Raw genomic sequence first — 124583 nt, 5'->3', positions numbered from 1 at the left:
CGGCGACGACCCCGACCAATCACGTGTCCGAGGTAGACAACCTCGGCCTGTGCTAACTGGCACTTGGGAGCCTTGACTGTCAAGCCCGCATCGCGCAGGCGGGTTAGCACTGCCCGCAAGTGCGCCATATGTTCCGGCCAGGATGCGGAGAATATCGCTACGTCGTCTAGATACGGTAAAGCGAATTCTTGCTGTCCCCACAACACTTTATCCATGAGGCTTGAAAAGCAGTATGGCGCGTTCTTCAAACCAAAACTCAAAACTTTAGGACGGAATGTCCCCATTGGTGAAATGAATGCCGCATACCTACTAGCCTCTTCTGTAAGTGGAACCTGCCAATAACCCCTGACAAGATCTAGGGTGGAAATAAACTGAGCGCTACTCACTCTCTCAAGGCGCTCCTCGATGTTAGGGATCGGATAAATTTGATCCTTAGTGATGGAATTAAGCCTGCGGTAGTCGACGCAAGGACGAGGTTCCTTGCCCGGTACCTCAACTAAAATCAAAGGGGAGGTATAATCACTCTCACCCGCTTCAATAACACCGAGCTGTAGCATTTTCTTTACCTCAGCCTCCATAATATCGCTCTGGCGGGGTGACACCCGGTACGCCTTGGATCGTACTGGCTCTGGGGAGGTAAGTTCTATGTCATGAGTAAGGACAGAAGTCCTACCAGGCCTCTCAGAGAACAGACCTTGAAACTCTTGTAAGAGCTGGTGTAGTTCGGTTTTCTGCTCAGGCGACAGCGATGCTTTACTTATTAAGTCACTAATGACTTGATCGGTGTCTTTCCTGTTCGTCACTGAGCCTAGTCCCGGAAGCTCGAGCGGAAGCTCTTCTAACTTTCCCGCATCGGGAATTTCCTCTCCAGTATCTGGTGCCTTTAACGCTACAGGCTCAATTTTATCCCGTTCGGGCGTGCTCTGAATACTAGCTTGCTGCGCCTCTGACCCTTTCTCATCGTTCGACAACGTCGGCCCCGCAACTACCGCCTTTTCAGCGAGCTCCCGAACCTTCGATCTGGTTAAGGCCTGAACGCTAGCCTCACCAAACAAAAGCCCCTTCTCGCGCAGGAGGTGATCGGACCTGTTCGAAAATAGGTACGGGTACTGGGGGGGCAGCATAGATGACACTGCGGCCTCCGTCTCAAGTGCTCCGAAAGGTCCTTCAATAAGCACTTTTGCTACCGGCAGACACACGCTATGAGCTTCCACTGCTTGCTTGATCCATGCGCACTCGCCCGTGAACATATCGGGTTCTACGTAAGAGGGGTGAACTACATCCATTGTAGCTGCGGAATCGCGAAGCACTCGGCACTCTTTCCCGTTCACGAGGAGGTCTCGCATGTAAGGCTCGAGAAGCTTGATGTTCTCGTCAGTGCTGCCTAATGAAAAAAACACGACTTTTGGTTTTGTTTCTGGGCACTGCGCCGAAAAGTGACCCGGCTTCTGGCACGTATAACACAGGCGCGCTTGCCTCGCCTCGAACCGCTTTCTGCGTTCGGCTTCGGCTGCCGCCGTCTCCTTACGTTCGGTCGGACACTGCGCCGAAAAGTGACCCGGCTTCTGGCACGTATAACAAACGCGCGCTTGCCTCGTCTCGAACCGCTTTCTGCGTTCGGCTTCGGTTGCCGCCGTCTCCGTACGTTCGGTCGGACTGCTTTCACTCGCATCCGCACTACGTGTATCCCCCTTTGCTCTCATTGGTGTGAACTTCGGCCTCTCAAACTTGGAGCCAAATTCACCCTTTTGACCGTCCTTAGCTCCGCGAGCCCGACGCGTCACAAACTCTTCGGCTAGCTCAGCGGCTCTAGCCACCGTACTAACGTCTGGCCTATCCAAGACCCAGTACCGCACGTTCTCAGGTAACCGACTATAAAACTGTTCTAGCCCGAAACACTGCAGAACTTTCTCGTGGTCACCAAACGCTTTCTCTTCTTTGAGCCACTCCTGCATGTTTGACATTAGCCTGTAGGCAAACTCTGTATACGACTCACTTCTGCCTTTCTCATTTTCCCGGAACTTCCGACGGAACGCCTCCGCTGACAGCCGGTACTTTTTTAGCAGACTCGATTTCACTTTGTCGAAATCCTCTGCCTCCTCTCTCTCCAAGCGAGCGACTACGTCGGCCGCCTCGCCGGGTAGCAAAGTGAGCAAGCGCTGTGGCCACGTTTCCCGAGAGAACCCCTGCTTCTCGCACGTTCGCTCAAAGTTAACCAGGAACAAACCAATGTCCTCTCCAAGCTTAAACGGCCGCATCAGGTCAGTCATTTTGAACAATACTCGTTCTCCTGCACCGTGTGCCTGACTTCCATTACGAGCGCGTTCCATCTCTAACTCGAGACGCTTCATTTCCAAAGCGTGTTGACGGTCGCGCTCTCTTTCTTTCTCTTGTTGCTCTCGTTCTATCTGTTCTTTACGTTCGCGCTCATCTTTCTCTTTCTGTTCTTTTCGTTCACGCTCATCTTTCTCTTTCTGTTCTTTAAGTTCGCGCTCCTGTCTTTTTGCCGTCTCCCTCTCCTCAATGGTCTCAAGGCATTCCGACAGCTCGTCATCCTCAGCTTCTAACTCAAGAATAGCCCTTAGCAGTTCTGGTTTTCTGAGTTTGTCTGAGACATCCAGACCCAACTCTCTCGCAAGCTCCAGCAATTTCGGTTTGCGCAACGACTTCAAATCCATGGCTGCTCTGAATGCTGCTTTCTCTACTGCCTACTATTGTCTTGCCGCAAACTAACCCGGCAGCAACGACAACCACAATTACCAGCTCTGTTTCTAACACTAACAAAAGCCTGGCAAAACTCAGAAGAAGAAAGTCCCGCACTCACCAAACCTCGCAGCCAAGACTTCAGCGCAGTCGTTCCGCTGCAGGCAACCAGTCGTCACACAGGGCTCGTTGCACTGCTCCCGGATGGTCGTTGAGCTGCTCAGCATACAGTCAACCGCATCTCTTCGCTGCTGGCCTCCGTTGTCGCGATCTCACCGCTGGCAACCAGATGTTGGAATCGTACCGCTGGCACGAGTTGTTGGGGTCTCGGTGTTGACGCCCGTTATTGCCAATGGGTCGCAAGCCCCAAGGGTAGCGTTGGCCTGGCGGCCTGTGGCACTGGAAGCATCCGAAGGTCCCGGCAAAGCAAGAGAAGACTGGTAACAGAACAACTTGTTTATTCTAACATAGCAAAAGAGCGGCCGGTCAGGTCGACCGGAGTGGAGAGACGGGAGAGCACGTAACTCAACAGTACAAATCGGAGCCTCTGCTCTGGCGTCCGGGGGCAGCTGCTCTTATACTCCCGGCGTCGCGGTCCAAAAGGGAAGGAGGGAAGGTCACGGGATGAAGGTCACGGGACGGCGCAGCAGGAGCCCACGACGGCGCGAACTGTCGAGCCGAGAGACCTCCAGGCTCCTCATTCGGGGAACTCCGCTCCCCGGCTGCCGCGCTTTGACAAGCGAGGGCACACACACACACACGCACACACGAAGACACGTGGCACTGAAACACGCCTGGGCACGCTTGGCGGGTAGGCGTTGCGGCGGCGTCGGACGGGCCAAAATGTCCGCCGCTTTGAACAAAGCCCCGGCGTCCGTTGCATCCGCGCCGGCATTACCGCACGTTGTAGGCGAAACGTAACAAGACCTACCTGTCAGAAAGACGTTGAGGTGTCTTAGCTCATCCTGCCTTAAAAACAGCAATCTTTACAAGCAAGCCTTAACATACCGGAGGATTCTTGCATAATCTGGATACTGCAAAAAAAAAAAAAAATGTAGATGGCATGTTGTAGAATAATGAGCTGCACAGGAGCACGTGACACGACCAGACAAGGAGGATGATGATGAAGTCTTGACATAAAACAGTTTGAAGCACCCTTTAACGCTGCGCGTTACCTATGTGAGCGCACATAAGAAAAAGAAAAATAACAAAGGCGATTGTTCTCAGCTGAGCTAGTCGGCTCACTACTTTTCTGGAATTCAGCATACGTGCTACATATTACTGGAAATCAATATAAAAAAAAAGACTGCAATGACTGTACAAAGCGCCCCCTCAACTATTTTTCGAAATTAACCGCAGCCAGATGACACACACTTGTTCTATGCCCTATAGGCAGAGAGATCGACTTAAGTTCTTCGCCGTTATCATTCGTTACATATTTTCGTTTCATATACCCAGAAGAATGAAACGAAGTGAAAAATTTTCTCCCAGCGTACATTTGTTTTAAATATGTATTTGATTTCACTTTACTTTTTTTTTACTAAATTAAGATGATAACATTCCGTCAGGCCACAGTGAAACAAAAGGAAAAAGAAACAACTACAGGACGCAGTGACGTTCCATATCTTTATTGTGAATATCACAGAACATTTGTCAACGAATGAATTTGTGCTTCTTGTGCGTGAGAGGATGTTCTTCTGGCTTCAAGTTTTGACAGTGCATGCTCACGCATTTGTATCTACAAATATGTCATTACTATGCTCATCAAGCCCGGATGAGTGATCGTCAAATGTACATTTGTTGATCACAATACAGCGAACGCGCGATACAAAAGGAGAGGGCGGAAGTAGGACAGAGAAGAAAAAGAGCCGTCGCATTAAAAAACGCTTTTCACATGCACTGCACCCAAGGTCAACAAATTGCGCGTGTAGGGTTACGCAATATGATCTGCAAAGCTGGGGGATTGATCGACGAGGCGAAACACAAGAAACAAGGTGCTTGTATACAAATATGAACAAGCAAAGTACCTTATTACAAAAATATGTGCCAGATAATCTCCTTGTCTAACAAATGCCGCATGAATATATGACACATGCAATATGCCCCATAGCCTCCATATTCAATTATCCCCGTACATGATCAAATATGGGTTTTACGATATGGGGTTATTGGCTACGGAGGTTATCAGGGGGCCATGTTGGTTTTCACAAATAGTTCCGAATGATCGTACGACATTATTGGACGTGGAGGTTATTCGGCATGCGGACATTTTTCATAATAAGGTATAAGGCAGGCCTTGAAGTCTTGACAGGGGTCGGGACAGATCAAAGCGCGCAACTCAAATGCTGATATCACAGCCAGTATTTACCGCGTGCGTTTAGAGCGAACGTCATGTGGCAGTTTCGGTGCTCTCAAGGGCGAGAATAGCTAAATTGTCAAGGTTGGAAGCGGAGTGTTGTCGCTTACCCCTTCTGTACGTAAGCCGTCGTTACCTTATTCATTCGGTGTGTGATCGACTGGCTAACCAATGCGAGGATACTTCACGATAGCTTGGTGGTATGCAATCGCTATTCTGTTAATGCGGTTGCACTAACCTTCTCTCTGATGACCAGGCGTGCTCATTTAGGTGTGGCTCAACGTTCAATACTGCATAGGAAAGAGGGAGAGAAAAAAAGGTGCTTGAAACATCGCATTTGCCACGACGGCAAAGTTACGCGCCGACTGCGCAAATCTATTACCAACTGTGTGCACAAAACGCGCAGAGGGCGTTATACCCTGACACACTCTCTTTTACAGAGCTGCCAGAGTAGTCGGAGCTGTATAGCACGTCAATGTACATTTTATATACGAAAGCACAAGTCAGCAGCGCTATATCAGCTGTAACTCCAGCTCAGCAGTCTACGTAAGAGCTACTGAATCGCCTTTATCTAGTGTGCCCTTAAGTTACGCGATGGAATTTCTCTCGAGAAAGAAACATAGAGAGATAGAAGGAAAAAAAAAGCGACGAGAACGCAGAGGAATTTCAGGTATATTAAAGGACGACAGAAGAGGCCAGCTTAAAATTAAGCTCATTTTCCCGTCCATGTAGTACCTTGCGCTCTACGCCGATAAAACACGTCGACGCCTAGGTCACAGCATTTTTCCTGCAAAGGAATGCGGCCCTGAAGACGTCGGATGCGTCACTCGAAACCACAGCTGCCGTCAGAGCTCTAAAGGCTGAAGCCCAAACGCGGCAATAAACATTTCATTTTGCGTTTGTCTTTCAGTTGTGCACGTAAAAAGAAAGGGGGGGGGGGGGGGGAGAGAAAGTTGGACGCGATTGAAGCTATAGAGGCTTGCTAACCCCACAAAGTCACAAAACTCCATTCGGCATCTAGGTAAATTAGAACAGCCTGTTTACCTCTATTTTTGTGCAGAAAGACTACATTCGTACAAAAGAAGGAAACAATGAAACGTTATTTGTGTAATAAAGGAATAGTATAATAATTAATAATTTACTTATTGGTTTGCTGAGCTATTCGCAAATGAAAACTCGCTGCATCGTATCAAGACGCTATACTATGGGCTTTGCGTTAAATTTCCTGCGCTTATAGCATGATTTCGTGGTATAAAACACAGCATAGCAAAAATGATACGTTGGGCCTTGTGGGGTTAAAGTATGGATCTTCATACGCAGTTGAGTACACATGGATTGCATAGATCCATGGCGTTTATACTTCGCCATTGACATCGACATGCCACACTGCGAGATAAATGTCGGATGAATGGAGTTAAGGTGCCTCGGACAGGCTGGCCGACGTTTCGATAGGTATACGCCTACCGAAACTTCGGCCAGCTTGTCTGAGGCCCCTTGACTCTTTGTTCCGTTAAATGTTTCGCTGTTGGTGGAGGCACGGCTGAATGCTTCGAGAATACTTGCCTGCGTATTTCAGAGCATTGTTATTATTACTTCAAGAAATCTGAGCTTGTCGTCAGCTCGTCGCTGCTTTCCTAAATGTCACCAGATAATTGTGATAACGCTTACGTTCACCACCTAACTAGAACAAGAGAGAAACAACAATAATAAAAATAATGACAATAACAAGAACAGCATAGCTAGATCGACATTCGATCTTGGTATTAACGCCTGCACCCCTCCCCCACAAAAAAAAAAAGAAAGAAAAAGAGAAAGAAAGAAGGAAAGAAAGAAAGGCTCTTACTTGCACAAGAAATGACTTGGCAACAACGCAGCGAACATTATTTTACACACCGATCTTTGTTCAAGCTATAAAAAAAAAAGTACTTCCTCGTTCGTTTTTCGACAGACATTTTGCCTTTGTTAGATGGGGGAACATCTATAGAGCAAGGTTTGGACTCTGTCGGAGAGAAAAAAAAAGAAGAAAGAACGAAAGGAGGCCCTTGAAAGCAAATAAATTCCGCGGATGCCACAGACAAAAGAGATATACGCGATCCGCATCGCGCGCACATATCCCAACGACCGCGCATCACTTCAGCGACCGGTTCTGTTGGGGACCACACGACCCTGGTTCAAATCTTGACCATCCACCTCCGGGTGAGGATCTCAAAGCTCACGGTTTAAACCACACGCAAACAAAGAACGCCGGCGCCCACGCGAAATGCACACAGCGCAACAGTGCAGTATAGTCCGCTGCGCACACTTCCTGTAATACGCGAGCACAATAATAACAACAATAATAAAAAAGAGAACACACGAGGACGCAACAACCGTATAACGACAAATGCGGCAGGCCTTCGTTACAGGAACAAATGGTGTATGGCACAATGAAAAGTTCCCACGAAAGCTGTGTTTCGTTAAAAGCGAAAGTGCTGTCATTCCATTTGACATTATGCCATCTAAACGCAAGACGATCCGAAAGACTCGAATTCGTTACAAGCAGTGTGCATACCGCAACATGACGGCGGTATTACAGTATTTATGGGCACATATACAAAATGCAACGATTAGGCTCACCGAGCACTCTCGCTTAGGATCTACTACAGCGGCAGAGATCAAACATTGCAAAGATGGCGCGCAATTAGCATACAACGCCTGCAACTTCATTTTTGAAGCGGCCACGTTTCATAAACGATTTGTATAGCGTTTTCGCACTGTGCAAATCTGCAAAGCGCAATGTTTGTAATTCTATCAGTCTGCTTAACGCTAGTTTTTTTTACATATGGACATACTTATGCAGTATACAACAGGTCATTTTAACAAAACCATGCGCGGTATATAAATGGCAGCTTAGCTGTCGTGGGATCGGTCTGCGATTTCGGCCGGCGAAGGTAATAATGTGGGGTAAGGACTGTCACTCCACCGAGTGTCATGTAAGAAGTTTCACACGTTATCACTTCTTTTAATTTAAATGATTCTTGTCAACATACACCGGGGGAGGGGGGGACGTCTCAGTAAGTTTCTACCTGCGAGACTTCCTTTGTTCAAACTTTAATATAGTTGCAAATAAACTGATCCTGAAAGAAACGAGCAATTTACGAAATTTTTAGCCTCACACAACAGGTCTTTTGAGAGACTGTTTCCAAACTTCTGTTAGCATATGCTATAGAATTCGAATTCCGCTGTATGTTCTACAAATGTGGGCAATAGATCGACTAGCGTCCATATTACTGAATCAATGCCTTCGTTATTATTAATCTGTTGACTTGTCAAGCAGCGGAGTTCACGCAATATAGAATAAGTCAAGAAGGATGCTTCCTTAGCGTAGCCTGCAGTCACACTGGAAAAGCGTGAAGCGTTGACAATGAGGAAGAGAAGGCAATTTCTTTGTATAAGCAACATTCTCATTACCCACGGTAACTGTAAAGTATGCGAATAACAGTCATATCTTTTAAAGATACGTCGATGTGTCACACGAACACACACACGCGCGCGCGCGCGCTCGCATAGGAAAGACAGGAGTAAACGAAAGCGAAAAAGTTGCGACACCCCTGTTTTCTGAGAAAGTAAGACAGCGCCGTTGCAGTACAAGTGAAGAGTGACAATGGTTTGGTATGTGTACGATCAGATAAGGGATGAAGCCCGATTTGCTCCACAGCGAGTTGTAACCGCTGTGCGAGCGACAGTTGAATACAAACAATATAGTATATAGGCAACACTTCGAGAATGAAATTCTGTTTTCACATCGATTTTCTGGCTATGGCGTCAATCACCGGCTACATATTTACAATACATGGCACAGGCGTAAGCTGAAGCTTTACAAGCTAGCCAAGCACAGGGCTCGAGGACGCATAATGTCTAAAATGCGAACGTCGTTTGTCTGTCACAGACGGTTCACAAAAGCTATATACACACAGTGCTCAGCTCGGTCAGAAAAAATGAATTGGTCTCAATCGCAGAGGCATCATCATATGTGATCCAAAACCGAGCATACGGCGCCAATAACGAGCATGTGTAGAAAAGCTCTCTCTCTTTTTTTTTTTTTTCCTGCAGAGACGCGTGCACGAAGAGAAATATATAAACAACACTGAGCGGGGACAGGCACTTCGTCAACGAGTCGTCACATATTTCACAGTGAGACTCTCACAGCAATAGCTTTCAGTTCTTCCTAGATATAGTGTAAGCGCATGCGACACCAGCACAGGAAAGAAAGCACCAAACACTCGCTAGAACGCGCGGATATAACACACAACACGTGATTGTTGCGTATTCAGCTGTCGGGAAAGCAACGCAGCTTTTGCCGCATTTTTTGTCCTAAGCTATACTTCGAGCAAGCTGTGGCCAGCTCATGCTCTCTTTTTTTTTAAGGGCATCGATGTCATATGGGGGTGAAATTATTTCTTAAACAATGCTCACAAATATGAAAACAATGACGCATACACGCTGTACGAGAAACATCTTTGGAGCAGCTTTCCAAAACCCACATAGCACACGCACGTGTGCACACAAACGAAAACAGATCTTGTTCGCACACTCGGTAAAAGGCACGAGAATAAAACACTAACGCAAATTCATGTACAAAAGAACAAGTATGATCACACATCGACGATCACGGATCGCGACGTGTACTTTCATTAAATAGATCACTTTGTGAAGAGGCAGAAAATAAAATAAAGAAAGGGCGCCAAGGTTAAACCACTCGGATACCACACACAATGTCCTCATTCACCGCGCACGCACACAAAATGACGTCCTCAGCACTTTGGGAACCGTGATGAGAAGCGGCTCCATCGGCCTATATATATATAGTCCTGTGCACGACTGCATGAATTCGTGCACGGTGCCTCCGGGTACACCGGTTACAGCTGGGAAAAGATGAAAAATCACGCAAGTGTGCGTAATACAAACTTGACTTTCAGACCTTTCAACTCTCTCACCCCGCTTTTGCGTGAAGCACTTAGTTGATGGCACGCTTCAATGCCTGCAGCCTGCCTTGTCTGCCAACCCTTCTTTACTGGCATTATGAAGCCCCAAACTCAGGGTCATACAAGACTCCTCCCCCCCCCCCCCCTTTTTTTTTTCTTTTCGAGAAGCTACTCGGCTGCTATCACTGGGCGACATACTTGACGCATGTTTAGGGCAGAATGGCTACCAGCGTAAGTCGAAGCAGTCTTCAGGGTGAAATGACTCGGTCTCTGGCACACTCTGGAACAGAGAACACTGGCAAGAGACACCATGCAGGCGACACAGCTCACCGAAGCCACACGGTCCGGCATTGTCCACGGGACGGAACCATCGCGACGGTAAAGATAACGTCTCTTTGTACTACACAGCCTTCCGCGCACACGGCGGCAGAAGTTCGGAGCCCCTTCGAGCAGACCAGGGACGGAGATCTTGGCCACCTTGCGCGGCGCGTCAATAGCATCCGCAACGTTCGACGATCATTCCGGGCAGCACGCCGTAGACGATGTTGTGGTTGTCGTCGAAGTACAGCATGGAGATGGCAGAGATCTTGCGCGGCGCGCAGCAGGGCCCCGGCGAGCCGGACAGGTTGACTTGCTGCACGACGTGCGTGTGCGGGTACTTCTGCATGAACACGTAGGGGCACTCGCCGCTGCAGTAGTTGGCCTCGTACCGCTTGGGCGCGATGATCCAGTCCCAGCCGAACTCCTCGAAGTCCACGGTGAGTGGGTAGCGGCAGCAGCGCTCCTCGCTCGAGTTATCCTGGCAGTTGAGGCCCACCATGCGCCGCGTCCGGCTGCGGCCGTTCTTGTCCACCATCGCCACCAGGAATGGCCTCTGCAAGCACGTGCGCACGTTAATGGTCAGCGCATGCATAGCAAGCTGCATGCAGCAGACAGAGCGAGCCAGAGGGGACACGGATATTCTACACAGGCTCTTCCAACTGGAAGCTTGTGGACGTTCTTACGATTTTTTGTATCATTACATGTCGCGAGCACACACTATAGTCGGGCGAAACGCGAAATAGTGCAAGCAAACTATATATGCTGTACCTGCCGTTTCAACGTTCAACCGCGGACACCCGGGGCGAGGCCTATATATTGAGGTCTAATGACAAATTTTATGGGGGACGGTTTGAAGCGGGTTTTCTTGCCTCGGCGTATAGAGAAGGCATGCAACGTTCAATTTGGTCCATAAGACGCTGCAACGGACTTTTTAACGATGCAGTCAAATTAGATTCGTCTAATCTACCGATAAGAGAGGCATTCTTGTTCCAGACCAAACATGCGTGATCATTTGTGAAGCAGAAAAGAATTGGTATTAGTCGACTAATGGCTGAATTCACAAGAAATTGCGTCGAGAGGTACGTGACGCCGCATTGCAATCCAGAAAAAAAACGCGCGCGCCGGGGTTTTCGTATTCTTTTTCTTCCCTCTCGCGTTTTGATCATTATATAGTGCAGCGCAAGGTAGTTCGCTCCTCCCGACTTTTCAAAATATGCACTCGCTATATTAAATGTGTATACACCTCGTGAAGTTACGGTCCCCCTGCAGCAAAAATAGGTTTGCTTCTGAGGTTCAGTCACAATTACTTTAATTGCTACGACAAATCACATAAATCAGCAGCATCGGAGAGAGGTGTGCGAGCTGCCTGATTACCTGCTCACATATCTGCTCGGGAGTGGCCATTGCAATTGTTCTTATATGCACTCATACTTGGTCTAATTGCGCAGACAGCGCTGTCGAAAGAGCCAGTAATTACCTTCCGTAACAGCTGTGGTAAGAACATGTGCGAGACGACGTTTCAGGTTATATGAAAAGGACCGAACTATACGTTAGCCTTGCAACTCGGGAACTAAAACAAATGAGTGTTCACGTCAAATTTTGGGTCCGTGCTGTTTAGAGAACTCGCCAGATGAAATGATGAAGTGGAAATAAGTAATAATAAGCTGGCGAACGCACACGTCAGGCGGGTCCCGAAAGACTTCCTCCACTGATAAAGCCCGTTAAATTTAGCGGGTAAATGAGCCAGTACGAGTTGCAACAGCCATGGCAAATACGCATAAGACCACATATATATGCGGCACGCACCGATTTTGCTACGCATGTTAGAACATTGCTTGATAAATAAATTTTACTTCGCAGCGCACAAGCTGAGATACGTGAGCTCAATGCATGAAGTGTGTGTGTCTTTCTTTATATATTTAGATACATTAACGGCATGCAGCTGTAGTTGATTGTACGGGACAAAATCCTTTATATATTGTGGCAAACTTGGGTACAAATAATCGCGGCCGGAAGTCTTCTGGATTCACAAATTCAATACACCGCTGCAAGGCGTATAAAATGGTCTACACATAAATCAAACAGTTCGAGATGATGATGATGATGATGATGATGATGATGAAAACTTTATTTATCCCTCATTAAAGGGAAGGGGCAACGGAATAGTGTGTGGGGGAGGAACTACTTGCAGTAGGCCTCCTCTATCCTCTCAGCCCACTCCATGATGCCCTCCTGAAGGTCGGGCCTCGAGGTGCGCAAGGCAGCCTCCCGCTGCTGCTCACTAGATATTAATTGCCTGAGGAAAGGGGTAAGGGGGTGCTTAGGGCTCCCCCACGTGATGTGGTTTAAGTCTGCTTTGGGAGAGACGCACAATTTGCAAGAAAGAGAAAGGTAAATGGAGGGATGAATGCGGTGCAGGAGGTAAGGTATTTAGATAGATTAACGACATGTACAGCTGTAGTTGATTATACGGGACAAAATGCTTTAATTGTATATTGTGGCAAACAGGTACGTTTGCCGCGAATATTTATTCGCGGCCGGAAGTCTTCTGGATTCACAAATACACCGCTGGCAAGGCGTATAAGATGGCCTACACATAAGGCACACAACTCGATAGAACGGCGCATGTTGTACGTTATACGCTCGTGGCAGAGCGGGCACGCGTTTTGCGAGCCAGCGGCGAGGCCCGTGCAGCCGCCGCGCGAGTGCTTGCCGTCGGGCCCGCTTGCTTACCAGGCGCTTATCGCGATAAACGGCCAGTGGAACGCGACAGGGGACCAAGGACGCGCCGGCTCGAGTTTCGGCCACGTCGCATGCATATGGAGAGAGAGCTGCAGCGGGACGCATGGGCTGCGTCAAGCGATGACCGCCGGCTCCCGTGTCGGTCCACGTGACCCCCCGCGAGCGGACAGAACGAGCGCCGGACCGCCACAGAGCTTCCCCCACAAACCTTTCACTCCATGCGGTCGGAGCGTATGCACAGAGTTTCTATGCAGACATTATTGGTCAGAGAGAAGCACTCCGGCACTATATATATAGCGCTTGCGCGAGCGGCAACGCGGAAATTGTGGTCTTGTCAAGTGCCTTTCGGGATTTGCAGGGACACTCGAGCGACGTTTAAGCAATTGCACAAACCTACGTATCGCGATCTTAGCCACGTTGTTTGCATGGGCCCCACGCATCGTATCGGTCGGTCGAACTCGCGCGATATCTCGTGAGCTCGATAGTCTCGCGCGTGTCGCGTGGTAACTTTCTAAGTACTGGCCACACATAAGCGATGTCACTCTGCTCGTCGATCGCCGACCGCGCAAACGCACATGTTGCTGCTATAGTGGCCTACTTCCTTTCGGTTCAGCGGGCCACGAGTTCGCCTTAGTATAAACATTTGTCTTGCCGCACTCTCGTCTTGTGTTGAATTACCTGCAGCGTAGAACACCACCCATGACAATCTATAGTGTAGGGGCGCACGAATAGTAGTTTTTGTGACCGAACCGAATACGAATCGAATAGAATATTTTTCGAATAGTTTGTGGATACACAGCCTTTTCACAAGCAATATGAAACAATTTTCACGTCGTTTTTTTTTTTTTTTTGCGACACTAGAAAGCTTTTGTCATTACACTGCACGTTAAAAAGCAATATGCTCTATTTTATAAGCACAATGGGAGTCTTATTAGGATAACTGAAAAGCTTATTAGTAAACTCGGCGCTCTTCTAAGCGTATACGGGGATGCATGGATTATCACATTAAGTTCATAAACGGAACATTGCGGCCCAAATAACATTTGTGTATGCTTTCGTGCCCAAAGCAGAAATGCAGGTCATTTGCGGCAAGCGCGGAGCGAGCGAAAAGAATAAAACGGGGGGGGGGGGAGCCCTTTTTCTCTATTTCGAATGGTCGCGGCATCTGGCGCCACCATTGTATCAAAGATGTTGCAATGAAACGTCTTCAAATTTAATACGACGGGAGCACAAATGTGCTACATTATATATATACATATAGTATTCAAACAATATACCCACTGCCTAATGCATTGTCTAAACAAAATTTTATTTCTTGACTCATCGTGGTTTTTTACCGGTACAGCCCGGCTCCCTGCGCGACAGCGTGCTCTGGTACAGTATAATAGTTATCGTATTCTTTCTTCGACTTCAGGTTTGATCATGCACAGTCGACAACGTGAAATATTCGAGAACTATTCGAAAAATATTCGGGTTTTCGAATAGCGACTATTCTATTCGAGGACCGAATCGAGTAGGGGAGAATTCGATTCGTTATTGGAAAGTTCCGAATATTCGCACATCCCTAATACACAGTACACGCGAATTTTCCTTTACCTCGTCCTTCTCGCTTCCAACGGCTTCGTAACTATAGGCGGATTCCCAATTTTCAGCAAGAATGTTAATTTATGAATGCATCAATTTGTCATGTGCGCAATAATTTCATGCCTTCCTTGCTTAAAGAATAACGCAGAAAACGTTATTGCCGGGAAATCTATAGAAAGATAAAGCGTAGTAAATGAGGCCACATGAAGGGCCGAAGCCATAATAAGCGCCTTGTGCTCGACGGAATTCGCAGCACTCCAGGGACAAAGAGTGTAACTCTCTGCAAGGTAACAGTAGAAGATATGGTTATGACGTGCCCATGTGGGCACGTACAGAAAGCTGCAGGCGCTGCAGAGTCTGCAGCATGCAGCGTTCTCCATGCACGCTTGTGTCAAAACAACAACACGATACGTGTTGAGGTGAGCCATGCAGGATGGAGTATGCTATCGACTGCGGCTAATCAAGGCGAGGTCAGCTGTTCTCCCAGACCTGCATGCAGCCGACGCGTGAAGCATTATCTCCCAGACAGCCCTGAACATTATGCGGAGCGGAACATTCTTACGCACTGAGAGTCCGAGACTGGACCGCTTTTTGACAAGGACGGTCAGGCTCCTCGACTCCTCTTCGAGTTCCTCCGTGGCACTATGGACTTATCGAAGTGTTGTGATGCCTGACACTTGACGGCTTAAAGACGCGCCTGCCAGTCGAAGCAATTTCCGGAATGCCTTTGCTACGCTGTGAAGGACGCCGACGACCTTCGGTATGCTATTATTGAGGGCGCCACGGAGGATTTCTTCGAGGACCGAAGCTGCATGCATGGACACCTTTTTGTGAACAAACTGAAAATTCAGAGAACTCGTACAGATGGGCCGTGAAAAGCATCATCATCCTCATCATCATCATCATCATCATCCTAGTTACGCCCACTGCAGGGCAAAGGCCTCTCCCATACTTCTCCAACTACCCCGGTCATGTACTAATTGTGGCCATGTTGTCCCTGCAAGCGTCTTAATGTCATCCGCCCACCTAACTTTCTGCCGCCCCCTACTACGCTTCCCTTCCCTTGGAATCCAGTCCGTAACCCTTAATGACCATCGGTTATCTTCCCTCCTCATTACATGTCCGGCCCATGTCCATTTCTTTTTCTTAATTTCAACTAAGATGTCATTTACCCGCGTTTGTTCCCTCACCCAATCTGCTCTTTTCTTATCCCTTAACGTTACACCTATCATTCTTCTTTCCAAAGCTCGTTGCGTCGTCCTCAATTTCAGCAGCACCCTATTCGTAAGCCTCCAGGTTTCTGCCCCGTAGGTGAGTACTGGTAAGGCACAGCTGTTATACACTTTCCTCTTGAGGGATAGTGGCAACCTGCTGTTCATGATTTGAGAATGCCTGCCAAACGCACCCCAGCCCATTCTTATTCTTCTGGTTACTTCAGTCTCATGATCCGGATCCGTGGTCACTACCTGCCCTAAGTAGATGTATTCCCTTTCCACTTCCAGTTCCTCGCTATCTATCGCAAACTGCTGTTCTCTTCCGAGACTGTTAAACATTACTTTAGTTTTCTGTAGATTATTTTCAGACCCACCCTTCTGCTTTGCCTCTCCAGGTCAGTGAGCATGCATTGCAATTGGTCTCCTGAGTTACTAAGCAAGGCAATATCATCAGCGAATCGCAAGTTGCTAAGGTATTCTCCATCAACGTTTATCCCCAATTCTTCCCACTCCAGGTCTCTGAATACCTCCTGTAAACATGCTGTGAATAGCATTGGAGATATCGTATCTCCCTGTCTGACGCCTTTCTTTATTGGGATTTTGTTGCTTTCTTTGTGGAGGATTACGGCGGCTATGGAACTGCTATAGATATCTTCCAGTATCTTTACATATGGCTCATCTACACCCTGATTCCGTAGTGCCTTCATGACTGCTGAGGTTTCGACTGAATCAAATGCTTTCTCGTAATCAATGAAGGCTATATATAAGGGTTGGTTATATTCCGCACATTTCTCTATCACCTGATTGATAGTGTGAATACGGTCTATTGTTCAGTAGCCTTTACGGAATCCTGCCTGGTCCTTTGGTTGACAGAAGTCTAAGGTATTCCTGATTCTATTTGCGATTACCTTAGTAAATACTTTGTAGGCAACGGACAGTAAGCTGATCGGTCTATAATTTTTCAAGTCTTTGGCGTCCCCTTTCTTATGGATTAGGATTATGTTAGCGTTCTTCCAAGATTCCGGTACGTTCGAGGTCATGAGGCATTGTGTATATAGGGCGGCCAATCTTTCTAGGACAGTGTTCCCACCATCCTTCAACAAATCTGCTGTTACCTGATCCTCCCCAGCTGCCTTCCCCTTTGCATAGCTCTCAAGGCGTTCTTTACCTCTTCCGGTGTTACTTGTGGGATTTCAAGTTCCTCTAGACTATTCTCTCTCACCTTATCGTCGTGGGTGTTACTGGTACTGTATAAATCTCTATAAAACTCTTCAGCCACTTGAACTCTCTCATCCATATTAGTAACGATATTGCCGGCTTTGTCTCTTAACGCACACATCTGATTCTTGCCTACTCCTAGTTTCTTCTTCACTGCTTTTAGGCTTCCTCCGTTCCTGAGAGCCTGTTCAATTCTATCCATATTATAGTTCCTTATGTCCGCTGTCTTACGCTTGTTGATTAACTTAGAAAGTTCTGCCAGTTCTATTCTAGCTGTAGGGTTAGAGGCTTTCATACATTGGCGTTTCTTGATCAGATCTTTCGTCTCTTGCGATAGCTTACTGGTTTCCTGTTTAACGGCGTTACCACCTACTTCTATTGCGCACTCCTTAATGATGCCCATAAGATTGTCGTTCATTGCTTCAACACTATGGTCCTCTTCCTGGGTTAAAGCCGAATACCTGTTCTGTAGCTTGATCCGGAATTCCTCTAGTTTCCCTCTTACCGCTAACTCATTGATTGGCTTCTTATGTACCAGTTTCTTCCGTTCCCTCCTCAAGTCAAGGCTAATTCGAGTTCTTACCATCCTATGGTCACTGCAGCGCACCTTGCCGAGCACGTCTACATCTTGTATGATGCCAGGGTTCGCGCAGAGTATGAAGTCGATTTCATTTCTAGTCTCACCATTCGGGCTCCTCCGCGTCCACTTTCGGCTACCCCGCTTGCGGAAAAAGGTATTAATTATCCGCATATTATTCTGTTCTGCAAACTCTACTAATAGCTCTCCTCTGCTATTCCTAGAGCTTATGCCATATCCCCCCACTGACTTGTCTCCGGCCTGCTTCTTGCCTACCCTGGTATTGAAATCGCCCATCAGTATACTGTATTTTGTTTTGACTTTACCCATGGCCGATTCCACGTCTTCATAGAAGCTTTCGACTTCCTGGTCATCATGACTAGATGTAGGGGCGTAGACCTGTACAACCTTCATTTTGTACCTCTTATTAAGTTTCACAACAAGACATGCCACCCTCTCGTTAATGCTATAGAATTCCTGTATGTTACCAGCTATGTTCTTATTATTCAGGAATCCGATTCCTAGTTCTCGTCTCTCTGCTAAGCCCCGGTAGCACAGGACGTGCCCGCTTTTTAGCACTGTATATGCTTCTTTTGGCCTCCTAACTTCACTGAGCCCTATTATATCCCACTTACTGCCCTCTAGTTCTTCCAATAGCACTGCTAGACTCGCCTCACTAGATAACGTTCTAGCGTTAAACGTTGCCAGGTTCATATTCCAATGGCGGCCTGTCCGGAGCCAGGGATTCTTAGCACCCTCTGCAGCGTCGCAGGTCTGACCGCCGCCGTGGTCAGTTGCTTCGCAGCTGCTGGGGACTGAGGGCCGGGGTTTGATTGTTGTGTTCATATAGGAGGTTGTGGACAAGTACTGCACCAGGGTGGCCAATCCTGCTCGTCGAACTAAATAGAACCTTGTTTGCTCTGCAGTTACATGTGATGTAATTTAGTTTGTCATTGTTCGATAGGCTCAAGTATTGTGCGGCTTCGCGGAGGTTTCGAAGTGCCCGCACCAAATGTGGACGAAGATTCATGGAAATAACTGTGCTGTCAAAGGTAGGAGAGTGAAATTCGGAGATTTTGGGCATGTTAGGAGCGATATATAGGCAAAGTTCTGTTGATTGCACGTTGGAACTGCATGTGCTATTCAACAAGTGCGTATATATAGGTTCAGAACTGTCGCGCGTATACCGATGTTGTAAAACCTGTTAGGAACAAAGTGTGTTTCAGGAGGTTAGTCCTGAAACCCAAATTTGGACAAATTTCAATATCTTTCAGGAGCTTCGAGCGCGCCGGAGAAAAGTATTGAATGTGCGCTAATTTTAGTCCTTCCCGGTGCTCGATGGGGAACTGTATAAGATGCCTGTCATTTACGAACTCTGGCAACGTATACTACGACGAAATGTCACCGAAATAAATTGTGCGTTAGTTTAAACACACTGAGAAATATCATATTTATATAGATATACTGAAGGCGCCGCGCAGGGAAGTCTCAACGTGCGTCGGAGCACTTAAACGCTTCTTGGGCGAATAAAAATGTTGATTTGTTGCTCTAAGCAACACGTCGACAAGTCTTTAGACATGCTGCGCTAAGCAAACGGCTCATCGTTTATGCTTGTAACTTTGCGTACCTATACAGGGACGATCACATATACACTTAGAATCCACTGGTTAGATTACCTCATTAACACAGAAGTGTTAATATGAGGGTGTTAATTGCAAGTGGTCACGCGTAAAGCTACGCCACCGGAGCGACAATCATGGCTGAACCTGGTGCGCTGGAGTTTTGGGTTGCGATCTTGCAAGGTAATAGATGTGTGCCGTTATTTTCCTTAATTTGCCCAAGTTTATCTGCCCAAGAATATTACTTCACCAACACCCGAGTGTGTGTGTGTGTGTGTCTGTGTGTGTGTGTGTGTGAGAGAGAGAGAGAGAGAGAGAGAGAGAGAGAGAGAGAGAGAGAGAGTGAGAGAGAGAGAGACTGTCGAACACGGAAATGCACCTTGGAAATGCACTTGAAAGCTTCTCAGTGCAAGAGACAATAGAATGCGCCTGAGTGTGGACAATGCGAACAGCCATACGTAACCGATCAGACCACTTCACACCTTTCGCAACCGTACATAGATAAATCTGACTTATCTTTGCAGTGGCCGCCTTTTCCTTGGTCGCTAACCCATTTCCATTGTAAAGGTCAAATGGGGGTTCAAACCCAAAATTCTGGCCCTAATTTCATAGCACCAGTGTTCCTGAAGGGGTATAAGAAATCTGCGCCATAAGTGCTCGTATAACTCGCTTATGGATGTGGATGTCCCAGAGCACGTATATTATATATATATATATATATATATATATATATATATATATCGCAAAGGAAGAAGCCAGCAAGTGGCGCACAAGTGCCACTACGTGGGAAGACGAAGCAAGAGAGTATTTTGGCATGCAGTCTGAATCGCGGCTTGTCTATAGAGTTCGATCAATCACTCAATTTGACCGAAAGGAATGAGACCATGCATAGTCACACCGCATGCTAAGTCCATTCGTCTATAAGAAAAACATATGTGAAGCATTCTGGCTCATCTCACCTCTGATGCAACGTGGTTCAACACACCACCGCGAATTGCCGCTTCCAGCGTTGCCACCCGTCAGCCCACTCAACTCCCCACGGAATTTTTTCGTGCTGTCATGCACTGCCGACCAAAATAACCAGCGGCGCCGGAAATCAGTCTGGATTTTGTCTAGAATGACTTTTTCACACTCGAAAGGACATTTCGGCGCGAACATTGCGAACTCTAGCTGGATTTCGTGGCAACGCCCATGCACCTAGAGTTACATAACGCAAGGAGCCCCGTCCAAGCACAAAGTTTCAAGGGCGTTTAGATGGCGAGCGGGCTCGTCGCGGCATCTCGCGGAGGCCGCCGAATCTATGAAGCGCATGGATTTCAATTCCGAAACATTATGGGTATAAAGTTCTCATAAACTTTTGATGCGAAAGGTGCATCGACATTTCCAAAGTCGTGCTTTAGATTTTGTGGATTTAACGTTCTTACAAACATTTGACGCCAAAGCTGCATTGACTTTTTAAAGTCGTACATAGGAGCATACAACGAGACAAGCCAAATCAACACACTATCACGCAAGTTGAGAAATCACGCAGCGACGTTTTGTGCAGTCATGTCGTTTGTGCCGTCATATCACAGAAAAGAATATCAAAAATTTTTTTAACCTGCACCAGAGCATCCAAGTCATGACACTAAAGCCAGCTAAGACAACTACGTTCTCATTTATTTTGTCTACTTTGACTTTTATACGCAAAGACACATTCAAACGCCTCAGTTTTCTTGTCTCGCTACCCGCGCGCTGCCAGAGCCAGACAGAACGCATGCGTTTTTCTCGAGTTGCCCCGACCACCGCGCGGCGCACTTCGGTGCGCGTTCGTTTTTCTCTGGCAGAGATTTGGAAGCAACCAGATGAGTAGATCCGGTTTGCTACCCTACGCTGGGGAGAGAGGGGAGGGGAGCTAAAGTGATAGCAAAGTAGAGATAAAGAAACAATGGTTGCTCGCCACCATCACTGTGGGGACTGGACGGTTTGCAACGCGTTCGCTTGAGGGCATCACGTTCACTTCGATGTTATCGCAGCCCTTCCGGAAAGTCTTCTGTCTCCCCGGTGAACAAATATATAGGTTACCGAGCAGTATGCGTATGGTTCTCTGTAAACCAACCATCTCACGTTTCCTTCGATATTCCTTCGATAGCCACATTCGGTGCCCAAAGTAGGCATTCGATTGTGGCCAACTTGCTTTCCTTTGCGTTTTTTTTTTTTTCATTTCGTGCCCCCGCTTCACGAAAGAAAGAAAGACATTGTTGCGCGCCGCAACGAATTGTCGCATGGCGAAAGTTCGATTTCGTTACATCTTAAATTATGGGGTTTTATGTGCCAAAACCACGATCTGATTGTGCGGCACGCCGTAGTGGGGGACTCCGGAAATTTTGACCACCTGGGGTTCTTTAACGTGCACGTAAATCTAAGCACGCAGGTGTTTTCGCATTTCGCCCCCATCGAAATGCGGCCGCCACGGCCAGGATTCGGTCCCGCGACCTCGTGCTTAGCAGAACGACACCATAGCCACTAAGCAACCACGGCGGGTCGATTTTGTTACTCCTTTTGCGGAAAATAACGGTCCACGGGGGCTCTTTAGTTGCCGGAAACTCTTATTATATTGATTCCGATATAATTATATGGACACTCCAGGCGCATTTCTGACGTTGCCGTCGCCGTCATGTTCCGCATAATGTCCAAGGACGATAACATCGTCACCACGCGCCGCATGCTGTATGTGCGAGTGAAACCGTAAGGGGGCGGGGGTGAGCTGACGATGGGGGCTCAGTCTTGTGTGCGCAAGGGAGAAAAGCGGAGGAAGCGCGCCGCCTTCCATCACGCGCTATATCAGGGGGAGTGAAGGGAAGGGGAGGTTGGGCCTTAGAATATTGTGATCTGTGAATGTGTGATTGCGCAACATGTTTATTTGCCTTGTTTGACGCATTATATACAGTGATTTCTGCTTAGATATTATTGGATACTTATACGTATATATAAATATCTTGTTGCGAGGTTTTGTGTGTACATGCAGTGAACTTTGTTTCCAGTGACACTTTCTTGCCCTTTATCAAGCTGTACCGTCGCATTCGTATATTCCACTGTATATCTTCGCATTTCTAACGTAATTTTTGCATAACGCCTGCTTTTTATATGTGCTCTCTGTTACGACTATAATTTCGGTGCAGTTACTCACAATACACGACCGGCGACCGCTGCTCCTGTGCAATACATTGGAACGAAGGACAGCGTCAATGAGATTTTTCCCTGACCGTTGCACATATACAAAAATATAAACAAGGATTCTTGAATGACAAAGTTTCATTACAATCATTTGTCCTCGCCTTGTTCCTTTCATGGCCGCTACGTTTTTCATATAAGCGGCATGCATTGCTTTGCTGCTTTCGAACTGATATAGTTCTAAAGTTCGCGAGATATTTTCTTTACTTATGAAATAGACAAAAAATACGGAAGCATTGATTTCTGGCACAATTTTGGAGCATGCGAATATATTCTTTTATGAAAAAAAAATACATATTTTATTTGTCTTGACAATGCGTAGCGTTCAATAATTCGTTTACAGCATCTCTGGCAATGTCAATGCAGTTATTATTCACGTATTTGATCGCTCGACAAATTCTATAAGGAGGAGGCCGAGCTGCAACGTGAGCCCCCCCCCCCCCCCCCCCATACGAAATTTCTGGCTGCCCGCAAGTATATGTAAACAATATCCTAAAGATCTCTGATACAAATTCCTACTTTCCCACGTTCGCATACATATCAAAAGAAAAAAAAAAACGAACAAGCAAGTGCTTGATGCTAATGCCCCCCTTGATGCCGCTATAAATGGTTTAGATACGGGACGCAACTACACGCGTTCACTCCCCGCGAAGGAAGATGAGTCGTCGAGAACGAGCCCACATCATACAGCCGCGACTTGAGGCAGACGCATGGCGAGCCATTTTTAAACGGGTGCTCTTCTGCTTTTGCTGCCATTGATCGCTATCTGCTACGATGTGCTTCGCGCACGGCTACATAGCCCCGCATCCAATCCCTCGAGAAGTGAAAGCGATCGCCGCTTCTTTCGAGCGATTGTGTGCGGCTCCGACGATAAGCGCTGCATACTCCACGGGCGGATGGCCGAGGCCTGGACGGGGTTCCGCTATCGCGTCGCACACAGGAGTGCGCGCGGTCGATTGCGTGACCGCAAGAAAAAGAGAGAGAAAAAAAATGGTGTGCGTCGGGCGGCGAAGGGCGGTGGAACCGTGTGACGGAAGCAACGTGATACTGCTGCATATCTCAGCACACAACCGCCGACTCGGCAGGCCGCGGAGATGGGGCAAGGGTTCCGCGGACCCTCGAGCGCGCTCGCATGGAGACGGCGACATCTGAGTGGGACGTGCGGGCACTGCAGCAGGCCAGATTCGACGGTGCTCTCGACATTGAAAGCACTGCAGAGTAGATATACTATAGCTTGCGGGTGCGGGAGAAAACACTTTCCCCTTGCCGCGAAGGCAGTAACGAGCCAGAAATTCCGGGCATTGCCCAAGGACGTTATTTTGTTCACCAGCGTACACAGATGCTATCGCGTGTGTGCACAGCTCGAAACGTGCTCGCCAGGAATCTTCCTTGCAGCGTGAGCTTGGGGTGAAGACAATAAAGGCGCTTAACTCTCACCCAGCACTGCTGCACTGCCCGCTGTTGCTCGTCGAACTTTGAGCTGTCCATGTGCCTGCGATTTTCAAAGGACTTCTTAGACCGTGGTCTGCTTTTGTCCCAGCTCGGTCATTCAAACGCCGATGGCGCACGTGCATCGAATTTGTTAAATTCAACTCCTTTAGTTACCCCCCAACACAGACACATTTCCACGTATCTTTATTGTTTAAACCTTGCATTAACATGGCTCACGTTTCGCATTTAACATCCCCGAATTCTTTCCTGCTCTTCAACAATAAAAGTCATCAGATTACTTACCATCATTCGGCATGTTTTTGCCAGTTAACTAAGCGTTTATTTTAGTTTGTTCATAGGCAGGTTGATCAGTGGCGGTTGATTAGCGTTTCTGCTACTGGTATTCCAATGTCCTCGTTAAACGATGACTGTGCTATCAACTGCAAGCATATTGTATACAATTTGCTTGTATGTCTCCCCCAAAACCTATAGGTCTTGGGGTAGACAAAAATAAAGAACATTCTCGAGATTAACGAATTGAGCCTGGAATTGAAATGCCACATGTCTTGGCGGTCAAACCATTGCATTCACATGCTCTTGCCATAGGTAATCGTGCTAGTGATATATATTTACAATATTGACACGCGTACTTGTATGTCTTTTTGAGGTGACCGTTTATCACCTGCTAAACGTTATCGCTCAGCGCAAGACGCGCCTGCACGTATCGGAACATTCTCCACTGTTTTCGCCGATTCTATCTGCTGTCTATGTTGCCGAACCTTGTGTAATCAGCTTACATTCGCGACGCGAATAGCGTTGTAAATTCCGGTAGGTACGCGAGCACGAAGCGATTACGATGGAACCTTCGACGAGACACACATAAAAAGACAACGCACTTGACCCGCAGGTTACACTATCGACGCCTGTGCTCGATCACTATCGTTTTGTTTTGCCTTCAGTGTTACCTCTTTTTTGTGGGCGCGGAGTTACCCAACAAAGGGTTAGTGAGTGTAACTTGTTTTTGCGTGCACGGGTTCACCCAATAAAGCTTTAGCTTTGGTGACTCGCCGTTGTGCCACGGTTTGAGTCTTTACCGTCACGACAGCGCGAGAAGATACGTCTGCACGCACGAACCAGTAACCGTTGCAAGGAATATGATACATCGCAAAACAGGATTGTATGTAATGCGACATTTTAGATGATCTCGTTAAGTGCCATGGCCATCTGCGAGAGCTAAATTTAGCAAAATACTTCTCCGAGTTGAGAGTATAACTATAGAGGGCGCAAGCAGCATTAACAACGCGTCTGCTCTGGACTCGATCAATGCTCGGCGCAGGCGCAAGCGACGCTGGCCGAGCAACCACTGCGCCCGCCACCTGCCGCGGCGCGTGCCCTCCGCGTGCCTCCTGGCGGGCAGGCGGCGGCGCGCGCCAATTGCGACGGGGGCAGACACTCGACGGCGCGGAGCAGCGGCGAGGGCGTCGCGGCCAAGATAGACAACGGCCGGCCGTTTTTGGCGCAAGTTCATTAAACCTTCGCGTCTAAGGTCATCTTACCCGGCCCCGGGCGGAGAACCGCGGCGGGGCGCGGTTTTTGCAAGCAGCCGCCCCGTTATCTCGGAAGAAGAAGAAGATCGCAGACGTCGGCGGCGGCGGCTCGCGCAGCGGTGCAGTAAGCAGTCTAGCGACCCACTCGACGCGACGGCGGACCCCCCGTCGACTGTCTGCCACCGCCGACGGCGGGGAACGCGCCGGCTGAGCGCGCACCTCGTTTGCGTGGGAAGCGCGGTGAGGCGTGAGGTGTGCGGTGGCTCGCGGGGGCGACCGCACACCCCCGTGCGGGCGGCGGCGATGACGAGGTGACTAGCCCTCGAGTTGCGCGTACGCAGACGTCGGCTGTGACGAGACGTTCACGCACGCTATACGGTGCAAGGCGGGGGCTACACAAAAGCCGAGCCAGTTTCTCCGCGAGGAACGGTGCCGAATATACGGGACGTCGCTTCGTCTTGTGAAGTGGCGGGCCTATGCACGTTATGGCCGTGATCTGATAGGTGCAACAGCTAGCACACTTTTCTGATGCCGAGCGTAGATGGGCAGAACATGTACTGCGCAGAACGAGATAACCGATGGTCCGTTAGAGTAAACGAACAGCTGCCAAGGAGGCGGAAACTGATTGGATGTGGCATATAATTAAACAGCGATGGTATTAGGAAATATCTTGTCGCAGGGTGGGTTCGGCTTACGTAGGGCAGGCAGGGGGGGAGGGGGAGCTTAGAGATAGGTGGGAGGGACTTTTGTCCCGCACTGGAGTACGTAATAGACTGGTGGTGAAGATGACGAAAGTAATTTTAAAGACAAATGCCAAATGTCGTGACATTACTCAGCCTACATGCGGAACAGACAATTAAGAGATATCACAGCGATCGTAGAGTACATCACTAACAAAACTTTGCGAGTGCGCTTCTCCACAAGAGCTGACGTTATTTTCACTGCTGCATAAGCTTTGTGGAGAAGCTTGCTTGCAGAGCTTTTAAAAAATACCGTACTTAACCGAACCTAACTTCCATTCTTTGTCCACTAAATGTCCATCGCGAAACTCAGCAGTCGGCCTATATTGGCGTCGAGGGCATAGCGTGGCGCCGTCTGCCGGAATTTCTCCGTGACGTAGAAAACGTCATCACGTGATACCGATTGCGAAGTGTTCGACATCTCCAGTGGCTCAGCCCGTTCAGTCACCGTTGTTTTCGTGTTGCAAGCGTTGAATGTGTGCGTCTTAGCTGAAAAACAACCTGGTTTGCAGGCCAACAAAGGTAGCGAGCCACGTATACGGCATCGTCCACTCTCGTCGCAGCGTGTGCACGCGGCATGCATGGACGAAAATAAAATTATGGGGTTTTACGTGCCAAAACCACTTTGTGATTATGAGGCACGCCGTAGTGGAGGGCTCCGGAAATTTCGACCGCCTGGGGTTCTTTAACGTGCACCTAAATCTAACTACACGGGTGTTTTCGCATTTCGCCCCCATCGAAAAGCGGCCGCCGTGGCCGGGATTCGATCCCGCGACCTCGTGCGCAGCAGCCCAACACCATAGCCACTGAGCAACCACGGCGATTACCATGGACGACGAACGTGAAGATGCCACTCGCGTATATGGGAGCTGTTATGAAATTTACCCAGTAATCTACAACTCGAAGCACCCACACATGTCGTGTACATTTATGTTTATTGAAGCATGTGTGATTGCGTGCACCTATCTCTGGCTTTTGCGCGCACGGCGCTACCGAGAGGTAAGATTTAGATTGGCGTCAATTGATCGCTGTGCATGATTCACGGCAACGCTTCGCCCTAGTTTTGAGCGCGTAACTAAATTGGTGACGCATATGATGCTTTGATATTGGTTATTAAGTTCGCATGACCTTCAATAAAGGTAGCCGGACGCACTCTTGGCGCAATAACAGTACTGTTCGCAGCATTCGTCGTGGCGAGTGCGATTGATGCGGGACGATGATTTATCACGGATATGTTTTAGTAAGTGGAACTTCAACCGATTATATTTTTATGTCCATGCTTCCACTATTTGCGCTTCTCTGCGCAGGGTATTTTCACTTATGTGAAATCAAGTGAGCACAGTGCAAGCCCAGTGTGCGTCGCTTGCTCTACTCTTAATTACGATCACCAGATTTCGTTTTCAGTGACGCTGCCGGTCTGTAGCATCAACCAATTCGTTGACCAGCAGTTCCGCGCATCACGATTGCTAACAGAAGGAGAGGCAGTGTGTGAGGCTGGGGACCACGTTCGAATATGCAGCCCAAAGGAACAGCATGAGGGCAAATTCACTCTCGTCAGCCGGAATTTTGCGTAATTTTGTGCGGCGACGGTGTTATCGCCCTTGGACTTTATACGGAACTTCACGGTGACGGCAACGGTTGAAATGCGCTTGGAGGGTCCATATAATTGCTCTCTCAATAAAAAACTTTGCGTATTGAAATCACACCGAGCACTTCACAAAGGCTAGCGAATCGTCAGGTTCCGCATTGCATGTTGCGCGTAACCTCCCACAAGTTATGCAACCCGAACGAAATCAGCGGCGAGCTTATCTCCAGCTGCCGATTCCGGCGAAACTCGGTGTGGTCTGGACGGTCCAAGGGCTGGACAGGAAGATTCTGCAATATGGCACTGCTGCGGGAACAAGGCACCGTATTTTCCAGCATGGCGCGAATAAACGGCGTAAATTCTAATATGTACAGTTCCGGGAAATTCCACGCCGTATACTAACCGAACATTTTAGCTCCAACGCCGTACACAACATATCCTTCGCGGAAGTGCTTGCTACGCACGCTATAATGAATGTTGGGCTGCTTCCCCATTCTCAGCTTTATCAATCATGCATCCTGCTGCTGCTTGGTTTTGGAGTACGCATGAAAACTCGCACTGGGCTCTGTCCAATACGTTCGGCACTGCGGAACCGAGCTGTAAACCATGCTGAAACAATAAGCCAAACTATACTGCCCTCGGGATTGAACGCAGCGAGCAGCGCTGGCATGGCTGGCGACGGCAGAAGCGGGTCACGTGATGTCGTTTACTATACGTCACAGCGATAGCAGCGCCGGTCTCTCTTGTGGTGGCCCTCGAGGTCAATAGAGCCTTTTCGCGGAGTAGTTTGATCTAAAGGAACGAGGTGGCGCTTTAGGCGGCACGTCGCACGTTGCCTCAGGCGAAAGCGAAACCATTACCGCTGCGAGATAAGCTGTCAGAAATGCAACTGGGATGAAGGACGCACTGCATGTCCTTCATCCATGCTACAATATGTGGAACGATAGAGGGAGCACGTGTATAGTAGTTGGCTGCAAGAATAGTGGCCGGCATTTAAGGAATCGAATGAATATGTGTGGCCAAGTTGAGGAGCAATGCAACAGCAATGAGGAGCTGAAGATGCCGAGCTGCGTACTCGAGTATGGCACTATCGCCGTCGTCGGCAGACACGCTGCATGTATATATACTGCTTACGGCAGGCCAAAGTTATATCTTTCCTCAGACTCCCTATAACTGCTACTGAGCCCTATCCCAAGCTGTCGTTCTTGTGGGTGTTGCTATCTCTCACGGCTATACTTATATTTGCCCGCTTTCTCCTTCTGTATTTGCACACCGTCATTCGCAGTTCGCATTTACTGAACTGGCGGAGGCCTCGGGAGGCATGAAGTGGTGGAGCCGCCCTGACTGTGTCCTCGTGCTTGCATACCTGCTTCATTTCGCGGGGAACGCGTGCGCTGTTATCTCGCTAGACGATCGAGGACCTCGCGTCCAGCTCAAGCGCGCGCTGTTATTTCGAGAGCGTCTTGTAACAAAGCAGCGCAAGAACGACATGGCGTCGGCGCGCCGTGGCGGTCGCGAAGATCCAGAGAGCCGCGTCAGCGTCCTCTCGGCGCGCCGCTGTCATGCAGATCCGTGATCAACAAGGTCTTCCGAAGGTCAGCGCGCGTTAGTGGCTCGGAGGTGCTATTCTGGACATCGTCAAATTCCGCCACATTGTTGAATTCGCCATCTTGACAATTCTGATTGGCTGACACGGCTGCTACGGCCTCTGTGACTGGCTCAAAACGCCACACACGCACGCGCACACACACACACACACACACACACACACACACACACACACACACACACACACACACACACACACACACACACACACACACACACACACACACACACACATATATAGCGCAATTTGACGGCGTCCGGAATAGCATCCCCGTTCACTCAACCTGCTTAATGTGTATGTGGCGCGCCAGCGCGTGTTCCTATAGGAACACGTTACAACGAGTAGACTGAAAGACTATCGGTCGAAGACGAGCAGCTCTGAAAGGAAACCTATATAGCTGCGCAAATCAATTAACGGTATCTTGTGTTCACAGAATAATGGGCGCGGACTGCTACGCACATCGCGCAGTCATGGATATCTGAAATGCTGCGCGGGAGCGAATCGAACAAGCTAATATCCTGAAGGGATTTCTAACGCGTCATCATCATCATCACCATCAGCAAAATCAAGGCCATGTACTTAGGGCAAAGACCTCTCCTCAATGTTTTTAACCGTTTCTATTCAAAGTAAAAAAAGAGAGAGAAAGCAATGATTACAAAGGTCAACCAGACAAACTTGCCGGAACTGTACGTATTAGAATTTATGACGTTTATTCGCGCCATGCTGGAAAAGACGGTGCCTTGTTCCGGCAGCAGTGCCATCGCAGAACATTCCTGTCCGGCCCTTGGACCGTCCAGACCACACCGAGCTTCGCCGGAATGGGGAGCTGGAGATTAGCTCGCCGCAGATTTCCTTCGGGTTGCATAACTTGTGGGAGATTACGGGCAACGTGCAAAGCGGAACCTGACGATTCGCCAACAGTATACTGTTGGCGTTCGGCTACGATACGCAGTCTTCGCATCGGCGGTGAAAGACCGACCACCGATTACAAATATACGGGAAAAGAGAGCCAAAGAAAGATGTTTGCTTTAAAAAGGAAAGGAGTGGTCACGGTGCGCGCGCCAGATGATGTACGGTCATTTGGTATACAACTACGAACAGGCCAGAACGCTTCAACAACTGCATAGTTACGCACGAATCACCTTCTGCGCCAATGACGGCATATATCTTTACAACTATGGAAATGTACTGAAGGACTGAAAGAAAGACGTTTCCGCGTCTTCTGGGCATTGGGAATTTGGACAAAGCGAATGGAAGTCGAGATTGCACTGTCTTCACTTATGCGTCTTGTCAAATGTTTGTAATGACATAATTGTTGCTCATCTTTTTTTTTCTCCTCATCATTCCAAAAATAATCGAGCACCATTTCCTTTCACCTTTAATTATGCATCGATCGTCAAGTGTACGCGATTTGCACTTCTATTTACGTATTTATTGCCAAGTGTATGTAATGCGGTGGTGTGTACTATATGCATTGTTGTTACTTGCCATTATTCTATTTTTTTGTTCCCCTATTGAAAATTCTCTTAAATTGATCAATTATTGTACTTAATGTTTATATGGAATGTTTTCTGCATACGGTTCATTGCGCGACTCACTGCCACCATGTAACACGGGGGCTAAGGGAACCTCAAGCTGCCTCACTGCAGCTTTTATCTTAGCCCCCGCCACTGTATTTTTTAGCAATGGAAACAACAAACAAACAAACAAACAAATAAAGAAAGAAACAAAAAAGAAAGAAAAGATTTCTTATACTTGCTTTCCCTAAATTATTATTTATCTTTTTCTTTGCGCAACCACGATGCCCCAAACCTATGTCGCCATAACCATCCACTGGTCTTTACGCTTCGTAAACCCAAACATTAGGCTTCGTCCTTGCAGTTAAACGCGGCATTTGCGGTCACAAGTATGCACTGTACACTGACCAAGGCTTCCCTTCCAGGCGGCGGTTCCACAGTGACGTGCACTTTGCGGCCTTCGGAGTCGTAGGCGTGCACCACGATTCCCAAGTTGTCCTTTCGATGTCGGAACCAGTGCGAAACCAGCTTCCTGGCGTCCATCTGCACCCAGAACCCTTGCTGCAGGTTGCCCTTCTCTTCTTTCGTCCGCACCTGCGACAGAAGAGAGCGCACCACGTGTAATATGCGAAGCATCATCACAATCATCACCATGACCACCACCATCATCATCATCATCATCATCAGCCTGTTTTATGTCCACTGCAGGACGAAGGCCTCTCCCTGCGATCTTCAATATAGTCCAGCTTATATAGTCAGACCACTCTGGTGCCATTAGATAGCGCTCTTCTTTAAGTAATGCCTAGATCATTAGTAGATACGTATACACGTAAACAGCACAGTAGAGATACGTGTATAAAAGTTGGCTTCAATTAACGCTGGAAATGTTAAACATGATGTTCCTCATGACGGGCAGGACATAAGACGAGACACACGACGCAAGTATAAATACTCTGCAAGTTTTGCATATGTAAACGTCGCACATGTAAGGGTGGGTTCGTTAAAAAAATTTAGACATCCACGCTTTGCTATATACGGCAACAGAACACTACACACGCTAGCCATGCGGATTCTCTTACAGTAAGAAAACAAAGCCGAAAAGAAAAAGAAAATGAAAGAAAGAAACGAAAGAACACAGAAGGAAAGGAAAAAATGAAGAAAGGAATCCCTGCAGTCTGCGACTCCGCTTGACTAAAAGGATAACAGAACGATGAGCGACGCACAATGAACGAGTGCCGATGCGACCTATACAGTTTTCGCAGCACCGCGCAGAGTTATATGTCTTGCCTTCAAATAAGAAAAAAAATAATAAATTGTGAGGTATTACGTGCCAAAACAACTTTCTGATTATGAAGCACGCCGTAATGGGGGACTGCGAGATAATTTGGACCACCTGGATTTCTTTGATGTGCACGTAAATCTAAGTACACGGGTGTTTTCGCATGTCGCGCCCATCTAAATGCGGCCGCCGTGGCCGGGATTCGATCCTGCGACCTCGTGCTTAGCAGCCCAACACCATAGCCAGCTTTCAAATAAGAGCAGAACCTTCACACATAGGGCAAAGTGTGAAGGTTATGAAAAGTGGCGGAGCTTCCTTAATTGGATGGCTGAGAGAGAAACGCAGCGGCGATAGACGTATGCATATACATGTGCACTACGTATGCTGGCCACACACATATTCCAGATAAGTGAAAAGTCGTATAGCAGAGGAAGACAGCACGATCCCACTGACTCGATGAAAAGGAATATATATATATATATATATATATATATATAGCGAGAGAGAGAGAGAGAGAGAGGGAACAGGCCATTTAATATTCGGCGGGCTGCAGACGGCCACATTGTTCCGAAAGTGAGCCATGGCTTTATAAAAGTGCAAAGCAGCTACTTCATCCTTCAAACTGAACGCCATCGAGCGAGGCGACCAATAGAGCTCGAGCTGGGAATAATTAAAGGGGGGGAAAACAAGGAAAGAAAGAGGGGGCGCTCGACGCAGCTCGAGGTGGGGTGGGGGCGAGGCGAACAAAAGCGAGGCTCCGAATGGGTGGGGAGTGGCCGCGCTGTCACCATTCGTCAGGCGAACGAGCCGCTGGAACCGGTTTACGAGGCGCCGAGCAAGCTATAGGGAGCGTGTGAAGGGAAAATAATCATAATAATAAAAAAATGAAAGGGTTGTGGTGCGGGAAAACTTAAGAAGGCGCCATGAGGGCGATCTTTTGACCCCCTCCTTGCGAGACTGAGCGAACCTTACTGAACCTTGCGCCGTCGCCCGTGGAAACCGACGCGTCCCGACCCCGACAGCTGGCGCCGTTCGGCCCAGCCAAGCGGCCGAGAATGCAACTACGGCTGAGACATTCGCTGTACCTTTGCAGCCCGCCTGAAGTGGCAGGCCGCACTTTTCATCTTTTTTTTAATCCAGCGGTCGTGACTGTGCTGTGAAGTGAACAACAGTGCATTCGAATGCTTGAGATCAGCTTAGGAAAACATTGACGTTATTGAGCATTGCGTCTCTTATAAGATGGGTGCGCAGGAGGTATACCTTGACGAGGTGCAGTTCATGTGCGGAAGCGGCGTCCCTTGCAACTTGGTAGAGCGTGACCCAGACGGCCGCCGAGGAAGACGACTGGTTTGAGCTGACGAACACCCAGAGATGCGCCTTGGACACGTGCAGGTTGAGCGCCGCCTCCGAGAAGCGGAAGTGGACCGCCTGCCACTCCGGCACCAGCCCCATCTCGGGAGGCGCTGCGTTCACGCGAGAACAAAGACACGCTGCCTTCAACACGGTGTTTTTTGAAATGTGATGTGAAAGAGAAAAAAAAATCGTGCAGAAACCAACGACGATGATTGTCGACGTAAGCGAATAGTCGAACGCTTCTACATTGTAAACTAATCTGCACTCTTCAGGTACAAATGTGTGAGTTATAGACCGATTTACACCCTTATGCAACCTTACGGGTGTAAATAATCTTACATTGTATCGTAGAAAGCTATTTGCTTTAGTAAAAGAATAATGTGCTTGAAGGCGTATGCTATAGTTGCAGTGACGATATTAGGTATAGTGTTTGTCGTTTTAGTGCGCAATCCCGAACAGAGCCGAGCAAACCGGCACATCTGTGTAGCGACAGTAATGATGGCTATACATATATCGCCAAATGTGTTGTATCCAACGGCGAGAGCGGCCGGCGTGGACGGCGACAGTCATCCTTAAAACCCCTTAAACTTCGTAAAGCAGCGCCCCGCTTTGAAGAATGCCGCCTCCTGCTCGCGTGCTCTGGCCGAGGCCGACGCCGCGTCGCTATTGGCCTAATAGCATCACGTGGGCCCTCGCGCCATGCATCAGCGCCATTTTTGCTCGAGAAGCGCCTACGGAGTGGCGAGGAGCGCATGTTGGCGCCGTTGCTACGCTCGAGCAGTGTAGGCGGCGCCACGGTCAAGGATGGAGCGTGAAAGAGCGGAGAAACGAGGAGTGAAGGCGGAGGAGGAGAGTGTCGCTACTTTACGAAGCTTAAGGGGTTTTAGCTAGTTTTAGCCATCCTCCTCTCCCGCCGCCGCCACAGGGGAGAAAGCGTCGGGAGAAGAAGAGGCCTGCTGTCCGCCCCAAGCAATCCAGCACAGCAACTCAACCTGCAGACGCCTCGAAGCTTTCGCGCGGTGGAGTTCTGCGACGAACGCGTCACGAAGATCGGTTAAAGGTAAACATTCGGCAGATGGTTGGGGACAACTAACTGCACTGTTCGGGGACAACTGAATTAAAGAGCAAAGAAAGCTCCAACGAACATTTATTATGAAAAACCAACGTTTCGGAGCCCGACAGGCTCTTTCAGGGGTGAGCTGGCGTGAGGCGCAGCAGTTTAATTTGCGTGCTATTTAACGTTTTTTAACACTTTGACAGGCGCGCAGATACTTTTTGCAGTCCTTGAGAGTAAACAGCGGAAACTGTTGCTGACGAAGGTGAATTCACGCAGAAAAAAATTCACGCAGAAACTCCTCGCATACTTAGACTACTGTCTAAGTATGCGTAAGCATTGTACCACTTGCTTATCTCCACGCAGCCCGGTGTCATTATCAATGTTTTGAAGCCTGATAGGACCGGTATATATATAGACGACAGCGCTGCGGGAACACGAACTGCTGCGGACGGCGGCGCAAGGTGAATTGAAGCAAGCAAACTATACTGGCAGCTAGGTGGCGGGGACAGGTGCGCTGATGAAGTTCCGATCATTATAAGCTAGTATCGCTCTTTAGCGCCTTATCTATCCGCGTCGAACCATTATGCGCCGCGCGCACCGTATCTTGAACGCAATCTGCAATGCAGGCAGAGTGCCGACTGCTGATAGCTTCGCGCGCTGTGTTCTCACCGCTTCGCGCTGGGGAGAGACGTGCGGGCCGATATTTTGAAAACGAGCTGAGCGAGAGGGGCACGGTGCGGCGTGTGCTGAGAGATTTGCGGGCGTTGTGTTCTCGCTGCTTCGTTCGAGTGGATGCGACAGGCAGCACGATAGTAAAGCCGCTCGCTGCTGCCGGCTCTATCTATATTGTATGCGTGATTACAAAGAATGTGTGCACTTTTCGCTTCACCTTGCTAAGTGCTTGACGCCTGTTCGACCTCCCACGCGTGTCGGCCCGGTATTGCACTATCTCCGGGATCGGCCCACATTGCGTGACGGCCAGTTCTCGTCGGGTAAGCATATTTAGACATGCTTACATATTTAAAAGGAGCCGACGCCGATGGCTGTTTTCTCTCTGCAACACGAGAGCGTGTCGTGGCTAATCTGGTGATCAAAAAGCTCGCAGTGTTCTGCCAAAGCATTGCGTTCTCTGTTTGTGTCGAAGGTCATCGCTGTGTTGACGAATTATCCCTTCAGGGAAGTTGCTATAGTCTCGCCAATACATGTACCCACGCGGCGCATTCGGCGCGGGTAATCTTGTACACAATGCTCTGCGTTTTTTTTCCACAAGACAGCTGTCTTTCGGGTGAGGGAGGCTCGAGGCTGTATATATAGTAGCCGACCGTAGCGAGAGGCTTGTGAGCGACGTCGGCCCTTCGCAGCGCACGCGTGCTCATGTTACGCGCCGGCCTCTGCATCGGCCGTGAAAGTCCGACCTACCACGAAAATGAGCGGAAGAGGCATAGAAAGACTATAGTCACTTTAAAATGGGAGTAACAACTGGCCAATGTATTCTGCGCATGAAAGGAATCAACTGTGTGCCGTGCATATCTTTGCTTTTGCTTGTTTTTCAGCTGTCCTTAATTCCTTACTAAATTCGCATTGATGCAAGACATCCTTTGCCTCATATATCTACAATTCTTAGATTAGAATATGTGCCGTAAAGCAATGAATTAAAATGTTTAACAGTGTTAAATATTCACTTTGCTTACTCATAGATGTAACGGCCGCCTCAATCGAGTAATTCAGAACAAGTGTTAGAATTGTGCTACCTACCACACGCAATATTTAAAAATTTGGTGCAGCTAAAGAAAAAAAATTATATATAACTACGGGGTATACAGCAAACGAAGTGTCAGTCGCCTCGGACGAAAGAAGAAAAAAATATGGCGCTTTAGAGTTTCACCAACGTGACACCATATACATATGTATATACCCTGTGTCCCAGATCACGTTAGCCAATATATCTGCTGAAGGAAAGAAACCATAAGTAAAAAATAGAAAAAACACCGTGCAAGATACCCTATAAGACCTATATGCGGTATTGGGTCGTCAGTGTCAGTCCGACAAATGAACGCGCCGAAGGTCTTAAAATCGCATCTTGCACCGTGTTTCTTTGATAATTCTTCTTTCTCGTTGGACAGCTTGGATAACGTTAGCTGGGACACCATACATATATACAAGGCTGGACAAAAGGGACAGCGCGCCGTCCTTGGTTGCTGTCGCACGAAGCCGCGTGTGCAGCGAACTGCGGCGACGGCGGCGGCAGCAGCAGCAGCATGCATTCGCGAGAGCAGTCAACTCGGCCCAACCGAGCAAGGCACGCACAAGGCGAGCGTGCATGCAGCTAGCGCGATTAAGACGAGATGGACGGTCAGATAGATACGTGGACGCCGAGAACAGCACGCGACCCTGGCCGTGCGGCACGGCTGGCGCCAAACCAGCGGTAGCTCTAAATAACGCAACCTGACAAGCCTCCGGGCGGGGAAAGAGAGAGAGAGAGAGACGGAGCGAGCGGTTAGGCATGCAAGCTGCGGCTCTCGGACGCGCTTCGCGACCGTTGATCGAGGTGGCGACCACGCGCATCTATACGTGCGTCTCTCTCCAGCGCGCGCGTGCTCTGGTTAGTGGTGCGCGCGAGGGGGGAGGGGAGGGGGGGGGGGGGCGCCGCGGCGCAACTCGTTTCCAACCCGCGCATTGCAGAACCGCCGGGGCCGACACCTGACGACAGCTTGACTGCTTCTCCTCGCTATCGCAGATTCGGCGCGGATAACATCGGTCGCTCCGGGGACAGCGAACTTGTCTCACCCGAACACCCTGTGCACGGGAGATTTGTGTGCGTGCGTGTACGGGGACATTATGTTGATGCGCCCGAAGGGAACACAGCACGGCTCTGACGCTTGCTTGCCCACGGCACGTCGGGCGGCTTCACGAAGGAGCCTTGACAACAAAAACGCTCCTCCCGTGGCGCCCTCTCCTGCGTGTCCGTGTGTGTGCGAATGGCATTTATGTATACATAAACATACCCTGCCAGATCTATTTGCACACGTTCCTTCCTTTCGGGGGCTGCAAGCGGATAGCTATATACGCGCATATATGCTATACGACAGTTGGGATTAATTCGAATTCAGGTAGCGCACCTGCACGCGGCCTGCGCGCTTATCTGGGTGAACAGTCGCTCCGGTATCTGTGGGGGGCTGTATACATTTTTCGCACACGCACGCATGCGTGTATACGTATATATACGTTCCTGGCAATTCCAGCTGATGCTCGCCCCATACCTTCGCTGCGCCTTTTCGCTTATTTTTCAAGACGCGGCCTTGCGCCTTGTGACTCCCGTCACGGAGAAGCCGTTCGTTATGTACACAGGCAAACTAGTTCGCCAGGTTGTGCGCACGCAGGCACGCGACCGATGGGAATGAACGCGCGGTTATAAAAGCTGTCGCTGCGTGTAGTACACAGAGCATTGCTCCGTGGTGCAGAGGCATGCAGGAGTCACGGCGAAATCATTCCCTATGCCGTATAAAACACAGAGGTAAACTTTTCTTTTTCACGGAAACATACACACTGTGACCTTGAAATTAGGACCGGCAGAGAGATTAAAGAAATTAGCAAAAATGTTGCAGTATACGGATCCTGGAAAGGCGGCTTCGTCATCCAGGTATAGGTTGAAGGATAAGAAGACCGCATTCGATCGACGTCAGACGGCCTTCACACAGTTGCGCGCACGTAAGTGTTTATTAAGTGGCTTGGGCTGTTTAATGTCGCATTCGCAACTCATCGGCAACACAGGGCGTGCAGTCGATCGTCGCGTTCCGTCATCGGCGCTGCGCTTATCGCGTGCCAATGAGTGCGGCAGCAGGTTCATCGTCCCCTCGGACGTGCGTCGTCTTCGTCCGCAAGATGCCCGCAGTGCGAACGTCTTTTGTCATTATCCAATACTACACGTGACGTGGCGATGACACTCGTGGGCTCTTTGACCTCCGTCTTTGCCTTCCGTGTGTCTGCAGATGATCGATTACCCCATGCGTATAGACATTAATGGGGAAACACGAATAGGATGCCCAGATTTTTCGCCTTTGCGAAGCGTCATTTATGGTTTCTGACAGGGTTTCTTAACGTGCGCAGCGCGCTCTATTCGCGCAGCACACGCTCTCTCTCTCTCTCAAGCACACGAAGAGACTGAAAACATATGTCGCTTGAGTGGCGAATCTGACACTCAGCGCCACGAGTGACTTTTCGAGGGCACGCGTTGCGTATACGCACGCACACCGCAATGTATATATACACCGCGGTCAGCATCTTGCCGGTCAAAATTCTGAGTATAAGATCTAAAACAACTTGACCTTACTGTTAGAATAAAATATAAATATACGGCTTATACCGACTCGAAGAAGCTTGAGGGATGGTCCATATATACAGGGTGCATGATCAAAATTAAGTTTAAGGGTTTTCTTAAAATTAGGCGCTGGGAGATACGTGACGTTCCCATATGCAAATAAGTTATGTGGCCAGGGAACACAAAGTGAGATGATAATTATCGCTGTCTGCAGGCCAATGAACTAAAATTGAATAATTAACTATTTAGTTACTGCAGTAAGCGGGGCATGCTTGAATGTACTGAAAAGTTAGAGGCAGTCGTGATTCTACACCGTTTCACTTAGTAGAGTTCTATAGCATGCCCGTGTTCCGAGATATCCGGCTGCAAATCTTAATTTCCGTTCGCATGATTACGCATGCAAGACAGTGAGTATATATCGGCGCAAAGCTTCTCCCTGGTGTGACGCGGATGTTGCGTGTGGTGTTTAGTGTAAAAACGGTGCGGAACGATATGCAAAGATGATAATTAACTGTTCCTCTTTCACTCTCGGCTGGAGAAATCAAGAAATGACTGCGCGGTGTGGCGTATGCAGAACATATTATCATGGTAAGGGGATCACGCAAGGCAATTTTTCGGCACGTTACGACTTGAGATCGCACCGGGACATTATCTTGTCAACGCGTTAGCTTCACTGTCATCTAATATAGACTGTTTACGCGGCGCCTCTGGAAGGACGATCAAGAAAAGCCACGTTGGCATCCAATGGTGCTGACATAGCTGCTTCCGCCGGGGCGAGGTATTCTACTGAAAACAAAGCAGACGTGGTTCTTGCAATGGCTGAGATGAATAGCAACGCCTCATTAGCGATGCGGCTACGCGGTTCACCACCCAGACCGTTCACTTCCAACTAAGTTAACCTTCATAAACATCTTTCAGCGCTTTCGAAAGGATCAGTCCGCCATGCATAGGAGACAGACCAACAAGATAATTATCGATGAATATTTCGAAATTGACGTTTTCGCGCACGGTATAATGTGGATGCCAAAAATCAGTATCCGACAAACTGCCGATGAGTGCGGACGAAGCTTCGGAACAGCCGCAAATGTGCTAAAGAAGCATATAGTTCCATCCGTATCCATGTTTGCCTTCAGCAAGACTTTGAAAGGCGGCTTGACTTCTGTAATTGGGGCGTGATCAAAATTTATGAGGAAAAGGAGTTCCTGCAAATAATAATTTGAAAACATGAAGCTCGGTTTTGGCCGACTGGCATCGTGAATGTTCAAAACGCCCATCATTTGTCCCAAGAAAATCCATACTGGCTGCGGCAACTCAAGCACCAAGTTCGCTTTAGTGCGAATACTTGGTGTGGTACACTCGGGGGCAGGATCACTGGACCTTACTTTTTTTTCAGGACAACCCGAACGGAATGATGTACGCGCAAGAAACACCAAGGATCGACGCTGTGTAAGTATAATGTCCACAAGCGCAGACGAAACGGTTTACGGTGGCAAATTGTATAGCGTCTCGAAGCAGGATATGCATGGGTTAATTAAAGCATATATAAACGAAAAGAATACAAACGACAAACACGCGAGGTTTCACCGCGTATACATCACTGAGGTATATTTAGAATTTCGCCGTCCCTATCCACGGCGTTTACTGCAGTATATCGACGTTGATAGGCGAAGAGGTCTCTTTAAAATGCCTATACAAGCGCTTCTTTCTCTTGGGGAATTCATTCGGCCGCGGTGGACGGTTTCAGCGTGCATGCATATATGAACGTTCGTAACGCGAGACATGCCGGGATGTAATGCACCCAGTTGTGTAAAGGGAGTGGAAACAATGTCTCACAAGTGGATCTTTCTCCGCGTAATACATGCGCACGTGTCGGGAAGTCGCTCCTGGCTTAATCACATACAGCAGGGCCGGCAAAAGCGCAACGCGATATATATATATATATATACCGCGAGCGCCGCGCTTTCACAAGCGCCGGCGTCCGGCGGCTCCTTCGCCGTTACGGCAGCGCCATGTCACCTTCCGCTGGCGTATGCAAATTGGAGACGGGTGCATGCTGGCGAGGCAGCGTTGCGCAGCCGCCGCTGACGCCGCTGAGCCGGCGGCGGCAGGCGCGATATTGCGGTGGCTTCAAGGTCGCCTCCCCGCACGCGGGACCATCGAGTGCTCTGTGCGAACACTTACTTTTGGTTTGGTTGGTTTTGTTGCTTGGTTTTGTGTCGTCTTTTCGTGTCACATGGTTCGCTGAGTGTATATAAGTAGCCTTCTGAGTCACGAAATAAACCATCAGTTGGAAGTTAGCGCTCACCCTGTTCTCCGTTCCTTTTCATTACCCTTTCCACCTTCCTTTTTCCCTCGTTCTGAGCTGCGGTACAAGCCTATAAAAAAGTCATGACATACCAACTCGCCCAACCTGCTACGCTTTTGACTTCCTAAAGGGATTCGTCAGGTGGAGATTAGATAGATAGATAGATTAGATAGATAGATAGATAGATAGATAGATAGATAGATAGATAGATAGATAGATAGATAGATAGATAGATAGATAGATAGATAGATAGATAGATAGATAGGGAACCTCTTCCCATTTATATTTCACTGCACTTAAAAACTGACGTTGCCTTGGACAAAGACCCAAAGGGGACAATTGTGGCCCAGTACGAAGCGCGGACAACACACGATTTAACTATGCGTGTGGAATATTTGAAGCGGCGCAGAGTGTGGTTTGCAATGGACTGGTTATGGAATAGGGCGCGCTGTTCGTGTCGGTGTGTATATACGTAAGTGCGATGGAACCGTCTAACAGACGTAACAGAAGAAACATTGCAGCTCACGGGACGCACACGCACCGGACTTGACATTAGAGACCTTTAGCTTGTACGCTATTCCGGTAAACGGGAGCGGTTTGGGCGGATTACCGGATGGTCGGGGCGTAAACGTGAGCGGTGAAGCCGCCTGGTGTTGTAGAACTCAACCAGACAAACGCAGAGCTAAAAATGCAGTAACTCACCATATCCTGCTTCGCCACTCGTGCAAATTTTTGCAGCGGCGTAATTGTGAACACGATTACGCCACTGTCAAAAATTTACGCCAGCAGCTAAGCAGAATATAGTAATTAGCTCTGTGTTTGTGTGGTTGAGCTTTGCGCCACCAGCTGGCGCCACCAATCTGGCCGCTCACCTTGACGCCCCCGCTAAACCGGAAAACCGCCCGCGCTTGCCCGAATACCGGACACGCTAAAAGTCTCTATTACACTGTATAGCGCATATGCAGAAACATATATACATTCTGTGCACTTATCCTTCCTCCCCCAACCCTACGCTTTCCCTTTGTCTGCGAGCGTCTTTCGTAGGAAATAAATTCAACTGCACGAGTCGGGCGCACTGTCCCGGACACAGTCAATATGTAACCGTAATTACGGGGCAAACTAGTTCTCGCGCCACCTAGACCAACGTGCTTCGAATACTGTTTGGTTCTCCACCAGAGGGAGATATGCGTGAATCGGCTCCCGGAAGTTTGAGGGTGAGCTTGATGACACAGTGCCCCCGCCTCGTTTCAAAGGCGTTGCTCACATCATCGTCATGGTACCTTGATAAAGATACCCACGCCCCAGCTGCATGACGGGATATGTTACGTAATCAAGCATGACCGCAGCATTTCCCATTTGGTAGCACCTTTTCGAGGGCGTGCACCAGGGAGAACCAAGGTTTATACGTTTGGGCGCATAGGGTCGAACAGAGGCGTAGCCAGTGGGGACCACACCGGGCACTTGCCTTGACCTCCCCCCCCCCCCCCTCGAGTGCTTTCCCGCACTCCACGTGCGTGCCACCCTCAACCAGAAAGAAACGTTTTCTCTTTGGGGCATCCAAGCGCTGCCGAAGCATCAGCGCAAGTGTTAAAACCGGAAAGGGATACGGGATAATGGAATAACGTGTCGAAAAGCGACAGCATAACTTTTTTTTCCAGAGTCTACTGTTTTGGGGACAAGGAATAAATTTCGGTCATGTCTTTACTGCGCATCATACTGTGTTGCTATTTTCACAATACATATATAGAAGTTGCATACCACATGCAATATTCTGAAGGAGCCTAAAATGCCTAAAAAGAAAACAGGTGCAGATCTGCTCGAGGAACTTCATGAAAAGGAGTCCCTAAAACGCTCTGAATTATGGGGTCCAACCTCACGAAAGTGCGCAGGAGGATATTAGATACCGCTGTATATAGAATGTCGTTAATCGTTCAAAAAATGGCGTACAACGCACGATTTTTTTTCTTGTTTTTTTCCCCAATTTCATTTGTGTAACTATATCATGGTCTTTGTTACTTGTGCACGATGTGGCAATAAGTCGACTTCGTCTTCGTGTATATTATTCCGACACCCAACGTCCAACGTTGAAGAGGCGGTATGCGCATGCATTCGTTACACAGTCACGCACTCCGCGTCCTTGTATGCAGTACTGAAGTCGCTATCTCCCTTGTCACGTGACAAGCTCGACGAACTTTGGTTGCAACACAGGCCTTTTACGGGCACATATCTCCAAGGGAGAGTTCGCGCATGACTACGCAAAGACCACGGCTAACAGACGTTTCACACATACATTATTGTGTACATTCCTCATAAGCTGCAATCTTACAGCATACGCGCCGCGCTCGAAAGAACAAGATGGAGGAGGAAGAGTGGCGTCGGTACAAGTGTTCAAGACGAAAGGGCGTGAAGTGTAAGCGGTACGCGTGAAGCGCGAAAGCACTGTCGCACCGACGAACGTAATGACCACGCATGTTTCATCGCCAAATTCGATTGCCTGAGAAGCACTGGCATGCGCTTATTTTGTAAAAAGCCTTCTGAGCTAAACAAAACACACGATGGTGTACCACTTTCCTCACAAGATAGTTCCCCCACTCTCCTTTTCTTGCCCTCTCTCTTTCGTTTCTCTCATCCTCGAGTAAACTATATGTATATGCACTGCCGCCGCGCGAGTGCGTCTGCACAGCACACCGGAGCGCGGCGTTGACGGCGTCGCGACGGAGAGGATATATATATGTGAGCCCGTTTTATTTCTTCGCGCGCGGAGAAAGGAATGCGATAAGTGCCGAGCGCGCGTGTATACGCGGCGGCCGCACTCCACCACGCCTTGGAGTGTTTGGCCTCCGCCGGCATATCGGCGCCGCGCCGCTGTTGCCAGGAGGAACGGCACAGCTGCGGGAACTGGTTCCGCGACGCCGCAAAATCGACTTTTTTTTTTTTTTTTTTTCGCGAGGGGCCCGCACGCGCGCGCGATCGGGCGCGCGGCGACGAAGCGTGCTGGTTTCACAGCTGCTGCAGTCGCGCGGCGCAAGCAGAGTTTTGTGCCACCGACCGCATCCCCGTCCACACATCATACCTACACAATGTAGCGTGAAGGCGCAATTACAAAGAAGAGATACAGATACACGTCACAGTGCAGCGATTCTCACAACATTATGTCGGTAAGCAAACACTAACAAGCCCAACAAGTCATTCTGTTGTGAGCGGCGCGCACTCTCGTAACTTAGCCGTCACGCATTTTACGCCGACCTGTCAGGCACCGTGCTCCACCGCCGCAATCCCGTAGATCGATCACGAGACGCCCCGCATGGTACTTTGCTCCCCGCAAGAGACCCTTGAGTAAACACGAGGAAAGAATCTTCGCACCGATGCCCTGCCATAGTTCCTGGGATGTAAGAAGAGACCCACGAGTAGACACGGGGGTTCGAGCGAGGCGAGAGAGAAGAGCCGGAGGCCAGCCGAACCAGAGAGACGGCACGGAGAGACGCGGCCGAGAAGGCAGCAACACGCTTCGCGCCGACGCTCTGCAGATAATAAACAGTTTTCATTTAAGCAAGAATCCAGCATTTTTCATTTTGCTGTCATGGCGCAGCCGACAGGATCTGCAGACGCGTCTTTCCCGAACGAAGAACGAGCGGCCACCACGGAGCCCAGCAGAACGCCATCGGTGAGCTCGGAGTCCACATTCATCTGGTCACCGGTGAAATCAACTGTCCGCGACGTTCTCAGCGCCCTGAAAAAGCAACAGCTGACTGACGAGCTGAGAATCCGTGGAGTTCCGTGCAGCGGCCGCAAGGACGATCTCGTGGCCCGTCTCCGAGACGACAACACTCGCCTCCAGACCGAAGCTGATGGCGACGACCACGAAAAGGCGGACTCAAAGACGCCGGCTACGATCGAGAGTCTGCGTGCAGAGGTTGACCAACTACGACGGCTTCTAACCCAGCAACGCGAGTCACACGCTACGAGTGACACAACGGGGGAACCGAAGCCAACGCAGGCGCAAGCTGGGGACGAAACGGGCTTCCAACGTTTCGACGGGATCCAAGCCCCCGCTACGGCAGCGAACCAACGGCCGGCAGAAGTCAACCGTGGCGCACCTCTACAGCCCTCGCCGGAGAACACAACCGCCACAGCTCCAGAGAGTACGCCAAGCATGATTGCAATTGTGGCCATGTTCGCACGCGCGCAGCTGCAGATGACGGAAGCGTTGTCGAGAACGTCCGCGCCAGCTCCGCCCTTGCTGATCCAGTCTACGAGCGATACCGCGTCCGCCATCCCCGAGTACGACGGTGATGTACAACGAAATGCCCAAACGTGGATCACGCAGGTGGAACGCATTGCTGCGCTGGCCCACTAGCCCCCATCACTGACGCTCGCAACGGCAGCAACCCGGCTGCAAGGTGCCGCAAAGGACTGGCACAGCTCTTACGGCATGGCTTGTGAAACGTGGAACCTTTGGAAGGTAGCACTTGCCTCTCGTTTCGACCGGAAGCTCACAATGCAAGAGTTCTTAGACCTGCAAGCTTCACGAAAACTGCGCAGTTCGGAGACCCTAGTGGAGTACATGTATGTACTCTAAAGATGCTCTACTGGACAAGTCTCCGTACCCGCTTGCGAATGAAGAGAGAATTTCGCTGATACTTAGCGGGATCGAAGACGACACATGGGCGAATCCTCTCGCTGCACAGCCCTGCAGCAGCGTCATTGATTTGATAGGCCGCGCAGCGCTGCTCGACACCAGGCGGCGTAAAGCAATAACGACGCAAACAGCGCAGTTCCGACAATCTGAAGCTGGGCAACAGAGCCAACGAAACCAAATGAGGAAGGAGCAGCTACGCCCGTACAAAAAAATTATTGAGAAGGCATTGAAATATTGTTGGTCAATGTTGAGTTTTTATTGAGGAATTATTGAGAGTTTGTTGGAGAATTGTTGGGTTGAGTGTTGAGGACTCTTGAATATTGGCCACTGAAATTGAATTGAAACCCCATTGGGTACCTCAATGTTGAATAATTGTTAAGTTACCATTGAAATTCCATTGTGCTTAGACGGCGCGTTGTGTTCGTTTTGTTGAATGGTTGTTGAGTTACCATTGATTCTGCGTTGAACTGACGTTGTGGTAGTTCTGTTGAACTGTTGAGTTATTACCACAGCATTGAAAAGCACATTGTGGCACAGTTGAGATGCCATTGAGATTTCAGAAGTCGCCATTGAAATATGATTGACGTTTCGTTGGGCTGGTGTATTTTTATTCATATATTGAAATTGCTTTGCTGTTCAGACTTGCATGCCCCGGTGCCTGCTCATAACGTTCCCAAACACAAACAAAATCAGAGAGACTGATCAACTTGAAGTAGCTTTATTTACACTAAAGATGCGTGCACGTGAAACATTATTACAGAACATAAGGCACCACTATATCGAACCTGGAGACAGAGGCTAGAACCTACAGCACTCTAGCAGTGTAAATACATCTGAAAAAACCTATACATATGAATCCAATCAAAACGATCATTGTGCTCTTCACTTTCGACTTAAGTTTATGACTAAAAGGCAAAGCGACTCAAAAGGCAGGGCTTAAGCGTACCCTTGTAACAACCAACTTTGAACACATGAACACTTGAAGCTGCTTGCATGTGAATACACAAGACATCTGAATATGTTACATTAAAATGTTGCGCACAATAACACATCACAGGAAGAGCTACGGCTGACTGTGAGAAGGCAAAATAACAAACTTGACTTCACGTAAATATGTACAAGCTTTAGCACACGTCTTTCACCGCGATTAAAATTTAATGAAGTACCAAAGTACACTTGCCTGAGCTTTGTCTTCGAGATATATATATATTCATGTTGCCCAATTATTTTATAAAATAATATCCCTCAACTTAGCTATTATTTGACGAGACATCACTTAGAAAGTTGTCGGGTATGGTGAACACCTGAATCATGTTTCTGACAAGCCAGGATTGCTTTCTTCAGAAATAAACTTGTAAAGCTTTATTGTAATGAAAGCAGCTTATCTCCCTGGCACAAGTCAAGAACAAACAGTACACCATTTGATTATGTTAATTTGGGGTACAAAAGAGTTTGTTGGTGGCATTTCCTCAATTTAGTGAGCTCATTTTCAGGTAATTTTTCTGGACTTGCACAGAGCTAATTAAAGCACTTTTTGGGGCCTTTTTCCCTATACCCAGCAACTAAGTGGTACCTCAGTCAATAAAGAGATAAGGAAAGGCTAATACCTTGAACGATAAGAGAAAAAATAATTATTTAGCACAGAAAATTGGTAGTAACACACGGTTAACACAATTCCAAACAGCCAAATAAATGGTCAACTGCACTTTCAGTATCAAGCACCCCAGAAATAGTCATAAAAGATAAGAAAAGGTTCCAATGACTCGACAGCCAGATTGATGAGACAGTGAAAAACGCAAATAAATGCATATACGAAACACCAATTACCTCAATTTCGCAGATGAAATGTTATTAAAATAGCACCAGAATTTTGCTGCATAAAATACATAAAGGTTGCATAAAAATTAGGACAAAGCAGTAACTGAAAGACGGAGGGAGCTACAGCACCCATGTTGAAAAAAATTACAAGGAAAATGATATATATGCATATTTAAGCTCACAATTTTCGCTCCAACATATGGAATAAGAACGCATGCACTTAAAGCATAAAAAGGTTCATGTGCCTGGAGAATGCAGCGCAGTACAAAGAAGCGTCATGAGAACCGAAAAGTAGATCTTACTACGAATGCTTGCAACCTACAATCAGGCATGTGCCATGTCATGCCTTGAATGGATGAAATGCATAAATCTAACACACAAAGGAAGTTACCATCACTCTTATTGGCTTCCTCAGGGCTTCCTTGAAGTTGAAATAGAAAAATGTACTCAGTGTCAAAAACAAAGAGAAGATAAGACCCTATAGCGTTCTTCCTGAAATAAACAGCGCAAATAACTTCATGTATCAATTCTATGGACACTTCGCCAATTCGGTGTATATTTATATTTGACAACCACCCAAGCAGAGACGAGAAGGATGAATTAAGGTCGGAACACACATGAACGCTGACTCAACTAGAAGTTTATTCGTGAAGACGAAGATTTTAAACACACTGGCCAACTTCACAAAGAAAAAGCCATGGATGCGCAGCAGAAACAGCCCGGCACAACAAAAAAGGACCGAAATACGTCCTGTAGAATAAACATGTGCGTCAAAAACTAACAAAAACATGAAAACTGAAAGGTTTGTCCTGTAAGTGATATTAACGAGAAGTACTGCAGCAACTCTTTCCCACTAAGGGTCACAGAAATCTTGCTTATGAATATTTCTTCGTGATCAATAAATAATGCTTCCATAAGTCCTCTTGTGTTCTGGTCTTTGTGATGAAACAATCGTTCTTTCTGCTCTATACCGCAACACCAGAGAAGTTCCAAAAGCAATATTTATTGATCACAAACGAAACAAATGCATAACCAAGTTATCTGTTGCCCTTAGTGGGAAAAAGTTACAGTTCTCAAAAGAGTATTTCTCGTTGGGTAGTATCACTTATCGGACAAATCTTTCGCTTTTTCGAAAGATTTGTCCGATAGTTCTCGTTTTTCACGCACGTTTATTCTACATGACATGGCTTTTTCATATTTTTTTCTTGTCGTACGTGGCTGTTTCTGCCACGCATGCACGGATTTTTACCTTTGCCAAGTTGACCAGTGTGTTTAATACCTTTGTCATCAAAAGCAAACTTTTAGTAGAGCTTGCGCTCGTGTGTGCTCCTACCTATTTCGTCGTCCGTCGTCCGCCTCTGTTCGTGCTGCTGTTTACAGTACGCACGTATCACTTGGTTAGGCTGGTAAACATTCTCACAAACAAAAGTAAATGCCTCCCCTCAAAAGGCAGCCCATCCTTTACTACTAAACGCCAGAGCAAATCGAAAGTAAGCCTTCACAGCGTCCATGCGGCAGCTAGTACACCACAGAGCAGCACAAAAATAGTTGAAAATCCCACTTGATGGAGAGTGGCAACAGGGATGCGGGCTTGCTAGTGAATCAGCCACATATCAACGGGTGTCTCTTGCACGACGCCAAGGTGCTTTTGGTGTAGAACACTTTAGCACCTGGGAATTTGCTGCATACGTAACCTGTGAGACGGGAATGTGGACAGAAAATGAGATTACGCGGATTAAGAATCTGCCACACACTGCACATAACTACGCACGAAATAGAAGTACACACTATACTGGCAAGTAAAAATTTGCGGCTCTTTACGAGTGCCGTCGAGAAAAGGAAGAAATGGGTTGCTACGGTAAATGTTAGCTAAAACACGCACAGCGATGTTTCACAGTGGGGAAAATATTCCCGGTTCGCTCGCAGAACCAAAGACCACGCGACAGTGCATAGCCGATAGCAAACAGATATCGAATCTTTGGGTAGAAGTACAGTAGAAGGAATGACCTAAACATACGCCGAGAGCGATGCGAGCGTGCCTGTACGAGTGAGAACATGTACCGCTTCTTTGAAGCTAGCCGCTCCGGCGTGGCTCCGATCATCCCGCGCGATTTCTGTGCAGAACGTCGCGTACACGCCCTTGCGCGTTTTGCGCGGTAGCGTCCGCGCAGTGAGCTAGCTTCAGGCACGCGTCATTCTTCACCGCGCAAACGGTGCTCGAGTGCGACGCTTAGCTCGAGGCGACAACGCCCCGATTGGCGCTCCTTTCGCTTCTGGAAACAACGCACATTCGGATCGGTCCAACTCAAAGAGGCAGCAGAGAACGGTGGCATGTTTCGGTTATCGCTTATTGAAATTGTACAGTACGCCTTCAACGGCAACCCGCCGCGCTAGATAAATATGCTTACTGCGGTAGTTTTGGCGGTGATAGGCGATAAGGTGAGCCCGTCGGCGGCTGTGTTCTTTGCCCACGTCGTCACCACACCTCTGTTCATTTGCGCTGTGTATCCGTGTACAGTCACCGCGCGGAAGCTGTGACTAATCGGTTAGCCGTTCTCCGCAAATCCCAGATAGGCGAAATATATTTCGCGGTGCGCCGCATCATTAGCCGCAACCTAAATCGAGGCGCGCTTAACCGCTACGGCACAAAAGGTGATCACACTAACCGTATGGTATACGATGAGCCACTACGGAAAAAAAAATAATTCTGATGTTCCACGTGCCAAACCAACGATCTGATTATGAGGCACGTCGTAGTTGGGGACTCCGTATTAGTTTTGGCTTCCTGGAAATTTTTACGCGCATACAATGCACAATGCACGAGCGTTTTTGCATTCCGCTCCTTTGGAATTCGGCCGCTGCAGGGATCGTATCCACGACCTCGAGCCCCAAATTGCCACGGAGGCCGCCATAGTTACAAAATGCGTAAGCGTGAAGTGCAACACTGCCTTCCGGTACGAGTGTGGTACAAGCGTAGCACAGCTGCACACCTGCTGCACGATTATTTGTCGCGGTTCTCCTAAGCTCGTAGTGCCTGCCTAAATACCTTGAAAGGCAGCACGCCTCTCACGTATCGGAACGCGATAACAAGCGCTTAGACGGCATACGTGAGCCCCCATGAAAGATGACGTGGCCACTGTACAAAATTATCACTGCGCAGAGAAGCCGATCCTTATGTTCCAATTGTGTTCTCTCATACAAATGAAGGAAACGTTATTAGACAGGAAGAAATGAAGCAATGCAATTTTAAGCACATGGGGCGCCGCTGCCTCTTCGCCTACCATTGTTTCAAACGAAGTGACGGCGGCAGCGAGAGAGTATCGCGCGCATTTGCTCCGGGGCATGCGGTTTGCTTGAAGAAAGTGAACGGTGTGCTTAACATGTCACGCTCGTCAATGTCAAAATAGAAAAGAAGGCTACGTGCTAAGAAAACGAGATTACTTACCTATCTTCAGAATTGCGGCTGCGACTGTTTCGGGGTGCCTTCTCTCCAACAGGCATCATGGCCTCTGCCGCGCAACTAATCAAAACCGTCAGGCTCGCACATCAGTAGAAGACTAGTAGCTGGGTGAGCCAACCACTTCAACGGATAAACGTCCCACTTATCGTCGTTAAAGCATTTCACTAAAATGTGCGTCATGATGTCCAAAAAGAAAATACTTTCATCAAAAAGCACGAGGCGTGAACCACCACACAACAGCAACCGCATAACTGAGTCCGAAAGCCGTTCACAGCTTCACTATCGTATACAGTTATAAAAACCTTTCAAACACAATATAACGGCACTTAAAAACCGCTAATTAATTAGCAATAATTTTTCATCAACTAACCTTCATAAATTTTTAAGAACTACCTAATTTGTAGCGTAAACAATAAATACTACGACCAAAAAATGCGACTACGAAACTAGCGGTAACCGTGTGTACTGTTGCAAAAGTGTGCGCAAAATGAAGCTCGGTTGCACCCATAGAGTTTCCTACAAAAATTTTGTAGGAAACTCTATGGTTGCACCCGCTTGCGCGCACACATACACACCCGAACGCTACCTTAACGTTTGTTGCGCCACCTAGAAATAAAGATTGCTACTAGTCTTGCTATTTTTACAAAAATAAAGCTTTTAAAATAGTTTGTAGCGTCTTTGCAGATGACGAGGTGACAAGTAAGGTACGATAAGAGTCCGTTACCTGTATTTCTTTCATTTCCCTTTGGTGTTCTTAACTGAACATACCAGACCTGCAGGCTTGGGACATGAGAGGACGACAGTTCGGCGAGGCTCAAGTAAATCGCGTGCTTCTTGCAAGGCGAGAAACGGGGGCAGCCGCAGATACGGCGATTAGCTGTGATACTGTTGCGGCTGTTGCTGAATCCGAAGCTCTTTGAAGTCAATGGTTACAGCGGCTGCGCGCTGCGATCTCAAAGCGCGTTCATTCTTTGATCTCTAGTACCACGGACATTGGATAAAAAACTATATTTGCTTTACGGACAGAGGGTACGTCGCAGGAAATTCGAAGACCTCACCCGTGTATGTTTGTAGCGTGTGCGCGCTTGCATCCTACGGTTCCCACAGTGCGTCCGATGTTCGAAGGTAGCGTCGTCGCCTGTCGGCACCTGTCTTATAACCGGCCGCGCTGCCGCCGTGTCTACTTTTGGGGAACTCCACATGCGCGTAGTCACCGTGTTTGCAAGTGAATTTCGCATTCTTCTGCTCCCCGAAACGTGCTCATTTCGGATCGTACCAATGGTTATGTCATCTAGTGTATGTTAAAACGACGATGGCATTTGTACACCGGCGAAGAAATAAATCGTTATGAACTTGGGCGGTCATGAATCGAGTGTAACGTTGCAGTTTTTACGTAGCGAAAATGGCTACGAAAGTGGGGCCGTCCCGGAGATAGGCGCTTCAAAGCGCCAGCTGTAGCGACAGCACTAGGAAGTGGCACGCGGCGCACACGCCAAGCATTTCAGAGCTTACTGGCTTTCGAATGAGAGGAGTATGCGCGCGCTCGTGGCCTATTGGTTAGAGTACCGGGCTCGACGGCCGACGTTCGATTCCACCCCATCAGTCACACATAATTTTCTTTTAATGAAAGCGAGGCGAAAGAAGAACCTACCTGCCGTTAAGTGACAGGAATGAGGTTGGAACGCATCGCAAAACATGTTTGGAATGTCTTCATATGCGAGTCCTAATTATTGTATACTGGACTCAACTGCTACACAACAAAAAAACAACTAGAAAAATCAACACAAATTACCCAATAAATTGTTTATTGAGAACACTCAACGGTAATATTGTTGTGCAAGGGTTGAGTGAACTCAATTGCTCTTGAAAATTTGTTGAAGTCCGTTGTTTCAACAATTGCCCAACAATATATCAATTGTTAATCAACAGTCATTTTTGTACGGGCGAGAACAGAGCGGCAGCTGACGACGGACGCCCCGGGCTGAGCGATCAGTCAATGCGGCGCGAACACCGAGAACCAGTTCGAACTGCGCGAGCACGAGCCTGCTTTAACTGCGGCAATATGGGACATTTGTCGAGGGAGTGCACCAGACTCAAGACGGAGGCCACAATCCACGCGGAACGACGCCGAGAAGCCAGATATGACGCAGGCAACGCCGGCACAACATCCAGGCAAGCCAACTGCTTCCTGCAATCGACGGGCGGCACCCTAACCATCGTAAAGGGCTTCGTTGGGAGCCGAGCGGTCAGAGTCTGCATATACAGCGGCTCCAACGTCTCCGTCCTCGGCGAGAGCTTCGTGGGCCCTGAGGTTCATACCCGACCTTGGACGTCTCCCGAAACGATAGAAGTGCTCGACCGGAGCATCAGACCGGCGAGAGTGGCGACTCTGAACGTGACCATCGGAACATCGACTGTGCGGCTCGAGGAGGTAGTGATCGCGCCCTTGCCAGGTGCCATGGACCTGATTCTTGGTTCGGACTGGCGCCGCGCTGCGAATGTTGACGTCACGTTCCACCCCACTAACGACATCACCCTCGTCCCCGTTCAGCCATCGGTGAGTGAGCCATCGGGTCACGCATCAAGCGCACACAGTGCGCATCGCGTCGGAGAGTCCCTTTAGCAATCGCAGGGTCCTAGACGAACTACCGGCGAGCGATATCGGCTTCGTACAGCTAAAGACGAAGGACCCCGGTCCTGACGAAGATTACACCAATCAGATTGAAGAGGCAGTATCCAAAATGTCCCGCGACGCAAGCGCCGACGAACGAGATGAGCTGCGCTCAATTCTTCATCGTCACCATAAGGCGTTCACCACGAGGAAGGACGCGCTGGGGCTCTGCGCTCACGCTGAGCACAGCATCGATCTCAGGGGCGATATTCCCGTCGCGTCAAGGCCGTACAGATCCTGTCCCGCGGACCGCCAGTTTATGAGAGAACAGGTCAATGACTACCTAGCTAAAGGGATTACCCGACCGAGCCAGAGCCAGTACAGCGCGCCTACCGTTGTAGTGGATCAACCACACCACCCCACCACGCCCAGACGAATGGTCCACGACTACAGAAAATTGAACGAGAAAACCATCAATCCGCCTTATACCCGATGCCAACCATGGAAAATGTAATTGACCACATCATGAGGGACGGTTCGAAGTACTTCACTGTCTTGGATGTGAAGTCGGCCTTTCTCACGGTGCGAGTGAAACCTGGCGACATTCACAAGACCGCGTTCGTAACGCCAGACGGAAAGTACGAGTAATATACCTACGAATGGCCTTTGGATTTTCCAAAGCTCCGCAGAGCATGCAGCAAATAATGCGCAACACGTTTGATGCCTTGAAGGGAACATCCCCTTACATGGACGACGTCGGCCAGGGAGCAGCTACGGTCACTGAAGCGCTGTCATTACTCGACGAGGCGCTAAGTAGGGTCGTCATCAACGGTTTGAAGATGGACATCACGAAATGTCAGCTTGTCCGAGACCGAGTCTCATTTCTGGGCTACGTTATCTCCGCAGACGGTCGAACCCTAAACGAGGCGAGAGTCGCAGCCGTGGACAAGTTTGAGCCTGAGATGAGCGCAAGGAAGTTGTATTCGTTTCTGCAATTTGCTAACCATTACCGCAAGTTCATACCAGAGTTTTCGAAACTCACACCCACTGCGTCAACTGGTCTCTAGGGATGTGCCATTCATCTGGACGGGAGCACACCAGGAAATCGTGAACGAAATCAAGAGAGCGTTTAAGAATCCTCCGCTACTGGCAAACTTCTGTTCAGACTGCCCAACGCAAGTACACGTCGACGCATCACAAACCGGACTCGGAACGATATATCTGACCCAAACGCGAGAAAGAAGAGAACGGGTCATCGAATACGCAAGTCGATCTCTGAACAATCATGACAGAAGGCACCTTGGACACCGAGGAATTGACATCGACGGACACGTGCGCCTGAGGACAGTCGCAAATTTTGGGTAGGCCGTGTGAGCAGCGCGCACTCTCGTAACTTAGCCGTCACGCATTTTACGCCGACCTGTCAGGCACCGTGCTCCACCGCCGCAATCCCGTAGATCACGAGACGCCCCGCATGGTACTTTGCTCCCCGCAAGAGACCCTTGAGTAAACACGAGGAAAGAATCTTCGCACCGATGCCCTGCCATAGTTCCTGGGATGTAAGAAGAGACCCACGAGTAGACACGGGGGTTCGAGCGAGGCGAGAGAGAAGAGCCGGAGGCCAGCCGAACCAGAGAGACGGCACGGAGAGACGCACGAGAGACGCGGCCGAGGAAGGCAGCAACACGCTTCACGCCGACGCTCTGCAGATAATAAACAGTTTTCATTTAAGCAAGAATCTAGCCTTTTTCGTTTGCTGTCACTGTACATCGTACGTTTCACGTGGAACGGTCTTCGGCCGCGGTGTTTTCGAAGCTTATGCAGAAAGACAATGTGGTTAAAGAAGGTGGAAAGAGCAACACAATCTGCAGGATGACAGTGGAACGGAGAATCAACACTGATACCGCCCGCCGTCAGCGTGAACAACTTGCCGATGTCGGTCTGCTACTGTGCTTCGTGAAGTGAGAATCATGACAGCACGACAGGCTGCTGACGCGGAGTGTTATGCTCGCTTCGCGCTTACTACCCTAGATAACCGTTCCCATGTATTGCTCTACGGCCGCTTTACATTTGTCCATTCATTCATCCTTTTCCGTAGTATACAGTTTAGCCAGCCGCAATTTCGCCTCTCGTTACTCAATTGCTGTCTTTTATCTCTGTTCTATCTCGCATGGAGCGGTGTTATTTCAGGGCGTGTGTGAGTGTTGCTTCATGTTCACCCACGTGAACTCACTGTTTATTCCCCTCACTTACAGACTTCGAGGGAGCGAGCATTTCAACACGTATCCTCTCGGTATAGGAGCTCATGCAAATTCCATCAGCAGTCAAAATGAGATTGCGTTTCTAGGACATTTACACAAATGCACTCCGGAGCTTGCGAGACATATTGGGAGAGATAGGAATGCTACACTTTGAGGGCATGCATGCATGGATGGTGTGCTTCGTCTTATATATAGGCGAAGATGTAAGACAGTCGTCGGATTTAAGACGATTAGCTCCATCGCAGTGATTGGAAAAAGCTCGACTTAACGAAGCACGATGACAATACACACGAATAGCGTTGCGCCTGTGTTTCGCACGCGCGCGCACACACACACACACACACACACACACACACACACACACACACACACACACACACACACACACACACACACACACACACACACACACACACACACACACACACAAACGCGCGCGCGCGCGAGAGAGAGAGATGCGTTGGAAAAGCGACCATTCAAAACGTTTCGATGTTCGCTCGTCAGATGCGTCGCGCCCATGAGCATTACATATAAATAATGCATGTGCTATTTGCGGCGGTGTAACGTGCATGAAGGATAAACATGTATACTGTATAAATGGCAAGCTGCAGCTGCATGGAGGCATACTTTGTAAGGATCTTTTTTTTCGCGCGACTCTGCTCATTACCTGCTGGTTATCCCTCCCACCTACATACACGTTTGTGGCCGATAACGCCCACGTATACTATAGGGGGCGCGGGTCTGTGCAACCCAAACAATATGCAGACCCCTACGTCGGGGTCTGCATGCGCAGACCACGACGTAGGGGTCTGCGCATGCGCAGTACCGTCGCCCCTAGTTCTTGCGTGCGCAAGCCGCTTGCGTCCCCTAAACTAAAGCTCTCCAATGTCAGGGCAAGAGGATCAAACAAGCGCTGGCACTCGCCCTGTGCACTCTTCCTGTTCTTGTCCCTTTTGCGTTGCGTTTTATTTTCCTTTATCATGTATATTACACCTTCTGCTCTTCTTGCCTTTTCCGTTTGTTTGACCATACAATGGCTACAGAAACAAGTTCCTTCGCTGCCAAGTCGCCTTTTCTCCGAATTGCCGTGGCCATTGTTTTCACGAATGACTGCAGCTTTCCGAGTCGGCGTGACTGCTCGACTATGCCACTGCGTATATGGCATTCTAACATCTTCAGCGCTGTCGTTCTAACTCATTGTGTGTGTGCAATGGGCTGCGGGAGCACAGTGACGATTCTTTTCTGTAGGAAAAAGGGCGGTAACAGACGTCCGCAGCAGGTCGAAGCTAGCAAGGGCGGTTAAAAGTGTGACAAGGAGGAGCGCTTTACTGCAACATCAACGAGCCACCATGCATGTAGCGTTTATCTCCCGTTCAACAGACGGCGAGGGAGACACACTCGCGGGGGGAGACGGGTAGATAGCGAAAAGGGCAGCGTCCATCTTCTTAACACTTCTCACCTGGTTGTTCCTATGGGCAGCGCAGAAGAGGGGGAAGAGGGGAGGGGGTAGACGGAAGTTACAGCCGCGTATCGCGGGCGCGCACCATCACGTCGCCGGCCGCAGGTGCGCTGTTGCCCCGGATATATATCGGAGGCGCCCTCGACCTTGACGCTCCCGATGGAGAGCGAGATACGGGTCTTCCCCCCCTTCTTGTTACGTCAGCGGCCATCAGCTGGTGCGCTCTCTTTCGTACGGCCGCGCTGGCATGCGCAGTGGCGTGACGTATATATGCCCCCATCTCCAGATCCGCGCCAGCATCCGCCTCCGCAGCCCGCTGCCGCTAAAAGGCGCGAGATCGCACGCGGCATGCCAGCCCATTTTGCTTTCCTGTATCCCTGCATCCGTATATAAGGTCGGCTGCGAGCAACACGGCCGGCCACTATCGGCCATCTGCTCGAAGCGAAAAGGCCACTGCTCGGGTTTTGCAAGTGGATATAGGGACAAGGTGAGAACGAGAACGGCGCTGCGACAGTCGCGCCGGACTTTCCTCGCCGTCTATCGGGCGATGTCGGAGTAACTGCAGGGTGAACGGGAGATGTACGAGGCTTCTTGTTCGCCTTCGCGAGAGTCCGGGTGTATGGACCCCTAAAGAAGAGATTCCAGCGCCACTTTGCGGGGTATAAACAACGCTGCAGACCTAAATGCTTGCACGCGTCGAGGATGTCCATGTCCGCTTCATCGCGAAGCGAATCTGAGCTGGGACGTTATATTTGGCGTACAATGTCGCGTACAAATAAAACACCCGCAGCGGGGAAGAGCGCCTCTGCAAAGTTCTTGAATAAGCGCCTGATGTCAAGCTTCTTTAGATACTCTGCGTGACGCGTGTTTCATGCATACAAGCGAGCGCCAGTTGTTGCTGTTGCAACGCGCGCGGCTGAGACTTGAAATGCATTGCGAGAGCGTTGTTCGCACATGTGACCCTTGGTTACCCATAGGGTCACCGTGCAATGCTTACCATGCTTACAATCCTCTGGAGCAGCACTGCACCATCAAAACGCCGCCGAGAGCTTAGCGCATACGACCGGAATTGGACCCATATACTATATAGTGCATCCTCGGTATACTCATTCCGCATTGGAATGGCCGACAACGCTCTCTGCAATGCCTGTCTTTGCGAGGAGACGCTGCAACACATTCTGTGCGACTGTCCTGAATATAATGTTCAGCGACAGTCCCTGGCATCCGTTCTCGCGCACCTTGACACTAGACCATTGTCCCTCGACACGATTTTCACATGCCGCCGACAGAAGACATCGCAGGTGAAGGCGACGAAGGGACTACTTCAGTTTTTGAAAGAGACGGGATTGGACAAGCGGCTCTGACAGTGTTATCACGTACAATGCCAGATTGATGGACTCTACCGGACGATGTTTGTGTGCTGTGATATGTGCTCTCTCTCTCTCTCTCCCCCTTCCCCATCTTTCATCGCCCCCATCCCTCTCCCATGTGTAGGGTAGCAAGCCGGTTACGCTAAACTGGTTAACCTCCCTGCCTTTCCTTCTCTACTTTTTCCTTCCTTCCTTCCTCGGTATACTGCCTGGACAATCTCGTTACGAGAGCAGCTGTATTCATCACCTACCAAAACGTTGAGGTTGTGCCAAACGAACTCCAAGTACGGGCTACCTCGAGAGCAACACACGCGCAGAAGTGGCAGCATATCTGTGACAGAGGTTGCGAGTGTACATTCAGCCAAGCTGTCTCTTAATTTCTTCGATACACTGGAACATGCATTCTTATTTGTTTGGCGGTAGGGGAAGGGAAGCATATTATTGTACAATTCTTGATTTGCGTTTGGCAACAAGGAGGCACTAATGAACACACGTGTCAGGACATGGATTGTGGGGGGGGGGGGGGGGGGGGGGTATGAGGCCCGTATCACTCAATCGACATGACGAAAGCGTGATCTTAACGACCACCATGCACGGCCACAAGCAAAAGCAACTAAATTTTTTCCCGGTATTTCTTTCAAAACTCACTTATACACCGCAAATGCCGCCTGTACGTGCGTGCGTATGCCAATTTCCCAGCGGGTCTATATATCCTGCAGAAGCGTATACTGCGTGACGGGTGTCGTATACGCATTCGCTTCCATTTGCAAATTGCGCATGCACGCTGATGCCATACGCACAGTCCTGTAGTAACGCCGCAGACCGGTCGCACACGAAGAAGGCTTATGGCGCCTATCTTGCCGCCCCATTTTTCAGACGACAGTCAGCCTGAGCACGCACCGCAGTCAACACGTATATGCGAAAGCTACAGCCGCAAAACCTTCCGGGAATCGCGTCCTGCCACTATAGTATGCATTCACCTGTGCCAATGGAGGCGGTTCCGTGAGTTGTACGCGAAAAGCCACTACACTCGTGCGCGCGCATCAAAGCGCAACGACAGTTGTAACAGCTCGAAGCTGGCGCCACGACGTCGCTGCCGAATCGGACGCGCGCGTGTATACGTGACACAATTAATCCGCGGGGCGAAGAAAAGAAGCACACGCCGGAGGCGCGCGCGCGAACAACGGGGAGCTGCGCCGTCCGGACTGCGGTGCGTGTGCCGGAATGCCGCGGCCGCATCGGGACGCGGCGCACGCGCGCGGCGGCGTGGGGAAGGAGCGGCGGCGCACGATAACCGGCGGCGACGCGATGACGGCCGCCGCGCCGCGCCCCGCTGGCTCTTCCCTCCCCCACCCGCAAACCAGGTCGGCCGCGGTCCGCAGCGGCAGCTCACGCCGAGACGGCGCGACCGGGCGCCGGCCGCGATCGATATTGAGCGGCGTGGGCCATCACGCTGCGCTGCGCGCTCTTCGTGGCACGACACCTCGGAGGCCGCCGCCAGCCGCGGCTTTGGCGCCTCGACGGCAGTCGTGCCGCCGTCGCGTGTCGTGCACGACTGCGCGCCCCGGTCGTTGCTTTCGATCCTGCGCAGGCATGCACGGACGGCCACGCGGCGTGAGCATGGAAGCGGAAAAGTAAACAGTCGGAAACAGACGGGACAGCGGTACTTGTACACGGGGCACCGGGAAAGCTTTTATCAGCCGGTGTTCTGCGAATTATATATATATATATATATATATATATATATATATATATATATATATATATATATATATACACACACTTGTAGGTTGAGCATGCAGGTGCGGAAAACACGATGCTTTATTTCCTACGGTTCCGCCGGGGCCCGTTCTTCGACCCCGGCCGAAACGTAGGAAAAAAAGCGACGTGTTTACCGTACCTCCGTCCTCAACGTATATAAGTCCCTGTTCAGCTACCGGATACCAACAGACTCTCACTATATATATATATATCCGAGAATGCAAAGCGGAGCAGGCATATATGCAGAAATACGTATGTCTCGCGAATAATTATGCGGAAGCAGAGCAGTGTGCAAGATCACAGAGAGCAATTAAGGATAGTTGATTGGCGCCCCAAAGTGCGGATGCGGCGATTATCCACACAGCACGTCGCATGCAATATTGAATGGGTCGCGTTCTGAATACTTGATGAATTTCCAGTCCCCCTTGTTACGTTTCGCCTACGACGCGCGGTATAGCCGGCGCGGATGCAACGGACGCCGGGGCTTCGTTCAAAGCGGCGGACATTTTGGCCCGTTCGGAGCTCCCGCAAAGCCTCCCCGCCAAGCACGTCCAGGCGTGTTTCAGTGCCACGTGTCTTCGTGTGTGCGTGTGTGTGTGTGTGCCCACGCTTGTCAAAGCGCGGCAGCCGGGGAGAGGAGCTCCCCAAGTGTGAAGCGAGGAGGTCTGACAGGCGCCAGCTCGGCGATGCGTCACTACACTCGTCTCAACATGTCTCTCAGCTCGTCCGTGCTCCGCCGTCACGTGGTCTCATCCCGTGACTACAGTGTACTAGAACATTTTGGGTAGTGGAAAGAGCGCGCGGCGCGGCGTACGAGAGAGCTGTTGCCATTTTTGTTAACCGCCGCGCGTGGCGCTGGCGTCTAAAAACCGAGGAGATCGGCGCCGCAGGTGGCCGCAGTAGCACGTGTAGGTTGCTGTCAATTAGGTTGTGCACGTACGCTGTTTCTGCTTCATTTACAGCGTTTCCGATACCTTGTAATTTCTTGCATTGCGTCGTACGCTCAAACAGTGGTTCGCATGTAGTCATGGAGAAGAAAACCAAAAGACCGGACACGCACTGCTACGCGCCAGGTTGTAAGACCGGGTACCCTGGATTCCGTGAGTTCAATGGACGGACGTTGTCGTTGTTTAAAGCCCCGAAAGACGAAGCCCAACGAAAGCAGTGGGAGAGGAATTTGCACCGCAGCGACAAGCCACTCTCGGAAACGTCGGCGGTGTGCGAAAGACATTTCGAAGCGCCGTTCATCGTGCGGGATTATTTCGTGCGGGAAATACTTGATTATTTGTCAAAACATGTTGGCTACAAGTATGTAATGACATCGAAGCTGAGTCAAGACCCCGTCGAAAACCTCTTTGGGATCGTAAGACAATCATCGGGGTGCAACAGTCATCCCACACCGCAACAGTTCCTAATAACTGTTAGCTGCCTAAGCTTCTACGGGCTAGCCAAGTCTGTGTCAAATGGAAATGCGGAGCCAGGTGTACTGACGTCCCTCCTAAAGCCATGCGGAGTAGGCCCTAGTAAGCAGAGCAACACATCAAAGACCTCAGTAATGTTGTTCCAGATCATGGCCCATGCGTTGTTGCAAAGAGTGATGCAAGGCTAATTTTTTACATCTGTGTATATGTAGCAAGGAAGTTTGTTCTCAAAACAAACTGTGAAGAGTGCCACACATTGCTCCTTACAAGCAAGGAGAGTGTAGAGTTGCTGGGTGCTGCTGACTACACGAGGCTGAAGGACAAAGGTGGTCTCCTGTACCCTCATGGTCGCCTGTTCCGGTTCATCTGTAAACTGGAAGACCTCTTCACTAGTTGCTTCAGCTTACATGAGCTTCATCATGACAGTGTCATGGACATTGTTAATATGATAAAGAAAAGGCAGCAAGAAAGCGTTGGATGTGTTAATCATTCCGAGTCGCTGACAGTGCAAATGGTAGCCTTCTATGTGACCACACGTTTACACTTCTTTGTAAGGGCTCTTAATCACGCCAGGTGCCAGAAACGGGAAACCGCTACCTACCTAAAGCTAAGCCGCTGCACATGAGCCTGTTTGCTTGTTTATTTAGGGAACCTTATTTCGTTACTTTATGCTTTCGTGTGAACAGTTTTCAAACACCAGCTTTGAGCAAACTGTATTGTGATTATACCTGCTGCACTTGTCTTGAACAAATGATTTTAAATAAACATTTGGTGTGTAAAAGTGTTTTTTCTTCAATTCTGACTTTATCTGCTTCAGTACTAAATAAAATGATAGCTTCATCCTGTGTGTTTGAGAAAGAAGACAATCACAACACCAGAGGAGAGGTCGGCGACCCCAGGGACCGGATACTCCAAAACAAAAAAACGCGCAGAACACCTGGCATTGACCGTAGATCAGTAAGATATAATAGCTGCAGTTAACATTGGTGCAATTCTGATGTTTTCACTGCATTACTGGCGATGCTGTCTGCTAGTGCCGCAGAGGCGAGCGCCTGTGATAAGAGAACTGGCGCGAGTGCGAAGTGCCCAGAACGTGCTGTTTGCCTCTCGCAGGAGCTGCTCGTACTAACCCGCGAGTAAAATTGCAGACGTCACCGTTCAGCGCAAATCATGACTGTTTATTGAAGTAAACGCGAAGATTCACGCATTTCGGGCCTTGCGCCGTCTGCTCAGCTGAGGTAATCTGACGAAAACTTAGCCCTGCTGAAATCATATTACTACGATTAATTCGCTCATAAACAAATAAGAACATTTGCACCGGGAGTACTACGCATACATGCGGCAATAATAAAAGAAAACTTCCGTGCTTGTTGCTGCCTGGCTACTGTCGGTTTCTTGCTGGTGCTCGGTTACGCGCCGCTAGCGCCACCTGGTAGTGTTAACATAAAGTGCCTCACGCGCTGACCGCCGCTCTTTCCACTACCCAAAGTATTCTAGTACACTGTACCGTGACCTTCCTTCTTGCCCGCGACGCCGAGAGTATAAGAGCAGCTGCCCCCGGACGCCAGAGAGAGGCTCCGATTTCTTCTGTCGAGTTACGTGCTCTCCCGTCTCTCACTTCGGTCGACCTGACCGCCCGCTCTTTTGCGATGTTAGAATAAACCAGTTGTTCTGTTACCAGTCGACTCATGCTTTGCCGAGACCTTCGGATGCTTCCAGTGCCCCAGGCCGCCAGGCCAACGCTACCCTTGGGGCTTGCGACCCATTTGCAACAACGGGCGTCAGCGCTGAGTTTGCAACAACTCGTGCCAGCGGTGCGGTTCCAACAACTGGTTGCCAGCGGTGAGATCGTGACAACGGAGGCCAGCAGCGAAGATGTGCGGTTGACTGTATGCTGAGCAGCACAACGACCATCCGGGAGCAGTGCAACGAGCCCTGTGTGATGACTGGTTGCCTGCAGCGGAACGACTGCGCTGAATTCTTGGCTGCGAGGTTTGGTGAGTGCGGGACTTTCTTCTTCTGAGTTTTGCCAGGCTTTTGTTAGTGTCAGAAAAAGAGCTGGTAATTGTGGTTGTCGTTGCTGCCGGGTTAGTTTGCGGCAAGACAATAGTAGGCAGTAGAGAAAGCAGCATTCAGAGCAGCCATGGATTTGAAGTCGTTGCGCAAACCGATATTGCTGGAGCTTGCAAGAGAGTTGGGTCTGGATGTCTCAGACAAACTCAGAAAACCAGAACTGCTAAGGGCTATTCTTGAGTTAGAAGCTGAGGATGACGAGCTGTCGGAATGCCTTGAGACCATTGAGGAGCGGGCAAAAAGACAGGAGCGCGAACTTAAAGAACAGAAAGAGAAAGATGAGCGCGAACGAAAAGAACAAAAAGAGAAAGAAAAAGAAGAGCGCGACCGTCAACACGCTTTGGAAATGAAGCGTCTCGAGGTGGAGATGGAACGCGCTCGTAATGGAAGTGAGGCACACGGTGCAGGAGAACGAGTATCGTTCAAAATGACTGACCTGATGCGGCCGTTTAAGCTTGGAGAGGACATTGGTTTGTTCCTGGTTAACTTTGAGCGAACGTGCGAGAAGCAGGGGTTCTCTCGGGAAACGTGGCCACAGCGCTTGCTCACTTTGTTACCCGGCGAGGCGGCCGACGTAGTCGCTCGCTTGAAGAGAGAGGAGGCAGAGGATTTCGACCAAGTGAAATCGAGTCTGCTAAAAAAGTACAGGCTGTCCGCGGGGGCGTTCCGTCGGAAGTTTCGGGAAAATGAGAAAGGCAAAAGTGAGTCATATACAGAGTTTGCCTACAGGCTAATGTCAAACATGCAGGAGTGGCTCAAAGAAGAGAAAGCGTTTGGTGACCACGAGAAAGTTCTGCAGTGTTTCGGGCTGGAACAGTTTTATAGTCGGTTACCTGAGAACGTGCGGTACTGGGTCTTGGATAGGCCAGACGTTAGTACGGTGGCTAGAGCCGCCGAGCTAGCCGAGGAGTTTGTGACGCGTCGGGCTCGCGGAGCTAAGGACGGTCAAAAGGGTGAATTTGGCTCCAAGTTTGAGAGGCCGAAGTTCACGCCCATGAGAGCAAAGGGGGAAACACGTAGTTCGGATGCGAGTGAAAGCAGTCCGACCGAACGTAAGGAGACGGCGGCAGCCGAAGCCGAACGCAGAAAGCGGTTCGAGACGAGGCAAGCGCGCGTTTGTTATACGTGCCAGAAGCCGGGTCACTTTTCGGCGCAGTGTCCAGAAACAAAAACAAAAGTCGTGTTTTTGTCCTTATGCAGCACTGACGAGAACATGAAGCTTCTCGAGCCTTACATGCGAGACCTCCTCGTGAACGGGAAAGAGTGCCGAGTGCTTCGCGATTCCGCAGCTACGATGGATGTAGTTCACCCCTCCTACGTAGAACCCGATATGTTCACGGGCGAGTGCGCATGGATCAAGCAAGCTGTGGAAGCTCACAGCGTGTGTCTGCCCGTAGCAAAAGTGCTGATTGAAGGACCTTTCGGAGCGCTTGAGACGGAGGCGGCAGTGTCATCTACACTCTAAGAAAAATCCCGGGGAAAACGGGAGTAACTGCGCCGTTAGTCCTAAAAAGGGCGCTTTCGTCCCTCAAAGGACTAACTGCCTGAATGTGCGTGCCGTGTGCAAATTTCGGAGAGTAAGTGTTTAGTCCCTGCTCGGAAAGAGAGCAATGGGAGGACGAACGGCAACAGTTACTCCCCAGGCACTTCGCTGTTTTCGTCCGTGTCATGGAGCGATGCGGCAAAAACAGTATTGTCTATAAATCGTGAATGGTTCGAAGTTCGTGCATTGTCTGTTGAACTACATTCAAAGCAGCACCTTGCCTCTTCGTGAGAAAATTACGTGAAACTTAAAACTGCAGAATGTGAAGAAGCATGCCCTTCGTGCGCACCCCATAAGTGAGCGATACACATTAAACGCGCAAGTCATTGATAGACGGCTAGATTTTCTTGGTCAAGAGCACCTAAGTTCCTTCCGTTGCAAGGAGGTTGCGAACTGAAGCGATGTGTAGCTCAAACGGCACACGCTAAGCGACAGAGAAATTGCCCTTCTCTGTCGTCTTCGGTGCCCTGTTTGAGCTCGCTACACGTATACATGGCGTAGTGCCTCAGTTTAAATCACCCTTAAAATACTCGGGCTGATTTCTTTTCGCAGTCGCTTATGGTTGCAAGTACACTCAACGTTAGACTCTCACTGCATAGCTTGCACAAAATACGGAGTCACTTTTATATTGCCGCACTTGCGTTCCCATGCTTAACCTTGTCTAAATATCCCCTCTTGACAAGCAAGCGGCGTGGTGAAGTGGTTAGCGTACCTGACTTGCGACCGAAAGGACGTGAGTTTGAGTCCTCCTCGCAAGCACGTGTTTTTTTTTCAGCTCAATAATTTTTTTATTAGAGTATAAATGCCTAATTTAATTAATTCCACCTTTGCGGATCATCGGAACGAATTACAGTTACTCCCTTGAGGACCATTGGGCAGGGGCAACTGTTAGTCCCCCGAAGGAGTAAGCGCATGGGGAGTAACAGTTCATCCCATGTCAGTTCGTCCCCAAAAGGACTAATGGTTGTGGTAAATCAATTAGTCCCCAAAAGGACTAACCTCCCTACCCCTTTTAGTCCTTTTTTTCTTAGAGTGTATGCTGCCCCCCCAGTACCCGTACCTATTTTCGAACAGGTCCGATCACCTCCTGCGCGAGAAGGGGCTTTTGTTTGGTGAGGCTATGCGTTCAGGCCTTAACCAGATCGAAGGTTCGGGAGCTCGCTGCAAAGGCGGTAGTTGCGGGGCCGACGTTGTCGAACAATGAGAAAGGGTCAGAGGCGCAGCAAGCTGATATTCAGAGCACGCCCGAACTGAATAAAATTGAGCCTGTAGCGTTGAAGGCACCAGATACTGGAGAGGAAATGCCCGACACGGGAAAGTTAGAAGAGCTATCTGCAGATTTGCTCATCGCGCCTACGTCAGACGGACTTAATAGGTTGCTAAAAGTCAGCCGGTCGGCTTTGATAGCCGAGCAAAAGAAGGATGGCAGCCTAGAAAACATCCGCTGCATTGTCAAGGAAGGTATCGCCAAGAAAAATGCTCGCTTTGTGGAAAGAGGTGGGGTCCTGTACCGAAAGTATCTAGACCGCAGAGGAGTGGAGTTCGATCAGCTGATCGTGCCTCAGTGCTACCGTCAGGATCTGTTGCGCTTGTCGCATGGGAGTTCGTGGTCCGGACACCTAGGAGTTAAGAAAACTAAGGACCGTCTCTTGCAAGAGTACTATTGGCCAGGGTGTTTTCGGGACGCAGACCACTTTGTGAAGACATGTGACACCTGTCAGCGGGTGGGCAAACCAGGGGACAAATCGAGGGCGCCGTTGAAATTGGTACCTATCATTACGGAGCCTTTCAGACGGCTCGTTATTGATACAGTGGGACCTCTGCCGGTAACAACCACGGGGTACAGACACATTTTTACTGTGATCTGCCCAGCGACAAAGTTCCCTGAAGCAGTACCGCTTAAGGAACTCAGCTCAGTTGAGATAGTCAATGCACTACTGTCCATATTTGCGCGAGTTGGTTTTCCTGCGGAAATCCAATCAGATCAGGGCACAGTGTTTACTAGCGCTTTGACGACAGCCTTTCTCGAAAGGTGCGGGGTAAAGCTGTTACACAGCTCAGTGTGCCACCCACAGTCGAATTCCGTTGAGAAGCTCCACTCCGTCATGAAGCGCGTGTTTAGAGCATTGTGTTTTGTACAACTAACTGACTGGGAGCTGTGTCTGCCTGGGGTGATGTTTGCATTGAGGACCGCGCCGCATGCGGCTACGGGGTTTTCGCCAGCTGAGCTAGTGTACGGTCGCTCGCTGCGTTCTCCGCTTCGCCTGCTTCGAGACGGATCACTGCCCTCTCCAATGGCTGCAGACCATCTCTTCCACAAATGGCCGCCTCCTGCGCTGGAGCCTCGCTTTGCAACAATATTCCTTTGAGGTGCGTTACAAAAAGGGGAGTCTCAACGGTAACGCCGATGGCTTAAGTCGAAGCCCCTAACGTGGGAATCAGCCTCAAAATTGTTTGTTACTGATGTTTTTCTTCCTGGGGCAGGATTTTTAACATATTGCTTTTGTGTAGTGTTTCAAAGTGATGATGTGCTTTCTAGTGCAATTTTCCGATTTGTAGACGCGTTCTGAGTGCTGCTAAACTACTGTAAGGAACTAGGCAGTAGTATAAAAGGGGAAAGAGCCTGGCAGGGCTTAGTGAGGGTTGTGCCGTGCTTGCTGACTGAGCGGTTGACTTTCGGCGTAGTTCTAACGCTTGCCGGGAACGAGAACAAAAATGTCAACTCTCCCGAAGTCACATTGCAGTGTCCTGTGTGAACCTGAACGAGAGAACGAGGCCTTCTCTGCGCTGCGCTCAAGAAACGCCGAAGGACGACCGACTTCGGTTATGAGCATCATCAAGCGACATCCCTCCGGACAGCGGATGCAGTCCCCTGACCATCGGGATCTCCTTCCCCCGGCGGGGCGGTCTGTTACGTTTCGCCTACGACGCGCGGTATAGCTGGCGCGGATGCAACGGACGCCGGGGCTTCGTTCAAAGCAGCGGAGATTTTGGCCCGTTCGGAGCTCCCGCAAAGCCTCCCCGCCAAGCGCGTCCAGGCGTGTTTCAGTGCCACGTGTCTTCGTGTGTGCGTGTGTGTGTGTGTGCCCACGCTTGTCAAAGCGCGGCAGCCGGGGAGAGGAGCTCCCCAAGTGTGAAGCGAGGAGGTCTGACAGGCGCCAGCTCGGCGATGCGTCACTACACTCGTCTCAACATGTCTCTCAGCTCGTCCGTGCTCCGCCGTCACGTGGTCTCATCCCGTGACCTTCCTTCTTGCCCGCGACGCCGAGAGTATAAGAGCAGCTGCCCCCGGACGCCAGAGAGAGCCTCCGATTTCTTCTGTCGAGTTACGTGCTCTCCCGTCTCTCACTTCGGTCGACCTGACCGCCCGCTCTTTTGCGATGTTAGAATAAACCAGTTGTTCTGTTACCAGTCGACTCATGCTTTGCCGAGACCTTCGGATGCTTCCAGTGCCCCAGGCCGCCAGGCCAACGCTACCCTTGGGGCTTGCGACCCATTTGCAACAACGGGCGTCAGCGCTGAGTTTGCAACAACTCGTGCCAGCGGTGAGATTACAACACCCTGCAGTTGAGAGACAAGGCAAGCCGGCTGTGGATTGCATATCCTCCGCGCCATATGTATATTGGCTGTCATGTACTGCGGACCAAAACAAACCCCCGGCGCCGGAAATCATTCCGGATTTTGTCTAGAATGTCTAGAACGATTCGGCGCGAACATTGCGAACTCAGGCTGGATTTCGTGGCAACGCCCATGCACCGGGAGTCGCATAACGCAAGGATCCCCATCCAAGCACAGTTTCGAGGGCGTTTAGATGGCGAGCGGGCTCTTCGCGGCATCTCGCGGAATCTACGGAGCGCATGGATTTCAATTCAGAAACTTTATGGGTATAAAGTTATCATAAACTTTTGATGCGAAAGGTACTTGGCATTTCCAAAGTCGTGCCTTAGATTCTGTGGGTTTAGTGTTCTTGTAAACATTTGACGCCAATTAGGTGCATTGACTTTTTCTAAAGTCGTACATCGGACCATACAACGAGACAAGTCAAATCAACTCACTATCAGACAAGATGACAAAGCATGCAGCGAGGTCCGATGAGACAACGAGTTGAGGTGGTTCATTTGTGCCGTCACGTCAGAGCAAAAAATATCAACATTTTTTCCCCTGCATGTGCCAAAACATCTATGTCAAGACATCAAAGCGAGCAAAGGTATATACGTTCTTATTTACATTTCTACTTTGACTTTTATTCACGAGGACCCCCCCCCCCTCCCCCCCCACTGAGCCTCTTCAATTTTCTTGTTCTCGCTATCCGCGTGCTGCCAGAGCCAGCCAGAGCGCATGCGTTTTTCTCGTGTTGCCCTGAACACCGCGCGCGCGACGCACTTCGGTGCGCGTTCGTTTTTCTCTGACCGAGTGGATTTTGGCCTGGCAGAGTTTTGGACGCTTTCTGGCTACAGCAGACGAGAAAAAAAGCGCGCCACCTTCAATTCAAACAAGGTTCTTGAATGACAAAGTTTCGTTAAAATATTGGTCCTCAACTTGTTCATTTCATGGCCTTTATGTTTTTCATATCAGTGGCATGCACTACTTCGCTGATTTCGAACTTATATATTTCTAAAATTCGTGTGATATGTTCTTTACCTATTAAACAGACAAAAAACATGGAAGCACTGATGTTATTCTTGGCAAAATTTTTGGAACAAACGAATATATTCTTGTATGAAAAAATGCATATTTTACTTGTCTTTACAGTGCTTAGCGTTTAAGAATTCGTTTACAGCATCATTGGCAGTTATTACTCATGCATTTGATCCCTCGACACATTCTAAAAGCAGGAGGCCTCCTCCCTCCCTTCGCGTTTTCCCCCGTCACCTATAGCATCACCAAAGTAGACGCAAATCGACCGCCAACTAAAAATAGATTACAACAACGTTGCTTCGAGAGTGAGAAAGTACATGTAACCTCCTGCATGGGTAAATTATGGTAATTCCCACAATTACTTTGACCATGTGAGGTTGCCAGCAAGGCTGTAAGAAAACAGGAACTCCCGCTCAGCCGCCTTATTTCGGTACAAAGCTCAGATATCAGCTCAGTCCAGGGAGAAGATGCATACTGCATGCACCCACAGTGCTTTTCATTAAATGCGTCTCCAGTCAATTTCCAGCAAAAGAATATGCAACAGGCACGTACCCGGGGGGGGGGGGAGTTGAGGCGAAATTAAGCGGCACCCCCCCCCCCCTCCCTCACCACCCACGCCACCACTCCTCACATACATTCCTAAAGCGTCGACAAATCAATCTATTCGGCGGTCAACATTTTGCTGCCTTTTACAGAGAAAGCTGTATATGCCTAACCTTCTGTTTTTTTTTCCACGTCCGTCAACAGAAACAATCATATGGGCCAATCCTGGTGATAGTGCAGAGAGGGTCCAAGCTCAATGGCACATACCCCTGTGGGCTCGGGTACCTGTAACGCGCCCTTCTACATCTTCGGGATGGGCCCACGTATGGGGAGTGCTTAACGCCTGCTTCACCTTTGCCGCGGGTCGGCCCGGCATCGCACTATCCTCGGGCCGACCCGCGGACGAGGTGAAACACTTTGCTCTTCGTTTGAGAGCTTTGACTGTCGTCATCTCTCGCTGCCATTACATCTTCACAGAATGGAATGGTTGTAACTTTTTTTTTCTTTTCACTCCTTTTGGATGGCGGCAGTTATCGGCATCGCCTGAGGTGTGTATGCCAGTTTTCTCATCGGTTCGGTTCCCGCGCGATTACCTCGAGATGAGTTCAGTTGTGACCATCTATTCGACGATCCCGCGCATCGCTGTTGCTTCGTTAGTTCAACCTTTTTTGTTCAGATTGATCCAGGGACCAGGAAAGGAATTCGGTTCGTAGTCAGCTGGCCTGTATTATCGTGGAGCGAGTTGCTGGCGGAGAAAACGCCAGTTGCGTTTAACTTTTCTTTTTGCTTCCTTATTTCTTCGAGTGACGGTTCGCCGCGACGCTTGCAGATCCTCAGAACCATTCCGCCTTATCTAACATGCGATATGGGTTAGATAAGGTGGAAAATAAAATAATGTGAAACGGCGTCCATCTTCAGGCCCTGCAATAACCGTTAAACCCATAAGCAATATGACTGTCACCCGTTACCTCGTCTGGCTTTTCTCTAATTGTACAGCACTTTTCGCTCAAAATTGGCAACTGGAAACAAGAGTCGCAAAGAGTTGAGAAATTAAGCGATCTACTAAGGGAGAGAGCCAGTGCAACAGCCAAACGAAAAAAAAATCCTGGGTACGTGTACGGCTGATGTGCAACGTAGTTTGCGTAATCGCTGGCACACATCGAGCTAATTCAGCTCAGCACACTTGGATTGTCTATAAGGCGTCGTGTGTATAGATGGCTTGCATGCATGCATGCGTGACGTCAAAGGCGCCGTTTTGGAACACCGTCGCAGCCTCCACTGCCGGACGTAAGCAGATCCCGTCGTATTCGCGAAACTTCTCTTACGTAAGAGCGCGTTGCTTCATTAGCCGGCGTTCCGACGCTCGCATGATTGTGATCGGAAGAACAACGAGACAACACATGCGGCGATGGTCCATCGCGGATAGCACTTGTACGTAAAACGACTTCCGTGAATACGGATTACAGGGCGCAGCTTCTCGCCGTGATGACTGTGCTTTTCCGTAACACTGCGGCCGCGGTGAGTCGGTGACGTTACCCAGGGCTCTTCGACAAATAAAAGCAGAGAGAGAGAGAGAGGGGGGGGGGCGACGATTACGATATTCCCTAAGGCGAAATTTGAGCGCAGCTCGATATACGTGTTTTCATTTCGCGATATATTGCGGCAAAAGAATTTGAGACCGAAATCGCCGCCCCGACTGGCTGCAGTGGACCAGTGCCGTCGGCACCTTCGCAGAGGGAGGGGCAGTATATGGAAACGCTGGCATGATGAGCGGCATCGGTGTCAGATGTGGTAGAAGACGACGACGAACGCGCGAACAGTGGCACAAGCGTCTTCGCGCGTTTACGCCGAGGGACCCTGGTGTTTAACCCAGGAACGGGCGCCTATAGAGCTGCGCTTTACACAATTTAGAGCCCTTCCACTATGTGAAGATGGAAGAACAGCGAAGCTGTTTAGCGCGCGACACAGAGGTGACCCAAATTGTCCTAATATGTGGTCATCGTGGCGATATATAGTACGCACACATATTCGCGTATCACCTCTGTTATTAAATGTGTCCGTCACGTCAGATAGTGAATGGCTCATACCCCCTTAAGCAATGGCTCAAACTCCCGTAAACGCAGCCTGACCATTATACGACGACAGATGAGAAGTGAAATTCTACGCTGGAATGATGAGCGGCAACGGCGCCACACGCGGAAGACGACGCTCGAGCCACTGCTGCTGCTGATAGTTTTTTTGCACAACAGAGCCCACTGTGGAAGAAGCGACGACAACGAACGCACGAGCAGCGGCACTAGAGCGTTTGCGCGGCTGGCGCCGATAAAGTTTGAACAGTCCTTTTTGAAAAGGTTGTGCAAAACTCCTTTTCAAGAACATCTGTTCTTACCCTTGCGCCTGGGGCCTCTCTGGGTCCCACGTGTGACAAGGGTAGTTCAAGAGCGCGTTACAGGTCCTCGAGCCCACAGGGGTATGTGCCATTGGGCTTGAACCCTTTCTGCACTATCACCAGTATCGGCCCACATGATTTGTTTTTGTCAAGATATCGGGGGAAGGGGGACATATATTTTTCCAGAACCCAGTCATAGACAGCTTCTCTGTAAAGAGAAGAAGATTAAGAAGAAAAGACTTCATACGCAAGTGTCCAAGAGTGGTTATCGCTGCGGTCATTGCGTTTGTTATCAATCCGATGACCATCATTACCGGCTAATGAGGAGAACGCTCAGACGTAAGAAAAGTTCTGCGAATACAAGAATGCATTTAGGTGATGCGGCCCGTGGCATTATTCGATGCCATTGCACACGCGACTGGCCTGCTGCTTTCTGGGCACAGAGCTCGTGTTACCTGACCTGACGAAGAGCCAGGGAGCCCTCTCCAGCAGTGCGCGCACGCAAGCAAGCAGAGCGCGCAGAGAAAGAAACCTCGAAGACGACGGGCGGCTGCGGGCCCGAAAGCCGTCAATCTGCGCCCAATCCCCGCCCACGGGACCTGCCCATTTCCGGGCTTTCGCTTTCGCGCGAACGAGCGTGCGCGTGCCGTATAGCCCGCGCCGAAAGGAGGGGCCCTCCTCGCGGTGGGGAGAGAATATTATGGCCACCCCGCTTATCGCCCTCCTCCCGCGGTGGTGCCGCTCACTTGTTGCGCTCCCTATCGCCCTTGCTTCGCGAGTTATTGCCCGTGGCGAGCGACTTACAAGCGGCGGCTCCTGCCGGACGCGTCGCTGGTGCCCGCCGCTTAAGGTGGGCCAACCCATCGATGAGACAACTCAGCCAGCGCAATTCGTGAGAAATATGAATGCGCGCGGGTAACAATTCTGGCGGCCATTGCTCTTCACGTCGACTGATATGCGCGCTGTGCGACTTCGTATAGCAAACGAACGGGGCCGGTAAAGGTGGCAAATTTCGCTTCTGGCCTGTCGGCAGCGCCATACGAGGAGAGAGTGAATAAACTTTACTTTTGTAAGAATACATCCCACATGCAAGTGCATGCATTATACGTCACATCACGAAAGGTTGGGTGGGGGGGGGGGGGGGGGGGGGGCATGTTGAGATATAATTGGAGAAGTAAAAGCAGGGAGTATAACTAGGGGCAGGATAACGCGACGATCCTATCCCAATGCAACTCCTGGTCGCGCTTCGTGGCCATAGCGGCGCTAGCTCCTCCCAAGTTATCACTGACATCGATGGGCCGTGAACGGTGGATGATAAGAAAAGAATAGAATCAAGCGAAAGGAATTCTTGAATTATGTATATACTGTCCCAGGATTGCGCCCGGTTTGCTACCCTACACGCGTTCCAACAGGGCACGTGAAATACCCCGAGAAAACAGGAAAGACGATATAATGAAATGTAGAGAGCGGGGATGGGTAGAGAGAGAGAGAGAGAGAGAGAGGGGGGTATTAAGGAAGGCAGGAATCTTAACCAGTCAAGAGCCCGGTTGGCTACTCCACGCTAGGCGAAGGGAAAAGGAGAAGAGAGAGAAGGGGGAGAGAGGGGTAATGAGCAAGAAAAGCATATAGGAAATGGTGCGGCGCAGAGAATATGAAGAATGGGATAGGCAATGGAATTTAGACTAAACTATATCCATGTGTACGGTTTTCAATAAACGTTTAGACATTGCATTGCAGAGTGCCGATATGTTCGAAATTCGAAAAAAGAAATCTTAGTCAACGCTACTATAGACAACAGCTAACACATGAAAGTGATGTGCTCTTTAAGCATGATCAGCTCTATAAATATTATAAAGTGTCAATTGATACGCCTTACAGAAGTTACGGCATGACGGGCAGGCACATTTATGCCGTCTTCACGAGTGAACGCCTTCTCTCTTCCGCGGTTCCTTCGACTGCTCACCTGATGTCCATGCTAAACTGCTGCCGCATAGTGAATTTGCATGCACTTCCAATTTTGGGCGAAATGCTGTATGCATGGCTTTTGCCGCAGTTATTACCTTAATTTCATTTTCGTGTCCCCGAGTTTAGGGCTGCAGTTTAGCATGATGTAAAACAATAAGAAACTATGGAGCACGCGCTTCATAGAAAGGGCTGTATATGATGAATGCATTGTATTCCAGCTATCTATAATAATAATAATAATAATAATAATAATAATAATAATAATAATAATAATAATAATAATAATAATAATGAGTACTGTCAACGCACATAGGTGATTCGTCTCATCACGACGGAATTTACATGTAGAGCCACCACAACTTTCTTCTCCAATTGTCTAATGATATATATATATATATATATATATATATATGCGCGTGTGTGTGTGTGTGTGTGCCTGCCTGCAGGAGTACGTTTACTCAGGTCAATTACTCACTTGGGACCTTGATCATGAGAAGAAAACTTACAGAAGAATAGAAATGGGTTGCCATGAAGTGCATACAGCAGGCATTACCAAATTATCCTGACTGGGAGCTTAACACTGTCGTTGAAAGAAAAAGTGTATAATCAGTGCATTCTACCGGCGCTAGCATGAGGGGGCAGAAACGTGGGGCTTAACAAGGAAGCTAGAGAACAAGTGAACGACCGCGAAAAAGCGACGGAACGAAAAATGATAGGCGTAACGTTAAAGGGCCCCTCACCAGGTCTGGACATTGTGAGCTGACAAGCGCACAGCACACAATGCGCGCTAACGATCGTGTCTGTAAAGTACTACATCGACATACGCGCCTCGGGAAGGTCATTTCAATCCGAACGCCATTTTCTCTTTCCCCCGCGGCGACCGCGGTCCAAGCCCGACGGTGACGTACTCGTGTCCCTGCGCCTACATACTCGTGTCCGCAGTGTGACGTCCATCATCAAGGCACGTGACTTCGAGAATTATTCAAGGCAGCACCTGTTATTTGTGTGATATGTTGCTTGAACTGAAGTTTAGAGAAATAAAACACACAAACCGAATGTCTGCGTGTTCTTTTATTTACTTCGCACCGAAGCAAGAGAGATGTACTTCCGCTTCGTCTGCTTGTTCCCACGGTCGTACAGTCACATGTGTAGGTACCGAAATTATGCCATTTTCTACCGTGTTCCAGCGCGTGATCATGCTCTGCGATCAGCTTGTGCCTGCCTCAGTATTTCGTGTAGCACTGAATTATTCCACTAGTCATGTGTCTTTGTGCACAGCGCGCAAAATCGTGCGCTGCACGAAACGAGATAATCACAACAGTTCGCGGGCGACGCCGTCAGCGAAAGTGCGCAGCATCGCAAAAGATAATAATAATAATAAATAAAGCGAGGAGAAAAAAAAAATGAAGGCCGGGACGTACGCGTCACGCGATCCTCAAGGAGCGGTATGGGAAAACGCAAGGAAGGAATTTCGCTTGCGGAAGCTAGACGAGGCAAGTGGAGAGAGCGTCTATGTTTGCGGTGAAGCCCGCCTTTTGAAATCATGGGTTCGCGACACTGAAATATCTCTATCTCGGCTATTAATGAGCCAATTTGAAAAAAAAAAAAAAATCGCGACCAAACGCTCCCTAGAGAATACGTAAATTTAGGCGTATAACAAAAATTTGCTATGGGGCCTGGTGAGGGGCCCTTTAATATACAGGACGAGAGCGGTGTGGATCAGAGAGCAAAGGGGGACAGCCGATATTATATTGTTGACATTAAGAGAAAAAAGTGGAGCTGGGCAGGTCATGTAATGCGTAGGGCAGATAACCTGTGGAGAGTTGCAAACTGGGAGCAAATGGAAAAGAAACGCAGTGCAGGACGACAGGAAATTAGGTGGGGTGATGAAATCACAGCAAATTTGCAGGTGCAAGTTGCATGGAATCAGCTACATCGCGAAACAGGTAATTGGAGATGATGACAAAAATGACTTTTGATTTACCATTGATATATTGTTGGGTAATTGTTTAAACAACGGACTTTCAACAACATTTCAAAAGTGATTGAGTTCGCTCAACACCTGCACAACGATATTACCATTGAGTGCTTCTCAGTAAATAATTAACTGGGTAATTTGTGTTGATTTTTTCAGTTTTTTGTTGTGTAGCAGTTGAGTCCAGCACATTAGTAGGACTCGCACATGGAGACATTGCAAATTTTTAATGCGAAGCATTATTTGCCTCGTTCTTGTCACTTCGACTGATGTGCGAGCCTGGCTGTTTTGATGAGTTGCTCAGCAGAGTTCATGATTTCAATTGGAGGGAAGGCACTGCGAACCAGCCGCAGCCAAACGTCTGCACTTAGGCGAGTATCTGGTAGCCTCTTCTTTATTTTGACTTTGACGAGCGTGAGATGTTAAGCACACCGTTCACTTTCTTGTCCAACCGCATGCCCAAGAGCGAAAGCGCGCGAAACCCTTGCTGCTTCCGCTTCTTCGACTGAAACAATGGTAGGCGAAGAGGCAGCGGCGCCCCACATGCGTAAAATTGCATTGCCTCATTTGTTCCTGTCTAATAACTTTACCTTAGCTAACCTTAATTTGTATGAGAGAACACACTTGGAACATAAGGATCAACTTCTCTGCGCAGTTTAGTACAATGGCGACGCCGTCTTTCATAGGGGCTCACGTGGGCCGTCTAAGCGCTTGTTACCTCGTTCCGATAGTGAGAGGCAAGCTGCCTTTCAATGTATTTAGGCAAGCATTCAGAGCTTAAGAGAACCGCGACAAATAATTTTGCAGCAGGTGCGCAGCTGTGCTACGCTTGTACCAACTCATACCGGAAGGCAGTGCTGCACTTCACGTTTACTCATTTCGTAACTATGGCGGCCGCCGTGGCAATTTGGGCCTGTTGGTAGCGCTTCGTCTTTCCGGTATTCTAACGCATCTTGCGACATTGAAAACCTTTGCTATGGCGGTCGTGTTACTGATTTTTCTTGTGCGGGGAAGCTGACTTGCGGGTTTGCAGTTTTTATGTTAAGTGGCCTCAAATTCGTGTCGGGCATCGAGCCGCATAAATGATACACGGAATCATGTCACACTCCTTCCTGTGGACAGCACTGTGCCACATAGGTCACTTTATGTGGATTGAGAGGATCTTGTGAAGTGTTATGCACGGCATGTTGCGTTGATAATGTGGGCCAACGAGGGACGGGAGCTTGTTCTGAAGGTTCTTAAGAATGAGCTATTCATGCCATGCGCAGTCGGAGTAACAGCACCACTCCCTTATGTTGGTGTTACCTTCAGCCACAAGTACATCGCTATTTGTAACACGGTTCGCGGCTATCTGCCACACGCTCGCATTTTACATTTTAGAAGGCTCAGGACGGTCACGTAAGCTGATCTTCGATACGTGCATACTTGAAACAGCAGCGCAAACAGACGATGACGTTGAAATAGGTAGGAATACACACGAGCGCAGGCTCAACTAAATGTTTATTCTTGAAGACAGATGTATTAAACACACTGGTCAACTTGACAAAGGTAAACAGCCATGTGCGACAAGAAAAAGAAATGGCAATTGCAAGCCATGTCATGTGGAACAAACGTGTCAAAAATGAAAACTTAAAATATTTGTCCTGTAGGTGATACTACCTAACGAGAAATACTCTTAAGAACTGGAACTCTTTCCCACTAAAGGCAACAGAAAACTTGTTTATGCATTTGTTTCGTTCGTGATCAATGAATAATGCTTCTGTAATTCCTCTCGCATTCTGGTCTTTGTGATACAAAAAAAAATGTTTTTTTCTGCTGTAAAGGACAGACATAACAATTGTTTAATCACAAAGACCACAACACAGAGGAATGATGGAAGCATTATTTATTTATCACGAAGAAGACAAATGCATCAGCAACATTTCTGTGACATTTAGTGGGAAAGAGTTGCTGCAGTATTTCTCGTTAAGTAGGCTTATAGGACAAATCTTTCAGTTTTCATGCGTTCTTTGTTTTTGATGCACATGTTTATTTTACAGGACATGCCATTTGTTCCTTTTTTCTTGTATCGGGCTTCTGCCGCGCATGCATGGCTTTTGCTTTGGGAAGTTGCCCAATGTGTTTAAAATCTTTGTCTGCGCTCGTATGTGTTCCTAATTCGTCCTTCTCGCCTGTGTTTGGGTGGTTTGTCAAATATGTATGGACACCTAATTGTCGAAGTGTCCGGAGAATTGATACATGAAGTTATTTGCATTATTTCTGCCAGAACGCTATATAGGGTTACATCGTCTGTTTGTTTTTAACACCGATGTACATTTTTCTAGTTCAACTTCAAGGACTCCCTGAGGCAGCGAGTAAGAGTGATGGTAACTTTATTTCTGTGCAAGGTTTATCAATTTCATCCATGAAAAGTATGGCGTGTCCCATACCTGTGTTTCATAGTTTTCAAACACACTATGCGTTCATAGTTTTCAGCAAAACTAAGAATTCATAGGTTTTAAACACACTAAGCTCTACTTTTCGGTTCTTATGATGCTGCTTTGTACTGTGCTGCATTCTCTAAGCGCAGGATCCTTTTTTATGCTGTAAGTGCATGTGTTCTTGTATATATTGGAGAAAAAATTGTCGTGAGCTTAAATATGCATGTGTATCACTAAACCCCCCAAGTTGCAGTTGTTGCTTTGTCCCAATTTTTATGCAGCTTTTATGTATTTTATGTAGCGGAATGCTGGTGAAATTTTATATATATATATATATATATATATATATATATATATATATATATATATATATATATATATATATATATATACCTGCGCAAGTGAGGTAAATAGTGTTTTGCATATGCATTTTTTGCATTTTTCACTACCTCATCAATTTGGCTGTCCAGTCATTGGCACCTTTTCTCCTGCTTTATAATGACTATTTCTGGGCTACTTGATGCTGCAAGTGCCGGTGACCATTTATTTGGCTGTTGGGAATTGTGTTAGCTTTGTGTTACTACTAGTTTTCTGTGCTAAATAAGTTTTTTTTCTCTTATATCATTCAAAGTATTAGCTAGCCTTGCCTTATCTCTTTATTGACAGAGATATTACTTAGTTGCTGGTTGTGGTGAAAAAAGGCCCCAAAAGTGCTTTCATTGGCTTTGTGCAAGTCCAGAAAAATTACCTGAAAATGAGCTCATTAAATTGAGGAAATGCCACCAATAAACTTTTCTGTACCTGAAATTAACATAAGAAATTAAATGATGAGCATTTCTTGACTTGTGCCGGGGAGATAAGCTGCATTCAGCACACAAAAGCTTTCGAACTTTATTTCTGAAGAAAGCAAACCTGGCTCGTGAGAAACACATGATTCAGCTGTTTCTCACAATGCCGACATCTTCTGATTATTAGATTTTAACTGAGGTGAAATACGTATGCTAAAGCTTGTTGTATACCTACGTAAGGTCATTTGTTTCCAGTCTATTTGTTATTTTGCCTTCTCACAGACAGCCGTAACTTTTCCTGTGATATGTTGATGTGTGAAACATTCCAATGTAACGCATTCAGATGTCTTTGTGTGCTCGCACATGCAAGAAGCTTCAAGAGTTCATGTGTTCAAAGTTAATTGTTACAAGGGTATGCTTAAGCCTTGCCTTTGAGTCACTTTTCCTTTTAGTCATAAACTTCAGTCACAAGTGAAGACCACAATGATTGTTCTGATTGAATTCAAATGTACTTTTTTCAGATGCATTTACACTGTTAAGAGTGCTGTAGGTACTAGCCTATGTCGGCAGGTTCCATGCAGTTGTTCCTTATGTACTGTAACAATTTTTGATGTGCACGCATCTTTAGTGCAAATAAACGCACCTGAAATAGGTCAGTCTCTACTTTTGTTTGTGTTAGGGAAAGTTATGACCAGGCACCGGAGCATGCAATTGTGAATAAAAAAGCAATTTCAAAATGAAATGAAAACCCACTAGCCCAACGAAATATCATATTTAAGTGGCGAGTTTCGAAATGTCAATGCCATCTCAACTGAGCCACAATGTACTTTTCAGTGCTGTGACAATAATGACTCAACAGGCCAATAAAACTACTACATATTTCAATGCAGCATCAATGGTAACCCAATAACAACTAAAAAAAAACGAACACAACCAACCAAGCTTTATCCCGACCCAGCATGGATTTCGCATGGCATTATCCTGTGCCACTCAACTTACTGAACTAATACATGACGTTGCACTCAGCTTTAACAATAGTACACAGATAGATGCTGTTTTCATTGATTTTCGAAAGGCGTTTGACGTAGTCCCGCATAGCATACTTTTGCACAAACTGTCATTTCTTGGCCTCCCTGATTCACGTTACGGTTGGCTTAAAGATTATTTGTTTAAACGGCAGCAAAAAGTGGTTCTGAACGGTGCGACGTCGAGAACGGTTAATATTTTATCAGGTGTGCCTCAAGGGTCGGTCCTTGGGCCGTTGCTTTTCCTCATTTTTATCAATGATTTAAGTGAAGGCTGTGTTTCAAATATCAGACTATGCGGATGATTGCGATGTGTACCATCCTGTGTCATGTGCCGAACGTACGAGTGTGTTGCAGTTTGATCTCGGAAAAACTTGTTCCCAGTGTGTTAAATGGAAGAGGGATTTGACCATAGCAAAGTATTATCATGTTCAATTTACGAACAAAAAGTACAAATGTGTCTAGTTCATACTCTCTAAATAACGTTTTAGTGCAATGCGTTGACGAAGTCAAATACCTGGGCGTCACTTTAACCGGTGCATTACACTGGAGATCTCACATTGACATAACAAGCGCTAAAGCGTGCCGCCTTTTGCACCTTTTCCAGAGGAACTTCAAGTATGCGCCCAAACCTTTGAAGGAAGCTTTGTATCATACAAATACTAGACCGCTGTTAGAATACGCTTGCGCAGCATGGGACCCCTTCACAAAAGTTCTTGAAGATAAGTTAGAGCGCGTTCAGGAAAGGGCTGCAAGATTCGTCACGGGCATCTGACTACAAAATTAGAGGTTCGCGAATCAGGGAAAATCTGGGGTGGAAGTTCCTGTCCACAGCAGAAAAATAATCAGGTTAAAGCTTTTACACAACATGAACAGCGGTAACACATGAATCAATAAGAACATATATTTAAACATCACCTCATTATCAGTCTAAGAGACGCGACAATTCCAAGAAAATAAGGGCCTACCAAGGTGGTATTAATGTATTTAAGTTTTCATTCTTTCCGCGAACTGCAGAATGGAATTTGCTCCCGGATGAGATAGTGTCTGCACCCAATTTTTCATCTTCCATAGAGAACTTTACATGAATATGTTTTAGACAATTTTTCCAGTGTGCCGTTTTTTGCATTATGTACCAAATTTTATAATCGGATGTTTTTGGTATTGGATGCGTTGTCTTTCTCTCTAATTACGATGATTGTATGTTTAATACCATAACTGATATGATGCTGTTTTTCGCCAAGTTCAATCTTTGCCCTTTATGTTTGTAATTAATCCCCCTACGATAATGCCCAACTCGCGCGCTGTAGGTATTTGTAATAAATAAATTTGAGAATAGTGGACTTTCAATGGTAACTTAACAATTATTCAACATTGAGACACCCAATGCTGTATCAATAAAATTTCAGTGGCCAATATTCAAGAGCCCTCAACACTTAACTCAATGATATCCTAACGAATTCTCAATTACTTTTCAATACGATACTCAACAGTGACCAATGGTGTCTCAATAGCTTCTCAATAATCTTTTTGTAAGGGGGAGAGGCCTCGTCCTGTAGTATATACAAAAGATAGGCTGTTGATGAATGATATTCGGCTAGTCGTTATAGAGCGATAGCGTTCTGACACGGGACTCCGTATTCGGCTGGTTGAAACGAAGCGCTCGAAGTGTGCTCGGCATGGTTCCATCCGTGCCCGATCGAATCCGGTCAAGAGCACTTTCGTCCGATCGGCTCCGGCATCGCCGAGCTCCGCTCACGTGACGCCCGTCATTTCCGTTTGTTGAGCGGCTAAAGCGGAAGTCGCCATTTTTCTCGGCTCTGTGCTGCAGTCACGTTGCACTCGCGTAATTGCGCAAGTTGCCCATGGATTCGTTTCCGTCGCTCTATATAGACGTGTTCGGGTAACGCGGTCTGCCTCTGGCTTCTCCGAGGCAGAACCTTGAAGCGATCATGGCCGAAGACACCGTAACAATGCTATAAGTGACGCATGTATACACAAGCAGATAACGCTGTATACACTACCCCCCTTATGTATGCTGCCGCCAAACTGCGAAGAGCCTTCGAAACGAACTGTCAAAGACTTCAGGAGAGTTGCGACTTGGGTTGGCTGGTATACGGAATTTTTTGGAAACAAGGCGCATATTCACAAAATAACTCTTACGCTAGAATTGTTCGTAAAAAAAAAAATTCCGGCCAATCATGACGCTGGACATATTATTAGCGAAGGCGACCGGCCAATGGCAAAGGGCACTTACGAAATAAAAGCTTTGTCAGACCGAATTTGCAAAGCTTTTCCTCCGTAAGAGCTCTTTGCCACTGGCTGGCCGCCTTCCTTACAATATTATGCCTATAGCATCGAGATCGGCTGGAATTTGCTCTTATGAACACTTCTAGCGTAAGAGCTTTTTGTGAATACGGGCCCAGAGATACACAGCAGCGCGAAAACACAAGACGCCACAAGGGTATACGTGCCCACTTACGTTGTGTCCTGTGTTTTCGCGCTGTGCTGTGTGTAGTTGTGTTTCCAAAGGTGCCAAACACATTTAATATACGCATGCTGCTGCTTCGCGCCAGTAAATCACGTGCAATCAGGAGCCCCATAACATAAATCTATTCCGATCTCGTGAAGTCAAATTCACGAAACCGCCGACACAAGCATCAGGCGGAGACTCGCAGCGTTGTTTCAACATGCCAATGACACGCTCTCCTTGGTTTAGGAGGTCACCTTTGCTTTCAAAGCGAATAACATTGTCTTACTTGACAGGTTTTTCTTGTCTAATTGGCTGACCACAGCACAGGAACATGCAAACGCAGAGAGAGTTTCGGTGGGGCCTGGCTTTATAGTGCAAGGAAGGTAGACAACCTGATGAGGAGGGTGGTGCCAGCGTCTGCGATTGGCCTTTCTTATATAGCACTGCAGTGTCTGGTAGAAAATCGCGATGGCATACAACGGAAGGGTAAAAAGGGCAGCTAAAGGGGGTCCTCAGCAAAGAAAATTTGACAGAGCGATGTCGTGTACGTGCTGAAAGGGCTCGACAACGTTAAACTGGCACGCAAGAATTTTTCATTATACGCGAATAAATGCATTCTCCCCGGCAGATGCGGTATAGCCAGTGCCAGAGCGATCGGCGGACAGCCATCTTCTTTTCATTTCGGAACAGGGCAGTCTCCGGCTATTCCGAAAACAGAAATCAGTTTTGTTCGGCATATTTATGTATCTTTAGTGCGTGCACGTCACTCTGACGCGGTGAGTTTTAGCGGTTTTTCGACGTCACGTGACAGACAGGTGAAGTGGGCGCAACCCGAAAATTCTTGGCCAGTTGCGGAGGGCTGGAGTGCTGATGGTCAAAAAAGTGTAGAATCGGAAATAATTATCTTTTTTCTTTTGTTTCAGTCTAATCATGCATATTCAATGTGTACACGTCATATCAGGTATGGAGCTTTCGCGGTTTTCCTGACGTCGCGTGACAGACAGTGGGAGGCAGCCCGAAAGAAATGTAATCGATCGTGGAGGGCCGACTGCAGGAATGGAATAGAAAAGTTTGGAATGGCTTTACGTTACAGCGCCCCATGCAGTTCAGTTGTAGCACATGCGGCTGCAGACACGTACGGAAGATGCATTGGCGCAACGGAGACTGCAATCGACGCTCGGCCACAGAATTGCTCGCAAAGGCGCTCACCTGCTACGCAGCTCCCTATCTCTGTTTGCCTTTGTCCACCGCGGCGGCGCAGCCAGAAATAGACGCGCTGCGAGTGCGCGAGTATGTAAACACGCATGTACGCGCAACAACACGCGTGTGTATACCTCACGCACAAAGAGAGAGAGAGAGAGAGAGAGGGAGGACGGCGGAACACGGGAGCGGTCGGTCTGTGCGCGCATACACGTTGAGATGCGCAGCATGGAAAGGAGAGGTACACGGTGCAGGGCGATAAGGCCGCCGCGTATATACGGGGCCGACGGCGGCGGGCCTCGGCGACAGGACAGCGCGCGCTTTGGACCGCGGGGTGGAAGGGTGGCGAGCACTCGGTTGTATCGCGGCCGCGTGCCAAGGGGCACGTTGCATCGGCGCAACCGTGCCGGCTCGCGCGTGTGGGTCATTGGACTTTGCATGAAGCAGCACGTGCGATAGCACGAGCTGTCACCCGTCCCCACACCGTACATACAGTTTCCTATGCTGAAATTACTAAAGGGCGCTCTGACGTTGCGGTCCTTCTGTTATAGATGGGTATATTCCGTGGATTTGTCACATATCTTCGTGCTCGCATATAGCTTCACACGTTCTTGTGGCTTTATTATCAATTGTGCGTTATCTGCCTTATCTGCGGCCTAAATTTCCGAGCGTACATATTTTTCTAAACGCGTGAAAGCAATGTACTCTCTCTCAGCCGATGGCGGCGCTGCGAACGGCGTTCCGGTGACGTCAGTCGGGGGACCGGCCTTTGTCGTCTGTTACGCTCCGGCTACAGAGTATAGCTGCATTTTCGTGCGTTTTCTCGCGCTCTGACTGCGTCTCGCGTAGCACGGCGCGCTCCAATTACTGCATATTTCTTTCTAGCTTTAGTTTTATGAAAGACAGTATTAGGAAGACAACAAACGTCGTATATTTAATGTATCTGCTATATCACCACCCGATGCGGTGGCCCATTGGGTACATTGCGTTGCGCTGCTAAGCTCGAGGTCAGCGATTCGAACCCGGCCGCAGCGGCTACATTTCAATATATCGAAATGTAGCCGCTGTTTCGCATTTCGACCCTATAGGGTCGAAATGCGAGAACCCTCGCGCATACTTAAATTAGGTGTACGTTAAGTAACCACAGGTGGTCAAAATGAATCCAGAATCCTGCATTACGGCGTGCCTAGCAATCATATGATGGTTTGGGACGTATAATATCCCAGGCAGGGTCAACATCGCGCCGAGCTAGTAAATGAGAGTCTACGCAGTTTTCGAAATGAAGCACGAAAGCAGGACTCATTCCCGAAATTTCACGTCGGCTAAAAAGTGACATTTTAGTTGAATAGAAATGTTAAATTTCGCTTACAATTCTAGTCACTTGGCGTTGGATATATAAACATTTTCTCAGCAGAAAAATCTATTTTTTTCAGTAAAGAGCGGTTCATCTCGAACATTAGTTGCAGCATGCGCTCTATCATGTTTCACAATCGTCAAGCATGCTTTACATTAATTTCTTGCAAGTAAATCTCAGTACACTTTCTAATGCAAAAGATATTGATTGTTTAGGTTAGCGTATACGATTATTTCTGTACAGCGCACTTTCACCTATATACCGGTGACCACTCGTAAGACATCACTTTATCAGTGTAGAAATAAAAATGTTAATGAATTTCCAGAATGACACAAGTTTCTAGATATTATTTCATAAAGTGTGGAACAAAATAGATGGGTGTTCCAGTTGTTTTTGTGTTTCACTGCATAAAAGAGCGTTTTGTTAAATAAGTAAGTGGAGCAATTAGCAGAGCAACGGCAAGTTTGATGGCGCATATCTCCAAACTGTCGTCATTCTGGAAATTAATTCCCAGTGGACCCGCCTCGCAGACTCGCCGACTACGATTTTTAAATTTCAATATGTGCCGTAATTAATTCTAAACTACAATTAGTGGGTTTTCGTTAATTATTTTCATTTGTGTTTTGATTTCTCGTGCAAGCAATGTCGGCCTATCTGAATAATCCAGCTCAAGGACTAGAAATATGTTATCTGCAACAGGCTATTTTCTTTTTCCAAATTCCACAAAACTTAAGAAATGATCACCCTGCATAAACGCCGACGTGGCCACTGATCTTGCCGCCACGATACTCCCCGAAGCCCGGTAACAACCGCTGCTTGGACGGCAGTGGAGGCATGCGTCCAAGCGTCCACGTGGCCCGGTTTATGCAGCTGGTCATGGCAAAATGCCACGTCAAATATAGTGGCGCTAAAATAAGCAGCTTTTCCTCGCTTTCCTGCGGATACTTGGTCCTCCGCATGGCAACCGAATATTAGCACGACGACGCACACTCCGTCTTATACAGCGCTGCTAAAAGCGGCACCGATATTCCAAGTGCCACAGTCGATACGTAAGTGAACTGAACTGAACTCTGAGGTTTTACACGCAAAAACCACGATTTGATTACGAGGGACGCCGTACAGCGGCGGACTCCGAATTAATTTTTACCACCAATGGATCTTTAACGTGCAGCTCCCCCCCCCCCCCCCCCCCACTTGCAAGGGACACGGGCGTTTTTGCATTTCTTCCCTATACCGAATGCGGCCGCCGCCAGTTCATACAAAGCAAGCTAAGAAGTTTATATATATATATAAACGAGAAGAGAGGAGGTTAACCGAGGGTCCCGATTTTTATTAGTCCTATCATAAGAAGCGAACAAACACTGACACCAAGGACAACATAGGGGAAATTACTTGTGCTTAATAAATGAAATAAAGAAACGATAAATTAATGGAAATGAAAGTGGATGAAAAAACAGCTTGCCGCAGGTGGGGAACGATCCCCACAACCTCCGCATGCCCACTTCCATTTCCATTTATGTATCGTTTCTTTATTTCATTTATTTCATTTATTAAGCAGAAATAATTTCCCATACGTTGTCCTTGGTGTCGGTGTTTGTTGGCTTCTTACGATACGACTATATTATATATATATATATATATATATATATATATATATATATATATATATATATATATATATATATATTGCCGCGTCCCTATCTGCCCAAGCACGTTGACGACGAAGACGACGACTACCGCGAGAGTTCGAGCGAGATGTTTGGGAAGAAGCATAAAGTGAGCAGCAGGAGCTTGATATGGGCCAGTTGGTGTAACAATAGTTGAAATTACGCCATTGAATACGTTTCCCGGCTGTTGCCTATATACAGTGAACCGTGACACTGGTGGTGGTGCGGGATATCGATCCCCGTGCCCCCCCCTCTCTCTCTCTCTCACACACACACACACACACACACACAAAAAAAAAAAAAACGAATCATTCTACTAAGCGGGTTATATCAACTATGTTTCATTGTCAGCAAGCTCATCGGTAAGCAAACACATCTTTTGTGTTCTTATTAATTGATGAATTAGTAGTTATTAATTCACTAACATTCTAGTAATGCACTTTATGACTATATATGATGTCTATACAAAGATTGTAGGACACATGTGAAAATAGCACTTTGAACAGGTTGAGACGCGGTGCGTTTTACGTAGCTGTTTCCGGCGTAAGACGAACATGCATAAATGGGTTTCCCTTACGCGTAAATGACGGGCCGCGCCACTTTAGCACGAAGAAAAAAAGAGAAAAAATAAAGAAGAGAAGAAGGAGCTACGCAAACAGTAACGTATATTTTCAAATATGCTTTACAAATCAGGTATTGACGCGTTTGGCCATAAAGGAAGTTAGTAAAAAAGCTTATTATTTAGTCAGTTCAAACTGCTCAAATAAGAACTAAAGAAGATACTGCCGCCTTCTTCTGGAGGTTGCTAACAACGTGTGATTGGTTTCATCCTCGCGCGCCCAGAAAGCTTCGCACTTTTTATATTTAGCTTGCTCAGTGTTAGCTGGCACACTCGGTAAATTCCCGAACGTACGTGTGCGCTATATATGCGAATGCAGGCATGCCACTGCTCGCCCGTTTATGTGTCGAAGTGCATAACTCCTGGTTTGGAAATTTGAAAATTTGGAGTGAGGATGCAAGCGAATGGAAATCTGCCGCTGTCTTCGTCGCTAAGAGCATGAGTGGAACAAACGTGTCCATGCAAGGTTAGCGTCCCTCGGACTTGCGTGTGTCACCACTCATGCGTTGTTCTTGTGGTCACAGCTGTGTGACAAACTTATGCGCAGTCGATCGTGCACGCAGGAACAAATGCGCCGCTCAAAGGTTGCAGGAGAGCGCAGATATAGGATTAGAAGCGACCGAATCGTAAGAAAACCGATATTCGAGAATTTCATCGCGCACAGTCTTTCCGTCTTTCCCTGTATTGCTGTCTTGTCGAATAGCTCACAAACGCAGGCACACACGCACGCATACACGCACAGGACCGCGCGCTCTCATATTTACTACCCTCTCAGGTGTGCCGGCTGCTGGCCATGTTTCCTAGGAATTACGCAGTGATAGAAGAACGCGTACTTAAATATTCTCATTAGAACTAATATACATCATCAAGAGCAGAGTTCCTTTATTAAAGAAAACCTTTCAATGTCCAGCGTCGTCGGGGTTTGGAGCGTCAGCATGGTCGGTCTTCCGTCGAGAAAAGTGCAGTTTGCTACTGCACTACCTCCGGGATCGGGACACTATAACCGGCGCGCCGACTTACACTGTCATAGCGAAGCGGGCCGATCCCGGAGAATGTACGAGTATAATTCGCGGTCACGTGGTGGCTGCGGGGGTCAAAACGATGTGCTGAATGTGATCAGTTGTACGGCGTTTAATTGCGCGCTTCACGAAGCCTTCGCTGTTCCGATCCCAACATGTGATTTGGATCTTCATAGTCCTTTTATTCCTTCAAATGAATGTATCTCTCTCTCTCTATCCTCCCCCTCCCACCGCGGCCCTTGCATAATGCACCAAAAGTCAGGGTGCAACTATTTTCCTGGAGCTTTCTCGGCCTTCGCAAAATCAGATTTGTCGCAAGTTTCACGCAGGCGCATTGACAGGCCTCACGAGAGGCGTTCATAAATTCGCATTACTACTTACCGCGGAGGTTAAGCGCCACGCGTTAAAGGTTTTGTTATTGTTTTCTTTTTTCTTCTTTTATTTCTTTTATTTCTTCTGATCGAGGAGCTGAACAGATGTTTTCATCAGCTTCCTTTGCTGTTTGGTGTTGATTCTTCTCAATGAATTGTTTACGATCTCGCAATAATATTTGCACTGTATGCTAGGAGGAGCCACAAGTTGCCTGAGCATTAGGAAACTTCTCACAACACTCAATTTCAAGCACAAAGACAGTATTTGTCCGACACATTGAGGAAACTAGATGATCGTCCTCTGAGTGAACAGACCATATTAGAGCACCGTCCCGACCGATCATCGGCTCGGAAGGCAGTGAAGGCACTTTTGTGTTTTCTCAAAACTTCTGGTTTGCTCGAGCGACTTTAACTGAAGTGCTGTCCGTACACGTACCTACACCTTCTCTCTCCCTTCTTTCTCTTCCCCTTCTCCCATCCCCCAGTGTAGGGTAGCCAACCAGACTATTGACTGGTTAACATCCCTGCCTTCCTGTATTCTTCTCTCTCTCTCTCTTTCTCTCACAACACTTGGAACGCATCGCAGCGCGGCCTGCAATGAGATACACGGCATGTGTGTGCTATAAATTGTATGCGGTCCTATATATAGCCTCATCAATGAACGAATGCATTGAGAGATTTTCACGTCTGAAAGCTGTATACGCTGCACAGCGGAGAACTCCGAATTATTTTTTACAACGTGGAGTTTTTCAACCTGCGCGCACGTAAAAGCACACCGGCGTTTTTCGTATTCGCCCCAATCGGAATGGTACCGTGGAGCCGACAGTCTCGTAATAGATATTTGCACTGTCTCATAACGATCAGAAATTTCGGACCACAGATGCCGTCTGTAATGCACGATGCGCTCGAGTTCTTATGTATGCCAGGTCGGCTACTATAGTTATCCCTTTCATTCTATCTTTATTCTTCTTTCTCTAATCCTCTTTTCGCGATCTCTCAGCAGGGTCTATGGTAGATGACGATGCGATATCCGACTCTGTAGAATCGAATTTTTCCAGGGTGTCTCATCGCTTAAACAACAACAGCCACAACATTATAATGCCCGCAGCAACAAGATGCCGCAGGCAGCGAGACACCGCGGCGAGTCCTATACAGATGGATCGCACGAAAAGAAGGCGGGCGCCGCATCTCTGATCTCCCAACGTGTTTACGCTGGCGGTCGCGCGAACTGTTAATGCCTCCGCGATCACCAATCGGAGTGTACGTCGACAGTCGAGAGCTCCATCGAGGGCGCGCGAGCCAGCCGCAGTGAATCCAAACGCGCCGCAAGGTTGTTTCGTTGTCTCCGTGGATCGCTCAACCTTGCGGACATCCGCCGCAGCATTTGGGGACATGGCCGCGCGCCCATATCGGCGGCGCTGGCGTACAGCACCCCGCCACGCCGAGTGGGGGTCCTCGCGTGCGACGCCCAGGAATGCGCCAAATGGGTCGCCGCGCAAGCAAAGACCGGCGCGGACAAGCGTCGAGCGCGGTGCACGGCGGCGGCTCTATCAGTCTGTTGTGACTGCCGCGCGACTTCGTTACGACGGATAAGCCCCGTACAGCCGCCGCCGCCACGGCGAGCCTGTCCAGCACTGCCGAAGCTTCTCCTCCTTTTTCCTCGTGCTCTCTCTGCTCGAGGCGGCAGCTGACGTGGCATGCGAGTAGGGTCGATACACACGCCGCTTGTTGCGCCGGACCCTCACCCCCTCACCCCCCCCCCCCCCCCGACGTGTAAACATTGGCGATAAGGGAGAGCGCCCCTGCAGCACAGTGCCACGCGCATACCTAACGGTATCCGCTTCAGTCGCGCCAGGAATTTCGGCCCACAATCGAGAGAAATTGTTTCCGCCAATAAACGCAGAGAAAGAAGGTGAAAACTGAGGTCACCGTGCGCGGGGAGAAGAATCGTTTCAGCCTTCGATACATATATCTTCCTCTCCCCCTCCCCCCTTATTTTTTAAAGAAAAATGGTAATTTATTCCTAGAATCCGCAATAACCGTCGCGCATCAAGCTTCTCACACACACAATACGACATCGCTGTCAGCGGTGAATGGTGTTGGGGAGCGCCGAAATGAGGGACAGAAAGCACATAAAGAAGAAGAAAAAGAAAGACAACGAGAGAAAGAGACAATAATTTCATGTGCTTGCTTGGCTGTGAACTGTAATCAGCTATGTGTAATGTGTGCCGATAACTTTCTGCATGAGTATTACTTTCAAGTAGCTGTATAGTGTAACGTGTCAGTTCTCATCGACCACTCGTATATTCCTGCGCGTGCTGCGTTCCACTCCATTCTTGACAATGACTCTGCTTTTCGACATCTGTGAACCACAGGACACCTCGTGCGTGTTTTCACAGTCATCTATTCAAAGCGTAACATCTGCTGGTTCCCGGCACACCTCGGAGATATCGAGGACGCCCCTCGCAATCTCGATGAGATGGCTCACAGGAGCGCGCGAGACCTAACCCTCCGCGACGCCACCTATTCTGGTTTTGACCATCCCAGCGAGAATCGGGACCCTCCCTCCACATATAACGAGATCACAAAGCACTTTTATCTAGACCGCAGAATATACAGCACCCCTCACAATAAGCTCACCAGGCCTCAAGCCCTCACGTTCAGAATGCTTCAAACAAACACGTACCCCACGCAGAACAGACTACATCACTACATGCCTGACCTATACAAAACTTCATATTGCGAAAATTGCCATAGCACACTAGACGTACATCACTTGCTGTGGCCGTGTGGTCGGACCCACGCAAACAAAGATCAAGACTCCGCCAGGCTACAAGAAGCATTACGCAGCACGGACCTGGCGGAGCAGCTCTGGGCCGTCCAGCGAGCCCACAATGCAGCCAGGGAGTTACAACTCCCGGTCCCAACGTGGGAGTAGCCCGCTCTGTGGGACCTTGCGCCCCGTAGCTCGCAGGACCTTTCATTAAAATTATTCCATCCATCCATCCATTTCGCTACCCTTGATGTGCACTCGACCGTAATTGAAGTGCAGATCGATCGTGCGAGTTTGCGTGCCACTCGCAGTCAAGTGTTGCGCCGGCCATAATGTCTTCATGTTCCTTTAAACGCTTCAAATATTTTTTGTCCTATATATTTCTACCACATTCTTCTTTTCCTACCGGAGACCGGTATTGCGTACCAAAGAAAATCACAAGCTCACTTGAGCATTCTGTATACTGTGGATCTAGGCTGTTCATGGAGACATTTGCTGCAGTACACTTAAGTCATGCAAACAAGCCCACTTTAAAGGATCAAACCGTGTGCCTTTGTATGCGCGCGCATGCGTGCGTCAGCAGGGGAATAAGGAGGAGGTAGGGGTAACTGTCTGTAACTGTCTCGAGGCATCTTAGAGCGCACGAACTTGCCCATTCACATAAAATAGAAAACTGGGCCAAATGGTTTAACGTTACAGAATGAATAAAACGCGACATGCCAAGCACACGAGTACACAACGCACCTATAGGTTCGCCTAGTTTGCTTATACAGCTAAGTTTAGGCTTGCACAAGTAAGGCTATACTCGCGTACAACTTTCTGTGGCTGTGAAGGGAAAGCTACGGAGGCAAATCGCGCACAAGTGAGAGCGCTTCTGAAAAGAGTCCCGCGTTTTAATCCACGGCAGTTTAGGCTGGGGATGACAAAACATAAACACCTTATTAGCAACAGCTAAGAAAGATAGAACACACCACTGAGTGTAAAGGTTTACTTATTTTGCGGCTTTTCCTTTCCGCGTCTGGGGAAACGCGAAAGTGTTGCACGTGGAAGCTGCGTCGATTCAGCGTCTGTTCCGAGCAACCGAAAGCACTGTCAAACGCTGCCGGAATACGTGGTGCGGTAATACTTGTGCAGCAGCCATGCACCCGTAAAGGTTTCTCTTCATAGCCACGGAAAGTTGTCCGCGAGTATACTTAATGTAAAAGCCCCCCCCCCCCCCTCCCCAAAAAAAGAAGGAAAGGAAAATGATTGTGCGCGGCTTTGGCAGCTCCGGTAACCCCTACGGCAAGTGCAGCAAGACACGGAGGCAGTTGCCCGGTATTTTCTCTTCCTATGAAGGTGCCGTCCGCTGATAGCTTAAACGCGTTGCGAGCAGTCGGTACACAGCTCTTGCAATGCGCTTCAGTGCAAGACTTCGGTGCCAAAAACGTTTTTCCACATCTGGCTATGCGTGCGCATGCTTCAGAGAAACCTTGAGCAACTGACAGCAGCACCACGTCGCAAATTACCAAATAACCGTACTTGCGCGATCATATGAGTATGGGTGGGACCTAAATAGTATACAAGCTATATATGACGCTAGACCGTTTCCTTCGTCCAAGCAGAAAAATAATGGCTTACGAAATAGAACAACGGCAGATATTTGTGTAATGGGCGTTTTGTTCATGACTCGAACCAATGCGGATTTCCCAAATGAACCGACGAAAAAGCACAGGGAAGTTTAAAGGCGGTTTTAAAAAATGTTCTGCAGCTATATGGATAAAGAATCCAATACGGAACACCAAAAATGACAAAGGCTTAATTATATGACCAGCGTATGTAGGAAGATCGAGTTGCTAGCTGCACATTCAAAGTAGACAGCAACCGCACTAGATATGATAGCAAAATGACAACGTTACGTGAAATCAAATAAACAAGTTTGGTAAATAAAAAAAGTTTACAATACAAGAATCATAAGAAAATTGATGCGGAGCGCCGCTCTCACATACGACAGATCTGTCGTGGCCCGAATTGCCGCGTTGGACTCCATAAACCAGTCTAAACCCACGTGGGATGCAAAATTAATTGTGTGCATATGACACGCATACCAACAAATGAGGGTCGTACATAGCACCATATAGCACCAACAAGTGACGGCACGTACGTTCAGCGTACATGCCAAACAGGAAACTACTTTATAACAAAACTCTGGACGCTTCCGATATTTTTCTACGCAACCTTTACTGATCGCTTTCTCCCTGTCTATACTTAACACCGTTTCCGGAGGCGTAAATCCTTGGTCTGTGGCTATGTGCACATATAAGTGTTACCAAAGTTCCTCAAGTCTCTGCGACGGCTCATAGACTCGGCGTGCACATTTATGTGTGCGCGCAGCTACAGTGCCTATTTCTCTCCTCTCTCTCTCTGTTCCTCCATATATGTTCACTCTGCGCCAGTCCATTCAGTTAACCCACTGTTCCATGTCTCTCCTTCCCATCTACACACGGTTCGTTCGGTTTACCTGACTTCACCGGTACATCTTACTTTCCTGTATAACACGTTGCGTTTTTTTAATATCCTTACATGCATACCAAAGCAATCACTTGACCATTGGACAAAGCTTTTCCGAAGTATAGAAACCTCATCACTGAAAAAAAAAAAAATGAAAAGGTAAGGAAGTATTGGCCGAAAGACGATAGAGGGTCTATGAGAGAGAGAAAGAAAAAGAATAACAAACAAACAAAGAAAAAAAATCTCGAGGACTGACCCCATTCACGTCGTCCCTGTGCTCAATACCGGTGAAAATGAGCGTGTCCTTTGTGGCGCAGCAGGTGGGGCTTTGTCGCCAGGCATGTATACGGCATTGTATGAGGCCGAAGACTAGTCATTCTATGGCCCTGCCCGGGGAGCGGGGGGAGCACGCTCCCGACGCATGCTCGCGAGGTCAAGTGCACAAGCACATCTTCCCCCCCCTCCTCCCTCGCCATCAATGAGAGTGCCGCGAGGACAGCACCCGCAGTCCGAGCTTCGAAATTATGCGATAGCGCCACTGGCAGCAGCTGGGCGCGGAGGGTAGGAAGTAATAAAAAAAAAAGGTAAAAGAACGAACCAACAAGCAAACGACTACAAATTGTTGCGCTTCCGAGCGCGCCCACAAAGCCTTCCTTTACCCTCACACCTGGCGCGCAGCCTCCCAGGCCGACTACCCCCTGTGCCCCTGGACAATGGCTTCTTCGCCCTACACTGCTTCTCGGGCAGGAATCGTGCCCCTTTTCCTGTGCCCGCAGGGGACGCTGAACATGAAACCCAGAGACACACGCTTTGGGCCCGAGAAGTGGGCGGATGGTCAAGCCATAGCCTCCGAGTATAAAAGGCTACGTTCAAGCGTTCCGTTCCGCTACGCTTACCGTGAGGTTGGTGCGATTTGCACCCGCAAACTGTTACCCCGGAAGGGACGTTCGCGGATATAAAGGGGGTCGACCACGGGTTGCCGATGGATACCGAGTGCGCGCTGCTTCACGCCAAAGCAAAATGTGCCGAACATTGTGTATAGGACTTGTTGGAGTAGCCTTACGTGTTCATCTAGAAAGAAATGACACAAAAGAACACGACACGCAATACTACAAGGCAGGACAGGTGCCTCTCAAATTGAGAGACTTAGAACCACGAGGACAGGAAGAGCCATATTGACCAAATTTGGAATAAATCCGGATAGAGGCCCCACCCAGAAAGTGGAAGTAAATATGGAAATGATAAATATGGAAATGAGAAAAAATCTTATTACCCCCACCCCCCTGCCAAAAGACATGCACCCGGAACATAACAAAGACAGGAGGCAAAAACGAGCCGAAGCATTACAAATTAGATTCGGTGAAATTTCGGAACATGAGGTGGCCTATGGAGACGAGGCGGGAAGAGCGGCGGTTTTACGGTAGCAACGGCCGTCAGCGGCCGGGGTAATCCCGTGACAGCTACCACTCTGCGCGGGCGCAGCGTAGAAGTTGCGGAGGAAATTGCGATCGCGTTAGCTTGCGCTGGAACGGACGCGAAATTTGTGATCAGTGACAGCAAAACTGCCATTCAAAATTTTAGCAAGGGAGGGATTTCGCCCTTAACGGCCAGAATCCTAGGCCAGAGAAAGTTAAATAGAAAAATTCAAATAATTTGGAGTGCGGCGCACGAAGCCGTCCCCGGCAACGAGGCGACCTACGAGCTGGCTAGAGATCTCTACCACAGAGCCGCTACGGGGCCCCTCGATGACCGAGGGAGCGGAGAGCGCATGCTAAAATATGGGGAGACCACGCAGCATTATAGAGTGGCTCGTAGACTGGTATCCCCGCCAGACCCAAAATTAAACAACAAACAAGCAGTCGCGTGGAGACAACAGCAAACTTATACGTATCCGCACCCGGTTATGGCGAACCACATGTTCCCCGATGCCAGGAGCGATAGATGTAATCTTTGTGGGGCGAGAGGGGCCCTCGACGACATAATATGGGAATGCCCGTACTCTCCCGGGGGGACGCACAATATTGGTAGTAGAGACACCTGAGAGACCCTGCTGCGCAGCTCGGACTCTGAGCTCCAGCTCCGGCTCGTCCAACTGGCTGAAGTGGCTGCTGGGACCCAAGACCTCCCAGCCTGCATCTGAGGCGGCAGCACCCGCCCCGACCTGGGTGTCGGGGGGTGGATAGATCACCTTATCTGTTCGAGAATAAAGTTTATTCTATCTATCCCGTCGTCTTGTCTTGTGTCATTTCTTCCCTGTGCTCAATAACGGCGAGAATGAGCGTGTCCTTAGTGGCGCAGCTGATCACTGCACACACACACGAAGTGCAGTGAGCAGCCACTCCCGAGTGTCTCACCCCCGTTGGTCATTTCCTCCTAGCAGAATAGTCGCCTGCTAGATGACTTTAAAGTGACCCTACACATAAATATTGACCTGTATTAATAAATGACGCTTCTGAAATAGCAATGAAGCCACTGTCATTGCGAGAGGGTGCTCGGTAATACAGAAAACACGCAAGAACGACAGACGCAGTGGCGACGCCGGCCTGAAGTTGGTGCACTGCATACTTTGCAGTGACGTCATGGATTATGATCGGGAGTTTTTGAGGTCGTTCTACAATTTTCTCATTGACACTTTGTCATCTAATTATAATATTTGAGAAGCTGATTAATTAATTCATGCTAATTATGTCATTAGGCCCAATGTAAAACCATTTGAGCATTTCCATGCGACGGCAAACATGACCTTGGTTCCGTCCAGCTACGTGACATTTGCATATCTTTTAATCTCGGTACATGATAGTTGGGAAATCTTGCATATACATTGAACACATCCAGTATGTGGGGACAGGTTACAGCGGTATACCGAATGAACTGAGCAACTGCAATAAAAGAGAATGATTATGCAATCACAGCGCGTAAAAGACCACGTGATCACATCTCACGGGGAGGTAGAGGAGGAGGCCGAAAGCAAGGAAGGAAGCGAACAAGATGCGCGTCCGGTGAATACAAGCTGTCCGTGTGGCTGGGCCAGTCGGCTCACGTTCAACATGGCGAACGGCGCAGCTGTCCTGTTCGTACCACTGCTCGCATACAGAGTGCGGTACAAAGTGCAGTCCCCATGAAATATCGTGCAAGGCGGCACAGGTGTGCGGCGAAAGCTCGCGTACGCACCGCGACACACGTGACCAACGGCATGGGGCGCGAAGGGTGGCGGCATTACGCCAGGGAGAGCGCTCAGCCCCTCCAAGGTCAAGAGGGACGGCCGTGACCTTGGTCGGCGGCGGCAGCCACTCTGCTGCACGCGACCCCGCCGGAACCAGCCCGCCGCGGCTGCCGGAGGCCGCAGCCGGGATCCGTCTCGCTCACTACTCCCCCTGGCACACACGGAGTTGCAGTGAGCAGCCACTGCCGAGTGTCCGTTGGCCGGTCGGAAAGGGCGCCGCTTGTGGGCCGCTGCGGGTTCCCGCTGTTGAACTGCGGGGCGTCGAGTCGTAAGCCTACATAACTTATTTCAGCGACGCTCAAGTGCAGTGCAGGTGCCGCACGAATGGTTTCAACGATGAAGTGAGTGCTGCGTTGGTCTAATATAATGGTTCAGCTTTCGCGCAGTGGCGATCGCTTCCTCGGAGAAAAATCTGCATGGCAAAGTGCACTGCTTGTGGCACGGAGGACGCGGGAAGTATAAGGAAGGCAGAGACGAAACGAACTCGTTTTTTTTTTTTTTTTCGTTTCTTCTTACGTCTAGTAGTTACGCAACATCCGACAAGCAGCGCCCTTTGACATGAAGCATATGCATATCCCCAACTATAGCCCCGTTTACGCTGTCTTGGAGTTCGGAGGAAGCTCAATGCTCTTCCGTCTGTAGGGTTCCCCTTTGGGTGGCAGGCGGATGACAAATCCTTCTTTTATTTCAGCTACAGTTGAGCACGGCGACTACACTGCGCAATATTATTTTTATTGTTGCGAGAAAAAATGATATCGTAGGCATACTGCAACGGCTGGCCACTGCGCAAGGCTGACTTCTTGCTCCGCATCTTCTATATATATATACCTGATTTTTCTGCGGCAGCAATCGTATACATCTGCTGAGAGAGGGACGCGGGATTACGATACCGGCCACGCTTTTTCATGGTGTATGTGTTTATCACCTGGCACATAACTAGTCAGAGTAAAAGTCTACGATTATATACATATATATATGCACCCACACATGGCATGCAGCCTGACATGCTGATCTCCATCGCCGACGTCAGAAGAACAAATTATAGATGCAGGTCTCAAACCTATTCTGCAAATTCCCGAAGATTTCTTTTTTTTTTTTTCACGGAAGGGCAGTGGACCTTATAAGCAAATGACTCTGCTGTCGAAATAAATTTTTTGTGACGGGACACTGATTGTCACAGAAGTGAGGAAAAGGTCGGATCTCGTTGAAGCAATACAAGTGCAAGACCGAGCAACCGAGAGCAGGCAACGTATATAGGACAGAGCATGAAAAAGCTTAAGAAGCAGATCGTACGCGGTAAGCTTGCGACAGGGGGTTTGATTGGTCATCGCAAACGAACAAGATGACGACGTGCTCCAAAATGCTCAGCGGCTCGGGGATATACTTATGGTCCTGACCTGCCGAAACAACACGCGTAAAACGCTACATTACCGATAAGGATATCGAAAAAATAGAACTTGGCCAAACTTATACGATATTAAACTCTCATATATCGGTATTCGGTGAAACCGACGTGTAAATACCTGTATCTGAGCGCGTGTTGGCACACGATCAAAAAGACGATAATAATTTGCATATCCGTGCTTAAAGTGACGCGACCAAACAGCGCCGATTTTCCCCCTTCAGCCCCCCCCCCCCTTCCCCCGTATTTCTTCTTCTTCTTCTTTTTTTTTTTTTTTTGTGCTGCGTGAAATACTTTTCTCATTTCCCATTCTCGTTTGCGCCGCTCGATGGGTTTCGCCATATATAGCAACTCTTCTTCGCCCGGCCGACCGCAAGGCAGATTTTGTCACACTTTCTTCGAGAGTACAAGCTGCGGAAACCGGGCGGCCGCATAACGCAGATACGCATGTTACGACGGTGCGAGCACTCGCCGTGCGAGTTTGCTCGGTCGAGAGTATATGATGCAAAAGTGGGTACAGATTCGCCTCGCTGGGCGCGCGGTATACGATGTATCGGCACGCACGGCTGGCAGCACGACCTTACGACCTTTTTCTTGTTCTTTTTTTTTTCACTCTCTCCTCGCCCACGTCACGGAGCCCGCTAGGTTGGCCTCAGCGAGGCGCACGCCTAGGGTGAGCGCGCCCTCTCGGCACGGCGGCGGAGGGGAGCGCACGCATCGAGGCACCCTACGCACGCCTGCCTGCACGGTGAACGGATGCGAGTCGCATCGCGCATGCAAGCCGCGATGATGCGGGCGCTATCTGCGCTGCCCATCGTGGACCCCGCCGGGGCGAACACGAGACCGCAGGCGCGGCTCCGACGGCACGTGCGTGTCGTCTGCGGTAATGTGTGCGTGCCTGCCACCTGTCGCCCGGCAGCGCGTCAGGTGTGACTGCGGGTTCCTCGTTCAAGAGGAGCGCAGTGCGCAGCGGCGCCCGCCGGCGTCTCTGTTGCCATGGTCAATGTAAGGCCGCACGGAACTCGCGGTTGCGTGGCGCCAAATATGTCTCGAACGGACGCGGCGGCGTCCGCGTACGGGAATCTGGCTTCGGCTCTGTATATGTACACGCTGCGGCACGTCCGTGCTCGTCGTAGGAGACTTCTAATCGGAACGCACGTTCAATGCACCAGCATTAAACAACTCGCCAATTTTTCATCGCAGCACTAACCTCAGCGACAAGTAATGCTCTCGCGTTTACACATAAAAATGGTTGGTGGTCGGTGGTTGGTGGCCGTGGTTTTGGTGGTCGTGCTTTGTAGCGTTCGTATCTATCTATCTATCTATCTATCTATCTATCTATCTATCTATCTATCTATCTATCTATCTATCTATCTATCTATCTATCTATCTATCTATCTATCTATCTATCTATCTATCTATCTATCTATCTATCTATCTATCTATCTATCTATCTATCTATCTATCTATCTATCTATCTATCTATCTATCTATCTATCTATCTATCTATCTATCTATCTATCTATCTATCTATCTATCTATCTATCTATCTATCTATCTATCTATCTATCTATCTATCTATCTATCTATCTATCTATCTATCTATCTATCTATCTATCTATCTATCTATCTATCTATCTATCTATCTATCTATCTATCTATCTATCTATCTATCTATCTATCTATCTATCTATCTATCTATCTATCTATCTATCTATCTATCTATCTATCTATCTATCTATCTATCTATCTATCTATCTATCTATCTATCTATCTATCTATCTATCTATCTATCTATCTATCTATCTATCTATCTATCTATCTATCTATCTATCTATCTATCTATCCATCCATCAACTGACTGATTGATTTATTGATTGGTTGATTGATTTATTGATTGATTGACGATGCGTGCATTCGCGTTTGTGTCTGTGCGTGCGATTTGCCTTTGCGGAATGAAGGTTGGCGAGCCGGCCTCATTTGATCAATATTACTGACGAAATCATATTTTTGTAGTAAGAGAGCACGAAAGTTACTGCAGAGCTCGGTTTGTTAATGTTAGGTAATGGGGCAATTATCGCACACTTCGACCTATACAGAAAGCACTTTCATGCTTGTCTTGGCGTTGCGCATAATTCTTGCGTTGTGACAGTTACCCGTCAAAGTTTAATACTCCGCAATTGTTCCTTCATGTCGAAGAAAGAAAGTATACCTTCAGGTATCTGAAGGCCTGAGGCAGCGAAAAGAAGTGACGCTGCACACTTCATATATATGGGATGTGAAGCAGCATTCTGCTTTGGTCTCTGACGAGGCACTTTCCAGAGGGCGAACAAAAGCTATCGAAAAGAGCTCCTGTAATTTATCCGTGCGACACCATGGTTGGACGGAAAGAAGACGGATAGACCGGACAGACTAGATATGCGGCGGAGGGTGCAGGTGAGCGTTAATTTCATGTCCATATATGGACATGAAACACACACACACACACACACACACACACACACGCACACACACACACACACACACACACACACACACACACACACACACACACACACATATATATATATATATATATATATATATCTGGCTGCATCTGCATGGAATTGCCTTAATATACTTGTGCACCAGTGACCGTTTCAACTGCTCAAGCAACGTCGAGTAACCTTCACGGAGGACGTCGCACCCTGGCTTGGCCAACGTATGTCAACGTATCCACCTCTTGAAAGACTTCTTGCATAACCGCTTGACGCACGACGCAGGCGTTAATGTCCTGCGTTTTAGCTCTGCTTCATGAATGACGCGCGCGCGACCCGAGTAGCAACATTTGCACTTGGCAAGCGGGCACACCTGTATAGGCACGGGATAATGCATGCATGAATTCATGCATTCTGGTACACCTACATATTATGTAAGCCATATTCCTATAGCCTGCGAACGAAGAGCGGCGTCAACGTGGCCCACAGATGTGGCATCGAAAGCGCGTTGAATTCGAAGTTGTCCTTAAGAGATAGTGTAAAAGGACAGTGTCAGGCCGAACAACATGCTATATCGTCCCCGTGTATAGGTGCAGCTAAATGAGTCGAGCGAGATAATGTTTTTTTTTGTTGTTTTTTTTTCACTGAACGACACACCCTCAGTGATGCACTGATGCATTGCGTGCAATTTTCGTTTCAAAAAAAAAAAAGAATTATGGGGTTTTACGTGCCAAAACTACTTTCTGTTTATGAGGCATGTACGCCGTATATGGAGGGTACCGGAAATTTTGACCATCGGGGGTTCTTTAACGAGCACATAAATCTTTATAGTACAGGGGTGTTTTCGCATTTCGCCCCCATCGAAATGCGGCCGCCGTGGCCGGGATTCGATCCCGCGACCTCGTGATGAGCAGCCCAACACCATGTATCCACCAAAATTATCGTCTGGTGAGGCACATGCGACAATTAAATGGTGCTTATACACACTTTGACGAAAGACGTGCGCGCGCACCTTTCTTGCCGCGCAGCGGTCAGCGGCCATGCGCTGTTGCCGTGGCTCCAGTGTGCTTCACCCATTGCGTTTCTGCGTCTGTGTATACTCAAGCTAAAGAAGGCTATATATCGTATAATCAGCAGCGAAGTGGAAGAAGAACACGATGAAGGTTATTATGTAGCTGCGGGATACTCACACTCAGATTACGAAACATCGGATGTATACAGCTGGCGTAGAAGGTATTTAAGGAAGGGAAGAAAAGACCCTTATATTGGAACTATTTACCAAACTCTAAATATATGGCGTCCCAGATTCGTCAACAAATTGCATGTATATATTGCACGCAGATTTCATTTTACGCAGTTACGCACGCAGTTTATTTTTAGACAAAGGATCTGGACACCACTAGCGTATGCTGTTTTATTATACTCTGACATAACAATGACCATTGCCGTTTGATCCCTCGGAGTCGAGACATATGGAATCAGCACCACGACCCGGGACGACGACTGAAAATGAGGGTCGTTGACATATAAGCCCCCCCCACCACCTCTCTCTCTCTCTCATTGGATAGACTTTCAGCCTAGCATATTCTACTGTGATATTCCCTCTCTCCACTATATACGGTGTATACTCTGGGACCTTTTTGCGTGTAAGATATTTCGGAGAAACAAATTACGTCTGCTTCGTAGTGCACAAAAAAAAAATGTAACTGTATAAACGCCCGAACAACACTTATGCCTCGCACCACAGTGGCGGAATGCAATTTTGCAGCATGACTGCCAACGTTTTTCTTTTCTTTTTTCCCGGACATGCCCGCAGTGCACACCGGGTTAGGCGCTTTCTTGCCGCCACGATATTACGAGAGCACGCGCGTTTGCATATCTGCTACATACGGACAAACTCAGATTGCTCAGATTGTAAACGTGGATGAACCTTCGACGTACCGCAGAAACCGGGGATAACATGTGCTCCAACCAGCGTGCAAATGCCGCAGCGAAAGGACCAGGATTTCACATTGTGCGTAAACGTTAGATTCCATGCATCCTCCCTCAACCGCGTTGAAAATTTCGGCTCCATGCACATACATACCTGTACACACGCGCGCCTCACCTGAGCCAAGTCGAATTCCGTGAATGCATCCGTTCTCGGCACATATATATTATATACGCGCATTCTCTCACACGGAATGCATCCCGTTTCAGGGCACGGAGCGAGCACGCATAAAAGCAGTGCGGGACACAAAGCCGTGCACCTGGTTTTTTTCTCTCCCTCTTCTCTCCCAGTGGGGGCGAGCAATGTACCTTTATAGCGCGAAGATCGAGGTTGACACGAAGAAAACGGTATAGCATTCCACGCGCAGCACGCGGACCATACGCACAGTGAAAAAAAAAGATGCATAAATAACGAGTCAGAAGTGCAAGAAATCAGGGCTCCAGGCTATGGCAAAGCAGCTCACGAGCGGACAATACGAATCAAGCCCGATTCTTCCGCCGCGGGTATGCATGTTCCTGTTGCGAAGGGGTCACGGGCCGAGGGAAACTCGCCGCGCGAGGTCATGACCCCCCGAAGGGGTCCGCCCGTCCCGCGCAGGGGGCAGCGTTTTCTCCCCGACCTTGCAGCTGCTGACCAGCGCCACGGGTCGCGGTCCAGCGATCCCTACATGTGTAGCCACACCGCGCTGCACGGTGAAAGGAGTTTTATTGCTGGAGGTGAGCGAAGCAGTTCGGAGTGGAGAAGGATTTCGTTGGCCCAGAGACGCCGCCCCTCTATATATACATATATAAGGGCGACAAGTGTCAATAGTGTCACCAAAAAACACTGGCTGCTTGCGCGGAAAGACTTCGAAATGTGTGGACATAGAAAATATCTACAGGAGCGTTTGCAGACAGAAATAGAGAGAGATAAGAAACTTTATTAAAGAGGGATGGCGACTTAGTCTGCATGGAGAAGGAGGAGGTATAAGAGGCCAAATACGTCGAGCTAGGGATGATGCGAGCTCCACAGTGCGAGAAATACAGCCTTCGAACGTGACCACTTCCGTCAGTGCAATACCTATACCTGAAGCTACGGCATAAATACCTCCTCAAATCAAACATTATATACGTGACCATCTAAAACAAAGAGGATTCTCGTCAAAGCTCTGTGATACTGCGAAATGAGATATGTACAAAAGAAATACATTTTTGTCGTTGACCACAAGAACGACGAAACTGACGTATAACGGTGTAACTGTAAACCTTGTTCACAGTATTGTCAGCACTGATGCAGATATGCGTTGCTGAAGATTCAACGTAGTCTTCTTGCACATATGGGGTACATGCACAGTCAAGATCGCTGTTCATTTGAAAGATGAGCGAGATAGATAAAAGGAAGGCAGAGATGTTTACCAGTCAAGAGTCCGGTTGGCTACCTTGCGCTGGGGGAAGGGAGAAGGGGAATACAAAGGGAGAGAAAGAGGGAGATGGGGGTAGAGAGACGGGGGGTGCACGAACAGCTTTACAGTGTCAAAGGCGCTCGCACAAGCCAGCGTTCTCACAAAGCACAAAAGTGCCTTCACTGCCTTTTGAGCCGATGATCGATGGGGACGGTGTTCTAGTATTGTCTCTTCACTCGGAGGACGATCATCTAGTTTCCTCAATGTGATGGACAAACATTGTCTTTGTGCTTGAAATTCAGGACAGTTGCACAATAGGTGGTAAATGTTACCCTCGCAGCCGCAGAGATCACATGCAGGACTGCCAGCGATTCCAATTACTGCTCAATAAGCTTTCGTGAAGGCAACTCCCAACTACAACCGACACAGAAGAAACGCTTCTCGTTGGTGCAGTCCAGTCGGAGGTCTGAGTTGAAGCGAAGGGTTGAGTCTATACAGTCTGGTTCCACTCAGCCAACGAAAGTGTGGGTCCTAGAACGCAAAGCCGTCTCGCAGCGTCTGTCCTTGAGAGGGGAATAGGGACGCATGCGGTCTTCTTGGTTTGACGTCCGAGCTGCCTTATCTGCGTCATCCTTTCCTATGATACCGCAATGGCCTGATACCCACTGAAAAGTGATATAATGGCCTTTTTCTCTCAATTAATGGACGAGTTCCACGATTTCGCACGTCAGTTGATCGTGAGTTCCATGTCGGATAAATGACTGTATACATTGTAAGCCCGGCCTTGAATCGCAGAAGTCTGCCCATTGTTCAGGACTCTGTGTTGATCACATGAAGCGCACCGCGGAGAGCCGCGAGCTCTGCAGCTGTGCACGTAGTGATATGGGAAATCTTGAGGCGTCAGGTTATTCTCCTTGTTGGTATAGCTATACAGCGCCACTGGAACTGGTTGATGTAGTTGAGCCATCAGTTTAGACGTGTGTGCAGTCGCTGTATTTCTCGTACAAGAAGCAAATTGCTTGAGTGCAGATGACGGCAAGTCCGACTTTTTGTGGAGCCCTGGGATTGTAAGGTTTTCTTTAGTACGGCTCACACACCATGGAGGAATCGAAGGTCTTGCAGCAGGTGCGTATACGCTGAAGTAAGAGAGGCACGGTGCGCGAAGACAGTTGCACTGAATATCGTGTGGCGGGCGCCTCAGGGAGACTTTCGAGGTTGTGGGAGGGGTCCGGGCGAAGTGTCTTGTGTGCACATGCAGTGTTTCAATGGTAATGTGTGTTCGGATAGTGTAATATTGAGCGATTGGAATAACTTCTGTCGTCGACGCGCTCCGCTGTAAACCAAGGCATATCCTGAGGGCTTGGGCTTGGATACCTTGGACTGTATTCAGATGAGTTCTGCCGGCCTGTGTGGGAGATGACTGGTAGGCTATACCGCAGGAATCCAATAGAGAGGACTTTGTACAGTTGCAGCATAGAGCGTATTGACACTCCCCAGGTATTTCTTGCTAGGACCCTAAACAAATGGCAAATTCTCGTCAGTCGTTTTTTCACATAATTCACCTGAGGGTGCCAGGAGACATTTCTGTCAATTGCCACCCGCAAAAACTTGTGACTTGTGCTGTACGAGATCAGTTGTCCGTCGACGGATATCACGTATGGAGACATTGGTTTCGTGGCAAATGCCACCACAGTTTTCACATGATATTTGAAGTCCCTGTTCCCAAAAGTACGACGAGGTTAAAGTGCCTGCCTTCCGAAGCCGCGCGCGAAGCTGAAGTCGCGTCACACCCGACGTCCAAATACAAATGTCGTCGGCATAGATGGAGAGCCGAAGGAGGTCGGCGAGTTCAATGAGTGCTAAATTGAAGAGCGTTGCATGGGCTCAGTACACCATCCTGAGGGACCCCACGGTTACTATAATGCTGGGAAGTTGGGCCATCCTCGGTAAGTATATGAAAAACGATCTCCTTTGTAGGTATATCTACTAATCCAGAAGTAGATCTTGCTGCCAAATCCTACTGCCTCTAACGTGTTGAAGATCGTTTCGTTTGCTATAACTCCCTCAACATCCAGAAACAGGGCAGCAGATAATCGTTTGCAAGACTTCTGGTGCTCTACGTACGTCACCAAGTCGATAACGTTGTCTATGGAAGAACGACCACGCCTGAAACACGCCACTGCGTCTGGATATACCTCGTAATGTTAGAGGTGCGATTCTCATTGTGCTAGAACCATTCTTTCCATTAGTTTTCGATCCAGCTGGCAAGCGCAATCGGTCGGTAGGATGCAATGTCTGCAGGCGACTTGCTAGGCTTAAGCAGTGGAATTAAGAGACTGGTCTTCCATTCCTGTGGAACCGTGCCTGTCTGCCAGGAGCTGTTAAACTGAAGAAGCGCTTTCCGAGCCTTTTCGCCAAGATTACACAGGGCACGATAGGTTATACCGTCGGGTCCTGGTGATGATGAACGCTTGCACAAGGCAAGTACACCTTCAAGTTCGTCCATAGTGAAAGAAAGGACTGTCCATGCAGGGGTCGTGCGAAATCGGTGAGTGGCCGAGCGTCGATGTTCCAGCAATCCTCCTGCAGAAATCGTCAGCGACGTCAATCTCTCTGCATTGTTGGTTAAAAGCCAAAGACTTGAAAGGGTGATGCTGCGGAGGGGTTCCACGGAGACCACGAACAGTTCTCCATACGTGAGACAAAGGTTTTCTTGTATCCAAACACTCGCAGAACGACAGCCACGTTTGCGATGCGAATTTGTCCATGCGACGCTGAATTTTCTTTTGAGTTCGTCTGGGCAACCTCAAGTTGTGTACCGACTTCGTGCCCCTATATCTTCGCTCTGCACGGCGACGGATTATCACGAAGGTTCTCCAATTCAATGTATTCGGTGCGTGCAAATGTTCTTGAAATCATATATTATTTGCATTGCGCTGGAGCCGATCGCCGTGCAGCCCGGGGAACTTCCAACAACCGATCAAGCTGCACAGAGAGGTGCACTGGATGCGTGCGGCACGGCACGCGGTCGCGATGCACGCTTTCCATCAAAAGGAGGCCCAATCTATGCAAATGGCGTCTTCGGCCGGGCCGCAGCAAGCAAGAGCGCTCTAAGCAGTGGCTCCGTGGCACGCGGTTCGATAATGTGTCGCGCGACCCTGCTGAGCGGAAACCGGTAAAGACACGCCGGGCCGCCGATATTCGCTGGCGCCGCGGAAGAAAACGCGCGACACGTGCCGTCGCCGCTGCTGCTGTCGCCGCAGCTGGCTACCGCCGCGCCGCTGGAGAGGCGCGCATTCCACGGTCGGGAAGACGCCGGCGCGTCGCTCAGTCGTGTCTTCTCCTCCGCGGCCGACTCGGCACGGAGGATCGCGGCGCGACGGCGGCCGTCGGTCGCAGCAGCTGACCGGCGCCTTCGCTGATGGGAGAAATTTCTCTGCGAGGCATCGCGTAGGTATGCGCGGCGCGCCGCGGCTGGCCGACTATGGAAGAAAGAAACAGAAAACTGGCTCGTTCCAAATGAGACCACTTCTCGGAGCCGTGATTAATGTACGCAAACCACCAGCGTATGTACAGGAATGCCAGCATGGGGGCAAGGCTCTTGTTCACTCGGACCTTTAAAGGTATCGCGTACATGTATATAAACACGCTGTACAGTACCATCTGCTGCTGTGCCTGCAGTTTCCGTATGCGTGCAGGAAGCTGGAACGTTTGTCTTTCTGCTCCATATAAAACTTGCCCGGCGTACTGCTCTCCCCCCCACTCGTGTGGTGCTGGGTAAGCCGTCGCGAATCAAAACGCGTTCTCACGCATACATGACCCTTGTCAAGTGGCTCCGCGCAGTTGATTACACAGCCGTTTTCAGGCTGCGCGGCCGTGCTGTGTCCCTTCTGTTGCTATTGGAGCTTATAGATTCAAACCGACTCCTTGCGCTCCCTCGAGCGAGAGATCGCGGACGGCGCCACACTCATGAGCAACGATGCATGCGGCACCGGCGACAGCTGTGTAATCGCGACAAGTACACAACCGTTTGGGTCTTATACGCTTGCAATGAACATATATGTGCTTTAGAAACAGCGCAGGCGTCGACGCGGTGGAAGTTGGGTGGCGCGAAGTGAAGTACGGCGACACTTCTCTGGACCAACCCTTTTCCTATAGAAAGGTCGATGACGCACCAGGGGCGTCCATTTAATAACCTATACATGGAGAGCTTATAACTATGAAGGATGGCATGCCCGCTGTTCAAATCAGAACAAAGCTTTAACGTGATTCTGGAGTTCCCGTAGCCCCCACCCCCACTCCCTTTCCGGCGTGGTTAAAGCTCGCCTGTCCTGCGCAAAGCCGGATTGCAATGCCCTGCGGTATAAACAAATGGCCTCAAGGTCACTCTGTGTAGCGACGTCGATCGCACTTTGCAGCAGCGATCAATGAATATGCAATAACAGAATCTGGTCCGTGAGCGTTGATACGCGCCTATTCTACGTCAATGGATTGGTGTTCGCCATCGATATTCTCGGTAAAGGCCTTTCGCGACTAAATTGCAACACTTAAGAAGTATCTGGACAATTGAATGCACGAATAATGTAGACTACGTGTAGAATACGTAGACGTGCAGGCTGTCACTTTTCCAGTCTTGCTAATAATAATTAAAAAAATGTAGTGGTGCGGGGTATTGAAACCTGGAACTCCGAAGTTGGACGCTATGCCCCGACAACGCTTGACGAAACCACCCAGCGGGCCGCCACCAAATCCCCGCAGGTTTTCGTAACCGGCGCGCTGCGCCAGCGCGACCCTCCCTTCGTTAGCGAAACAGATGACCACGATGTGGAAGATTGGCTGGCGACATTCGAAAAGGTGAGCGGCCACAATAAGTGGGACGACCAGTCGAAACTACAGAATGTGCGTTTTATCTCAAAGACATCGCAAGCCTGTGGTACGTACCACGCGGAGTGCGTTCAAGAAACGCTTCACAGACGTGTTCGACCTCCCCGCCGTGCGCAAACTCCGCGCCGAACAGCGCCTCCGCGGACGTGCGCAGCAGCAAGGCGAAAATTTACTAGCTACACAGAAGACGTGATCGGCTTGTGAAAGCGCCTGAATCCTTCCATGACTCGAGAAAGAGAAGACCGAACACATCCTGAAAGGCATTCACGACGATGCCCTTCAAATGTTGCTGGCCAAGGACCCACGCACTGTCGTTGAGCTTATACGACCTTGTGCCAGAGCTTTGATGAGCTACGTAAACAACGCGTCTTAGTTCGGCGGCCGAAAACAACGGACGATTCCCTCGCCGCCTTAACCATAGGTGCTGACCACAATATGCTATACTGTCACAAATCAAAGAATATGTACGCGAGGAAGTGCCTACGCACAATCTAGCGTGATCTATCACGTTATTCCGGAGCAGGTCTTCGAGGTGCTGCCGCACCACTCACTCATATATGCGGCTGCCGCTGCACAGCCACCGCGTCGACTGCTGCAGCGTTGGCCCCTCAACCTCTCCGACAGCCACCGGCGCCATTCCCTGGCGGACAGCATCACATGGTGAGTCCGTGGCGCACTGCTGACAACCGAGCGATATCCCACGCTTGTGGAATTCCAGGTCACGTTGCACCTTCTGTCGTCGGCGGTTCGCGGCAGCCCCGGGTGCACCACGATACCGTGGCTATTCTTTCCGGCCGAAGTACTACACGCCGCAGGACGCGCCATCTGATGTGTACGCCCGAGACCCCCAGCCTGACTCCGCCTTTCAACCCTTCCATCGCTCGCCCTCACCACGCCGCCGTTCTTTGTCACCTGCGCGTCGCCGACCCAGCGCTGCACCCTCGTGCACGTCGCCGCCAAGCCACGCATTTCGCGATACGGGACGAACTAAATTATGTCATCGCAACTATCAACCGGATAACCTTAATTGGATGCTCGTCAATCCTAGCCACATGCGGTCCGATGTGTGCGCATGCTTTCACGCTGACCTTCAACATGCGCGCGCTGGTGAGCTGAAAACGTATTAGCGGCTCCGACAACGTTATTACGGGCGTGGCATGTACACATATGTCTGCAAATACATTCGGTCTTGCCAATTGTGTCAACGACGGAAACCATTTCCCCATTCGCCCAGACTCCTACAGCATTTACCGTGTTCTGCACGACCCTTCAACCGTGTCGGAATCGATCTTTATCGCCCACTTTCGCGCTCTGTCGCTAGTGACAGATGAGTCATCGACGCCGTCGACCACTTAACGTGGTATGCGGAAACGGCTGCGCTTCCTTCGGCTGGTGCTCGTCACGTTGCGAACTTCATCTTACGTCATTTCGTCTACCGCCATGGCGCACCGCGCGAACCACTCAGCGACAGAGGCCGTGTGTTTTTATCCAATGTCCTTCATGAGCTCCTTCGTCCATGCCGTACAGTTCACCGCACATCTACAGCCTACAACCCGCAGACCAACGGACTAACGGAGCGCTTTAATCGAACGCTGGGAGCCATGCTGTCCGCATTAAAACGCAAAGAGCCTAAACATTCAACACGAATTAGCTTGAAACGGTTTGTACCTAAGACCTGTACTAATTATGGTTGTCAAATGTTGTGCTACACCCTCCCTCATTTATTAAACAAAGAATCTCAATCGATGCACGTATATGTAGCTAAAGAATGCCAACTTTGTTATCTAGTGTTTGTTATCTTATGTTTGTTATCTGAAAATGCTTTCCCGCTGTATCTTTGTATGTTTTCGTGTACCACTGCCAAGCCGCTGTATACGATGCGTCGGCCTCGTCAAGCCTTCTCATTGGCTTTTTGCCGGCGCACCCAACATCCGAAAGATGTTAAATAAACATATTGTAATGTATTGTATGTACATTACGTCTGACCACTCTAACTGGATGCCGTCCTTCCCTCCGTCACTTAAGCCCGGGTTACATGGAGCGAACTTTCATGGCGAGCTTCGCACGGCAGGAATACACGCGGCAGGACGACGCCGATGGTTCCCTGGCATCGCTACTTTCAGCGAAAGACAGGCGGATGCCGCCGTGCGCTCGGCGCGTATTTGTCAGTGTTGCTATTCATGTTTGCTTCAGTTTCAGTTCCTGTTTTAAAGTCTTCCCCAACAACAAGCGTTCAGTACTGCAGCCGGAGAGGATAGAATAATCGATATTCAGCGTGAAATGAGCCTGTCAGCGGCTCTCCTTCTCGATGTATTCCGTGCGCCGCCTGGGCCCACACGGATGCGCGAACAGCTATATAGAAGACCAGGCATGGTCGGCTTCGAGCTATTATCTGTCATCGCTCTTTTCCCTCAAGGCACTCGAGCAGAAGGGACTTATTGTTGAAGATAGAGCCGGGGCGATTTTTGACCGAAGAAGCAGAAAACCGAATTTTACGAGCACGCGTGTCGACAGCGAAAATAAAGAAAAAAAGGAAAAATAAACAGCTTGGGGCACCGCGAACGAGAAACTGTTTCGGCCCCTGTACCCGAACCCAAGTGGGCGCCACCACACATACAAAAAAGGCAATAATAAGAACAGTGCAATGCACACACTATTTTGCGCCATGGAACCTTCGGTAGTGTTGGTAAGGAAATTGCACCGCACTTATAATTATTAGCTGTTTCGTGAGTACCTCACTTAAGCTTGTAGACCAAAAATAGGTTTACACAAATTGGTACTATTATTTTCGTGCTATGAAACACTCGATATTCGACCGTAATGATCAACGGTGTCCCTTTCCCGCGCAGAGAGCCCGAAAGTGCGCGGCCAAACTAGCCCAAACGCCCGCATTCCGAAGCTTCAGCGAGGCGGCTCCGATGGAAAAGAAAAAAATACACAAAAACCGACGAGCTGCCGGAAGTCGGAGGGAGATAAAGCCCCTCAATTAAAGGGAGATCGATCGTCGCGACGCCTGGTGAATGCGCGAGGCGCCCCCGTCACTTCCGACGGCGATTTTCGCCGGGCGGAGTTTTTCCGTCGGACTGCATGCATGGTGGCCGGCGGGAGTCAAATTTTTGGACGCCGCCGGGCGAATTTCGTCGCTTGGACGCTGGTTGTCCGTAACCTATATCCCGGCCTTAAATGCGTGTAATACCGCGACACAGTCGACGACCGGCTTTTGCCAGTTCTTTCTTTTATATGGCTGCGAACCATGCACCGCACTCGACACCATATTGTCGTATCGTCCGGACGCCTCCGAATTTAGCCCGCTTTCTGAAATGGCTCAATATACTGAAGAGTGTCGGCAGCTGGCCCGCTCCTTTACTTCGGGCAACTAAGCCCTCCAAAAAGATCGCCACGACCGCAGTCTGACTGAAGAAGCTTTCGCCATCGGATCCCCCGTCTGGCTCCGCACACCGTTTCATTCCCCTGGCCTGACTCCTAAGTTTGCCCCAAGGACCGTATGGCGTCATCGAGTGCCTATCTACCGTCACCTATGTTACTGAGCCGATCAACCCATCCTCCGACAAGCGTCGTCGTGGCCGCCAGGTGCACGGTCCACGTGAGCCGCCTCAACCCATATCATGACCCCCTTATTCTCACGTAGACCTTGAGTCGCCAGGATGGCTTCCCTTCGCCGGCGGGGTACTGTGGTGGGGATGGAGCAACGCGCGCAGCAGTGGGACACTGACGGGCGACAAGTGCGAGCTGTTGACGCTGGCTGGGACTGTCTTTGCTGTGCCCGTCGTGCGGTCCTTCCGCCTGCCGTCCAACATTATTAAATCCCCTTTCGCAAAAAATAATAAAATAACAACAACAACAAAAAATCTGGGGTTTAGCGTGTCTAAACCACGATCTGATTACGAGACATGCCAATTTTGAGCACTTGGAATCTTTAACGTGCACCCAATTATGCACGGTACAAGTACTTCTTTTGCATTTCCCCATTGTAATGCGGCCGCCGCGGCCAGGATCTGATCCCGCGATCTCTTAGCAGCACAACGGCAAAGCCCTTAAGCAACCACGGCTGGTCTGTCTTGTTAATTAATGTTTCCGCAAGTGGAATCGCATTTTCAGATTGCGATAATTCCTCGTGAGTACGTCAGTAAGGGATATATTAGTTTGCTAAGGCGCAAGAAAGAAAGCGAAAGGAAAAGAGAACAAGAAAGTGAAAAAACAACACGAATTTAAACGCCCTCTTCCTCTTCACAATCAAACACACACTCACTCTCTCCGGATAATTTTCCGAGTATGGTTAATCGGAAGCGAACGGCTGAATCAGAGGCGATAACAATGTTCAACATGACAACGTCACATGCTGCGTGCGCTATCACATTTCTTGACTTGTAAGATCGTACGCGAATGGCATACGCGCGTGCATCAACTCTCTTCCCTTACTTGTCCATCTTTAGTGTTTGTTTATGTCCTCATCCGGTGCACACAAAGAACAAAAGAGCTCAACAATCTGACGCAATGCGAAGAATCATTAAGCTCCTTTGCTATCAACGACAAAGTTCGTATGCAGTTCACACAAAAAATTCCGCACAATATATTTGGCGATTAATCGAAGTCGGTACTGAAAAGTTCGCTTGGCGACATGATTCCCGCGGAGGTTGAGAACTTGCGCCTACGAAATTGGTTTGAGCACTTTCACCGTTAAAGTGCCGCCCATGTTTCTGTCGTTGCCATGCCATTACTGACCAGCGACTATATTCAACACCTGCATCGACTTTCTAAAGCGCTTGTATTTTCAAGAAGAGAGAATGCGGAGATGGTAATTTACCATTTGCGTGGTTTCGCGAGAATGCTGCATTCTCCTGCATGCGACATGTGAGGAGGGCGCCTTCACTGCTAGACGAGAAAGTCTGCAGGCGAAGCAACACCCGCAGGCTTGTCCGGGTTGTCACATACGCAACCCGAATTACTTCGCGTCTGAACGAAACCTTTCTGCCCAGCTATATATCCTCTCAAACATCCGTCTCCGCGCCTGAAATATGAAGAGAAAAGTGCTGATTTTCGTTTGCGCGATAGCGAGCTTTCTTTTCTTTTTTCCCGTGAAAGATAGCGCACTGAACGCTTCGAATAGCTGGAGAAAGAGAGAGAGACTTTTTTTCCAGCATAGCGCAGACAGGCGCTGCAAGAATGCGCGAAACGAAGCACAAGGACAGACCAGGCGCGGGAAAATGCTAGCAAGACGGCGCGGTATAACGCAGATCGATGGCTCGCCACGGATTCCGCTTCGTCCCTGCATGCTGACGATTCCTGTACGTCGCACGGTCCGACATCGTGATAACTGTCGACAGATCTCCAAAATTCGACACGCAAGAGAGGAAACCGCTGATGCGCGCAGGAATACAGCGAGCGAATACGTATACACAGTGATGGGTGCATGCAATATAGCTATAAGAACGCCACATTGGCGAACGAAAGGAGAAAGGAAAGGAGGATACGACTGCAGCGATAAGTCAAGGGACACCTGTGTAGGGGGAATCGGTGTATATAGCACCTCTGACAACGCGGGAAAAGGAAACGGCTAGAGAAAAAACCGAGTTGCGCGTTGTCGTCGCGTTATCGCGCGCGCGCCAAAAATGGGAGAAAAGGAGGCGCTGGCACGCACACAACAAACGATAGAGACGAGGCGACCCCCCTCGCGATATACACACACACACGGCTCGAGATGGCTTCCGTGTTCACACCGCTATAGGGCCGCCATTTGCTCGAACAACGCTGCGGCTCAACACGTATCGCTTCGTGCACCCCTTGCATTCTTGCTTCTGCATGCACGCTTGCTTGTCTCGGTCTATATATATAAACGGGACGCCCCCTGTTGCGTTTGGCGAGAGATATCCTATTGTGCGGAGCAGCCCCTATGCTCAAACATGGCGATAGGCTTGGCGTGACACTAATGTTCTCGCACCACATAGCAACAGGTAAACCAGGATCTAGCGTGTGCATATATACATATACGAGGTATACACGACTAAAATGCACGAAAGGTAACAGGACTCTATGTAGCACAGGCCGCTGCTTCACGTTCGTTCTTACATTCGGGCATTGAATACTCGCACTATGGCAGATGGACCGGCGGGTGCACGAACCACACAGTGAAACCATTTACACCCTTCAATGTGAATCAGGCATGTAAGGGATAAAAGGCTATCGGCGATGGCATAAAGGTCACTAAGTGACCCGTCTATCACTCACACCTTAAAGAAGGGTCTAAAGGTGTGAGTTATATATAGACCGATTTACGCCCTTATTCCTTTTCAAAGGTGTAAATACTTTGCAGTGCACACGGCAGGAACACGTAGATGTCTGCTAAAAAGCGCTATAGGTGGGAGCTATCAGAAAAGAGAAGGTATATATACTTTAGACCTTTGAGCTCGTGTAAGCGTGACCATGTGGTCGCTGCAGGTACACGACAACAGATACCACAGAACAATGCTTGAATTCACACACAACGCAGGTGTTACAGCAGACATATAATACACGCCAGACGTTATGCCTTAAGGCAAGTCTTGTTCGCAATTAAAAAGAAAAAAAGAGAAATTAAAGCTTGCAGTTCCGAGGTATTGACGCGAGTTATACACGTAGAGTTAATGGTTAATACTTGTATATAATTCATGAGGCTCTAAATAAGAGTTATAACCATGTTCACGCGCGAACTTATATATATTCAGTATACCGTTACACCCGACGATCAGACGTCTCTACCTTCCGTGGATTTTATGGCTAAGAAGACACAACAATACACGCAACTGCTAAAGGTACCGTGACAACCAATGTGACACTAATCACGCGCCTTCTTTTCTTTTGTCAAAGAATAAATTTAAGCATCGGAGTGCATTAGCGAGAATTATTCTGGAAAGCCACGTTACCGCTGAAATGGGAATATAAACATCGGCCACGAAAAAGTAAGCGCATGCAACGCAAGAAGGCCTTAGACACGGAACTAAAAGATAAATGCACTATCGTTATTGCGTGTCAAGACAAGATTGCATAGACGGTTCAAATTACGTGCCCTGATTGCCAGGTCCACATATCTGAGAAAGAGCTCCGCATTTCGAATACATAATATTGCGGCGGCGGTGACACACGCACAGAGCGGTCTCGTCTCGTAAACAGGGCAGTCACCGCTTATCCTTGCGACTTTCAGTGGCATCGATAGAAGAGGGAGGCACGTGGCCAAGAATCGTGTGTCCCGGAGAGAAACCCATACGCAACTGATATATATATATATAGGGGCAAGAGTCCAGAGAAAGCCAACAAAGGAGAACTGCGGCGCAGGTGAGACGTACTTCCCACTTTATAACACCGTTGTGGCGTTGCCAATATACTAAGATATCTGCACACGTAGGTGGGTAGGGTTAAATCTGCAAAGTATTCGAGTGCACAGTTGCAGAGCTTGCATACATAATATGTGCCAAATTGATGATCGGTCGGAAGCGAACAGAGCAATTTAAGAACACTTTCTTTTTTTGATTCCGAATGAAAGGAAAGAATTCGAGATCGCTGTCGCGGCATGAAATGCGGATTAAAGGGAATTCAACACCCTCGCTGGGAAGAAGGAAAAAAAAAAAAGAGAACACCGGTCGGCGCACAGTCTCGGCCACCGCGCGCAAGCCGCGAAGGCTCACCGTGCTGCCCGAAGGTGATGATCTTCTCGGCGGCCACGTGGAAGTCGTCGTCGTCGTCGTACTGTTCGCCGGGCTCGAACGGCGCGTCCGCCTGCATCATGCCGGCGTCGTAGCGGTCCAGCAGCTGATGCAGGGGCTGGATGCCCGGCAGAGCGCGGCGCGTCACGTTGGGCGCCCGCTTCATGCCCAGCTTGCTCAGGATCTGCGCCTTGATGGCCCGCAGACGCACGGCGCGGCTCTGCATCACCGCGCCGCCGCACCGCGTGCAGTTCGCCGTCGCAGCGCTGCCCGCCGGCGAGGCGGTGGTCGCCGCTGTCGGCGTGGTCGTTGGCTCGGCGCCGGAGGATGCGGCTGCACAGGCCACCACCAACACGGTCACCGAGGACGCGAGCGCGAGCGCCGCCGCAGCACAGCACCGAGAGGAAAGCATGGCGCACCGAGAGAAGGTGGGCACGCGGCGCGCGCTTAAATAGGTCGGCGCCACGCCCACCGGCGGCGCGCTGACCAATCGCGTCTCGACCGGCGAGGGAGGGGACGGGATGCGCGCGCGCGCGCTGCCGGCGACGAGCGCCGGCGTAGGACGCCGTGCGCGCACCGCTTGTCACTTGCCGTTTGTCGCGTGCGAGTTAATTTGCGTGCGTGCAACGTGTGACAACGAAGAAATCTTGCCGTCTGCCCGCGACCTAGTAATTAGCCAGCCCTCCCTTATTTCTCTAAGTTCTTGCTCTAAAGTGACTCGGCTACGCTCTCGTTGATTATGCGGCGTCACGTGCTGCGTCATTAAAAAATAATAATAATTAAGTTTTGCATGCAAGCGGCTGCTGTGGCCCTCCAACCGCTGTCGTCGGATCGCTTCCTGTATAAATTTGGCAATACACAGCCTTACGTTGTCACCGCATTGTGTGAGAATAGTCAAGCTCAGCCCAGCAGTGCCGCAGCTTTGTGCAGCGGGCGCTATAGATGGCTACGCGTACGCGTGCTGTTTGTTGCACGCATACGCGGAAGTGTGTACACCCAGGGTTTGGGAAATATTGTGCTAATGAAGTGCATGGTGGCAAAGACGCCGAGAAACTCTTTACATTATAGCGCCCGTTTCTGTGACGACTGTTTCAGATAATTAAAAAATAGGAAATTCGAAATAAGAAATGACAATTTTTTACTGATACAGCTTCGTAACAACGTTGGACATAAACATTTGTGCAATAATCGTCAATGCGACCGATCTCCAACGAAACTTCATTAGTAATGTTTTTAATTGTTGACTTCAAACAGTGTGTTTTAATTGCAGAAGTGAAGTCAGCCAGTACTTATAGCAATGCATTATTCTAGAAGCGCTGTATTTTGCACCAGTTTCATGAATTAAGTACTGTAGATCTGCATCTAAATTCAATGGTGTACGTTATAATATGTTTCCGCACTATTGCGATATGTTTCGGCACAATATATAATACGGAAATTCTTAGCTCGAACAGTGATGCAACTCGAGGCAGATTCCGAGTTCGTATTTCTAGAAACTGGTGCTATACACACAATATTTCTAGCGCATGGGTTATGCTTTGAGCACTGCGTGATTTTAAATACAACGTGACCTTTCTAAAGCCAATGAATAAAACTTTAATTAGCGAATTTCCTTAAATTAATTTAATGAGGAAGTATTCGTGCGCTATTTGCGGTTGGCCACTATTTTCCTAAAGGCAACGCACTTTGACACGTGGACGAACGCCAATGCAAACATTTTACATAAAGTGCTCGTTTGTGTGCTTTTACGTTAGTCCATGAATGTGCTGGCTTTGGAACAATTATTAATAATCGTACTGGCAAATAACACGTGTATTTTGATGTCCGCAACTGCGATGAAGCCATCGCTTGTAAAAAAACAAAAGAAAAAAGAAAAAAGACAATGATTTCTTTTCTAATCCTTTATTTTCCATAATCTGAGAAGTACAGTCGTCGGCTCAAACGCACGGTATATAGGAAAACCACATGCTTGCGTAGTGAAATACTACATAGAGAGTTTTAGATTAGGAGGGCGCAAGCGTTGGGGCCCCTTAATCTAAAACTCTCTATTGTCAATTTGTGCCCTCTGCACAACGCAATGCAGTGCAGATAACCAAAAGGGTTCGTTCGTCACCGCCCGCTAATTAATCTTCCTGTTCTGTGATTTGAAGAGGCTTTTGATTTGCCAGGTCCTTAAGCTGTTTCTGCTGCTGATGTGATTATTACGATGACGATGAAGAACCCTTAAGTACGCGACCCCGGTTGAGTGGAAGGATTACAGATGGATTAGCGATCGTCACAGAACTTGCTTCTTTGCCTAAAGCACGCAGTCGGCTCTCGTTCCATGGTTCACTGGAAGGGCCCCCATAGTTTTCGCTGCACTGCCAAGGTTTGGCGACACCGCAGCGTAATCAGCGGCTTGTACACTCTGCATGCCGAATGTTGGCCGCTCTAAAAAAATCATTCGTTCAACAGTCATTCTTGACGCGGTTAGTGACGTCACATTAGCTGTGCAATTTGGCGTGTTCGCGCTGCCCCACCGTTACTTCTTCGTTGCGCGCTGTGTGGACATAGATGTTGCTTAAAGGGACACTAAAGCGAAACAATAAATCAATTTAGACTAATGAAGCATTGTTTGAGAACCCTGCAGGCAGTAAGTTCAAATAAAATAGTTTGATTATTAGATGAGAAAATGAAGGTCCAAGCATCAGTACTTGAATTTCGCGCCGTAACCCCAGCGCCGGTACGTCAGCATGACGTCAGGGATTCCAAAGTATGTTTTCGCATTTGGGCCGCGTTGACTGAATAAAGGTTACCGAAACTTCCCATGTTTAATATTTGGTTCCTTCAGAACACAACGTAGTCAATCTGTACCACTATATATAATTAGTAGGCCCTAGAAGATGCCATCAAAATCCAAGACGTCACAGCTCCCAGGTGCGGGAACTTAAGTAGGTGTTGCCACCCGTATTTCGTTCTTGCGCTTCTTGCGCGTTCTTGCGCTTCGTCTTATCGTTGTGTGTTGTAGAACGGCAGTTTACTGATGCAGAAGAAATAATTTTTCACTTTAGTGTCCCTTTAAGGAACCAACACTCTATCATTTGCGTTTGCGCGCGTCCGACGCAACACTTGACGCTGTTGACTGAGACATGCATAGCGACATCGCGCAGACAGGGAGGGATGCGAAAACGATATTGCTTACACTTGCTACAAGCTCATGGTCGGTCGCAGTCGTTGAGGTGCCGCCATTAACTTGTCGCTATATATTAACTTGCCTATATACTACAAACTGGCCTGGAGTCAATGACAAACCAATAATACAGGAGATATGTTTCTCCCATAAAAACGTGCTGCACGGATCCGCGCTCCCAAGAAGTATAGTTCTCGAACAGGTCACACAGACATGAAGAGGAGACGCCCCAGTGCTCAGCGACGCTGAATCACATCGTGGGCGCGCACAGTGTTCAGGAAACACCACAAAGGGATGTGGAGGGGGCTACGTGACCTGGGATACCGGGCGATGTGTACATGCAACGAAACGGAATACCCAACAGTGCATGTATACTAAACTTCGTTGGAGATTCCGTTTCGTTAGGTGGATACAAACGCTTGTATACAATGTACACAATTCAGGCTTCTTGTACATTCCGTCTCAATGGGATGTACATGCCAAATTCGATATAGACGATGTTCACGGACTAGTTTACTCACTGGAAACGAGATGGCGCTTCCGGATCGCCCGGCCATGTCTTGCCTCAAGATTGATCACGGCGTTTGAGCCATGGAGGAAGGAAAGAAGATAGGAGGGAGCATACCGCAACGCGATCGAAGCCGAAACCTGCTGGGCCAGTGGCGGCCCAACACGTGATCGCACGTCAAAGTGCGCGGTTGGTTTCAGTGTTCCCGCTCTGCAGGCAGAGCCACGGCAGGGCAGCTGAACAAGCGCGCACCGAATAAAATCTACTGGCATAGCTACTGGGAACCAGACGTCTCAGCAAAGCTCGATTCTTGCTCCGTGATCTCGACGCAAGAGGTCGCGTGTTGGGCCACCACTGTGGCTTCACGGAGCGTGCGCTTGCCAAGGCTGGCTGCGTGACGTAATGCTGCCTGCTATATTTTTCCTTTCTGCATGGTTTCAGCGGTGGTTAGATTCTCGCGTTCCAATCGGGGTGGCATGCAAAAGCGCCATATAGATGGCGCTACAGACCTAACGCGGAACGAAGGCCTAATGAAATTTGTCAGTTATCGGAAAGTATACGCGGTACTTTTGCCCGCGGTAGTCCTGCGTCTTCCTTTTGTCCCGTGCTATATATATCAAGCGCTATACCCTTCAAATATGAACAAATTTCAAATAGCTAGCCCAGTTTACTACTCCACTTAGATTAAAGTGCGCGAAAGGACCAGGTGGTCGGAATGAAACCGTGTACATATGCACCGCGCACTTACCATGTGTTTGTAGCGACGACTCGTAGGACAGCTTAGAGCACGTGCCTGCAGGGCGAGCAGAATGCGAATAAAAATTAATTCACTGAAATTCACGCTAAAGGGCTAAGGACGAAAAGGACACCGCACCAGCGCCTAATAATGTTTATTGGCAGGGCAAAAGAAGTAACGTAAAAATAGCTGAGCATGAGCTTTTACCAGCTATCGTCCACGTCATGTAAAAGTAAGCACGAGTGAAAAATACTGATCGGGCGTTCTTGTACCAACATGACTGTTCGATGCTTCGTGATCATGCAGCTGAACGATAAGTCGGCCTGGGCAAATGCATTGCGTTTAACCAATCAAACAATTTGGGGATCGTCAAACGCTTATTTTCAAAGCTGCATGGTATACGTGCGCTCTAACTTCAAGGAGTTGAACGAAGAACATAATAAAAAATGTCGCCAAGGTTTGGCGACAGAGATACTGTTCTCACAACTACAATGGTGGGTTTCTTTGCTGGGAACAGCGTTCAAGCGTGTACCAAACGTTTCTAGTTGTTAGAATGAAAAAGGAGAAAACAAATCTGGTTGTCGACGTGTCACCTCGTTTAATATACAAGCATGATTGGATATTGTACATTCACTCTTGTTGGGTCTTTAGGCATAGCTGGGTATACAGGATCGTTGGATATTACGTCTCGCTTCTCCCTACGAGAATGGTTTTACATTTAATCACGTTGCATATTCGGGCCACAAACGGTGGTCTGGACCAGTGATATAAGGAACCTCTTCGGGCACAGCTCAAATAGAAGGTGCTCCCCAAAGAGCTAATCATTTTATGGCTGTATCGTTTGTACCTCACGAACACCATCGACACCCTGTATAGGGTTCACGACGTGGCAGCGCCCAACAAAGGTGAAAGAGTGGGGCGTGAATAGCAGAAAAGGGAGGACAGGGGGAATCAGACGAGATGGATCGTCAGCGAACGCATATGCGCACGTTCCGTAAGATGCGCAGACATTTTCCGCTGTATTATTGATATGTCACTGGCCCCATAATTTTCTACCTCCATCAAATGCACCCGATCATCGTGCACAACTGTCGTGAGGTATATCTAAGCGACAATCAGAAAGTCATAAATGCGACAAACAAACACTGGTCCCTATACAGGGCATGTATACTACTGAAGCATTGACCAGACCGCAAATCCAGTTGCACAGAAATTTGTGAATTATACTTGTATTCCTGCACAGCAAGGGATTTGGCTCGCGGTTGCGAAAAGTCTACCTTGCCCACATTCTCACGCCTCATGCACGTCTGACACCGGTAAAACTGAATTGTAGGATTTTACGTGCCAGAACCACGATCTGATTATGAGGGATGCCGTAGTGGGGGACTGCGGAATAATTTGTACCACCTGGATTTCTTTGATGTGCACCTAAATCTAAGTACACGGGTGTTTTCGCATTTCGCCCCCATCGAAATGCGGCCGCCGTGGCCGGGATTCAATCACGCGTCCTCGCGCTTAGCAGCCCAACACCACTAAGCAACCACGGCGGGTTGTGTACACGCTTGTGAAACTGAACTTATTTAGGCGTTCTCGCACAATGCGAAGTACTTGTGTTTACATATGCAAATCTATACATGTTCATCTTCTGTGGGTTCCTAGACTCATATACATAACTTTTCGTTAATACCGACTTACTGACTTTCGGGATAATTGTGCGCTACATTTTGTTACAAATTTCG

General features: G+C 48.8%; 1 protein-coding gene and 1 long non-coding RNA gene across 2 annotated transcripts; both read right to left on the bottom strand.

The window, feature by feature from the left end:
* Window positions 1–4315: 4315 nt before the first annotated feature.
* LOC126542415 (growth/differentiation factor 8-like) lies at window positions 4316–118843 on the bottom strand. The gene is made up of 4 exons (XM_050189479.3): window positions 118414–118843; window positions 33480–33682; window positions 31349–31534; window positions 4316–10897 (listed from the first exon to the last, which is right to left on the bottom strand). The coding sequence occupies exons 1-4, from the start codon at window positions 118841–118843 to the stop codon at window positions 10514–10516; spliced, it is 1203 nt and encodes a 400-aa protein (XP_050045436.1). The 3' UTR covers window positions 4316–10513.
* On the bottom strand, window positions 46588–51457 carry LOC129387733 (uncharacterized). The gene is made up of 2 exons (XR_008614922.2): window positions 51155–51457; window positions 46588–49403 (listed from the first exon to the last, which is right to left on the bottom strand). It is a non-coding gene; the product is annotated as an uncharacterized lncRNA (long non-coding RNA).
* Window positions 118844–124583: the final 5740 nt, after the last annotated feature.

Source organism: Dermacentor andersoni, chromosome 2 (genome assembly GCF_023375885.2).
Source record: "Dermacentor andersoni chromosome 2, qqDerAnde1_hic_scaffold, whole genome shotgun sequence".
In the NCBI taxonomy this organism is placed as follows: Eukaryota; Metazoa; Arthropoda; class Arachnida; order Ixodida; family Ixodidae; genus Dermacentor; species Dermacentor andersoni.
The sequence above is the reverse complement of the archived record's forward strand: the minus strand, read 5'-3'. Positions and strand labels throughout refer to the sequence as shown.

What these genes read in the sequence shown, in the direction of transcription:
- LOC126542415 (XM_050189479.3), bottom strand. Translation starts at nt 118,843, where the DNA reads ATGCTTTCCTCTCGGTGCTGTGCTGCGGCGGCGCTCGCGCTCGCGTCC. An exon ending in CATCACCTTCGGGCAGCACG is followed by an intron (nt 33,683 to 118,413) that starts GTGAGCCTTCGC and finishes GCGTGAACGCAG; the next exon opens with CGCCTCCCGAGATGGGGCTG. An exon ending in CGCCTGGAAGGGAAGCCTTG is followed by an intron (nt 10,898 to 31,348) that starts GTCAGTGTACAG and finishes ACGTGCTTGCAG; the next exon opens with AGGCCATTCCTGGTGGCGAT.